Source organism: Monodelphis domestica, chromosome 1, assembly GCF_027887165.1.
Source record: "Monodelphis domestica isolate mMonDom1 chromosome 1, mMonDom1.pri, whole genome shotgun sequence".
In the NCBI taxonomy this organism is placed as follows: domain Eukaryota; kingdom Metazoa; phylum Chordata; class Mammalia; order Didelphimorphia; family Didelphidae; genus Monodelphis; species Monodelphis domestica.
Window position 1 is genome coordinate 448218116 of NC_077227.1, and position 144179 is coordinate 448362294.

At 36.3% G+C, this 144179-nt stretch overlaps 2 long non-coding RNA genes across 5 annotated transcripts; one reads left to right on the forward strand and one right to left on the reverse strand.

Moving 5' to 3' along the window:
• Positions 1–24003: 24003 nt before the first annotated feature.
• On the reverse strand, positions 24004–74676 carry LOC103103793 (uncharacterized). 4 transcript variants are annotated; one of them, XR_008915304.1, is made up of 4 exons: positions 74578–74676; positions 65314–74092; positions 62653–63214; positions 24004–24145 (listed from the first exon to the last, which is right to left on the reverse strand). It is a non-coding gene; the product is annotated as an uncharacterized LOC103103793 (long non-coding RNA). The 4 variants fall into 4 exon arrangements; XR_458253.3 differs by having other exon boundaries at positions 73948–74092; positions 74578–74652; XR_008915303.1 differs by having other exon boundaries at positions 62653–74092.
• LOC103103619 (uncharacterized) lies at positions 26185–60591 on the forward strand. Its single transcript, XR_458250.3, has 3 exons — positions 26185–26326; positions 29291–29367; positions 60363–60591. It is a non-coding gene; the product is annotated as an uncharacterized LOC103103619 (long non-coding RNA).
• Positions 74677–144179: the final 69503 nt, after the last annotated feature.

Here is a 144179-nt window from a genome sequence, read left to right on the forward strand (position 1 = left end):
AAGAAGATATATTATAAAAACATACGATCAATGGGCTATATATGTATATACATACATACTCCACATGGCTATATAGACATATGTGTATGTACATATGTATATATCTTAATGTAAGTACACAGTCTCTGAAATGAAATCAATGTAAATACTGTACCACCATAGTAATCTTATGAAGTCTTCTCAGTGGGTGCAGCTGAAGGAAGGGAGAGAGTTGGGAACTCAAAATTGTAAAACACAAATATTAAAATGTTATATAGTTAATGATATTAATCATGATCTAGGAATGATGTTCCATTAGACTTTGAGTTCTAAAGAATAGGGACTTTGTTTTAACTTTCTTTTTATCCCTAATGCTTAGTACAGTGCCTGGCACATAGCAGGTCCTTAATAAGTGTTTATTGACAAACTAACTGAACTTATACTGTACTTCAGAAATTTTGGATTTCATCCATGTGGGAATTTGCTCCATTTTTGTAAATCCTATCTAATCCTCTCTAACTCTTAGATACTGATGCTAAAAATGAGAAATATTAAAATTTAACCATGGGTATCATTTTTTACAGAAACCAATGTGAACAAATGTAAAATAGTTATCACGATGAAGATGCTAATAGAGTCCAGAAATAAACTCAGCCAGAAAACACTTAATCTTGCCTAATGGATAGACAGAGCAGCCAATGGTAATACTGGTTGATTATGGCATATGATTACAAATGCTATTGACTCACAAATCAGCAAAAAGCAGTGGAGGGAAAAATGAGTTTCTAGAAAATTTGGCCTGAAGACCCATGAAGTCACATCATCGTAAGAACATTGATAGATGAAAATACAAGGACAACAAATGAATTGAAAATGTAACAGATTTGTCAGTATTTCTCTTGTAATTCCTTATCATCATTGATGGCAATGGTGTTCTCACATCTGGACTCTAGCAAGTTAGTACCTGATATATTATATGAAAGAAAAGGAAAAGTTACTCCAGAAGATCAGTTGAAAGGAGTTGTTAGACCAGGCCAAATAAATATTGAAGAAATCTATGTAAAGGTGACATAATTTTCAAAGCACCAAAGGGAAGGCTTTCAAATATCTCAAAAAGAAAGATACCAGTCTCTAGGGAGAGAAAAGTCACGGACAATATTAATACTATCAAAAAGGGATTGAGAGTAGATCAATCGCTGCTGTTCTCATACCAGTATGAGACTGGTCTCATAGACCAGTATGGCTGCCTAATTGCTCATTTCTATGAAATATTTTTGAGAATGATCTACATATTTGTCAGTTTTCTTGATGAAAACATAAAAAGAGGAAAGTCTTTCAAGATGATTGGCTATAGCAGATAATCATTCTAATACTTTGATGAACTCTGTCTATGAGGTTATTCTCTTTAGTTAATAGACCATAATCTATTCAAGCTTTCTCATTCTGTGAGTCCTGTCCATGCTGTTCCATAAATCCTCCAGAAGAAAAGCGACATGACAGTCTAATTTTTAAAACTTCTTTAGTATCTATTGTATGTATTTTTTCAGTTTGTTTTTGATAGTTGGCATTTTTAAATTTTGAGAATTTTTTATACTTTCATCATTGGTCTATTGGGGAATGGTTTAGAGATATGTGTTAATTATGGGAAGCAGAATTTTATAAGAAAAATTGAATGCAAAGATTTTCCCCCAATTCATATATTTTCTTCTAATTCTTGCTGAATTGATTTCATTTGTATAAGATTTAAACTATTTTTTATAGTTGAGATGATCATTAACAGATTTGAGTATGTTGCTTCTTTGTTCCTTTTATGACTTCTATCCTGTTTCTTTGTTACTTATTTTCTAAAGGGTTCTATAGGAATTGTAGTTCCAAGTCAAAAAGAGAAGTCTTCCTGGTCAAGAGAGAGAGGATTCTATCATGATTCCAAATTCTGGAACATCATAATCTCACTTCTATTCAGTCTAAAATGAAACTATAAATCCCAACTGATCCCAGTCTGGGAAGATTGTTCTTTTAGACGCCGAACAACAGATCCTATCAGACCAACTATATTACCTTCTACATTTAAGTTAAAAACTATTTTTCTATGCAAAGAGAGAAATTTTTCTTTAAGGAATTATTTAGGCTGTTCTCATAGAACTTGGTGTGCTGTCTCTTTGCTATAATTTTCTCCAGTATAATGACTTGTTTTTTTGTTTATTCTTTGATTTATTCATTGTTTAGCATAACACGTAGTCTCCATTTTACTCTTTATCTTTTGTTCATATTTATTTTATTGATTGCAGTTTTTCTCAAGTTATGGTCCATTACAGATTATTTTAAAAATGCCTTTTTGCATTTATTGTAAATACCTTATGGCCCAAATGATTATTCAAAAAAATGTCTAAATATTTAACAAACACTCTATGACAAAAATTTATTAAATTCAGGATAAAACATGCATTTTCTTTAAGATTCTTATTTAACTATCACCATGGTTCTACAGGGTATAGTTTTCTTAACTTTCTGTTTAGAACCTTGGTTTCTTCCTTATTTATCTACTAAATATGACTGTATTGGAATGAGACACATTGAAGTCATCTACAATTATTGTTTTATTCTTTTAAGTCTCTCTATAAGTTATTTAGCTTTTAATTAGTACCCCATATATATAATATCGTAATCTTCCCCTCTTCCTTCCCCACTCCTTTACTTCATCCCTTTTCCTTTAACTTTCCTCCCCCTTCATTTTTCCCTTTCTCCCTCCCTCCAACCTATCTTTTTTCCAGTTAGTTAAACTTTTTAGTTCTTATCTTTTCTCAGAGGAAATGTAGACTAATTGATAGACTTGTAGTTAGAAATACTTGGATGTAAATTCAGCCTCTGGAAATATGTGATCACAAGCTATCTATCTGGACTACTCCCTCCTTCTCTTCCTTCATCCTTCCCTCCCTCCCTTTATTCCTCTCTCTTTTTCTCCCTCCCTCCCCCTCTTCCTCCCTCCCTCCCTCCCTCCCTCCATTCCTCCCTCCATCCCTCCATCCCTCCCTCCATCCCTCCCTCTTTCCCTTCCTTCCTTCTTTCCTTCCTTCCTTCCTTCCTTCCTTCCTTCCTTCCTTCCTTCCTTCCTTCCTTCCTTCCTTCCTTCCTTCCTTCCTTCCTTCCTTCTTTCCTTCCTTCCTTCCTTCCTTCCTTCCTCCCTTCCTTCCTTCCTTCCTCCCTCCCTCCCTTCCTTCCTTCTTTTATTATTTTCTCTTTTCTTTCCTTTCTTTTTCCTACCATTCCTTTTGGAAAAGAACCTTTGGGGAAAATGGGGGTAAGAGAAGGTATAAACTCTCTCTGAACCTCCCATAGTCCTTTGTATTATAAAAGGAATTAACATTTTCTGGTACTTTATAATTTACATGTAGCATATATATCTGGACCTACAATGAACACACAAGCTGGATTAAATGTTTAACATTACTCAAGTTTTGCAGCTCTAAGCAATTTGCATATGGTCATAAAGCTAATAAGTATCAAGGGAAGTAACCTTTATCCTACTATCCCAGTATATGATATCTTAAGAAAATTCCCTTGTCTGGACCTAGTCAGGTTTTTGTACCTGATAGGATTGGAGTTAATGAAATATTATTTTAATCTTCTTTCTCTATGTTTGAATTACTTTCCTTTGGAGTGTTACTGTAAATTAAGGAATACTAAGCCTCTGACTCTCCATCATCCCTCCTTTTCTAAGATTCCCCCCTTTTGAATAATTATGCCTAATTTCATTATTTTTTCATGAATTCTTGGGAAGCTGTGACTTCCAAAGAAGTTACAAGGGCAATCTTTTCCTTTTATTAAATGAGCCCTGAATCACCAACCTACCTTTTCCCACCTATTCAAACTTTGTTTAAGCCTTTCTTAGAGGAAATGTAGAATAATGGGTAACAATGGATTTAATACTACAATAATGGATAATGTGGATATCTTGTAATTAGAAACTTCAATGCAAACTGAACCTCTGGAAACATATGACCACAGGCAAATTACTTTATCTACCTTGGCCTTAGTTTTCTCATCCACAAAATGAAAGAATTAGACTAGGAGGCACTCAAGCTCTCTATGGACCATAAATCTATCATCTTAAGTTACTTTATTTCTCCGTTTCGCTTAAAAATTCTGCTCAACTTTGTCTCAAAAGGAATTATTAGAAGATTTCAATCCTATAAAAAGTCAGTTTTTATACTGAATGCTTTTGCTCAAATTTACAGTTTAAATGCATGCTATTTTCTTTTTATTTTCATTATGCTACATAGTACATGTGTGTTAGTGATCATGTCTAAATCTTTCCTTCCCTTTTTTCATGTTTGATAATAATTCTCCATGATTCTGCTTATAATTTTTGCTTGTTTATTTTGTCCTGCTGCAGGTATGTATGATCTTTTGCTTCTTCACTTGCAATACTTTTTTTTTTTTAAGTTGGAAAGCCCAGTACTTGTTAACTGCATTTCTGGATGAGTTAAATCTCAGCTTTCTCCCAGTAGCATAATGTGGATCTTAATAATAATTTTACTCTTTCCCCCTTGGTCCTAATGACTCATGACAATTTTATTTTTTTATGTCCTGAAATATAGCATTCAGGATTTTTATTTCATTGAGTATTTTTTCCTGAGAGATAATCATTCTTAGATTATTCTAAGCTTCATCTTTCAGAACCATTGTTGCTGGTTATAGAAATTTTATATGTTCTTCCAATTTTGCTATATGTTAACATTGCTCTAATCATTGATGTTCTTTCATTGAATTTTTTTCATTATCTTAATTTTATTTCAGTGCACACACTACTTCATCAAAAAATTCTTCCTTTGTTTCTAGCCATGAAATTTCCTATCAAATCCACCAAGAATTCTAATTTCACTCTTATTTCTTCTTTTTTCTAAAATTAGTATTTCTAAATATTCTCAGATTTTTTTGTTCCATTTTATTTTTCATTTTGTTTTCTGTGTTCTTGTAACTATTCCAAAGAATTATTCTGTCCTTAAAATTTTTCCTAGCATATTTTTAGCCTATATTATTTATATATTATATTAGTACTCATTCTTTGTGAATCATTTCCTCAGTCTTTTAAATAGCTTTTCTAGAAGGATTTTCTTTCTGTCTCCTCTATTGTTATTGTTCATTTAATATATTTGACACATTTCTAGTACTTTTAAAACAATGGAGATCTGTGCTTATCCCAATTCTCACTCATCTAAATTGCCAGAAGTTCTCTATATGTTATTCTGTAGCTATTGGAAAGTTGACATATGGTTCCATGATTATTGTATTATGCTTTATTAATCACCCTTTTGGTAGTAATATAGCTATAATTTTTCTTTAATAACTTGATGTCTTCTTTTTGAGAATTCTTACCTCATTGCTCTTAGAATGGGTTAGCCCTCAACCCAATATCTTTGGCTTGTCCTTGGTCTAGTCTTACTACTCTCCTAGTTGTTTTTCCCCCCTGTTGGCCATTTCTGCTTTGTCATGCAGAACACCTGGAATTGTGATGTTAGATTCTCAATGCAGTGGCTCAATTATTGGAGATGTGGATAATAGTTTTTCTAGTAATCTCAACAGATCTTTTCCATATGTTGGGTCTATTTGTTATCTTACTTCCAGTTTCATACTTAAATGCATTTAGGATGAACTGAATTAATTAAATTTGTTGTTAAAGTTTCTATAAACATATTCATGGTCTTTTCTTGACTCTCATTCTTTTAAAAGGCCTTACTTATAATCTTTTACCATCCTTCTTGCTAAAATTCTTTAAATACATTTATATTTTAAACTGGTGCTATATTTGACTTTCAGATCTTTCATAACAATTTTTATATTTATAGTATCATATAGTCATGGAGTATTTCATATACATCATTTAAGTTGAATAACTGAAACAAGTGTTAAAAATATTTTTCTATATTATGTTTGATGAACCTGAGGCTTGGAGTACTTAAATCACATGTCAAAGATTATATAGCAAGTAGTGACATGGTTAGTAATGGCAGAATTTTTGTTCTGACAAAGTCTAGAAGACTTTTCACTATATTACATTGTCTCTAATAATTATTTCATGAAATTTTTTCTTGTGTATGTAAAACTATATTTAATATAATTAAAAACCTGAGAATAAATACATTGACCACAAATTGACTTATTTACTCATTCATATATTTATTTGTTGAACCATATTAGAACCTATTTTATAAATGAGTCAGAGAATGAATGACTGAATGACAATTCATCAGGTGTTTTTAATGTGCTGAAAACTATGGCAACAAATATAGGGAGAGTACTTTGCCTCAAGGAGCATACATTGTAATAGGGAAAGACCAAATCTAAAGAGTAGCATAGTCAGCAAAGGAAGTTTTGTTCTGGTAAGTCACTGGACTGGTAAGTTGGCGTATAATGCAGTCAAGATCCAAATCTATTTCTAATACAGTCACAATGTTGATTTTACTACTATTCCTAGAAGAAAAGAATGCCAAATTATATGTGTGTGGCCAATAATGTATAGGGTAGTGACACATGTATAGAAGTAGGTAGATACCAGAATGCCTGGGTTGATGATCAGATTGGATATGGCAGTGCATAGGGTTAGGGAATTAATCTTTGGTTTTATTGATATAGGGAAACCATGGGTTACTGTAGCTGTGTTTTATACTGTTAGAGATTTTCCTAGAGTACTGAGACTTTATCAGTCAGTCAACTGGTACTTATTAAATGCCTACTAAGTATTAGGAATATAAAAGCAATAAGTAGTTCTTTTCAAGAACTTCATCGTCTATAGTTTATATATATGTATATATATATATATATATATATATATATAGTTTATAGATAGATTGAAGATAATTAACAGAGGAAAGGCACTAGTATTAAGGAGGATCAAAAAGAGCTTCCTGAGCATGTTATGAATTCATCTGAGACTTAAGGGAACCCAGAGAAGTTAGAACACACAGATAAGGAGGGAGAGAGTTTCAGTAATGGGAGATAGCCATAAAAAATGTGTGGAGTCAAGAGATAGAGTGTCTTGTGTCAGGAACAGCTAGAAGATCATTCATATAACTGGATAACAGAGTTTACGGGGATAGAGAAAATGTGTAAGAAGATAGAAAAGGAAAAAGGGGGCTAGATTATAAAGGATTTGAAAGCAAAACATATTATTTTATATTTGATCTTGGAGGCAAGCACATGCCAATGGACTTGATAGAATAAAGGGGTAGGTGGTCAGACTCAAGCTTTAGGAAGATAAGTATGACAGATGATTGAAGGATGGACTATAATGGAAAGAGACTTGTGGTAGGGAGATAAAATAACAGGCTATTGCAATAACCTAGGCATGAAATGATGACAATCTGTACCAGAGTAGTGATACTTTCAAAGAAGATAAGAGGAACTATTGATGTTGAGAAGGTATAAGTGACAGGACATGACCACTGATAGGATGGGATGGAGGGTAAGAAAGTTAGGGTATCATCCAATGATGATATGTAGGTTGTGAGCATAAAGGACTAGGAAGATGTTGCTACCTTCTACAGTAAAAGAAATGTTAGGGAAAGGAGAAATTTGGGTTAGAAAGATAATTATTTCAGGTTGGAATATTTTTACTTTTGTCTGAAACATTCAGTTCAAGATATTGTAACAGTTAAATTAGTTTAATCTACTAAAAGGATTATATTTTTAGAGGTTTATTAAAGATTATTAGAAATCAAGGATAAAGAAATACAAAATAAGAAAGCACATGCCTAGGGTGCATAGCCCATTCAATTTCACTTACTACATCTTGAGAGAATCATGTGTTTAGAAGCTGAAGCAGAGAGGAGAGTCCAAGTAGATGGCACAGTTAGTTTAAATACCCATTTTGTTCTCTGCCCCGGTGGGTATCTCAGGTGAGATTATAGGGTATTCTGGGAAGTGCCAGGGAATTCTGGGGAGTGAAGTCTGGGGTTCAAATCTCCATTTTTACAATATCTAATAGGCAGTTAGAAATGTGAGATGAAATCAGAGGAGATGTTAGAATGGGATAAATAAATTTGAGAATATCTTCATAGAGATGGATCCATATGAATTGGTGAGATCACCAAACAAAATAGAATAAAAGGAGATGACAGTCCAGGAAGGAGCCTTGGTGGGCACTCTTGGTTGAAAAGAATGACCTGGATGAAGATCTTGGAAAGGAACCCAAGACATGAGGTTCTGACATGCAGCAGGAGAACCAGGAAAGAACAGTGTCATAGAAGGGAATATCAAGAGGAAGGAAGTGATTGAAAATGCCTTGGGAATCAGAGAATTCTAGAAGGATGCAGAATGATAAAATGCCATTAGACTTTATAGTGAAGAAATCATTGGTAACTTTGGAGAAAGCAGTTTCAATGGAATAATAATGTTGGAAACCAGATTGCATAGTTCAGAGGGTAGTAAAAGGTAAGGAAGTTAAGGCATCAACTATGGACAGTCTGCTCAGGGAAATTAACCCCAGAAAGAAGAGAAAAGGAACAATAGCTAAAAGAGATGCATGGATCAAGTGAGGGTTTTTTTTTGAGGATCAAGTAGATATGGGCATGTTGATAAATAGTAGGGATGCAGTAGGTAGACAAGAAGAGATTAAATAGAGATGAGAGAGTAAAGATAATAGAAGGGATGATCTACTATGAGATGATGATCTACTAGAGAAGACAGGAATAGGATCATGGCATGTAGAGGGATTTTGCTTGACAAGAAAGGCCAATCTCTTCTTATGATGTTGGTTACAAAAGGAGCTAGAGAGGAAATGCACCCAAAAGATGTGAAATGGGAAGGAGAAGAGAAGAGGAAGTTGTCAGGGAATGGTTTCAATTTTTTTTCATGAAATATTGAGGCAAAGTACTCAGCTAAGGGAATCAGAAGCCAGAGAGTCATGGAAGATTTGAGCAGAAGTAAAAACATTTGGATGGATTTCTGTGGTAAGTGGAATAGTCAGTTATTTAGGAAGGTACAAAAGGATTGCCTTTCTGCAGTAAAGACCCATTTGATGTAAAATACGTAAAATAACTTTTCATTAAAACCAGTTTGCATAATTTTGTGATTTTCTCCAGCTTTGTTCTACAGTATATGACTGAGAGAAAAAGTGGCAGAAGGTTATGAAAGTGACACAGGGATGAGAGTTGGTAGGGCAAGATCTCTTATGGGATAAAATGGCAAGGGACTTGATAGAAGATGACATTGTAATTAAGCTTGCTCACTAAGGGGTCAAGAGGAGGCAGAGAGGAGAGTTAGCTAATGCAGAGAGGATAGCTTGTGAAAGAACTGAGGAACTGAGAGATTTGAAATAATATTGAGGATGAAGAGCAGGTTTTAGTGTTGCAAGGCAGAGGGAAAGTTGGAATGAAAGTGGACTATGCTTAGATAATGGGATTTCAGAATATATGAACATGAAAGTTGTGTATTTATAGGTTGGAAGAATAGGATATGGGAAATGAACAAGTTGAGAAACTAAAAGTTTAAGTTGTGTAAGAGAGTACCAAATTGAAATTCTTTAAATTTAGAGTAGGAATTGGGAAGGAAAGATGATGAACTAGGCACCAAATACATTTAGTAAGGAGAAAGTATCTTGGAGGTTGGTGTTTGACAGTCACTAGAGTCTTAATTGGGTGATATATACGGATTGTAGGAATGTCAAAAGAAGTGAGGTTAGTAAGTGATGCTATAAGAGAAATACAGGTACTATTTCATCTCCCTCACAATGAATCTGAGGATGTGAGTAAAAGTTTAATTGATGCTGGAAAGGTGTCCAAAGAAACTGTGCCTTTGGGATTGATTTAGGTCTGTGGGTAGGAAAAGATGTAAGAAAGAAGAAAGGAAAAGGTTTAACATAAAAACTAGTTTGTTACCTATGGAGCAGGTACTCTACAGAGTACAGTGAAATAGGTTGGTAGCTTTAGAGTACAAAATTGGTGGAATTGGTTCGATGAAAATATAAATAAGCTATGGATCAAGAATGAAGTTTGAAAAATGGCAAGTGGGTATACAGAATCACTAGCATATGGAGGGAATTACTGAGTGGCAGCATATTAATCACTGAGGAATGAGTTCAGATAAGATATCACTGACCATAGATATTCAGCCTACGGGTAGAGCTGGGGGAGTAGAAGTCCCAATGTTTACAGTAACAATGTATAACTAGAAAGAGCATAAAGGAAGGATGGAACATGGGATGGGAGCAATCCAAATTCTTTAGAGTTTAGGAGATTACAGAGAATGTCTGAAGTGTGATCAGATGATTGTCCTGGACACCTAGGGCAACAAGTCTTTATTTTGCAGGGGCAACATTTGAATATAATTCTTCTCAGCTTCAAGATTATCTATCCAGTATACCATGAAACATATACTTAACTATATGCCATATGCAGTGCTAGGTGTTTAAAGGAAACACAAGGTAAAAGAAAGCATTATGCCTTAGCTCAGGGAGCTTACAGATTAATATGGAAAGAAAAGATGAGGAAAATTTGTCCTCACAAATGCCCATGAGACTAAATAGAATTGGATTTATATAGCTATTTGGCCCTTGAAGGGTAAGCATTATTTAAGAGGAACAAACAAAACAAGAGTCACAAAGCACTATTTTCAATTTAGAATACACATATATGTATATGCAATGCACATAGATGTACACATATACTCATTTGAGAAGGTAAGCATTGGTGAAGAGCATTAGAATGAAAATCAACAAAGGGAAAAAATGAGGCAATATTATTATGGGGGCACACACCACACCACCAAAAAATATTGTAAGGAAGAATAAGGTCAGATAGCTGGGAAAGATATCATAAACTTTGCAGAAAAAAACATAAAATTTTAATTATGGGACACTCCAATTATTCAGAAATCTGTTGGTATTCTCTCTTCCAAAAACAGAAGTACTAAGTTTATGTGTTGTCCGAATAATAATTTAATTATTTAATAGGGAGAAAAAGTGACAACAAATCCATTATTTTGAACAAGAAAGATTTAGCTGATGAAATAGAAAAAAAAACAGGATCCTTAAAAGGCATATGACCATTCTATCATAAGTTCAAAAGAGAAAAAGAATAAATCTTGGCATAAACTGACCTGTACCTTATATTTTTGAAAAGTATATTTGATTTGGTTCAGAGAATGAATAGCTAGAATCTAATATTCAAATGTTTTACAAAGTCAGTTCACCCAAGAGGGATAAAAAGCTCTGAAGCACAAAATACTGAAAACACAACTAGAAATGATTCCAATAAGGAAAAGAAGGCATAGTTGTTTTAAAAGAACAGTGTAGTTCTACTAGGCCTCTATTCCAAAGTATAGCATATACTCCAAAGAGATCAAAGAAAAAGGAAAAGGTCCCATTTGAGCAAAAATATTTATAGCAGCTCTTATATAGCAGAACAGGAAACTAAGAGAGTGCCCACGAATAAGGGAATGATTGAACAAATTATGGTTTATGAATGTAATAGAATACTGTCATGTTGTATGAAGGGAATGCTTTCAAAGAAACCTGGGAATACTTGTATGAACTAATGCAGAACCAGGAGAACAGTTTATTAGCAGGGGGACAGCAACTCTGTAAAACAGAACATTGTTGAAAAGTGAACAATTTTGATCAGCCATGATTCCAGAGCACCAGAGATGAAAAATATTATCCACCTTCTGACAGAGAAGCAATGATCTAAATATGTAGAAAAAGTCATATTTGGACATGCTTAAGATAGGAATTTGTTTTGATTCTTTATATTTGTTAAAATAATTTCATGTTTCTTCTTTGTTTTTTTTTTCCAGTGGGAAAAGAGTAGAAGGGAGAAGAAACAAATGCTTGTGATTTTTTTAAGAGTAGAATTATTTTAAAAAGAGAAGAATTTAGTTACATAGGGAAATCATCTATGACAACAGATTTTTTAAAAAGACATGTACAAGGTCAACTAGGTGGATCAGTGGATAAAAAGCCAGGCCCAGAGATGAAGAGATGGGAAGTTCTGAATTCAAATATTGTCTCAGACATTTCCAAGCTATGTGACCCTGGACAAGTCTCTGCTCGTCTGCCTAGGAACCCATATTTAGTATTGATTCTAAGAGGGAAGGTAGGGGTTTTGGCTTTTTTTTTTATGTTGACAGAAGTAGGGGGAAGTAACTGAAGTTGAATATAAAAGAATAATATGATCCTCACCAGATAAGCTTATTAATTTTGTAAAACCTTAGAACACTAGATTCTAGCTATCTAATCTCTGAATCAAATCAAATATGCTTTTTAAAAATATGAGGTACAGGTCAGTTGATGCCCAGATTTATTTTTTCTCTTTTGAACTTTATGATAGAATGACCTTGTACCTTTTAAGGATCTTATTATATGGGGGTGTGGGGGTGGAGAGGCAAAGACTAAAGAGAGGATAGAACCATTGCTCAAAGGTAAATGTTTTTTTGATAATAGGTGAGGGAGAGAATGGAAATAGGTGCTCCACTCTTAATTTGGTTTGTTTTCCAAGTAGAATTATCTCTGGACTGGAAAGGAAAAGGCAAACATATTTGTTAACATCTATTTTTCTTCTAAGAATCCAAGTTAATCAGGCCAGACAAACAACTTCAAAGAGGACTGAATGAATAAAAAGATAAGACTAACTATGATCTTTGAGAGCTCCTGGAGAATGAGAAACATGCTATAGGACTGGTGAATTGCAAATGCAAATTCAGTCTATAGTACGCATTTAATAAATGATTATTAGATTCAGTTTCCCTCTAACATTGTTCCCAATTCTACCAGAATTCAATTCAACTATCTCATGAAAACATCTGGATTAAAAACAACAACAAAAATAACAAACAAAAAAGGTCTAGCCATTTGTTTTCTTTCTTATTTTATAGACAGATTTTCTTATCATAAGTTACCAGTTGGTATCTTCCCCAATTTTGCTCTGTCTTCTAGGTTTTTTGGCCTGAAGCATTTACTATCAAGATTGTACCATGATCAAGTTACTTCTGATTCTTTTCCTTGGGGCTTCTGTGATATGGGGAAGGGACTGGAGTCTCAGAACAGGTTGAAGAGAATAGCTTTCATGAAACAGATAGAAGGTGAGAGAGGGAAAAAAAGTATTACTGAGAAAAAGAAAGAAGCACTGAGTTCATGTAAACCAGAGAGACAGAGTGGTAGATATAATGGAAAAAAGCATGAGATTCAGGGTCAAGAGACCAAGATTGGCATCTCAGCTCTTTTACTTGATATCTGTGTGACATTAGCCAGATTCCTTCCTTCTCTGAGTCTTATTTTCTTCATCTCTGAAATGGGGAGGTTGGACAAGATGATCTGGGATATCTTCTAGTTCCATGTAATTCCATCCCTTCCAATTTAATCAACTTCAATGGCTTCAGTCCTCATTTTGGCCTTTAAAACCTTTTTATCCTTTCTACTTTTCCAGTTTTCTTAAATCTTAACACCCATCATTCCTCTTCTTCCTGCCATATACTTTGTGATACAATGATACTGACATTTTTGGTATTCACATATAATGTTCTGTCTCCTAACCCTGGGCTTTTCTGATGGCTTTCTCCATGCCTGGAACACTGCTTCCTCTTCACCAGTGTTAGAAAGAGAGCACTTGTCTAATTACTATGACTTATAAAAGCTTTCTGAAGAAAATTATGGGGGAAATAAAATAACATTTTCTATGCCGTCTTTTTCCCAGGAATGGCACCTAAGTGGAAAGAGATTTTTATCCTTTAGCAATAAAACAATGGTATTTATTGTGCCTAATGATTGATTGGTAATGCATAGATTTCCATACATGCCTTCCACTTTGTGTTCCTCTCCTTTCCTATGTTTCTGCTTTTCAAACATTTTTTACAGTACAATTAAGTAAGTCTTACATTAGCATCAAATATTTATAACTCTGGTTCTGATTTAGAAATTAGCTTCAAAGGAAAACCCCTGATAAAAGTGCCTCTGTTAATGGGAGCTAACAGAGTCTCACCCATCTCTCTGAAATGCCAACAGATGAAGAATGAGCTTGGTTTGTGTGTCTCAGGGACAATGCTACTCCAATCTAAACTCCAGGCACATCTTCCCTAGTTTTGTAGCAAATTTTAAATGTTCTCTATGGATAAAGTTCCCAATGAAGGCTGGAGTTATCTAGAAGTCCATCTCCATGTGAATCATGTAGGTCATTGCCCTAGTACTCTAAATTGTCTAGAAACATCTACATAGAAGATACAGACTAGGTCCCAGAGCTATAGCTAGAAGGAACCTCAGAATCTTTCTCCTCTTTTATTTTTTTAACAAAGATTAAAGATAAAGATAAAACAAAGATAAAAAGAAGATTGATGATTTGTCCATTCACAAAGAAAATAAAAGTTGAAGGTGAAATTTGAACCCAGGTCCTTTGACTCTAGACTCTTTCTTCTTTACTCTTCTAGTTATCCAGATAATTTTGTACTTAAAACTAACTCTTCAATAAATAATAGTAGAGTGTGTCACCTGGGGAATGTGTTACTATAATAATTTTGAAATATGTTTCTTTTTATCATGTCAGTCATTTAGCATTTGTTAAGGGCCTATTATGTGCAAGGCACTTTGATAAACTCTTATAATTCAAAGAATAGCAAGTCAGTCCCTATTTTTAAGGAGTTTATGATAGAATGAGGAAACAACATGCAAATGATGTACATACAAGATAGATAGGAGATAATCAATATATGGAAAACTTTAAGATTAAGTTGGTTTGGGAAGGGCTTGTTGCAGAAAGTGAGATTTTAACTGAGACATCAAAGAAGTCAAGAAAGTGAAGAAGTGGAGATGAAGAGAGAGAGAGTAGTTCAGGCATGGTGACAACCATCAAATATTCCCAAATTTGGGAGATGGAGTATTCACATGTGAGTACTAACAAGGATGTCAGCATCACTAGGACTGGGGAAGATGGCTATCCTATAGGGTATAAAGTATAAGAAAATTTGAAAGATAGGGCAAGCACTAATTAGAGAAGACTTTAAAAAGCAAACCAAAGACTTTATATTAGATCCTGGAAGTAATATGGAGCCACTGTAGTTGATTAAATAGTAGGGAGACATAGTTAGACCTGAATTTTAGGAAGATCAGTTTGATAGTTGAATAGAAGATGATCTGAAAAGTGGAGATACAAGTGGATATTTGTTTCAGCCTTTTTGGAAGACTCTGGAATTCTCTTTAGGATGTCTTGGGCATTTGCCTCTGTCTCCCTTAAAGCTATGCAATTGGAATGTGGTTTCTCATAAGGGCCTCTTAATGCATCAATATGCCTTCTTATTCTCCACCCACACACCCCTCCCAAAGAAGAACTTTCTAAATATTGTATGGCTCTGAACGGGAATGAGATGCATCATCTTTCTTGAGTGATCATTATGCAGTTATTAACTTAAACATATGGACCAGTATAAGAGCTAATTTTATTGAAATATTAGCTCCCACTTCCCTCATAGCCTTCAATTAGTTCTCCTAATCCCATTTCATTATACAACAAACTAAGGAAAAACCCAAATATATTCTATTATAAGGACTACTAAGGATATATTAAGTATTCATATGCTTAATAGTTATATGTATAATAGGTATACATATGTAAGACATACATATATATGCATCCTTAATAGATCTTTAAAATAGAATAGGATAATAGCTTCCAGGTATGCAAAGTACTCTGAACATAAAACAGACCGAGAGACATTAAATGATTCATCGGAGGTCATTCATATACCCAGTAAATATCTGAGGAAGGATTCAAACTCACATCTTCCTAACTGCAAAACTACCATTCTATCTTTTATGCCGTTTACATGCCTAAAAGGATTTAATGAGTATCTACAAGTACTTGAAGGTCTGAGGAGTGGGACTGTTCTTGCTCTGCTTGACCCTAGTAAGTAGAACTACAATGGATGAAAGTCATAGGGAGGCAGATTTTAGTTCAGCAGAAGGAAAAATGCTTCTTGACAATTCTTGCTCGATAAAAAAAAAAATGTCATAGACTGCTTCAGGAAGCAGCAAATGTCCCATCACTGGAAATCAATTAAAAACCTAGATTGCCACATATCAGAAAGGTAGTGTAGAGGTAATGCATGCTTTTGGTACGGGTTAGAATCGATTTGTAAAGTCCTTTCTTATGCTGTGATTATTTAAATACATAACCTCCTATTACTTCTACAATCATCTTTCTTCTCATACTCCTTGAGGATGGTAAGTTTTTCCTCATATTTGAGATTTCTTCATGAGGTTTCATATCTTCAACAAAAATTTATGATCTTCCTTGAGGAAAATGAACATAAATGATATTATGAAAGAGCCACAGAACTCAATTAATAGGATGGTTATCATGAATTCATAATTAGTAAACCTAGATGGTGTCCATATGTGGATAAGAGGTTTACAAAGTACTTTCCTCCTAGTAACCCCAATGAGATAGGAAGTACAAATATCTCTAATTCCTGTTTTGTCAGCAAGGAAACTGTGATGCATAATGGTAAAATAACTTGTCCAAAGTCACACAGAAAGTCAGTCTGTAAATAAACGTTTATTAACTGTTTACCATGTGTCGGGCACTGTCCTAAGCACTGCAGATGCAAAGAAAGACAGACAAAATTCCACATGCTCAAGTATCCTACAGTCTCATGCACAGAAAATGCAAACAACTATATTCAAACAAGATATTTACAGTATAAGTTGGAAGCAATCAACAGAGCAAAGGTCCCAGCATTAAGGGGGATCAGGAAAGGCTTCTTATTAAAGCTGTCATTGTAGATGAACATGAAGGGAGTCATAGGAGCCAGAAAGCAAAATCAAGGCAGAAAAACATTTAAGAAATGAAAAATCATCATTTAGAATTCATATCTTCTTACTTCCCACATCTCAGAGTTCCAATAAACTCTCTAGGACCATAAGTTATATAAGAATATTTGTTGATCTATATCTATATCTATATCTATATCTATATCTATATCTATATCTATATATGATCTATATATATAAGAATAATTGTTGATCTAAACTGAAAGAGGGAGTTTCATTACACATGAGCTTCCTTCACTGATAAAGTTGAGCATCTTCCTATTCACTACCCACCAATGTGCATGGAGAATCACTTCATAAGTGTATTAATGCATGAAAAACCACAAGCTTATGGAGCACTAGTAGAAGAATATTTGAAGACTCCCTTCTCTGGACAACAGCTGTATTTTACAGAGCTTCATCCAGAAGAAGTAAATGAGTTTCTAAAGATGGCTAGCTTCTAGGGCTTATGTACAACAGCATGGCACTATCAAGAAGGTCCATGGAAATTCCTTTTTTATATCACCTCTAGGATAATGTTCTCTAAACAGTTCCAAATACTAAATACCAAATAGCTCACATTAAGCAAATTCAATAGATGAAAACCCGAATTTCTTAAAATAATATGAAATAATGTTGAGTCCATTTTCCAAGAATTATCTTTTCTCCCCTGCTCCTATTTCATATCACTTGTAATAAATGAAAATAAAATTATTAAATATGATATTAATAAAATGTTGTGGTCACCATTATAAAATTTTATTCTCAAATCGGAAGTCGATTAGTAGCTCTTAACAATGTAATTTTAATAAAAATGGAGATATATGAAAAAGGAAAACAAAGGAAGGGGACAGAAAAATCTCACCTATCCAGAAAAATATCTAAACCAAAATCTCAAACCCGCTAAACTGCTTAGCTCCCAAAGCCTCTAGTGCCAACATCGAGAGAGAGAGAGAGAGAGAGAGAGAAAGAGAGAGAGAGAGAGAGAGAGAGAGAGAGAGCAGCTCTACACATTTTTTTTTATCTTCCATGCCCCTACATCCCACAATGTATGCACACAAAATATGGGGTTTGGGTAGGACAAACTTAGGGAGTGGTTTATATCATCACACAGTCAGGTGACTTCCCTTATGATCTCCTCCTTCACCCCAGAATCACATGAAAAGATGGCAATTTTCACCAAAGAAAATCCATCTATAGGTATAGGCAATCTCATTGCATCCTCTCTCCTCCAGCAGATTGTCCCCTTTTTCATCTTCATTCTTTCACTTACTTCTCCTTTGTCCAACTGGCTGTTTTCCAGGTACTGATACATATACACATCTCTCTGCAATTCTGAAAAAAGTAAAACAAAACTCTTATTTGATCTAACCATCCTTGCTAGCTATAGCTATATATACATATATATATTTTTTTCCCTCCTTTTTGTGGTCAAACTGAAAAAAAAAAACCAAAAAAACTTCTACAATTGGTATTTCCACTTTTAAACCCTGAGCAGTGTCTTCTCATCTCATCATTCAAATGAAACTGTTCTCTACAAAGTTACCAATGATCTCTTAAATGTTCATTTTTTTTCTCTTTTACCTCTCTGCATCTTTCAACAGTGTCAATTGCCCTATTTTCCTAGACTTTTTTTGCTATCCTACATTCTTATTATTTGACTACTTCATGGTTCTCTTCTACCTGTTGAACTCCTTGGTCTCGCTGATCTCCACTCAAGTGACATCTGTTAAAAATAGTCATCTTCATGTCATTTTCTTGAGGCCTCCCACTATGTGTTTGGTGTTCTCATCAGTTCCCATAGCTTCAATCTTTTTTTTTTTCCAGATGATTCACAGGTCTTTTTTATCCAGGCCTAATCTATCTCCTGACCTCTAGTCTCTTATCTCCAAAAGTCTATTCATCTATGAGAAACCTTCCCCAATTGTACTTAATGCTACTGTATGCCTTCCTTCTAAAATTAACTCGTTTATCCTGAATATTGTGAATTTCAAAACTACTCTACCCTATTCAGACCATTCTTTAGAAGATTAGATTTAGCTATATCCTGATCAATAACAATAGAGATACTTGAAATAACAGAAACAGGTCTTGGAAACTACATTCTCCACCCTACTCAGTGTAACAAGATTAGGAAGGGCTGCAGCAAAATCAAGATTTAATTATTTGAGAATATGGCCTTCAACAGACATGTGCAAAAAAAAAGGACAGACCTCTGGGCAGTCCTAGGTCAAACTTGAGCCACCATTGGCACATGTGAGATGCAGGAAGTAAGGTAGAGAACAGCCTCTGGAGTTCTCGGGACTTCCTGGGAGGAGGACTAGAGTTCAGTTTGCGGCTGGTGCTTGAGGCTGGAGGAACTCCGCAGACTGTTTTCCTTCAGATTGGTCACTTGAGTGATAAGGATTGCTCCCTTTCCTTGCCTTGGCTATCCAAGGCCTTAACATCCGCTTTGGCTCAGCCTGAGCCAGAGTGGTTCTGAGTTAAACATCTTTCCTTCTCTCCCTGTTCCTTCTCTCTTTCTCTTTCTTTCTCTCTCTCTCTCCCTCCCTCCCTCTCTCTCCTTCTCTCTCTCTCCCTCTCTCTCTCCCTCTAATACTTTCTTCCTCCTGTTGTAATTAAAACACCATAAAAATTTGGCAGCTGACTTAAGTGTTTCATTTAGGAATTACATAAGTGAATTCCTTGGTGACCTTAAATTAATATCTATCAGTATTTTTAAGTGATTTCAATATCACAATATATAGGAAGTTAGGTGGAGCAGTGGATAGAGCACTGGGCCTGGAGATTCATCTTCATGAGTTCAAATCTCGTCTCAGACATTTACTTGCTGTGTGATGCTGGCAAATCACTTAATTCTGTTTGCCTTAGTTTTCTCATCTTTAAAATGAGTCAGAAAAGGAAGTGGCAAACCATTCCAGTATCATGTGTGCACATAACTCTTTGTGTGTTATCTCCACATTAGAATGTGAGTTTCCAGAGGGTAGGAAGTGTTTTTGCCTTTCTTTGTGTCTTTGACACTTGGTGCAGTGCTGGACACATCAAAAATGCTTAATAAAAGCATGTTGACATACTAGAATATTAGAAAAATGGAATTTAGAGATTATCCACAAATACTCTCACTTTAAAGATGAAAAAATTGATGCCCAGAGGAAATGAGGTGATTTGTCCAGGAAAAAGAAAATCTAGCTCTTCTGACTCTAAAACTACACTAAATGAGAGAAAGAGAGGAGGAGGAGGAGGAGGAGGAGGAGAATAAGAAGAAAGGGGAGGAGGAGGAGAAATGATGATGATGCTAGAAGACAAAGATAAATGAGTTCATTGGAACTCTGGTCCTCTGTTACCAAATGAGTACACATACCACTTACACTATGCTCCTTCCCATTTGTTCCATGCAAAGTTATTATTTTCATTAAAAGATTCATTTTGGGATTCTTCAAATAGCTCCACTAGTAAATTTGAAATAGTATTTGATTTAAAAATTAATTTTCCTCATTTGTGGCAAATGCTTTTATTATATAAAATTAGTTCTATCTGCAATCACTGATAACATAAAAACATACTGATAATTTTTGGTCAAAACAAACTTCTTGTTTTTCCATTTGAACTCTGCCATTTCCCTCTATCTCTCCGATGAAGATGTGACACCTTGAAGTGATTTTAGTAATTTGATATTACATTCATTAAAACTAATCTATAAAGAACCAATCAGCCACAGACTACACATTCCTAGCCTCTCTGAAAGGATGGATGACATTGAATCAAGAGAATCTTCTGTTATTCTATGCCATCTCTTTTCTTCTCTGAGTAAACGCTTAAATTGGATAATAAACCAATAAAAAATAATTTGAAATCATGGTTGTTATGATGGCCATGCAACATGCTGATAATCATTTCATGTGATCAGAGAATAACCTGAAATAGAACACACTTCAATTACCATCATTTCTACTGTCATTGTATTTTCTGTACATAAAAGCATTTGGTCTGAGGCAAAACAAATTTCTCCATAAATTATGCAATAAAGCATCGGGAATGGACTTTACTTAAGAAGGAACAAACAAAATCCGTCATTTATGGGGATGCCTTCAGAGCAAGCATAACCAACTACAGATTCCATTATTGTATAAAGTTCTGAAGATTGTCATCCCACCCCACACCCACCCCTTCTCCCCAGTTTAATTAAACCAGTATCACACTGAGAATAGAAGAAAAACACCATAGCTGTCTGTAGCAAACACAATGATACTACAATAAACAAACATTAATCATGATCATTACATACATTTTATTACATGAAATAAATAATACTCTGGTGCTCTCAGCAGCAGATAAAACTCTTCCCCTTGGATATCATCCTAAGGCAATTGAAGGGCAAAATAATACTAATAATGATAATAATGACTAGTAGAAAATGGGGGGGGGGAGAAAGCTTCTAGCCATGAAAATCAAAAACCCTAGCCTCACTTCACTCATATTAATCTCATATGTTCATTTAACCCTCCTGTCTAGGATGTAATAAGGATACTCCTGCCAGGAAGTAGATAGAAGAGATATAGACCTAATTTCTTAGTCATGGGTGTTCCAGGGAGATTGTAGGGGGTAGGGATGGGAAGGATTTTCCTACTACAAGTTTAGTTATAATGGTGATGGGAACCCTTATTTAGAGCCAAGGCACAACATCACCCAGGAGTTTCAAAAGCCAGGAGTGGCTGTGACAACTTTCTGAATGTCACATTTCTCAGGTCAGAAAAGACTTCTAAATCAGACATCAACAAGGTGCCATAAGGAGAATCCAGCTATGAATGAACATCTTTTAGATAGGGAATGAAAACCCAGGTGGAAGTATTTTATTTTATTTTTTATTTTTATTTTATTTTGTAAAACATATTATTCATTCATTCATTTATTTGTTTATCTATTCCTTTTGTTTCATCAGTACAGCTTGGAGGAAAGAGCTTTGAACTTAGAATTACCAGACCTGAGTTTAAGTTCTGACTCTATCACTTAACAATAGGAATCATCTTACTGGGACAAGTCATTTAACTTTCTCAACTGCAAAATTTTTGGACCTCATGACTTTTGGGTCTTAAATCTATGATCTTCTAGCTCTGAATCTGTAATCCTTTGAACAACACTGCCTTTAGTATTTAAGTAAAGAATTGAATACTCCCTCTTTGTAGAGAGGAAAAAGTAAGAGATTCAGTCTTCCTTCTTACAGTAATCTTACAGTAAAGTACTCTTTACCTTCTGCTATTGCTTCATTGCTTCATTGATCATGAGATGCTTTGTCATCATGTAATTGGCTCACTTCTAGCCTCAACAATTTCAGTTTTAAGATGCCTTGATGGGGACAGCTAGGTGTCTCAGTGGATTGAGAGTCAGGTCTAGAGAGGGGAGGCCTTAGATTTAAATCTGACCTCAGACACTTCCCAGTGGTGTGACCCTGGGCAAGTCACTTAACCTTCTTGCCTACTAACTCTTCTACCTTGAACCAATACACAGTACTGATTCTAAGACAGAAGGTAAGGGGTTTTAAAAAAAAAGATGCTTTGGGTTACCATCTCAGTTATATCATATCCCCAACAAATCTTAGTATCAATCATAGCTTAATGAGGATGATCAATATCCTTTTCCGCCCCCCACCTTCCATTGTAAATAATGATATTTTGGAAATCTTCTTAGAGGCCTTTTGCTTTGTCTTGACAGCATCCAAACATATGGAATTTTCCACATTGTTGAATATTCTGGCCACCCATGTAGATGGATTAATACTCAACACCTGTGGGGAAAGAATCAATTTTACTGATCTCTTATATGGAAGAAGAGAAGGAAAAAAATAGGGTCTGCTCACCATTGCTGATGAATGTGGACCTCTACCAGCAAATCACCTTTTTTCTATCCCATTTTCACTATTTAGAAAATATATTGTTCAGTGGATTACAATACCCATCTCAGGCTGCTGGCTACTTTCAAAAATCAAATGATGACTATAGTAGGGGGATGAAGGGGGGGGGGGGAGGCGCTTGCAGTTCATGCCTTCATTCAGAGGGGATCCTGTGACCTCAATCTCTTAGCCACAACTAAATTGGTTAGCCCTCAACATAATTTCAAAGTTAGGTTCAAAGGATTTTTCTCCATCTAGTAGAACTGTCCTCTTTCCAGCACAGGGCCAGTTGTAGAAGATCTCAGAGGCTACTACTGGAATTCTCCTCTGACACTCTGAGACAAAATGTTAGAATTTTGCCTGGGGTTCCATTCCCCCCTCCAAATGGCCCTTATTCTTACAGACTGACAGATGGGAATTTGACCAATTGCCAAGGCAACATGGGCTCTTGCCTTTCGCACATTCTGCTTGCTTGTTTTGGACCAATAATGGGAAAGGGACTAGGTAAGTGAATCTCCTCTAAAGCTTCCTTCCCATCCCATTCCCTCAGGGAAAAGTCCCTTCACCCTATACCAATGAATTTCTTAGGACTGTCTCTATCATAAATACTCTGATTAAAATGTAAATTCAGCCAACCTATCAGCTTCCCATTAAGGGAACTCTTTAAAAACGCCATTCATCAGCTGAGAGATATGTAGTGAAATACCACTCATCAATCCTAACTGCTTATGACAGTTAACAAAGCTTTATATTTGCCCCAAACATGTGCTGATCTATCAATTATGCCAGGGCTCACTCTCGCACTAATTGTACATTTTCTTCCCTAATGCATTTTTGCTGTTATCTCATAGGCTAATGAAAGCCAGGAAATCAATAAATATAAATTATACATGCAAAGAAGGACTGCTGTGAACATAAAGTTTCTAATTAATTGCACTTGATTAATTTATATCCTTTAATTATCTTGCTAAGCCACAAACAACATAAATATCTTTGCAATCTGGTTATTGCTATGTCAGTCATAAAAAAGCAGACACAGTAAATCTCTGGGACCTAGCAAACGAAATTGCCAGAAAACATGGGACGGCATAATGCATAAATATGACTGGACTTACTCAAGACACTGATGAATAATTTTAGTGTGACAAATGACCACTAAATATGTTGTATGGTTATTTGACTAAGGTTATAATCATGTTATAAGTTTAAATGGAGCATATGGAGTAAGCAAAAAATGTGGATTTAACCATTGGCTTAAAATTTGCACAAGATGGAGGTGGAGTAGGATAGTGATGAGTGCACACATATGCACACGTATGTACACATGCACACACATAAACTTCAAATGTGATTTTGTAAATGGAATTCTCATTTTTCATTTAATGGAAAAAGCAAATTGTTGAATTTTAATATTCCTTATTTTTCCTTTGATGACCTTCAAGCAGAAATGTAAATTTCCTTCGTAAAGCCAAATAAATGACTTTTCTCTCCTGCAAAAAAAAAATACACATATAAAATTGAAAATTAACTCATTAATAGTAAGAAACCTGTATCCCACTTACTTGCCTTGTAGTAAGGGATGTAACTTTTACTAGGAAAGTGGTCTTCCCCCTACCCCGCCCCCTTTCCCTTTAATTTTATCTGACTGCTAAACCAGCCATCTGTCACTGATCTGAAATCTAATCCGATCAGTCCATCAAGCTTGCTCTTTGTCCTATTCTACAGCATATTACTAAGTATCTATATCTACAACTTTCATAAATGTGTAAAAAGAAACTGTATCTCTGAAGTGAGACTCAGACAAAGACCATCTGTCAGGGACTAAAACTATTCTTCTAAAAAAGAAAACATTCAAAGGGATTTGCCCTTTACCAAGTAAACCCACTTAACCTCCCAATAAGATTAACTGTTATTTGTTTCCATTAAATAAAAATGATCATGGTAATATGTATTTAATAGTTAAGTAACAGTTACTGAAAGATTAACTTTGCTGAAGGTTACTTTTGTTGATAAGGCATAATTCCACATAAATGCAGAAGTGATGGAAGCAATAACTTGATGCATAAGGCATAAGAAGGTTTTCCCCTCTTGGAATTGCCCACAGCCTAACAAGATGGAGGAGGGTCCAAGATGAAACATAGAAACTGAAAGGTATGATACTATCCCCCTATGGTGTTACAGTAAGGAGAACTTGAGTACATAAAAAGCATGGACTGGAGGCATGAAATTATTAAGATTCAAGGGAAGCCTGCATTCATATCACTGCATTTGTATAGACAGTTTTATAGCCACTCAGCTAAGGTTTTCTAAAGTCTATCTATGCACGGATGCCATCATGCCATCAGTGTTATTATGGGGAGTTCCACTGAAAAGTGGCTGTCCTGTAGCGACAGCAACTGAAGCAGCCTTTGAGCAACAGCTTGTGTTTTCTGTCTTCTGTTTGCACCACAGAGATTGCCAACATCTTCTGATTTGGCAACTTGGAAAGCAGATAAAATGCATCTGCTTTAGGAATTGAGCTGTCCTGAGTTTTCCAATGTTTTTTAAAATCTTTTTCTAATGACATGCTTTTTCATATACTGGTTTTCCTGCTTGAAAATGGTGATTAATAAAGTTCTAAGTATAACTGTTCATTTTTAAAAAGCCCAAATTTATCAATGAGATCTGATTATCATACTGCCTTTCTGATCCAAGAATAAGCTAAGCTGGAATAGTTATTGGGACTTTTCACCCTGCTGTATACTTGGTGGAAGGATGGCATTGATTAGGAAGATCAGTTCAGTAGAAGTCATACTAATTATCTAATAATCGAATACTAATATCTAATACTAATTATCTAATACTAATATCATTTGATTCAACTGAACAAATATTAATTAAAATATATTGTCACCCCTTGTGTTTCTTGTTCTGAGGAGACAAGGGCAAAAATAAAAACAGTGTCTGCTCACAAGGAGTTTATATTTGACCCTTATATCAAACCAACGAAGTAGACAAAGCAAAGATTATTGTCCTCATTTCATAAATGAAAAAACTGACGTTTGGTCAGGTCAAGGAAATTGTTAAGATAGCACAATTATGGTTGAGTGATAAAGTCCGGATTTGAACCCAGGGCTACTCATTCTAACACTGGAAATAAATCTGAGAACATGGAGCAGACTCACATCATGGTTTTGGAATTTGTTAACATTTGCTAGAACTCAAGAATTTTGATGCAGTCCCTTCTGGAGAGAAAAAGACAGAATAGGAGATTTTTCTTTCCAAGGCACTCTACTTTTCCTCCTTAAAACAATGCATGAAGTCGTGACTGCATAGTTTCAGGAGGAAAGACAATTAAAAACCCCAGGCTCCAAACTTAGAAGCCAGCATTTGCTAATCCGTGCCTAACTACCTACTTTATGTTATGAGTGCAACTCACCACAATCTTTCAAACCTCATAAACTACTCAGAAGTGTGTTGAGAGCATTTTGTCCTATTCTGAGCCTGACAGTGGAGGGGACAAACAGTACACTTACAGGGCATGACCTTCTCCACCCCCACCTTCTTCTCTGGCTCCCCACTCAACAGAGCCAACCAATACAGAGCAAGGATCTAACACCTCCAATGCCAAGCTAAACCCCGGGAAGGGGCTGCAGAGACTGGGACACCTGCTCTAGTCCCTCAGGAGACAGGTAAATCAAGATTTGCTGAGATCAGACTGTGATGAAACTCTGCTTGCTCCCATCCTTTTTGCTTTGCTTTCCTCCTTCCCTTTCCCCTCTCTTCCTCCTTTTTTCTCTTCTTCCCTCCCATTCCTTTCCATCCCATCCCTTCTTCCTCTCTTTGCTCTGTTCCTCGCCTCCACTTCATTCTTCTCTCTTCCCCTCCGCTTTTCTCTTCTCTGCCCTTCTCTCTTCCATCCCTCCCCCTCCCTTTCTCTTCTCCGGTCTCCCCTCCCCTTCCCTCTCCTTTCCTCTTCCTCCTTTCTGTCTCCTCCTCCTCTCCTTTGGGCTTTTCAGAGGTGGAGAAAAACCTGTAGTGGAAGCCAACTCACTCCCATCCAGCTCGGCCCCTGCAAGCTTCTCTGGTTGCTCAGGCAGACGGGTTAGAAAAATGCCACTTTGTCCAGCAGAGAGGAAGCATGTCTCTCCCACTGAAGTTGCCGAGATTTTTCATTTCAGATTTAATGCACCTAGGTAGCAGCAGACTAGCAAGGTTTGACTGCAATTACCTTATCTTTCCTATTTTTAGTGACAGGACCAGATTATTTTAAGTGCATTTTATAGAAAACCCTTCTTTACTGAAGTATAAAGACTGTAATAAAGACAATACAATGTTTTGAAACTGTTTTAAATCCTTCACTCAGCTTTGCTTCTACAGATTTAACATGTAGGGGTTCTAATCTTACTGCTACTAATTAGAGCTTTAGTGTAATTGTGCCAACAGGGTGCTTGGCATAATAATTACCATTGAGAGATTCTGGTGGAGCGGTACCATGCCCACATAATGCAGATATGTCTAGTATTACAGTGCAGTCACCTTTGTATGTTGACTCTCAAGTTGGATTTTAACCAAGTAAGGGGTTATTTTGCCTTGATAATAAAGCTTAAAAGGCATATACATATGTATGATTTAGGTATCCAGTTTTCCTCTGATTCTTTTGAATGCTAATCAGAAGGAACCCTGGAAAGCAATGGGCGCCTATTTTCTTTAAAATATTTCATAATTTCAGGGCAAGTGGCTCTGGGCCTATTACTGTCTGTGTTTGCCTAAGTAAACAATCTATTTGGATTCAACATTGCTCTTTCTTTCCTTGGGCCTCTCAGACCTATGTACTCAAATCCTTATGATTAGTATGGTGGGGAAGCTGGGACTGGATTGGCAGTGGAACTCTCAGCATGGCTTTGGGCTTAAAACCTGCTATCTCAGAGACATCGGAATAAACCTGATTTCAGCACAACTCAGAAGCTGAAACACAGGAAAGACCCCACAGGGAGGAGAGGAGGAGACCTCCATTATTATTCCCATGAAAGCATTCTGGTGATCCCAGATTTCTTCCATAAAAGTGGGCTTTTTATATGGTCTACTATAGGAGAGGATGCTACCTACCAAATAAGGCAGATTAGAGAGCAGAGAGTATAGAACCTGTTTCTAGAATTTACCACATACTAAGCCAAGTCTAATATTGTTTAACTTCCTGTCATGCACAAGCAAAGTAAGCAATCTCTGGATAGACTAGGGACCTGGCCCTGGTGCTTGTTGGGGCTATCAGGTTAGCCATTCCCTGTAAATAGATACCAAGTAGTAAGTCAAATGGCAATAATCCTAGGAATCACTCTATTAGTAAGCTGTCCCCCAAATATATGTTTGTTTGTTGTTTAAGCCCATGGGAAAGTTTTTCCCCAAACTCATTTCATGTAGTATTGTGCTGCTTAAAAGAGCTCTACTGCCTATCCAGAACCCTGGAATAGGAATAGACATTTTCAATCTTATAAACACTCGCAAAAGTAGCATAGGCTAAATCATAGTTCCATTTAGAATCAGCATGCTGTTTTTTGCTGTTCCTCAGTGCTTTACTTCTAAAATGATAGAAAACCAATTTCTGATTTCAAATCAATGGACTGCCACGTTCAATTTGGACACTGTGGTAAACTTAGGAAAGTCATTGATAAGATTAGAAACCCATGGCCCTCGTGGATGAAAGATGTAGCTAGCTTCTAGAAAATTCAAGTGGGGGGGAATACAAATGAATCTCTCTTCTTGACATATCCATCTCTCTTGAGCTTACTTCTCCTTCACTCTATGTTTGCCATCGGTGGGATTGTATCAAGCTGGCCACTCATCTCTCATTAGTGGGACAGTAGCGGGCTGTATGTCTGTGTCATGGGCCTTCAAATGTGTCAGACTAGATTAACATTTCTTCAGTGAAGACCCAAGACTTTTTTTTTCTCCAGGCTAATGAATTAACAGGGCTTCTTCCCCCTCTGTACAGTATATTTCTCCAGCCACACAATGGTAACCAAAACTATATATGTTCTTTGTCATGTAAGATACCTTTTGATGAGCCCCTTTTTTCTTTAAGCTTTTAAGATAATCTTAGAGAAATCATCAAGCTATAAAAAGAAATCAATGGAAACAGAAAAGGTTCCCATCACCCCGAAAAAAATCCATAACTTTTGCATTTTAATAGAGACGCTAGAAGACTATAGCAGTCATTTTCTTTCTGATGTGTTCCTTTGATTTCACCCGTATCTCACAGGGCTCTTGACTTTCTTGAGAAAGGGATTATTGAATTGTGTGTCTCCCTTAGATGCACTTGATCACTCAAGTAGTCTGTACTTAAGAATGTTACAGAGTCTGCTCAGCTGCTGGCTCTGGGGGAACTCATCAGGGGCTGTCATCTTAATATTAATTGGGTTTTGTCCTGGAATCTCAAGTCCCACATTGAGTGGATTTCAAGAGAGAAGATTATGCCCAAAGCCAGATCCAAAGACAAACATATTTAGCACAACAATTATGATAATTGCAGAAACATTCTGTAGAGAAATAAGTAAATCTGATTAAGAGCACTTCTACATGATCAAATATTAATCTGATGTCTTCACTCTAACCTGGTTTGAGCATAAGCGGTTTCTTATGGTTTTATGTATTAACAGATTTGTACAAGCTGAATGTATACTGCCTAATAGTATGGGACAGCCAAGCCAGGGCAGGAAAAGGATCTTTACTGAAGGTAATCCACTTACGTTTAAAATAGACACAGATAGGATCGTAAACCTCAAGCCGAAATTAAAGCGTACCCCTACCAAGGGGACTTTTTTGTGTAATTAAAGCCACATGGCAATTTAATAACATGTCATGAAAGAAAATTATTAGTATTCCTTTCTGGCCAAAAGAAAAATCATGTCAATACCTTCATAGCAAATCATCAAAATAAATGTATAGAGACTTGAAACTCGCCAGACATTCTTGATACCCACCCAGATTGGTGAGATAGTGAAATCCATGTATTTCTGGCTATAAGTTAATTTTGTTGAAAAATGTCAGCTGCTTTCTGTTTCATTTCACCATTTCACCCATTATTAAAGTTCATTTTATATATTTAAAGTTCATTAAGAGTCATACTATTATTAACTGGGCAAGGTACCTAATGAGTTTAATATTTTGTGAACATAAAAGATGCTGTTACATAACACAAACCCTGATCCTCTGTTATCCCATTGAATAGATTGATACTTAGGCACAATTGATTACAAGGAATCCTATTTACATAATTCTCCCTTTATTATTTTTCTCTATTTTATAATTAACAAAGTGATTTCCCTTTAATATGCCTTAGGTTTTAGGCAGGTAGTTGCATTTCCTCTGATAGTTCACTTACCATTTTGCTCTCACAGGATAATAGAGGTGAGGGCAAAAGATTTATGAGGGATTTATATGTATGAAAATTCATAAATGATTGTTTGAAGAGAAGTAGGTGCAGATATTTTTAGCAGAATATAGGCATGGACAGATAGAAATACAGTGATGAATAAATAGGCACTTAACCAAGAAAATAAGCAGTGCTTCTTTAAAAGTCTGTTGTATTAAAAAAAATCCCAGAGCAGTTTGCAATTATTATAATTTGTATAATAGTATAATTTGCTGGATAATTGAATAGAGATATGATTTTATCATGTCATATGTAGGCATACTTGCATGTGTACTCATGTGGCTTTACACAAATATAGTTGCAAACATAGATGGCTGTGTAGAAACCCTTGAAACCATACATGCAATGTACATATGGCCACAAGCACTTTATCGAAAGATACAAATATATTAATAAAAGCCATAAGTGCGTTTGTCTAACATGTTTTAATTCACAATTTGTGTTCTACATGGTAGCTGATTTGATCCCTGAATAGACCTTCACTCCTCAATAAAGATATAAGCATATGCCATGCAGTCCTTTGGGTAAGATGATTCCTTGGATTGATCAATGCTGCTATTATGAAAATGAATTAAGTCTCTGCTACTATCACCCTTTCTCTGTACTCTTTGACTTATTCTGAGGCAGTCAGGTCTATATAGGCTACAAACCTTGAGGAAGGTAAATCTTGCCAGCATGACTTATCTCCCCTAGTAATTAGGCTTGTGTTTCTGCTTTATTAACTCTGATACAACAGTGCCCTGCCCTCTGTCACTAGGGGTACTAATAGATGATAATCACTACGATTTGGAAACTGTACAAATTAAGTGATAAAGAGAGAAGTGAAACCAACTTAAATGTGATAGGACAAGGGGATGGTCATTTAAATAATATTTTCCAAATACTAAATAAGAACATTTAGTTTCATTTTTTTAAATCCTTAATGTTCACATGATTGTGAATTCTTGTTTTTTGTTTTCTTTTTCATATACATTTAAAACATGGAAAGGATTTTAGGAATATTTGGTGGTCAGAGGCAGGATAAAATTTTTCTTCCCCTCAAGTGACTACATTTTGATTCTGTTAATTTGAAAAGGTTTTTCTTTTCATAGACAGATGTGTTTTTATCATCAAACATGTGTGTGTGTGTGTGTGTGTGTGTGTGTGTGTGTGTGTGTCCTTGGGTTTATTTTTTCCGTCAGTATTTCAACAGGTCTTTATGCTCATTGACTTCATCTCTTTGGAAAATATTCTATTCTAGACTCATCTTTCCAGTTCTAGGAAGCTTACTTCCACACATTGATACCTTGTATTTTGTAAGATTAAATAACACTGAAAAACATGACTATACAGCAAAATAAAAGCTCTGGGAGAAAAATAAAACACAACTGTCTGGTCACACTGATTTTCAATCTCACCAATTTAGGAGCTATACCAATTTGCACAGCAATATGATTTAACAAGACTTATTAGGTTTACTTATGTAGATGCTGTATTTGTTGAAGGGTGGAGAAATAGTGGGGTGGCTAAAATATAATTTGAAATAAGCTAAAAATATAATTTGAAATAAGCTAGAAATATGATTTGAAATAAGCTAAAAATGGGGTGACAAGAAACCCATATCATTTATATCCTAACAATCATGTCTTGCTTTCCCTTCACTGCCCCCCCCCCCTTTTCTTTTGCTGACACTTGTTTGTGTAAAAGGTAGAGGTATTCCATACAAGAGATTGAAATCCTTGCTATTTCGATTTTAGGATGGGTTTATTTGCCTAACAGTTGTAAGTCTGATCCTAATTATGATTTTCAATTTTAAAAGAAGTAGATGCAATATCTAAAATGTTTGGCAGGGTTTGAGAAGTGTCTGTTACTCAGAGAGCTAAAGTTTCATTTAGCTTTTGAGCAACATTCACTGTACAAACAGCATCCCTTGGAATAATGAACGACTTTCTGTTGGCAAAATCAGTTGCCACAAAAAAAAAAAAATAGAGGTAAAAACAAACACACAGAAAGGTGAACTGCCATTAAACATAACTAATGACAAAATTGGGAAAATTCATATCCTTCAAAATGAATACAATTTATCATTGCCTTTAATCTCCTGATTTAAATACAATTTCAATTTCAAAACGGCTGAGCTTCAAAGCTCAGAGAATATTTCTTGCTTTCTAATGGCCCCCTTTAGTATTAACTAAGAACATTGCACACCAGCTAGGAAAACAAATACATGTGGTAATAGGAGTTCATTTTAATTAAAGACAGAATTTCTACTGGGATATTTCACAGCCATTCCAGCATACGTACTCTACAGGAACAAATGGGAAAATAAGTAATGGGGTGCTTTTGCCAAAAGCAAAAGAAGCAGAAAACACAAGACTTGAAACGACGTTTTTAATGTGTAAATTGGGTTAGTGAAGCAGTGACCATTGCAAAAGTTTAAGCATTGTCGACGAAAGGAAAGCTGAAAAATGGGTCTGTGTATAGCATCCCAGCTGTGTGTTCATTTTTTGCAGCGACATTAACCTTCTTCCCACCCCCACCCCCATCTGATCAGTAAAAAGCCTTGGATATTCTAAAAGCTTTATTCACTTAGTGAGTCAAGGAAAACCTCCTTGGTACTCAATCCCAGTTTGGGTAGGAGCAATTTTATAAATCTGGTTATGAATCAATTGTACAGTGACTAACCCTCCAACCAGCCCCCCTCATTCTGTACTTTCCAAAGTGTTCTGAATGTTAGCATTGTTTACATTGATTCCAGGAGATGACAATTAGTCATATTTATTCTGCTTGGGTCTATTTAATCCCCACTGTTTTTACTTATGTCAGATCCATTATCCCAAACAAAGCTGTCCACACGAATTGCTGGAGATGCAGACAGGCGCTCCTTGTTTACTTTGAGAAGACTAATTTTATGGCATGCATTAAATACATACTTATTCTAGACTAATGGAGCCAATTGATACATTGGGACAATCACACTACAATTCATATATATTGTCCTCATTTCACTCTTGCATCAGAATGTTTCTTCTAACTTCTTGACAATAGTAGCATTTGGTGTCTCAGCATTTAGCAGCCCCCGAAAACTAAAGACTGAGTCATATTCATTGAATTTTCCTAACAATTACATGTTTATGAGCAGTGCACTTAAGAGGCATCCAGTAATTTAACAAGGAACCCCCAAGAGCTCTAGTCTCGCCCCCCATCATTTGAGTTTCTTTTCTTTACATGCCTCATGCCCCGTTTTTTTGTTCCTAATTTTTAAAAAATCCTCTACCCCCTCTAAACTGTTTATTTAGCAAGAAAAAGCAAAGCTGCTGTGTTTACTTACATTTCTCAGCATTTCTTTGTCTTCTAAAGCATTTTAGCTCTTAATATGGAAGTTTTATGAGTTATTCTATCGGAAAATTCAGACCTTTGCTAAGTGACATGAGCAGTTATGGTTGGTTTAAGTGTGCTTGGGTACCCCTTACTCCACCAGGAAAAAAAAAAGTAATATATGGCATATGTTAACATCTAAAGACTGAAAACATAGCCAGTAAAAAGAGTCTTGCAGACTGAAGGAAATCACTACTTAATTCAACAAACATTTGTTTCAGTCTAGGAATTGCTCTAGAAACTTTTTTTTGAGCAGTCTTGTGCTACATTAAGTCTCTGGGTGATGCAAGACACATAACATGCTGTCCAGCGCCATCTGCTGGACTTCCAGGCAGGGTCAGGGAAAACAGATGCCTTGGCTTTCCTCTCCCCCCTCATCCCTTCCTTGCCACTATCAGGATCTTTTCTAAAATCCACATATGTTAGTTTACTGACCTCAGTCCCCTGGGGCTGCTGACTGATGTAGAATTTTGAGACACAGAGAGAAGAGAGATACAGTATTGAGAGAAAGAAGGAGGGACAGGGAGGAGAAAAAAGGGAAGGGGAGGGAAAAATGAGGAGGGAACAACAGGGAGAGAAGGTGAAGAAAAGAGGAGAATAGAACAGGAGAGAAAGGAGAGGCTGATGGAGAGAGATAGAGGACTGGGGAGGGAGGGAATGAAAGAGAAGAGAGATGGAGAGGGATAATAGAAAAACCCTATTAGAAGACCTATTTAACATGTAAATAGAAGATTAATTCCAAGGGAGCTCAGGATTTCTGCCTTAAAGGTGAAGTAGTTTGTTTTTCTGCAAAAATAAGCAAAATCCCTCTTACCCATTATTTTATTTAAAAAGTCACATAACCATGTACCGCACTTACTCCCACTCTGCTTGTCTCTGCAGAACCAAGAGAGTTGAGTCTAGGGAGGAAGCTGATAATTCCTATCAGTAATTTTTTTCTTCACAGGAAGGAAGCAAGGAAGGAAGGAAGGAAGGAAAGAAGGAAGGAAGGAAGGAAGGAAGGAAGGAAGGAAGGAAGGAAGGAAGGAAGGAAGGAAGGAAGGAAGGAAGGAAGGAAGGAAGGAAGGAAGGAAGGAAGGGAGGAAAGAAAGGGAGGGAGGTAAGGAGGGAAGGAGGGAAGAAAGCTATATAGATAGAATGTATTTTACTAAGGGCTTACTATGTACTAAGCATTTCTACAGGTAAATCAGAAATGTTTGTTGATAGAATGGCTGTCTCTCAAGTCCCTTTTATAACATTTTTTCCCTTTCCATTGGCATCATTGGAGGGGTATGCCACATAAAGGGAATAAAAGGAATATGGGATTAAACTAAAGTATCCCATATTGGTGCTTTCACATTACCAAATCTGCAGGGTCCATGCTTATGATAGAGTTGGTTGAGGCTTGGTAATGTGTCTTTGATCCACTGCTATCTAAGACAAGCTACATTAAAAAAATGTGTTGAAGTCCTTTTCAAGGATCCAAAGTCAGGGATGACAACCACTTATTAAACCTGGTGCTCTAAGATAGGGATATTCTTTTCCTCTTAATGCCATTCCTCTTTTGTATATAGTGAGACTGACTTCTGTTTTTGAGATGTTATTTTGTGGTACTAAAAGGGGATTTATAATAAAAAATAAAAATCTGTTTAATGTGTCCCTTTCTTTTGGTTGAGAAACCTGTTCTGATGCTTAATTGACATCTGAAAATGACTCTGGGTCCTCAATAGATCACAAGCTCTGGTAGGTGCTACTCAACTGGGAAAATTTACAGTACTCTAGTTCAAAGGACTATCTATTTTCCCCCTGTGCATTATGCCAGACAATTTTAGAGAAGTTCAGAAGCTTATTTGTTATAATGAAATGATTTTGGGCTCTGGGTACACAGGACCTATGTTTTCTTCAGAGATTGAGTACTCCCTGTGTGATCATGAATAAGCCACTTCTCTGGGTTTTGATCTTCTCATCTCATTCTCCATATAATTTCTAAGGTTAATACATTCTTTAAATCTGTGATCTGATCACTGTTTTGACCACAGGGTACAGATTTTTTCAGTCATAGAAACTTATGAAGTTGTTCTAGTAAGGCAATGAGGGATGAAATGATAAAAATCACTGATTCTCAAAGTACCATTGCTTTAAATAAAGAAATGTTCTCCATCCAAATATCCTCATTCAGTCATATCGTGCTCTACTCCATTCCCGGATGACATGTATGCAATTGGGTGATGCAGTAGATAGAGCACAGGACTTGGAGTCAGAAAAGAGCTAAATTCAAATTCAGATTTAATATTTACTAGTTATGAGACCCTGAGCTAGTCAGTTAAGCTCTCATTTACCTCAGTTTCCTCAAATGTTAAATGGGGATAATAACTGTACCTTCCTCATAGATTGTTATGATCGTTAAATAAGATAATATTTATAAAGCACTTAGCAAAATATCTGACACATAAAAGGCATTATAAAAATGCTCATCCCCCCATATGTATATTTCTAACAACTTGGTGATCTTAGTATCTAATATAAATACGTCCACATTGGGAATACATCTCTAATTAATACCAGGACATTCAGATTCCACCAAAAGCTTATGCCTACCAGTTCATGCAAGTATTTGGTATTTCTTTTTTTTAACTGCTACTTTCTGTCTTTGTGACAACTCTAAGACAGAAAGGCAAGGGCTAGGCAAATGGAGTTAAATGACTTTCTCAAGGTAAAATAGCTAGGAATGTCTGAGGTCATATTTGAACCCAGGACCTTCCATTTCCAGGCCTGAGTCTCTATTCATTGTGTCACATAACTGCCCCTGTTGATATTTATTTCAAAGGGTTTTGGATAAAGGGTCATGGGTGCTTTTAATGGAGAGTCCTTCTTTACCTGCTTTCTAATACTGTCATAATCCTTAATGAGCCTCCAGGGGCTTGACCTCCAGCCAAAGTGAGGGTAAAACTCTTCTTAATCAGAAATCAAGGTTAGAAGGGAAAAAAAAGAAATCAAGATTAGGTTTTTCTCAATGAAGGAGAAAAGATTTTTTTTTAAAAACAGTACATAATTGACAAGTTTGGTGATTCAGAAATCTTATGCCAAAATATACATAAGCTAATCGTGGGATTCTCAGGCTAAATGGCCTTTGGTTCTATTTATGTAGCATCTAGGTTTGGATTTGCCTCATGGCCAGCCACTGTGATGGTCTCAGGTGTGATTTTCCATAGCATGTGGTCAATGAAAGCCGATTTTTTTGGATTTCCTTTAAAACAAATTCTTGATTCAAGGATATTCTATCCCCTTTTGGGCTTATAAGACTGATACCTTCTGTGTCCAGTAACTAGCTCAAACCTAATCTTGCTCTCCTACAGACTTTACCATTCACTTTTCTGTTCACAAGTTAAGTCATTTGCCCCCAGATAATTAATTGCTCATCCCAAACTTATTAAAGCTGTTTTCACAAGTTCAAAAAACTTTAATGAATTCTTATTATCATTTGCAGAACTTTTATTTCAAAATATATCTTCCTCCTCCTCAATTTATTGATCCATCTATTATAACAAAAGACTTTTTAAAGAGAGCTTAGTAATTCTGCTAAACCAAGACAGCAATTATATCTAATAGTAATACAATAATATTGCACACTCATGCCCACTCCTCAGCTACTAGTGAAGAACAAACAGTTCATTTTTTCTGTAGTTATCTTATACATTCAGATTTCTGTAGGGTTAGTTGGCCAAAAAGGTTTTGGGATGTTTTAAGCTCTCCCCTTAGAGTGTAAGCTCTTCAAAGGCAAGACAGAATTCCTATGAGAGTAACAGGGAGCAGGACACGTTGGCTAATCTGCAGAGTGAGGAAATGAATTAATAGTTTGAATATTAAGACCATTTTGAAGTGCAGCAAAATTATATGGCTTAATGAATGGGACTGGGGGATTGAATGGTGGAACTTTCATATATTTCTGAAAGGAAAAATCTCTTTTGAAATTGGCATGAATTTGGTATGAATAAACAAGGAATACCAAACTATAAATTTACATAGGGTCTACTCCAACCAGATTTTGTAGTTTACATTTCTTTTATAAATACAAAAAAAAAAAGATTTGTCAGCAAGTTTTGCAAGTTTTGTTATAAACATGTTCTCTCAGTTTGTTGCTTTCCTTCTAATTTTGGTTGCATTGGTTTTGTTTGTATAAAAATCTTTTGAGTTGATATAATTAAAGTCATTAACTTTACATTTTGTAAGTTTTCTTAATAATAATAATAATAAGAAGAAGAAGGTTCAACAGCTGAGATGGGGATACAGCAAGGCACAGTGGAGTGTTTAAGGTGTGTTGGAGCACAAAAGACAATGGGGCCATCCAATACAGCTGAGGAAGTGTCCAGGTGTAACGACTTTTTGTGCCACTGGACCCAGGCTTCCAACGCCAAGAGAGTGGGACTGTCTCTGTGCATCGACTTTTCCACTTAAATCTCCTTCATGCACAAGTGTTTTTGTGCACACTCATCTACATCACAGATGAAAGTGCACAAAGACAATCGTCATCCTCAGTTACCGAGAGACTACTACTATATCTTGCTTGGTCTTAAATACCTTCCTTTCCCTCAGATATAACAGGTATATTATTCTATGTTCACTTAATTTTTTATGATTTCACTCTTCTTATTTAAGCCATTTGCCCATTTTGAATTTCTCTTGGTATAGGGTATAAGAGGTTTTCATCTTTTAATAAAAATAGTGCGTTCAGTCAGATACGAGAGGATCATGGAAAATAACATGAATGGGAATTATTTACTTATGCGCCTTCCAGGGTTAAATTCAAATTGGTTCACTTCAATTCAGTTTAATTCAGCAGTTATTTATTGAGCACCTATCATAATCTAGGCATTGCACTGGGATGCAGAAATAAAAATGAGAACCCCTGACTTCAAGGAGTTTACAATCTCCTGGAGAATTATATTCTACTGACTGTTTTGAATATTGAGGGAGGTGATTAAAAGAATGATGGGTAAATTTTCTGGAAAATATTAAATCACTAAAAGGAAATCTTTCCTTTTCTATCACCAAACTATTGCTCTAAGATACTATATCAGTTATTTTTATTTTTCCTATCTCTATCTCTCTGAATCTCTTCTTATCTTTGCCTCTGTGTGTGTCTGTTTCTTATCCTTGGTCTCTCTCTTGCTCTCATTCCTTCGACTAAATTTTATTCAATTCTTTCTGTGCATAGAATATTATAATGGATATAATGGATCTCTTGTCCTTTCCTGTCCTGAAGTAATCAATGATTACTTCATGATTTTTATATAGTTAGATAATCTATAATTGCCCTGTTCTCAATAGCCACAGATAATGGAGAGTGAATTGTTATCAGAACACAGACCCACAAACTCAACAAACATTTTCCTCTTAAAATAGATGTGTCCTACATCTGTTTTCAAAAGTGGAATTCCTAAGGAATTCAGTTAAGAATTCAGTTAAGAAGCCCAGGTAATAATGAAGAACCCTAGAGATGAGAGTCAGTAACTAGCCCACTTGTAAACTGGACTTCCATCCTTGAGTTCACTCTCCTCACCACCAAGTAGCCCATCTACCTTTCCCATCATCTTTGCCTGATAAGAATTCAACCTCAAGGACTCTGACATTTTATTCCCCTCAGTCAATCAGTTTTGCTTAATTTGCTTATACTGTGTAATACTCCACCTGTAGGTACTGTAATTAAGGTACATTAGAAGCACCCTTGGCCCAGTGACAGGCAGAGGGAAAATTATTGACCTCCCACAGATTTTTAAAGTCAGCACATTTAAAACTGTGAAAATCACCAAGTCATTAGCAGGGAGGTTTTAATTATTTTTTTACGTGTCATCACATTACTTTCATTTGTTGGTTGAGCCATTTCCCCCTATTCAATGACTTAAGGTGAAGTGTTTTGTTCCCTGCCCCCCCCTTTTTTTTTCCTCTTGCAGCACCAGAACCTTTGCAGACAGGAAGGCACCAGTCATGTTAGGAGATGAAAGTTCTCTATCACAAAGTATTGAAGAAAAAAGTGCTTTCTCCACAGGAAACTGCTTAACTCATAAGGGTACTGAGATGATGCTGCCAAAGCATCACTCTCTGTTTATACAACCTGCCAGGGTGACAGTTAATGTGGTTTGCTGGGCTCCCGGTGCTGCTGAAAAGCTCATACCTTGACACAAAATTAATCTCCCTGGACTCTGAAAACAGGAGATTGAGAGCTGTAGTCAGGGGGCCCTGCATACTATCCTCTTGATGCAGAGTCCATCAGCAAAGAGTCCTGTCTGGGAGTGGGAGTAGGCCCCTATCCTGCCCCAAGTATCATTCAGCTCTACCCTCTTTCTTTTCATCATCCCTAATCTCTACTTCTTGGAAATAAAATATATCAGAGGCACAACTTATGATTGGTTGGAGGATAAAAGATGTACATACCTGTGAGCATCATCCTAGCAATTCTTGCCATTGAACACAAGGCAGGATGGCTTTTCATTATTTTGCTGGTATTTTAAAAATGATTCTTAGCAACAAAAAATTTAAACTACCATCTAGAGAATGTTTTTAATTCATGGATTTGAAATGGGTATGAAATTGCTGTTTTACTTTTTTCTTTTTTTTTTTGATTCAATAATTTTACTTTGAAGTTTAATTCATATGTAACCTCTTATAGGAAATTACATTTCCTAATGCCCCTAGTTGGCAGGATTTGCTTTCTCTTAAATCAATTAACAATCATTTATTAAATACCTACTATGCTCCAGAAACAGTTGGAGATACAAATTATCCAGAATATTCTTTTCTATTTATGTTGCATGTATTTCCTTCTCCTGCTCCCTACCACTTTAGAAGGCAAACTCTTGAATATAGAGGCTATTTTTTCTTTTGTCTTTGCATTTATAAATCTAGATTGAAGTACAATTTCTCCCTTTCTTTATTTTTTGGACCAGATTTGTGATTTCATCTGTGTAGGAACCAACTAGTTGAAGAATGTCTCTTGCACTGATTGCATCATGCATTTATTTAGATGTTGCAGATATTCCTTTTACTGACCACCCTTACTCCTCAGTAGTAGAATTCTAAAATCTTGAGGACACGAACTATTTTTATTTTCATTTTTTTTGTATTATAGGTGTAGAGCCCAGAATAACCTCTGTCCCTGCCTTTTTTTTTCCAGACCAATGATTTTATCTCTGTAGGTACCAATTGAATGAAGAATGTCTATTGTCCTGATTGTAACATAAATTTATATGTATAAATTTGAGCTTTCTCATCAAAAGAGTAATTTTAAACCCTTCCCTTTCATCTTAGAATCAATTCTGTATATTGGTTCCAAGATGGTAGAGGGATAATGGCTAGACATTGGGGGTTAACTGACTTGCTAAGAAGTGTCAGGACAGATTTGAACCCAGGATCTCCTATCTCTAGACCTGACTCTCTATCCCCTAAGTCACCTAGCTGTCCCCTAGAAATCATTTCTGATACTGAAGTACATATAGACAATGAGTTAGAATTAGAGTTCACTAAGTGGAGAAAGATGGGCTGGATTGCCTTCAAGAAAACATCAAATTCTTTAATGACCTCAGTCTTCTCATGAAAACAAAGGACCACCCTTTTAATAGCAAAGTCCTATAGGTACTGCTTTTTAATAGTGTGATTTGGGAAAAATGATCACTAAAGAATTAAAAATGATTATCATACAGAGGATCCTGGAAAGTTACATAGTAGCTATGAGCAGGCTATAATATATTACTAATATTGAGCTTTGACGAAGAATAAAAGTAAATTGGAATAAAAGCTGTCATCATAGACATCATAGAATAAAAGCTGTCATCATATTAGAGGAAGAAAATATGGCCTGGTTATGTAGCAAGGGCACAAAAAGGCAAGGGGTAATGATAGGTAGTCAGAATGTTCCACCAGTATCTCTAAAGCATCAGGAGAAAAGAAAGTCTCCAGTACATTGGGAGACTCTCCAAGTAGAGAACTTATAAGAATATATGAATGACAAATTGCCCAGAATGGGTGAATTTTTTGGAAAGAACTTCTGAATCAATAAGACCATGGATCCATTTGAGGGTCCGAGAGGGAACTCCCTGTGAGGAAACTCCCTTCTACTAATGCTGATTTACATTGTATTTATAGTCTTAAGAAATTGGCTGGAAGAACTGAGGGAGTAAACATTTTGCCCAGAGTCACACAGCCAGTATATATACATATTTGACCTTGACACTAATGTTTCCATACTCCAAGGCCAGTCCATAGCCTACATGTCAGTGTTCCAATCAACAGAGTTAATTATATATCATTACAGAGGGCTTGGCAATATCCATTAGGAAAGGGAGTAGACCTTTAATGGATACATAATTAATAAGGTTTTCTTGGCTTATTTAATAGAGGTTTGTTTGTTTGTTTTTTAATTTGGGGAAGGTAAAAAAAGGATTTTATGTCATGTTCCTCATATAGACTTGTAATTCAATAAAGGCAATTGTGCCTGATTTGATCTCTATATTCCTCTTAGTACTTACTACCGGACTTTGCACAGAGTGGTAGTTTAATAAATGTTTGCAAAATTGAAATTTGAAAAATGAAGAGAGGATTATGACCAAATAAGAGATAGAGAGTATCATAGAAAATAAATGGAAAATTCTGATTGTATAAAATCAATGTCTTTTTTGCACAAAGATAATAAAGCTAAAATTAAAGGGAAAACAATTAACTAGAAAAATCTATATAGTGAATTTCTCTGACAAAGGTCTCATATCCACAACCTACAAGTAATTTATTCAAATTTGTAAGAGTAAGATCCATTGCACAATTGTTAAATGATTCTAAGGATAGGAACAGGCAGTTGGTATGAGAAGAAACCCAGACTGTCAATACCTACATATATTTTAAAAATGCTCTAGATCTCGACTAATTAGAGAAATACAAGTAACAGCAATTCTGAGATTCAGTTTTACAACTTTTTTTGTAAAGATAACAAAAAAGGAAAACAATGAATGATGGAGGGGCTGTGCTAGAAAAGACACATTGATAAACCTATACCTATAAATGGATACAACTACTTTGAAAAGCATTTAGGAATTAAAACCAAAAATTTACTAAAAGATATATACTCTTTGAACCAAATATACCCTGCAAGGCCTATACAGGATAAAGCAAAAAGACAAAAGAAAAAGTCTTGTCTGTAGACAAATGTTTATAGTAGACCTTCTTGAACAGCAAAAAATGGGAACTAAAGGGATCCTAGTCAAGTGAGAAATGACTGAATAAGCCATAGCACATGGATATGATGAAAGACTGTTAGGGGCAAGATATAAGAAAATAGATGATTTGAAAAGACTCATATGACTTGATTGAGAGTGAACTAGATAGAACCAGAAGGACAACTTATTCTGTCACATCAATATCATAAAAACAAAATATTTTGAGGATTTTATAAACTGATGAAAAATGAAATAGGCAAGATGAATAAGACAATTAAACAATTAAAATGAGTACTGGAAAGACACATGATTTTGAAAACAGCAAGATATGATCAAGGTAGTGATCGTCTATGATTCCACAGGATCAATGATAAAATATTGTATCTGTAACCTTTAACAGAATTGGGGCTTTCTACAAATGTTTGAAATATATAAAATTGTTAATACATCTTTAAAAATAAAATTCAGTTGGATCTGTAAAAAGGGGCGCAAAGATTCATGCATTAGACCTACCTCAGAGGCAGTTAGATCATGTAATGAATAGAGTGCTAATCCTGGAATCAGGAAGACTTTGATTTAATGCCAACCTCAAACACTGTGTAGCCCTGAGCAGATTGGCTAACCATATCCTGCCTCAGTTTCCTCAACTATAAAATGGAGATAATAATAACACCTACCTCTAGGGTTTTATAAGGTTCAAATGATATAATATTTATAAAGTGCCTAGCACAGAATGATTAATAAATACTTGTTTCCTTCCTTTTCTTTATGCCTCAGCAAGCTGATGTAAGGAAACATTCTATAAACTATAAAGCCTTGAGCTATTGTTACTTAAATATAAATTGCCACACTTCCAAAATTCACCATTTCTAATCTTGCTATGTAACAAAATATGATCATTTCCAAATCTCAGTTGAAGAGACTCCAGTAGTTGTGGATAAATTTATAATCAGTTTCATTGAGTCAATAGTCAATCAAAGCTACTATTTGAACTATTAACTTTTTAAATCAAACTGCCATTGGACTGATTGCCTATGTGAATATAAATGGAAAGCTTGGTTCTTGTCTCATATATAAAGGCAATTTTCTGAGCAGTCTCTTCCTCAAAGGCAAGTCTCCTGATATTAAATTCAATCAAATATTATTTCTCAAAAACCTACTATGGACAAAGTACTGTGCTTAGCACTTGAAGGTTTGCCAAGATGGTTAAGATCTGGCCCTTTCCCTCAAAGGACTTATTCACTAAAGGGAGACAAGACAATTACACATGTGGCATGATACAAGGCCTAGTGTGCTGAATATTATTAAAGAGGAACAAAGAATGGTATGGTTATTTGAAGTGTGAAGCAACCATATTTGATTAACAGAATTAGGAAAGGTAGCAATACAGTAGAATGTGTGAGCTTAAGCAAATATCTTTATCTTTCTGGACTTGGTTTCCTTATCTGTAAAATGGTGTTGGGGAGGTAAGAATAGATGGCCTCTAAGATCCTTTCTCATTCTAAATTTGTGATTTTAAAAAGGTAGAGTTGGAGATAGATCCTGAAATACTAGTGGGATTTCAGCTGGTAAAGTGAGTGAAAATGGATTCTATATGAAAGGGACTCCATGAATAAAAGTATGAAAGGGGAAAACCATAAAGGATAGGGAATGTAGAGGTACCCTGGTCTAGTGGATAGAATGCCTTGGGGCCAGGAAGACCTAAGTTTGAATCCAACCTCAGGTATTGACTATGTCCCCAGATAATCAACTTAACCTCTCACAGTCTCTTCAGTAAAAAGAGGATAGTAATAGCATCTGTCTCATAGGGTTGTTATGAGGATCAAATGAAATAAATATATATAAATCACTTTTCAAACTGTATAGGTCTATATAGATATTATTATTATCATTACAATTAACTAAGTCCCAGAGAAGTTTTGGCTTGCTCAAGTTTACACAGACAGTAACAGAGCTGGAATTTGAACACTGATCCTCTGAATCCAAATCGGGTGGCCTTTCTGCTATTTTTACACTACCTCTATAGTGTGGTACATGGGTGGAGAAGAGAGGAGCTGGATATAGTGTCTAAGGATGGGATTGAATCTTAATTCTATGCTTCCTGCCTATAGGGTGTTAGACAAAGCAATTGACTTCTCTATGCCTCTGTTTCTTATTCTATTAATAGAGACTTAATCTCTCTTCCAGCTGAAAATGTTTGATCCTCTGATACATGTTTCTTCAAATGATTTAGTTTCAACAAACCTCATTGAAAGGATAACTGTAAGAATGATTGTGAAGTTAACTTTTAAGCTTAATAAATTCCTATAATAGGTTAGTTAATATGCTGACTATATAAGGACTCGAATTCTCTCAGTAGCAATAGTTCAGATAAAACCAAATTTTCTCTAGGCTGCTTCCTAGAGTCAGATATGAATGGCTGTAGCTCAATCTACACCTTGTTATAGCTAACTGAGCAGTAGACAACTTGAAAAAATGCCTTCATGACTCACAACTTTGTGACAACCTGCTAAAATATAGCTTTTGGAAAGTCTGCTGGATTTGGGGTTAGTGGGGCTGGGTTCAAACATTCCCTCTGACACTTGGGGAACCTTAAAACAAGTCTCTTGCCATCTTTAAAATTTGAGTCTCTATCTGTAAAGTTAAGGGTTTGGACTAGATGACCTCTCTTTGAGCCAGAGCAAGTAATAGCCTTCCTGATATGTCTGTGTGTTGGTGCTGGTGGCTACCATGTAGTTGCTTTCCTATCATCATTTCTCCGTGTGTGTTTGTGTGCGTGTGTGCATGTGTGTGTGTGTGAGTGTGTGCATGTGTGTGTGGTTCATGAATCCTCTCCATCAACACAAATTTAGAATTCACCTGGACACATGACTGACAAACAATTCTTATTTCATGAACCCCAACAAGACATCTTCCCCAGTCTAGTGTTTTACCCTCAACACCCATCTATGAGGACTTTTGGTCCTTTCTGCACAAGCTTCTTGCTATAATGCAAAGGCGCCTCTGTTTCTTAGAGCTAGAAACTTCCCAGTTCTAAACCCTAGCCCAAAATTGGCCACAGCTCTCATTTTCAAAGGCAATCACCAGATGTATATCAAAGAATTTGCAGAATCCACATTGGGAAACCTGTCAGAAAATTGTTGGGAAAATAAAGTGAATCAATAGGATGTCAAGAGACTCAAATGGAAAAATATTGAATATTCATTTTCTTAGTTTCACAGGGGTAGGGATTTAGCAGAACCAAGGCAGCTTGTGGGATTTTCGGCTTTCCAGGAATGGTTCAAATAATTTTTGTGCTGCACATTGGATTAGTATTCAATTAACTCCTTTAAAATTATAATGTGAACCTTCAACAAACTTGTTAACGAGTCTGCAGTACAATTACAGCCATTAATAGCCACTGGGCATAACAATTGAAAGATGTATTTCTCAAACCAGTACAGTAAGACCATTTTTATCCCTTGAATGCATACACTGAGTTTGGGGGTGGGGGGTGATTTTGGGGGGGTAGAAATTACCTGGGCTTCTTTCTTCATTTCATTAATCAGAAAATCTGATTTATAGCATGTAGAATTTGTTTTTTCTAACATGGGTCACATTCCAGGAAATCTGATCCTCAGACACAGGCAGTTCTTAATGGAGAAGCTCTTTCAGGGCAGTTTGTTACTTCAACTCCAGATCAGCAAACACATTTCTGGTGTTTGCCAAACTGTCTTAAATATAACCCTCCGTAGAACAGAAGTACACAGTTTGCAGACATAAGTAAACAGACTCTAATCTCTATCAAAATGGAAATGGTTAAGTAGTGAAATACTGTGCATGCACACAGGCCTATCTTTTTGCCATCACATGTCTAGCACAGATGCACATGTACCCTGATTTAGAGAAAGAACAAATAGGAAAAGTCTGATATTCTATAAGTCCATCAAGAAAAGGATAATGGAGCAGCCATCTATTCTTAGGTTTCCAAGCCTAAAGTGCTTCCACAGAATGCATGCTGGGCCTGGAGTCAGGAAGACCTGAGTTCAAATCCAACCTCAGACATTTACTAGCTGTGTGATCCAGGGCAAGTCATTTCATCTCTCTTGGCTTCAATTTCTCATCTATCAGATGGAGATAATACTAGCACCTACCTCTCAGAGTTGTTATGAGGATCAAATGAGATAAAAAGTGTATAGTACTTAGCACAGTATCTGATACATTGTAAGCACAATATAAATGTGACTTATTAGTATTAGCTATTATTCCATGCAAAATTATACTATCATTAGAGTATAACTAAGATGTGATGATGGAGGATTTGCCCCTGGATTCTGAATTTAGAGAAACTTTACAGCCTCGAAGTTCTTCAGCAGTTTGAAAATAACAGAGCTAAGCATCTACGTGGCAAGAATGAGAAGATACAATTGGGGGCTATTACTCTTGGCCAACTTTTTCCTCTTAGTAGTTGCATCCCAGGTAAGGTGCTATTTGGCCTAATCTCACCTTGGTATACCATCCCTCTCATTCATCTCCCTTCAAACTCTGGGAAGCCTCCCCAGAGTGTATTTTGTGCTTCAGTTAGTGCTTCTTGCTTCCACTACAAAAAGTGCAGTGAAAGTTCACTACCTGGGCCAAATGGCACCTATGAGTGATTTCAGAGCTTTGGCATCAAAATGACCCAGAGTCAACTTATTTTTTTTTCTCAAGCATGTATAAAGAACATATTGGTTAAAAGGTAAAGTGATTAAAAATGAATTTAGAATTTAGAGACCCTAAAGTGAATATATACTGTTAAGATAATAAAATCCAAAGTGAATATTTTAAAAGGAAGGTTTTAAATCTGGTGTTACACACTAAATGATAGAACTGATTATTCCCACTAATGGACTTGACTCCAGAGTATGATGACATTACTAATGCCATGTCTACATCATTGGTCTAAGGGACTCCTCCCATCCTCCTAATTCAAAGCAACTTTTATTCTTTCCCCCACTCAATTATAGAACTATCATGTAACGATTCAAACAGATTAATTACTTTTGATAGTTGTGAAGAAAATACTACATCACTCTTTCACGGGGCCATAAAGCTTTCTCACCATTCTTAAGTAACAGCAGAAATAATAAAATCTCAAAAAAAGAGGAAGGGCAATTTAAATTGGGTTTTTAGAACTATTCCTTTCCTAGCCTTAGAAGATTAGTTTTCAAAGCAATGGTGAAATCATTGATGTCCGTCTTTTCAAGTCAGAAGGAAAAAAAAAAGAAAGGAAGGAAGGCCTCTAAATACCAAACATTTGCTCTTTGGAGCATAACAAAAACAAGACAAAAAATGGGATGAGTAGATGGTTCCATAATTACAATAATATTTTTTCCAGGTACTTATTTGCTGATAGTATGCATTTTTTCAGTTGCATTATTAGCTAAAGCTTGATATGTACATTAATCAAACTTCATAGTCTTATTATAAAGTAAAGGGGCATTAGAGTCACTTGGTCTAACTCATTTATTTTACATTTTGTAAAGAAACTAAGGCCTAGAAAGGGTCAGTGAGTCATTTACCCAAGCTTAATAGGCTGTATGTAATAGAAGCAGGTTTTGAAACTTTATCCTCTGGCTCCAAAAACAGTGCTCTTTCTCCACTTTACTTTTCCTGTCTTTATTTTGGTTCACAAGTCTTTGATGATCCAATTGTCATCTTCCCCCCTCCTCTGAATAACTCACTTCATAAGTGTTTAAAAAAAAGAAAAAATAATATAGGTAAGCACACATCAAAAGAGAAAAATGAATCTACCTATATATTGATGACTGGGCCCTCCCTTTTTAAAGGTAGGTTCTAGGGGGAAGACAAGACAGAGGGAAGGGTTCACAGGGGTGATGATACTTTAGTTTGAGGAGATTGCTGGGTCATAGTAGAGAAATAAGTCCTGAAGATCAGAAACAGAACCCAGTGAAAAATGAAGGGCTTCAGTCTATACAGGAAAAGAAGTGCCAAATACAGAAAGTTGTCATCCAACTCCTGCTTGAAAACCTCCAAGAAGATGAAACACACACTTATGCGGGGATCCCATTTCCATCCCAAATCAGAACAGCTCAAGTTGCTAAGAAGTTTCCTAACATTGTGTCCTAACATTAACCTATTTGCATTATCAGTGCATTTATTGCTCCTTGCTCTGCAGTCTCTTGGTACAAGTCTATGATAGCACTTCAAATACTTAAAGGCAGCTAATCAGGGGCAGTTAGATGACTCAGTGGTCAATTCCTAGGTGGATGGTCCTGGGCAAGTCACTTAACCCCAATTGCCTAATCTTTTCTATTCTTCTGCCTTGGAAATGATACTTAGTATCAATTCTAAAATGGAAGATGAGGGTTTTTTTTTAATACATAAACAAACAAATAAATAAATGAACAAACAAATAAGTAAATAAATGAGTGAATGAATAAATAAATAAATGAACAAACACATAAATAAATAAATAAACAAATGAATGAATGAACAAATGAATGAATGAATGAATGAATGAATGAATAAATAAATAAATAAATAAATAAATAAATAAATAAATAAATAGATAAATAAATAAATAAATAAATAAATAAATAATGAAAGCAGCTAATCTACCTCACCTTAAGTCTTCACTTTTACTTCACTCTTTGGCCTGCTCTCATGTACTATCCCTTCCATTCATCCCCCTTCAAACTCTTGGCTCTATAATTTAAGCATACTTAGTTCCCCAACTGATCTTTGTAAAACATTGAATTAAAGATCTCTACCACTCAGTTTGCCCTCCTCTCTAGCTTGACAATGTCCTTAAATCAAGGCACCCAGAACCAGAACACAATACCGCAGGGTGAGTCTGATGAGAGCCAAGTGCAATGATACCAACATATCCCTATTCTTGGAAACTGTGCTGATCTTAATATAGTTCAATATATCATAATTTATCATCATCATCATCATCCCATATCTCACTGCTGATTCATATTAAAGTTGTAGTATATACTAAATACTAAATTCTCTAGATCTTCTTTCTGAACATCTCTTGCCTATTTGTACCTCCCCTATCTTGTGAAACTGATTTTTGCTAAACAAGTACAAAATTTTACATTTATCCTTATTAAATTCCATCTTACTAAATTCAGCCTAATGTTTTTACCTGTCAGATACTTTTGGATCCTAATGGTATCATGTACAATGTTAGCCATTCCTTCAATCTTGGAGTCCTCTGCAAATATGAGGAGCATACCAATTATGCCTTTATCTACAATAGTTATAAAAGTTTTGAATGGACTAGACCCAAGTACAGATCCCTGGGTTACTGCACTGGTGACTTCCTGTCATATTGATGATTTACCATTAATGCTATTCTTTCATTTCTGTCATCTAAGTAAGTTCTGATTCTTTTTGATTATATTATTGCCTAGTACATATCTCTACAGCTATTCAAAAGTGATGCTAATATCTAGATAAACTATATACATAGCATTTTCCTCATCAAGGAATTTAATAATAATCATTAACTAGTTTAATAATCCTGTCAGAAAAGAAAATGAAGCCCTGACATGGGCACACCCATGATGGAGGATGATAAGGATAAGGATAAGGAGGATAAGGTAAGATAAGGATAGGGCAAGATTGAGACAGGAATTCAAGGGCAGCTATAGGAGAACCCAGTGAAATACTATCATCTCATAATTTTCATGATGATAGTTCACTCAAGGGAAAAGAGACAAGTACGATGTAAATGGTGTTATCTCCTATACAAAGCCCCTTCTTCCTTCCCCAGTTGCCAATGTTCTCTCTCTCTCTCTCTCTCTCTCTCTCTCTCTCTCTCTCTCTCTCTCTCTCTCTCTCTCTCTCTCTCTCACCCCTTCCTTCCTTCCTTCCTTCCTTCCTTCCTTCCTTCCTTCCTTCCTTCCTTCCTTCCTTCCTTCCTTCCTTCCTTCCTTCCTTCCTCCCTTTCTTCCTTCCTTCCTTCATCCCTCCTTCTTTCTTTCCTTCTTCCTTCCTCCCTTTTTCCCTTCCCCCTGTCTCTCTTTTTCTTTCTCTGTCTCTCTTTGTCTCTCTCTCTCTGTCTCTCCCTCTCTGTATATCTCTCACTCTTTTTTCCTTTTTCTGTCATCATTTAATCTAATACATACATGTTGCATCTTCTAGAATATAAACTTTTTTGAAGGGACACTTTCAAATTGTTTCTGTATCACCAGTGCCTAGAAAAAGTGCCTTGTACTTAGTAGATGTTTAATTTAATTGAAATAATACGGGGCAGAGATGGTAATCTTAACCTATTCTAGTAATCCTCTAACTACTCATCTTTCCTGGTTCTACACTAACATGGAGATACTTATTTGCAAGGAGAGCAGTCCCATGGGCTAATTGAAAACATTTTGATGGCACATCAGTTTTTTCCATTTAACATTCCTTCTTGATTCCATTTTTTCATTTCTTGCCTGGATTCACATGGCCTACTCCTTGTCTTTTTTAATAATTGCCAAAATTATTAGTAATAGTAATTTGGGGGGTAGAAAATATAAATAAGGGGAAATTAGTTTCCATGGCAACCACATCCAGGTGAGACAGTTCTGAACATCCTTTTAGATAAGTATTTCTTTAACCATCTCCTGATAGTCAGAACTCATTAACCACTTCATGGGGGAAATGGAGTGCTGTGGGTTATGGGACTATTGCTTTCTACATGTAGTACTTCATATGTATAATTTGGGAAATCTATATCATAACTGCATTTCTCCAACAAGAAACATCTGGAAACTCTGTTACATTAGCTTTTTGTTTATAACAGTGGTTCCCAAATCATGGTACACAGTCAGCTATCATCCTTTATGAACTTCAAAAGTCAAATTATGGGAAAGCAGTGTGGTTTTTAAAAGTTCAAAAAAGAATAGATATATGAATATAATGTATACATTCATATTTAAATATCATATATTCATTTTGGAACTTCATACACATAGGTATAATAGTGAATCATTAAATAAATAATAATAACAATATTTTTGTATGTGTATATAAAGGCAAAAATTATTTGCTTCTCAAGCAAAAACTCCACATACTTTTGCTGTTTTTATTAGAAGTGGTAGAAATGAAAGCATTAAGTATGAATTAGAGCTCTTGGGCACTTGGGCATCCTAAAGTTTTCAACTGAGTCAGACATTTGAAAACCATGAAAGTGAGACCTCAAAATCATTAGTTAACATCTTTGTTTTTCTCATATACGATCATTGTTAATACTTCAGGATGCTTAAGCTTCAATTTTCCCATTGATAACACTGAGGAATAGTATTTCTTAATCAGAGAGGAGAAATATAGCAACATATCGGGAGAACCTTTGTGTTTTTTAGAGGAGAGAGAGACTTTAATAGTAATTTGGGAAAAATATATACACATATATGTGAGAGAATATAAATCCTTACATATACATACAGACATACTTATAACATATATACACACATATATAAAACACATAGGTGTATATGGGTGTGTAAAATAGGGAGAGTGTATAAACCTGTGATTTTATTATTATACAGCATTCTTCAATGAGAAAATTCTCTCTATTAATATATTAGTAACTTTTCTATAACAGATATATAATATTAGAAAGCTGCAAAACAAGTAGAAGTTAAGTAAGTTGCCAGAGTCATCCAGTCAGTTGAATTCATTTTTATATTTATTTGGACATATATGCATATGTATAGGTACATATACACACATGTGTACACATGCTTATATGAAAATTAGTTGCTGTTATTTAGGGCTCTAAGTAACTTTCTTATGTCCTCAGACTCTTCTATGCCTTTGCACATAGATCATAGATTTTGAGCTCAAAGGGACCTTAGCAATTATCTACTCAACCCCATCATTTTACATTTGAAGAAACTGAGACACAGGGAGATGACCTAACTGGTCCATGGTCACATAGATAGTGATATTCAGGATCCTAACTTTCCAAAGTTATCCTTACCCCAAATCCATTATTTAAACCACTGCACCAGACTGCCCTATCCAACTGATTGCCCAAATCTCTTTTTCCACTTCTCTAGCAAACTGTAGCAACATCTACAGCAGCAGTGGCCTTAATAGGCTAATAGGATCTAAAGAAAAATGACTTGCTATTTTCTGGCAGAGTTTTAGGATTAGGACTAGGCTCAGATAAAGAGAAATAAATAATGTTGCTGCTCTCCCATCAGAACCAGGACATATGGCTATACTAGATGTAGAGGGTTTTTTATGCTTCAAGGACAACTTCATGTCTCTTTTCAATCTTGTTGATATAATCTGCTACTTCTGATCATTGGCTGAATGTGTTGTTGAGGGGATAGTTTCTTAGGCACAGGCTTCATAAGATTTCATGGTTTGGGGGATTTGGTAAACATTAACCCCATGCAGAAGGTGAGAGCTAGTTTAAGAAGGACCAGAGAAACATTTCCACCAATTCGCCATGAGCAAGTTTATGTGGAAAGCTGGTACACACAAACACATAGAGCTAGCCACTCAAGGAGAAACCAAATGTAAACAAGACTCCAGAGAAAAATTCAGTATATGTGTGTCTGGTGGCAGGGGGTTGGGGGAAGCTGGAGAAAGAGTATAAAATGTAAATTCCCTCCCCTCCATCCTCTCTTTGAAAATATTGTTAAGAAATAAGACTGTTCAAAATATTAGTACCTAGAAACTAAAAGTAGTTTAAGTTGAAACTTAAAGGTTTGGCTATTCTTTTCATTTCACTTTCATTTAATGTCACAATTAAGAATTTGCTTTTTAATAAACACATTCTTGAGCTGGTAAGAGCCAAAGCATTGCTCACGTATCATTTCCTGCACTACATTTTGCCTGTATTAACAACTTAGGAAAGCATCAACCACAAACATGTTGGTGATAGAAATTTCCTAATGCAAGCAGTCTTTATAGATTTCTGCTATTTCAACGTAAGTCTCTGAGGACCATTTGAATCCATATTAATTTCCTTTCTGGCAGTTATGCGGCTGAGTATGAACTGCACTATTTCACTTTTAATCTGTCAGTAATTTAGTAATGTGTAAACTAATTATGCACAGATATTAATGTAATCGGTTTGGGGAGCTATAAAATCAATGTGTTTTTACAGGCTGCATTAAGGAGAATTGTGGTATTATAATCACATGTCAGTTACAGATAACATTATGGAATTAAGAAATGGATGTCACCCACACATCTGGGAGCACCCAGTAACTCCATCCAGTCAATAACAGCATGCCCCTAGCACTTTCTAAAGTGTGCATGGCTTGGCTCTGCAGTAAAATTTAATATACCCACAAAATGTTCTTGTTTTACTGTGGTTGAAATCTGATTACATCATCATTACCATCCTTCTTCTCTGCTTTGTATAAGCACCTATGCATGTACAATCTCAGAAAGTTACAACACAAATTAATCCCCCAGAGAACCACATAAGAGTAGCATGTTAACAGCTTCCCAGGTGATGTCTAAACAGCAATAATTATCCTGGTAAATCAGGCAGAGGCAGCTCCATGGAACTTTGACCTGAACTAGTTCACAGAATAAGAAGAGGGAACAAGACTAAGTGTAGTTCTGAAAAAAATCTCCATTGGTCTCATACACCTGTCCAGATCATCAGGATGTTTCAGTTTCGTGGAATGGGAAGGATCTGTGTTCAAATCCCACGGCATGTACTTATAGTGAGACCTGAAACAAGTCACCTAATCTCTCCATGCCTTAGCTTCCTTGACTGTAAAACAAGGGAGTTGGAGCCAATGGCCTCTGAGGTTCTTTAATCTCCAAACCTTTGATTATATAAATATAAAGTAGTTTTTGGGTGGAAAATTTGGGAGAGAAACTGGCGGGATCAGAAGAGGCCTTGTTTGGTCTCGGGCTGAGACCTGAGGGAAAGTAGTAATTCTACATTGGCCAAGGTCAGAAGGGATTGCAAGCAGTGGAAGGGGCCTGGAAACCAAAGGCATGAAAATGGAACATGGGAAGAGGGGATTTTGTGCTCAGGGAATGAAGAGGGTGCCAATGTGGCTAGAATAAAGAGTGAATGAAGAAGAGGAAAGGCCAGGGATCCTGGACAGGCAGAGGAAAGACTACAACAGGCTTCTTCACCTATCAAGAAGAGGTGTTTATAATTTATCCCCAAAGTTTAAGGGATATACTGGAACTTTTTGAGGAGTCATGTGAAATGGTCAGATCAGACTTTTAGGAACATCAGTTTGGAAGCTATTAGTAGGATAAATTTGGGTGGAGAAACATTAGAGATAGTGAGATGGATTAGATGGTTGTTGTAAAAAATCTGGGCTGAGAGCCAATTTAGGATAGTGGATACAGATAGGCTTGGAGGTAGGAAGATTTACATTCAGATTCTGCCTTTAACGCTATTCTAGGAAAATAACTTTACCTTTCTGAACCTCAGTTTCCATGTTAGCAAAATAATGATCAGTTATCTACTTCACAGGCTTATAAGATAATGACAATAGCATATATTACCTAAGGTTTACAGAGCACTTTACATATGCTAACTAATTTGATTCCATTAATCCTGAGATCAATGCTATTATTATCCCCATTTTGTAGATTAGAAACTGAGGCACAAATAGATTAAGTGACTTGCCCAGAGTGACAAAGTTAGAAAAATCTCGAATCAGGATTCAAACTCAAGTCTTCATGACTCAGGTTGTCTCCTTCTATCCATGGCCACTAACTGTCTGTGTATAAAGTACCTTAAAAACCTTAAAGTCTTATGCAAATATTAATTATTGCTATTACTAATTATTTAAGTCAGAGGAAATAAGGTCCTAGACTTGGCTTGTGAAAATTTTTTTAAGATGTTAAATAGGTGAAATGAAATTCACTTTATATAATCTCAATTTTCTCTGTAAGATATGGGATGGCAGTCCTCTGCTGAGAGAGAGGATAGAGAGAATAGAGTATGGGGCTTGAGGAGAGAAGGTAGGCATGAATTGTGAATACAGACTTAACCAGAGAAGAATATAATGATTACCTTGCAAATGAAGTTGAGGTTAGTCAAGATTAAATAACATGAATTTCTAGTGGCCCAGTTGACTTGTTTTGTGACTTTTTCCAACAACACTTACCAGCATATGCAGAGTATCAGAGAATGTAAAAGAAAGAAACTGACAAACTGTAATCCTTGATAGGACAAGAGGTAACGTATTCAAGAGTAGAGAACAGTACAGATTTGACCTGGCAAGATAAAAAACAGAGGGAGGAAAGGAAGACTCACAAAAGGGACTTGGGAGACCAGAGAAGGGTGGAGGTGCCAGAGATCAACACAAGGATAAAAATAATAGCATTAGGAGTGACTGAGAGATGTGGAAAGATAGGAGATTATAACCAGAGAGGGGAATTTCAGAGTACAAGATGACAGAAATAGGAAAATTATGGGTGATTGTGAGATGTAAGATATGGATATCTTATCCTTGTTTGTGGAAGGATAAAATGGAGTGAAGATCAATGAACTAGAACACCTTTGTCTGAAAGGACTTTAGAATTCTTGAGTATATAGGCAGGGGTTGGGATAGAGAAAATGGTGAAGCAGAAGTCTTTGTGAAAGTCAGAAAAATGGCTTGGAAAATGGTAAATGATTACAACAAGGATCTTGCCTGGGTGATACATACGGTTGATGTGAATCTCAGAAGAGAAATTAGTGATGGAAAAAGACAAAATGATGGTCTGGGAGTAGTCCTTTTTCTGATCTAGTGTGTCAGGGTTAGGAACTGGCAATGAGAAAAAATATTCTTCATAAAAGAGAGTTGTCAAAAAGGTGGTGTTTTTTTAATTCATTTCAAAAGGTGTCCATTTATTAAATAGTTATGATGTTCTATGTGCTATACTAGGACTCAGAGATACAAAGAAAATAATTAAACAATCTTTGCTTCAAGATACTTATACTCTGATGAACAGAGCTTATATCCTACAGAGATAATTCAAAATATATATAGATGTATATCAAGTAAATGCAAATACTTTAGTGGAGATGGGAAAGAATTAACAATGGACAGCATCAGAAAGTAGCTACACAAAAAATGTGAAACAGAGAAAACGTATGAAGGGTAGAAAGGATACCAAGAATGGAGGTAAAGAAGGAAATTGCTCTGGGCCTAGGAAACAGCTAATATAAGAGAATGGATCTGTAAACAGGAATGCCTTGTATAGAAAACAGCAAGCAGGACATTTTGATTGGTATGGAGGGAATGTGATGGGGAATAAGTAAAGGGGAAAGATATCAGGAAAGAAGTTGGAGCAACATTATGAAGGATTTTTAATGCAGGAACCTGCATTTTATTTTAGAAGCAATAGAAGCTCACTAATGCTCCATGAGCAGGGAAATGACATGGCCAAACTTACATTTTAGGAATCTATCTAAGCAAATAGGAAAGAAGCTAGATGGTACAGTGTATAAAGGGCTGGGCTTAGAGTCAGTAAGACATGAGTTCCAATCACATTTTAGATACTTCCTAACTGTGTGAACTTGGGCAAGTCACTTAACATTTGCTTGCCACTGGAAAAGAAAATTATAAACCACTCCAGTGTCTTTGCCAAGAAAATCCCATAATAAAAGTATTTGGGGTCTTGAAGAATTGAACATGCCTGAAACAATTGAACAACAACAAACACTAAATTAAAGAAGCATTACCAAATCAATAACAAGACAGGGGTGGGGAGGTATTTGTCCATGGAATTATGAATCTCGTATATAATTTGCTTTTTAAAAATTATATAATAAATTCCACATATTGCTTTCAAAGCTGATCTCATTGTCTGTGAAGGAATATTAATTTGAAATTTTAGAGGACTCAGAAGTTGAATCAAATCAGATCAGAGATACCAGCCAGGGGGTTATTCCGTTATTCTAAGTGAGAGATAATAAAATCCTGAAGAAGGGTGTGAGCTATTTGATCTGAGATTGAAAAAGAGATGTAAGGAATTTTATGAGAGAGGATTTAGCAAGATTTCATAAGTGATAGGATACAGAAAGTAAGAGAGGGTAGAATAAAGAATCACTCAGAAGTTGTGGACCTAGGTAAATGAAAAGGCTAGTAGTACCCTCCAGAAATAAGCCATTAGAAAGAAGGATAGATACCATGGAAAGGACAATAAGTTACACTTTGCATATATTGAATTTGAGATACCAGTTAGGACATTCAGGTAGAGATACCCCTCTTTCAGTTGAAGATGTGGGAATGAAATGTAAGAGAAAAGGATAAGGTAGGTAAATTTGAATAGGCAAAGCAGGGGGTCAGTTTAGTAAAGATTATGATCAAAATCATTGGAACTGCTGTGATCAATCACCAAGGTTCAAAGAGATTAAATATAAGACAATGAAGGATAGAACCTTGGAGTATATTGGAGTATAAACATTCTCTCCCCACTTTTTCAAATCCATTCCTTCTGTCTTATAATACGAGGTATTCCAAGACAGAAGAGCAGTAAAGGTTATGCGACTGGAATTAAGTGAATTGCCCAGGGGTACATAACTAGGTCAGATTTAAATTCAGTACCTCCTTTCTCCAAGCCTGGTACTCTATCCACTGCATCACCTAGATACCCCCTTATCCCCCTAGAGATAGAACATGGATGATAATACCATAGAGGAAGCTGATGAGTGATCTGACATGTATGAGAAGATATCTAGGAGGAGGGAATAGGTAATGGTTTCAAATGTTTCAGTGAAATCATGAAAGCTGAGAACTAAAAAATGAGCATTTTAGCAGTGAAGTAATTATTGGGGCTTCTAGAGAGAACAGCTTCTCTTCAAATATGGAATTGGAAGGCAGATTTTGAGTGGTTGATTAATGAGTGAAATTGAGGAAATAGAGGTAATGATTACCAACTGCACCCCCTCCATGTTTAGCTTTAGAACTGAATGGAGATATAGGATAGTGGTTTCTTTCCATGATATCTGTGAAGAAGCATGAAATTCCAAATTAAGTATTTACAATAATTAAATACTTATGGACTGGGAATTTGTCCAGAAGAGAGGAGAGAAGGGAAAGATAGGAACATAGATTTTGAGTTGAAGGAATCTCAGAGGTGATCTAATCTAGACCCCTTATTTTTCTAGACAAAGAAGCCCAGGACTAAAAGAATTAAATAATTTGACCAAGGTAAAGGTACAAGAGATTTAGGAATGTTTATAAGTGGTAAGGAAGCAGTTAGTTAATGAAGAGATAATTGAAATTTAGTGAAGATAGTGGATTATTCACAGGAACAAGCTACACAGTATGGGGGAAAAGAAGAAAGCAAAGCATTAGAAGAGTTGACAATCTCTTCCTTAGAGGCAAGTGTAAAAGAAGAGAGAATGAAAGATAATGGTAAGAAGTATAGAATTACGAGTGTCAAAATATAGAAAGAATTTGAGATCGTGATATCTTGGATAAAAGAGAACTTGTTAACAATAGAGCAAGAGTTCCACAGGGCACAAGAAGAACAAAAAGGTATGTGAACTGTAGAGAAATGTGTTAAAAGTGGATAGAGATGAAAGTAGTGCAATTGCTCTCCATTTCAGTAAAATACAATTCATAATCACAGGGATAAAGATATGGTTCTCCAGGGATTCTTCTGGGGTGGCTGGATCAGTCAATATTTGATATTTCAGTCCCTCAGGCTGGAGTGAACTTACACTATGCCAGACCCATAGCTTCATCTCAAGATGGTAGGTCATGTGATATGTCTAGCAGACCTCAAATGATCAATCATTACAAATAATTAAACTATTTACTTTAAGCTTGGCATTGTGCTAAGTGATCTGGTTATGGGGATATAGACAAAAAGGAAATAATTCATAACCTAAAGAAGCTTATATTCTGGGGTCAAGAGGGAGAGATGGGGGACAAGTTCCTCTATAGGTAACATGGGATGAAATTCACATCTTAGAATCCCCAAAAGTCTAGGTCTTCTAAGACCTACTGCTAATAGATATGAATTCCATTTGTCTCAGGTCCTCTGCTGCCTCTGTCCCTCTGAGGCTCTAAACCTCTTTAGATTCTAAAAATTCTATACTTCACTCCCAGAAAGTACAAAAACATTTCCTCCTGTACTCTCATCCCTATCTTAGTGCCATTAATGCCTACTCTTTACTCCAAGTCATTACCCCTCTTCTATCTCAATTTTAGGAGAAGAATTGATCTCAGTAATTCATTCAAGAAATAACTCCAGAGGTTGACCTGTCCTTAGGGACCCCCCAATCTCCCATACCTTCAGAATCTACTGTTCTAGAAGATGAGAATTGGCTCTGAAATTAGAAGATTTAGTTTAAATCCTACCTCCAGTTCCTGCTTCCTATTTGATCTTGGGCAAATCACTTAAGGTCAATTTTCTCATCTATAAAATAGATTGGAAGATGGCCTCCAAAGTCCATTCAAGATTCAGGTCTATGATCTTATACATAGATGGTGAGAATAATGATCCTCATTTCCCCATACCACCCCATACCACCGCCAAAAAACCATTATAGAAATATGCCATTCTTGTTAATAAATTCCACTTAAACTGTCAGGAATGGACTGACAAATTTTAGATTTAGATTCACACACACATCATACTAGAAGGAAGCAGAGAAGATTCTAACTGAACCCTGTGATTTGGCAGACAAGGAAAAGAACATGTGTGGAAACCAAACAGGTTTTTGAACTAGCCCTGAGTTAACCAGAAAATTCAATTATCTAGAACTCTTTTTCTTCTGTGACCCAAGCAGCACAGTAAATTGATGTGTGACCCTATTTAATTTTCTTCTGTGTTCTTTTCCAGACCAAATATGTAATGTGGCACATCGAGGAGAAAATCTGGTGGGAGAATGAACGGAATTAAATGATTGGATCCCTCCTCTCATCTTCTGTATCAAGCCTTACCCAAGTGGTGCAATACTAATGACTGAGGACCAACCACCTTTCAACTCTGTACTCCTACCCCCTGTCATTCTTTTTTTTTTTTTGCCTGGGGAAAGGCATTTAGTATCAAGACATAAATATAATTACTTTACATTCTCTATATCAATTACTTGAAACTGTTTCTTAAATGATTACAAATGATATATGTAATACATCTTTACACCTTTGATTGAGGGTAATTACAATAGTATATTATACTCTCATGAAGAAAATCACTCAAGATGACCTCTCTGACAACATGTTGAGAAACAAGCTGCAAAGAACTCTGTGTTATGATTGTTCAGGACGCATATATCATTGACAAAAGAACTAGAAACATCAGTCCAGGTAGAAAGACTCCAGAGGAAATGTGGAATTTAATAATGAATAATCCAATAATTATAGTGTCCATTGTGAAATGGAATGCCAGAAGGATTTGGAGTCAGAATGTTAAAAACTAGCCCTGGTCCCCAAATTTGATGTGACCTTGGTCAAATTATTTAATTTCTTTAGTCCTGGGCTTCTTTGTCTAGGAAAATAAGGGATCTAGACTAGATCATCTCTGAGATTCCTTCAACTCAAAATCTATGTTCCTATCTTTCCCTTCTCTCCTCTCTTCTGGACAAATTCCCAGTCCATAAGTATTTAACTATTGTAAGTACTTAATTTGGCATTTCATGCTTCTTCACAGTTTACCCTGTGATCACATGCCATTTCCACTTGTGCTCTCACACTTCAGTAGAATTCTGACAGTTAGTATAATTATGATATAAACAATATTTTAAATGACACTGAGAAATATCACTTGGAGTATCAAATGCTTTTTAAAAATAACATAAATCCATTATTCAACCATCTTATAATTAATTAGGTTGTTCTATTGATATTCTCCTGGTGTCAGAAGTAAAAATGGCCTCCTGAACATTGGATAAAGCCCCTATGGGGATGTTTTGGGACATGGACAAAAATTGTACAGAAAGGGAAAATAGCCAAGCATGGATGAGTTGAAATCTGAATAATTGAAAAGAATCTTGACTTATGGAGAAAATAGAACTAGCTCAAAACAACTGAATTTGGCTAAATATGTGGGTATCAATAAAAATCATTAGCATGATAATCATATCATGTTGTTCCTTTTGATATGTACATCAAGTAGATATGAATTTTATAGAGTAACCCTATAAGTAGTTCTGGAGACCATATAATTATCTGGGGGAAAAGATTCACACACACATACCCTCTTCACTCACTCATTCTGTCTCTCAGCATGTCCTGCCCCATGTTTGTGTGTCTATCTGTCTTTGTACATCTTCCATTCTTTTCTTTCCCTCTTTTTCTCACTTCCCACTTTCTTTCTCTCCCTTCTTTATTTCTATCTCTCCCCCTTTCACCACTCTTTCTTTCTGTCTCCATCTCTCTGGCTCTTATATTTGTTTTATATTTTTATTTTGGTCAACTACCCCCCAAAATAAAAACTTTTCTATGTGCACAGAAGAACACACAAAAAAGAAATCACCATTTCACACTACTTGCTTTTCTGAAGTATATAATACCAACAAAAGCCACAACAATAGAATCTCTATAGTTGTTGAAGGTTTGCAAAGCTTTGCTTTACATTTATTAACTCATTTGTTCCTCACAACAATACTCTCTGGTTGGGACTCTTATTTTTCCCATTTTATAGATAGTCATAGAGTGGCTAAATGACTTGCTCAGGGTCACACAGCAGGAAGTGTTTCAGATAGGATTTGAACTCAGATCTTCCTAAATCAAAGTCCGCCTTGCCATCTTAAAGTGTGTGTGTGTGTGTGTGTGTGTGTGTGTACACATATATTATGGGTATATAGTGTGTAAACATATATGTGTATATATGCTAAATGCTGTGTAATACTTTAAAAATTGCCATTGACTGTACTTTTTTCTGAACTTCCTTCTATTCTGTCTATCTTTAAAAAATGTTTCAGTGGCCTTGATTGGTTGGTTATTTCTGTTTGTTTGTTTGTTTCAGAGTCTTGCTTGCTAATCCCTGGGCTCTCCAGGTCTGATTTATTCAGGAAATGTATCCCAGAACTGTTCACACTGTGCTGGTCTGCCCCAGCCTCTGTTGCTGCCCACTCCCAGGGGCTTTTTAGGTCCTGATCCTAGGGATTTCTTACCACCTGATTTCTTACCTTTCTTCCCTCCAGTCTTGCTGTCTCTAGACACAGATTATAAGTAGCCCATCTTTTGTAGAGCCAGTTCTCTCTTGGCTAGCAGGGCTTCCTTTTTTCATACCTATTGAATTATCACTTATTCTTTATGTCCTCCTAGAGTGTAAGAAATCACTTAAAGTGACTTCTCATTTGATTTTTTTTATCATTATTTGATCTAGTATGAACTACAAGGTTTTGCTGAAGTAGATACAGGAGAGCTAAACCCATTTAGGTGGCCATCTTAGTGAGAAGTGTTCTCTTACTGTCTTTCCATTAATATTACTGTCTTGTTGAGCTAACCAACAGAATCAGGACATTCCAGAATGGTTTTAACCAGGTAGCACTATGATGCTAACAATACTGTTGTTGACTAAGGGCTCAGTCAGTCTTAGGGAACTCAGAAGTGGGAAGACTTCCCTCTTTTTTTTTCTTCTTCTACAATAGCTATCCACTGGAGATGAGTGCTGAAATGACAGTACAACAGTGAACACTGGAGCATCCTCAAGCTTGATGACTGTATCTCTCACTTATTTAGAAATACCTGGGAAGAAAAAGAACAGGGGAAAAGCAATACATCTGAAGCTTCATCCCTCTCCATAGTGTTATATTTCCAAATCCCCCACATGATTTTGGTTCTGTTGTCAACTTTATTGATATGATATTTAATGAACTATTATGACTGCACTCAGCCCAAAGAGCCAGTAAAAAAATGAAGCTTGTCTTTTCAGAGTTCAGTTTTACCTGGGCATCTATATTCTAGAAGAAATACAAAATTCTCTATTTGCTTTTTAAATCTTTTCACAACCTGACCTCAACCCACCTTTTCAGAATTATTAAACTCCATCTCACCATACCATCTGAGACTCCATCAAACTGGCCTTCTAATTATTCCTTACACAGGACATTCCTCCTGACTCCGTAGTTTTTTGCTGACTGTCTGCCATGGGTTAAATTCCTTCCTTCTTCATTTCCACTTTATAGAATTCCTACTGTTGATCAAGATTAAGCTCAAGAGTCACCTTTTACATCATCATTTTCCTTATCCACCATCCTCTAGCTGCCAATGATCCCCCAAATAATATTTTTTATTTCATTGTATGTATGATTCACATAACTATATGTGCAAGTCATCTATTCCAATAGAATGTAAGCTTTTCAAGCATAATGACTGTTCCATATTTATGTCGTATTCCCAGCCTGTGGCAAAGTGCCTAGTATGTATTAGGCATTTAATAAATGCTAACCAATTGACTGATGCCAAAGCTGGTTCTTATATATTACATGCTTCAACTAATTAGATATTTTGGACCTTGTGGGTAATATCTAAACCATCACTATGCCTAAACACTTGATCCAAGGAATCAACCATTGTAACTATTTAAAAATTACTTATTGAATGGAAATGAACCAAGTTACACATTTCAAAGAAAACCTGAGCAGTTTTATTTTTTTTCCTGAAAAATAAAGTTCCTGGTTCTTTAGAAACCTCATTCTCCTTCCTCTTCATACTCAATTTATGTCTTTTCTCTATTGCTAATATCCAGATATCTGGGACATTGAAAACTGGCACAATAGTCATATCAACTTTATTAAATGGATTTTTCTTCCACATGCCAATCTGGGTATGGATTCCAGTAAGGAAAAATGATATTTATTTCACACCTAATTTCTCATGGCACATCTAATGAAATTTGAAGGAGACTGTCATGGAAAGTTATTTGTGCATTCACAAGGCCTGAACCTTCCTTTTTAAGAACAGGCTGCTTAGCACCTTTTGTGGCTTTATGGTCATAAAATAGCTAATCATTTTATCATTTCAGAGAGAACCAGCCAACACTCACAAACATAAATATGGGATATGCTGTGTTGGCAGCAGCCTGGGGAGAGCAAACCTCAGAGGCCAGCTTGTCCATCAGTCAGTCAACAAGTATTTACTTGTGGAGTTTCCCTTGACTCCTTCATAATTGCTACATGGAGGGCAGCCAAGATGGTTTTGGTTTCTTAGGGTTTCAGTACGTTTATTTTAGACATTTACTATGGAACATATTCATCATCTCTCTATTTGAACTCCATCTAAAGTGTGTACTTGAAGATGACAGGCAGGCAAAAGAATTTAAATGAAACTGATACAGTGGAAAGGGGGTTGGGTTTAGAGCTAGAGGGCTTGGATTCAAGTTCTGAACATTGTTCTGACATTTATTACCAATGTGTGCTTGAGCATATGCTAAGGACTTCAGTTTCATCTAAAATTAAGGGAATTGGACAAGATGATTTTCTAGGGACACCTCAAGCTTGGCATTCAGATCTTTTGATATTTTATAAGCATTGTGTTTCCCTGAGAACCAACAGGGTCTGATGCATACATTAGGCATTTAATAAATGTATATTGAATTGAATTAAAATGATTTATGAGTACTGCATAGATAGCTCCATGATTATAATCTCATTAGTTGAGAGAACTCCTAATATGGGTACTCTTACCACTAAAGCACATTTAAAACAAATTATAATTTAATGAAGTGAGTGGCCCCAAATGTTGCCAAAGGCAGAGGTTCAGTGATTTGCCCAGGGCTACACCACTAATAAATGTCAGAAACAGGACGTGAACCTATATCCAAGCTCAGTACTCTGCCTACTTACCACACTATAATGACTATGATTCTGTAGTAGGGCAGTAGAGGGCTACTCTTAAGCCCGAAGGAATATCATTTTGTTAGAAGTTGAGAAGAGAGAAGAGCAGAATAAAAAACAAGCATGAGTTTTTTTTTAACATCACAATAATAATCTCACTTTCTGGTGTGTTCAACTTCTGTGTCAATTGCCTTGCACATGTGTGCCCTCCTTTTCCAATTCTCCCCACTTTTTCTAGCTTTCCTTCATGTTTTGGCTTCTTCCCCATTTAGCATGCAAGTACCTTGAGAATAAATTGTATTTTCTTATTTTTGTAAGCCCAGTGCTTAGCCTAATGTCTAGCATATAATAGAGACATAAGGAATCATCTTTCATTTGTTCATTCATTCCTTATTTCCTTCCTTCCTTCATTTTCTCCTTCTATCTTCCCTCCCTTACTTCCTTCCCACATTCATTTTTTCTTTCTTAGCATTTCAGTAAGATCCAAGAGACTAAGGTTCTAGGTTGTGTTCCCACTGCCATTTATTATTCATGTTGCCTTGGGAAAGTCATTTGTTCTCCTTGCATTTCATTTGCCCTGCTAATAAAATGCAAGGTCCTCCTCATTTGCTTTGTCTTAAAGTCTTTTCCAGTTTTAAGGCCTATTCATCCAAGATAGTGACGATCTTGGATTACAACTTACAAGATTGTAGTCATTGGGAGCAATAGTATTTTCCATTTGGGGGTAAATGTTGGTCTCAGAAATGTTTGCAAATTTTACTTCTGTGCACATTTTGTTTGGGGCTTTAAATTTAGAAAGGACAGAGTCAACAAAGAAAGTTTGGAAGGAAATAATGGTGATGGTTAATCAATCTGAAGAGTGGTTGAAGGGCAATTTCTCAGGATGAAATTGTTGAACACTAGGTTGAAGTTGGCATGCCACAAAGAACATCTAAAATATTGTGAGAAAGAAGAGGAAGAACAAGCAGTTGGGACCATGGAATGGAAAGAAGATCATCTGAGGTAGCAAGAATGGCAATTGTATAAAAGAGGTGGCACACAAATTGGTCAAGAAGGCAAAGTATACCATGGAAAAGAGGATAGAAAAACGAGAAGAGACAAAAGGAACAAGAGAATTTATTAAAAACATGGCACTTCTAGAAAACTGATAAGTATAGAATTTAATACATGTGAAAGAAAATATGTTTGATGGTTGGAGAAGAAATATAAATGTATAGGGCAACCTTGTGTGAATTCATATCTTCCAACCAGATCACAGTGTAGTCATACCCTCTTGTCCTCTGGATGCTTATCCATGTTCTTTATAAAAAACTAAACTGTGATGAGATAATGCATACAAAGTAATTGTATGCTATTCAATTTATATAGAGTTAAGCTACTAGTGCTACTACTTTAAAGCTCAGGAGAGAGAGACCTAGATTTCTAGGGGCTCTTCTCTAGGATTCATAGCACAAAATATACAGAGGTGTCCATCTGTAATCCCTTGTTGCAACTTGATTGTTACAACTTTCAATTATTCTTTTGATTTATTTGTTTTTAATAGGATTAATTATGTTACCTAATGTTGAACCATCTTTGTATTCTAGTATAAATCCAACTAATGTTAGTGAATTTGTTTTTATTCTTAATATATCATTGTATTATTTTGTTAGGATTTTATATGTAATTAGTGAATTGTTATTGATATTGAGCTATAATTTTCTCTCTCTACTTTAGTCTTTCTTAATATAGGTGTTAGAACAATTATTTGTCTCACTAAAGGAATTTGGTATAATATTTTATTTCTAAATTGTTGAGAATAATATGAATATAAGTTGAGAATTATATGAGTATAATAATAATTTGTAAGTATTGATTATTTTTAAATGCCATGTAGATTTCACTTTTGTAGCCATCTGGACCACAGGGTTTTTTTTTTAATTTGATAGTTATTTTATGGATCATTCAAATTCATCTCATGATATTGGTTAAGAATTTCTGAACTTCATTTTTTTTTGTGGGGTTTATTAAGACATTAAAGAAGAAATATGTAAATGTATGTCTAATTAACTGAACAACAGAGTTCAGAATAGACCAGAAGTGAATAGAAGGAGAAAGGAACTGTAAATTAAATCAACTTGGAAAAGGATGTCATTTGCTTTAAGTTTTCAGTCTTTCTAACAAAATTGCTTGTGAATAGTAGGTTCTCAGAATTCATTTTATTTCTTCTTATGTGAATTCATATTATTCATTTTTATTTTGGTTGTGTGGTTTTCCTCTGTATTTTATCAGGTTTACTAAAGATTTATCAAAATTGTAATTTTTTCAGTGACAGATTTTAGCTTTGTTTATCATTTCCCCAATTTTATTTTTTCTATTTTACCTTTTTCCTCTAATAAAAGTTTCTTCTTTTATGATTCTTTTGTGCTTGTAAATGTACTGATTAAATAATGAAAATAGAATGAAAATGAGAAGCAAGAATGAACTTTCAATACTTAATTTTTAATTTTTGATTCAATTTAGTATATTCTGTTCATTTATATTTTCATGTTCACACATACATATGTATATATGTATATCTGTATATCAGTATATATTTTCATGATGGTTGTTTTAGTGCTATCCCCTGTATCCTAATGCAAATAATATATTAATAGATAATGAATTTTCTATTATCTAAAAATGTTATTTTGTCTCAGCATCATCATTCTCTTTTACAAAGTTATCATTTTTATAATTTGACCATTGATTTTCTCATTGAATAATGGTATTACCTCCATTTAATTTGATATGCTTTATTTATATTCCCTGAGTTATTTACTGTTTTTAGTATATTGTCATCAAGAAGGGATAGGTTTGCATACTTTTACCTCTTTCACATTTATTTGTTCCAGCACAAAAATCTGGTTCTATAAAAACATATCTTGTTGCTAAGATATAAGTATATTTAATATTATAGTTCAGGAGACAACATAAATTTTTCAGCTCAAATGTCTTCAACAGGTTATTTACTTATGTTTTCCTTTTTGTTTGTCTTTCTCCTGGATTATCAAGCTGTGCAACAAAAAAATTAAAATCCTCAATGTCCTACAGTTGTTATATTGTGTTGCTATAAATTATTTAATGTGCTTTTCTATAATGAATTTAGAATATCTGCTACTCTGAGCATATATGCTTAATATTTCTATTATTCTATTATCTATAATAAGTTTTGGGATAATGTGGTTTCCATATTTGTCCATCTTGATATGTTGAATTTTATTTTTTTATTTTTATTTTTTACAGATTACATGACAATATAATTTTTAATACTCATTTTCTGACATTTTGCAATAAATGTTCTCTCTCTACCTCTCATACCTCCCTCCTTTGCAAGTGAAGTTTTATTTTTGCTATTTGATATCAAGATAGTACCTCTTAACTTTACTTTTGTTTTGATGTATTAGTAAATTTTGTTATATCCTCATTTTCATTCTCTATGTTTGCAATTTTTAGGTACATTTCTTATATGTAGTAACTTTGGAGTTCTGTTTTCTTATCTAGTCTACCATTCTCTTTCATTAATGGGGGTTTTAATCTAGTCACATTTAGGACTATGCAGGTCATATTTGTGTTTTACTCCATTTATTTATACAATATTGTTTTTATCTTCATTTTCCTGAGCACTTTGCTCCTATAATTAGTTTTGTTTTTACGACTTTGAAGCTAATCTATTCTCGGGAACTCTTCTTAATTCTTACTCCCATTTATCAACCCATCTACCATCTATCTATCTATCTACCTACCTACCTACCTACCTACCTATCTTTCTATCTGTGTTTATCTATTTATATAGCTTTCATTCAATTCTCACCAGATAGTACTCCAGATTTCTCCATCTTTCCCTACAGATCTCTCCATCCTGGAGGATCATCTTAGCCCTGGAATACATACCTTGGAAGTATCTTCTGCCCAACTGAAGGCCCTTGTTCTGTTTGGATAGCTCTTCTTAGAGCCTACATATAAGGAAGAAACTCAGTTCCACCATCTCTTCATTTCTCTTTAAACTGAAATTTGGATTTCTTACTTTCCTCTGATCTCTATGGGAAACTTGTCCCATACCTCCATGCCATTCACCTTTCTTTTCATGTGTTGTCTTCCCTCATTAAAATAGAATATTGTCATTTACCATTAAAATGTAATCTCCTTGATGGAAAAATCTGTCTTCCTTTTTTGTTTGAATTTGTTTTCCTAGTGTTTAATATAGTGTCCAGTACCTAGTAAGCACTTGATAAATAATTCTTGACTGATTATCTCTCTATCTAATAGTCTAGTTTTTTCATCTCCCCCACTCTTTGAACTTTCCCTGATAAGCATATGATTAAAATTTGTTTTATTATTCTCCCCAGTTACTCAAAATCTTAATTTTAGTAATATTTTGTGGCACATTTTTCTAAGATGTCCTCTATTGCTGTACCTCCTTTCTTGTTTGTAAATACTTCTAGCCTAATCTAATCTATGTTCTACAAGTAATGGTGTTTATATATTTATGTGTTTATTATTAATTTGTTCAATATAGCTCATGGAAGGCAGAATTACTGAGGTACCAAATTTTATCTTTCTCTTACATTGTCTTTCTATCTTATTGATTTTATAAGTTTTATTCTCTTTTCTCTTTTGTCTATCTGTCTGTATACATATATTATGTAATTTATTCTGTTTTGGTTTTGATTAGAACTAATTTATGTCAGATCCCACTTGCAAAAAATATAAATTCATGAAGGTAGCCATGTTGTTGGTTAAAGTTACTCCATATCCCACGCTCTGAGGCTTCATCTTACTCATTTCCTTGCCAATATTTCCCACCACTTCTGAGGCTAATCTGTTTGATTTCTGATTTAATATCTCCTCTTGAACACAGAATAGTGATAACCACTATGGAAATTTATATTCCCTCTCATGGGATGGGATACAAATCTGCTCTTTCATTATAGCTAGCATTTGTATAATACTTTAATTTCTGTAAATTTCTTTTGGTCTTTATAACAACCCTGTGAAGTTGGTAGCTACTTTTTTCCCTATTCTGGAGATGACCAAATTGAAGCTAAGAAATATTAAGATACTTGCCTAGGGTTACACAGCTAAAAAATTTAAGAGGCAGAATTTGAACTTAATTCTACCCAATTCCACTTCTGGCACTCTGTCTACAATGCCTCCCAGCTGTCTTGAGAGAGTGGGTTGATGTTACATCTAAATCTTCTGGACTAAAATCTTTACAATCCTCTTGTCTTTCTCCACAAAAATGGATGTCTTTTCTACCCAACCCCCCCTTCCCCACCAAAACAACTATTAATCAATCAATCAATAAACAATTATTAAGCATCTTTTACTTGCCAATTTCTATGCTAAATGATGAGAAAACAAAAAGTGGTAGAATAAAATCTCTGTCAAGGAGTTTATGATTTAATGGGGGAGTGAATGCAAACATATATACAAAGGAAGCTTTGTAAGAACAACTAGGAAACAAGTAACAGAGGGAAAGCTCTGGAACTGAGCACTTAGGGAAGGTTTCCTTAATATTTTTGTGCCTGTGTATTTTCTTTCTTTTATCTTTTCTGTGTTCAAGTCTAGTGGTGGTATCACTGGGTTTTTCAAAGTTTAGTAATCGAATGTGTGTGTAGAGGAGATTTCCAAATTGTTTTATAGTGATTAGTTCAATTCTCTTTTCCACCAAGAGTGTATTAATATGCCTGTTTTCCCAAAGTCCTTCCAACAATTGTCGTTTTTTTTCTTTTTTGTCATCTTTATCAATTTGATATGTGTTGGAGAAAGTCATAATAACTTTAATTTCTTTTCTCTAATGACTAGTAATTTGGGGTAAACTTTGTATAGTTTTTGATATCTTGGTTTTCTTCTTTTGAAAATCACTTGGTCATTTATTTATTGGTGAATGGATATTATTCAGATACATCTAAATCAGTTTGTTATATATCTTGGAAATTAAACTTTTGTTATAGAAGTTTATTGCAAAGATTCTTTTCCAATTTATTGTTTCCATTCTGATTTCAACTACAGTGGTTTTATTTGTGCAAAAATAATTAATTCTATATAGTCAAAATTGTCTATTTTATCCTCTCAATGTTGTTTGGCCACAAACTCTTATCTGTAGTTGCAAAGACTTTTTTTCTTTCTTGCTCATCAAATATCATAATATATTATATATTTCATGTATCTATCTTGTTATCTGGTGGGACAAAATATTTAGTCTGCAGACTATCAAATAGTTTTTTCGAAACTATCTTCTCTTTATAATTCCCTTAAAGCTTAATCCTCTTAGATTTATGATCCCTCTTACCTCATTTACCTTTCAACCAAATTACTTTTTAAAAACACTAATCTATAAATATGAGGAAAATAATCTCATCACTAAGTCTTTTCTTGATTAATGCACTTATTTATCTTTCCTTTGTTTCCCTCCTTTGCAGCTTTTGGAAGTTGCATGAGGTGTTTTGTTTATATCTTTATTTGTTGTTTGTTTGCTTTTTCTGGAAGCTTGAAATGCCTCTCATTTGATATAGGATGATTTTTTTATTATGTTCAGCTATGACATATTATTTTTAATGAAACTTAAGCTCTTTTGTCTTTTGGAACATCATATTCCATTTTTTCAATTTCTTGCCTGCGGAGAAATTCTCAGTTACTCAGATTCACATTCCGTACTAATTAAAGTCTTTCCCTCTTGTATGCTTGCAAAATTTGTTGTTTGATGTTATAATTGAAAATTAAAATTTTACCTTGTTTTAAGTGTTCTATGAAATTTGTGGATTTGATCAATAAGTACTTTCTTCTCTATCCAAAACAGTTCTTTTGTTTTATTTCCCTTAGTATGATTTTTAAGTTTTTGAAGCTTATAAGGTTATTCTAGGAGAACTAAGTTAAGTTACCTCTATATATCTTGTCTTCAGTCATTCACCTTGCCTTCTATAGGATTAATATGTTTTGTTAAAGTTATTTTATTTTTCTTTTCTTCTGCCATATCTTGTTGTACTATTGTATTTTTTTTATTTTCAGATCTTATTATTTTAAGCCTCTGCTTCTTTGAAGATATTTTGCATTGTATCTTTTAATTTCTATGCCCTTTCATTTGTTTTCTTTAATTCTACATTCCAATCTTTGATTTATTATCTATTTTCATGCCAATTTCTTCTTTTAATAGTTTTATCTCTCTTTTGAATCATTTTAGAGTTGTTATCATTCCTTAATCCCTAGAGAATTGACAGGATTATATTTTTTCACTAGAGATTTTTGGTTTTATTTTAACTTCATATTATAATAGTTGCTTAATGTGTTTTACATGGCTTTGAATCTAATGTTTCTCTCTTTTTTTATCCTCATAACATTTGCTGGTTTATATTTTTGGAGCTAGTTTAATATCTAGTTTTTATCCCTTGGGCTTTGTTTTCTTTTTGTCTTATATTCCCATTTGCTTTTCCCCCCAGCTTTCCTCCTTATAATTTAGCACTTTCCCTTTCCTGTTGCTTCACAATCTCCTGTGACTGGGTTTCCCTAGACTCCAGATTTTCTGGGGTATGAAAGCATGACTAGATTCTGACCAGAGTTAATTCAACACTATAGATGACTGGTACTATTTGACTTCTAGCCCTCTTTCCTTTGGACTGTTTTTCACTCTATTCTCTCCCCCACCTAAATTTAATTTTCTTTAGTGGTCAGAATCAGTGGCCTCTACTTCTTGTGAGTATATGGATGATGTAGAGTGAGCCATTGCCATAGGAAAATTGGCTGGCAGTTATACAATCAGAATATCAAATACAAGCCTACAAGAGATAATTGTTGATGGCTGCACCTGGAATTGGGCTTGCTGAATAAGAACTCTAAATAATTCAACTCTTAAATCTTACCATGGGAAATAGTCTATATTTAGTGCATATTTCCTTTCCTGAGATTTTTAGGGTTCAGAGATTAGCAAAAAACATTTACTTTACCATCTTTCTCTATATATCTCTTTGATGACATCATTTACAGTACTTCTTTTGTGTAATTCAGCATAATCCACATCCTAATGTTCCTTGTGTATCTCTCCATTCCTCTCTGGATAACTTCCAATTTCAATTCTTCAGAAACTAGGGTATTCTCTAGTTACCTGACATGTAGCATTTTTGGATAGAGATATGGGCTTGATAACTTTCAGCTCGTCATTTCTCCCATGAGGATTCTTCCATTGCAGAAGTGTTATCATCATCTATCTAGAGCCAGAAGTTGTCATCAGATCTAACCTCCTTATTTTATAGAAGAAACTGATTCCCTCGGAAATTAAGATGCCCAAAGTCACATCAAAGAGCAATCATTTTAGTTCAGTTCAACATATTTATTAATTGCCTGCTACTTGTAAAAGTCTATGTTTAGTGGGAGCTTACAGACTAAAAGGTATACAAAGGAGTAAGATACATAGTAATTTCATCAATTCTCATGATTCAGTTAACATCCCTTGACTAACCCTAACCTGTCTACCAAAATCTAATCTCACATCTCCAGTTTCCATTTTGACAATTCAAACTTGATGTTCTATAGACATCTCAAACTCAATATATCCAATAATGAACTTATATTTTCCCCAAAATCTAAATTTCTTGTGATTATTAAGGGTATTCTAATTCTCCCAGTTACCCAGGTTGGCTACGTAGGTGTTATCCTTGATTCCTCAGTCTCTCATACACCAATATTCAATCAGTAGTACTCAGGTATCTTTCTACTCCAATCCATCTTCCACTCAGCTGTTGTGAACAAGGAATTTGCCAAGAACAAGGGCGACCTGCACAGGTTGAAGAAAATGTGTCTGGAGGGGCAATGGAACATTCAGGACTGGTGGGGGAAGGGAGAGTTCCATTGAAGATTCAAAAGGAAAGACTGTTGGCCAGAGAGAGTTTCTGGTCAGTCTTATCTATCAGTCTTATCTTGGAAAGAGCTGGTTAGGAGAATTACTCCTCTCATACCCTTTTGCCTGGCTGAGCTGAATGAAAGTTTCTTGCACTAAACTGAAGATCACCCTGGATTATAATTTCCCTTAGGAGAAATCAAGCTATATTCCTTGAAGACAGTTTTGATCCCACCATCAAAAGTGGCCATAGGAAATAGTTAGCAGGGATCTCCTTGTGTCCCTCTACCCTCTAACCTCTCTCTCTTCCTTTCAGGAAAATAAATTAGATAATTTAAATTACAGAAGAACTGTCTCAAAGTTCATGTAATAGGAGGGAGGATTTTCAAATCAAAAGAAGAGGCTGTGAGGGGTTGACTTACCCTCTGGTCTGATCAGGACTGACTCCATTAAAGCTGTCCAGCTTAGTGGAGGAAAAGGGAAGGTGCTACCCAGAAATCAGTCCCCAAAAGCAGCTGTTTTTCTGGTCCCAGCATCTTTTAAGTCCCCTCCTTCTCTCTCTATTACACTGTCAAAGTGATCTTCCTAAAACATAGGTTTGACCATATCACTCCCTAATTCAACTAACTCCATTGGCTCCCCATTACCTATAGAATCAAATACAAAATTCTTTTTTTGATTTTAAACACCTTTTATAGCCAGCTCCCTTCATATCTTTTCTGTCTTCTTTCATCTTAGTGCCTCCCCTGCCCTTTATGCACTGCAATTTATTAATCTAGTCTCTTTGTTGCTCCTGGCACATTATAATTCATCTCCCAATTACAGGCATATTCAGTGGCTATCCTCATACCTAGAATTCACTCATTCTATCTCTGACTCTTTGCTTCCCTGACTTCTTTCAAGTTTCAGCTAAAATTCTACCCTTTCTCCATGTTTCTTAATCTTAATGTTTTCCCTCTGAGATTACATCCAAACATTTCTATATGTATCTTGTTTGTACATGTTGCTTTCATGTTGATTTCCTCATTAGAATGTGATCTTCATGTAAGCAAGGCCTTTTTAGTCTTTATTTCTCCAATGCTTAGTACTGTACCTGTTACATAGTAAGCAATTAATAAATGTTGATTGACTAACTGACTATATTGATGCCCTTATTGGGAAATATAGATGAAAGAATGTGAATTCCTAAATAATAAATGAAAAATAACATGACATGGACAACACTGAAAATGTTCCAGGATCTGACTAATAGGGTGACAATTATGTAAAAGGAACCTGAAACAATAGTTTGGAAGAGATCAAAGCACATAATACCAGAGCTGTAAGAGGCCTTTACATCTAGGATTGCATAGCCTATGAATATTAGACCTTTTTAAGCAGACGTTCAAAGCCTCTACTTATTTGAATGACCTTTTGAACACAGACCATGAAAGGTCAAAGTGGAAGTTATTTTATCCACAGAATGTCAGAATTGTAAGTGACTTTTAAACAAAAATGAATGAACATAGAATTTAGACTTCTAGGTTTGGAAAGGGACTTAGATATACCTAGTCCAATTTTTAATTTAGTAGATTAAATAGATGAAGCTCAGAGAATATAAGGGTTTTGACCAACCCTACAGAGTTAAGCTCACAGAATCCATGTCTCCTGACTTTTGGTTTAAGACTTTTTCCACTACACATTTATACATAGGCTTTAAATGTAAGGGAAAAAAAAAAAACTTTAGTGATGCTTGTGGGTCACTATGTCTTGTGGAAGCAAATCCAACCTATTAAAGTCCAGGAAGGTCTTATGTCTCTTCCTCTACCACAATTCCCTATAAGTTCTATCAGTTTGTCATAGGAGTAAATTACCATAATTTTTTAAATCCTTACCTTCCTTCTTGAAATCAATACTGGTTTTGATTCCAAGACAGAAGACTGGTAACAGCTAGGCAATGGGAGTTAAGTGACATGTCCAGGTCACATAGCTAGGAAGTGCTTGGAGTCACATTTGAACCCAGGACCTCCCATCTCTGGGCTGTCATAGGAATACATTAGATTAACTTGAGAAAACACATTCTTCCATAAGACAACAAAACTGATTTACAGGTGTATAATACACTTCGTGGAAAAGATGAAAAATATTGGGATCGTTATCACTGGAGAAAAAATGATTGGAGGGAGATTTGAGAGCTGCCATCAAGTCTCTTTGAAAATTGTCTATTCAGTACAAGGTCCTTGGGCCACTGTCTTTCCTAACATGGGCCTGGCACTTTATGACTGTCAACTCCTCTGTGTGGTTTCTTTTATTAAATAAAGTATGGTTTAGGAACCTGATACAGCTCCAGAACATTAAACAGATGATACTAACCATGTGAAAGATTCTTTGGGGCAGATTGGGACAGCCTGTAACCCATTGGCTGATATTTATTTCCATGGAAACTGAAAATAAATATTGATACTGTCCTAATGGCCTGTGTCTCACTTAAGCTCCATTAAACTTCCAGTGCCTGCAAGAAAACAGTCCATTGAGGTTACAGCTGAGTGGTAGGGAAGAGCCAACTCAGAAAGAAACAGTGTGTATGCTGTATGGGTCTCAAGTCAGATTTCTAAGAGCTTTTCAGCCACGAAGCTATTTAGCAAAATCTTCCCAGCAGAGGAGACTGGGCGTTGTGTGGTCCAACTTGCTGCTTTCAAAGGCTTGTCCCTGAATTGAAAAGGCATATTTGTGTGTGTATATGTGTGTGTGTGCATGCGTGTAGGCATGCGGGTGTGTGAGAAAATTTGTGAACATATGTGATTTTGCTCTTTTTTAAAAATTAGATTAGTAATGCCATTAGATACTCTAGTTTTCCAGAAAAACAATCAACACACAGAAGCTTATCAAAGATATTAAATACTCATATTAGAATATGTTTTTGTACCTGCAAAGTAGTCCAGGCCCAGAGTTGAGTATTTGTTCCCTTTTCCATTTATAATCCAGCTTTTAGGAGCAAGGCATTGGATTTATTGCATGAAAGTATTTTACAGCCTTAAGTATGGCTACTCTTCAGAATAGGGATCGTCCCAGCCTGTTTAATTTACACGGGCGATGTTAGTACCATTTAATGGCATGTAAACATTTTATAAGGTAAGCTCAAATAACAGGAGATTTTTAATATACTTTAGGCAAAATGGACCACAAATGGATTCTACGAATTATTTATGGCACCACCGTCTCTCACTGCATTGAGGGTAAATAGAGTTTTAAAAGGTATTCAACATTTTTCATAGTTTGTGATACTGAGCAGGATCAGTCAACATAAAACAAGCAATGCGTGAATTCACCCCAGACTGAGGAAACTATAGCCTGGATCAAACTTAAATGATGGCTTTGGGGCCACAAGTATGTGAGAGCTATAGTCATCATCCCCTTTTCCCTCTGTTCCTCAGGAGTTCAAAAGAGCAAATCCGCCTTCTATTTATTAAAGCAATCAATGGGCACAGGTACACACAAACACATACCTACATGCATAAACTTATAATCACATCACATTGCACATAAAATATGTGAGACTCAATCTCTTTGTATGGCAGAGAATGTTATTAAAATTGGCATTTCTGATATTTATAATGAAGTTAAAGTTTATGAAGTATTATTTAACCAGATGTTGGTATGTAGGATAATCATAGAAATAAGAAACATGCTTAACCTTGGGAATGGCTGACGATTTCTCTCAGTAGGGGAAGGCATAGTATTGAGAAGTAGTAAGAAAAATATAAAATGCCAAGTAATTAGGCAGTACAGACTGAAGGCAAATAACATCACATGGATGGGGAGCCTGACTGAAACCCTCTTTTGAAGAAATGTGCTTTTTAAAAATGTCCCTCTAAAGTTTCCAGTTAGGGACTTTGAGGAAGAAGACACCATTGAAGCCTAAAACAAAACAAAACAAAACAAAACAAACAAAAAAGCCTATTTGTCACAGCTACATTAGCTCAGGGAAGATCCGTTGACTTCTTCTTTGTGAATTAGAAATTAGAAAATCTGTAGTTTGCTTATAATTTCAAAGGAAGAGCTGTTGTAGATTCACTCCCACACAAATATAAACTCTTCAAGATTGTTTCAATGTTTGACTTTTTAGCACAGTGCCCAGCAAAATGCTTGATACATATTAGCTGTAGCTTAATAAATACTTTTTCAAGTGATTGCTTGATTCAGAATTATAAGGACATTCAGAGACCATGGTGACCAACATCTTCATATTATAGTTGAGGCAGTAACTTGACCAAGATCATGTAATGTTATCTCTCTCGGATTTCTTAAACATCTAGGTTCATAGTTAAAGAGCTGAAAGGGAGCTTAGATGCCATTTAGTCAGTCCTCCCATACTTTAGAGATGGGAAACAGTGACTCAATAAGCTGTATGATCCTCCCAAGGCATCAAAATAAAAGCTTGCTTCTTCCTCCTTCTTTCCTTCCCTTCCTTCCTTCCTTCCTTCCTTCCTTCCTTCCTTCCTTCCTTCCTTCCTTCCTTCCTTCCTTCCTTCCTTCCTTCCTTCCTTCCTTCCTTCCTTCCTTCCTTCTTTCCTTCCCTTCCTTCCTTCCTTCCTTCCTTCCTTCCTTCCTTCCTTCCTTCCTTCCTTCCTTCCTTCCTTCCTTCCTTCCTTCCTTCCTTCCTTCCTCCCTCCCTCCCTCCCTCCCTCCCTCCCTCCCTTTCTCCCTTTCTCCCTTCCTTCCTCCCTTCCTTCCTCCCTTCCTCCCTTCCTTCCTTCCTTCCTTCCTTCCTTCCTTCCTTCCTTCCTTCCTTCCTTCCTTCCTTCCTTCCTTCCTTTCTCCCTTCCTTCCTTCCTTCCTTCCTTCCTTCCTTCCTTCCTTCCTTCCTTCCTTCCTTCCTTCCTTCCTTTCTCCCTTCCTTCCTTCCTTCCTTCCTTCCTTCCTTCCTTCCTTCCTTCCTTCCTTCCTTCCTTTCTTTCTTTCTTTCTTTCTTTCTTTCTTTCTTTCTTTCTTTCTTTCTTTCTTTCTTTCTTTCTTTCTTTCTTTCTTTCTTTCTTTCTTTCTTTCTTTCTTTCTTTCTTTCTTTCTTTCTTTCTTTCTTTCTTTCTTTCTTTCTCCTGCTTCACTTCCTCCTCTCATCCTTTATACCCACACATAAATCACAACTCTACCCCCTTGTTACTTGAGTAATCAAGTAACCTTGGGAAAATTATTTAAGTTTCCTAAGCCATCTTCTTCATCTCTCACCCAATCCAAAACTCCCCTCACTCAATGTGTTTACCTTCTACTAGTGCCATTGAAGACTCTCTATAGACTTCTCTGCCATGTTCCTGCAACCTTTCCCTCTCTCACTCTCCCTGTTTCACTCATCTACCATTTCTCTCTCTCTAGAATTTTCCATGAACCTCTTACCCCCTTTTCATCTCCATTTTATTATTATCTTCTGCCATCAGCATATAAACTCCTTGAGGAAGGGACTGTCTTTCTTTTTTGCTTATATTTGTATTCCCTGTGCTTAACACAGTAACTGGAACATGGCAAGTACTTAATAAATGGTTATTGTTGACTTGAATTCAAAAAGAAGATAATGTTTGGGATACAAGTCTCTCAGGATTTCCAAAGTACTTTATGAGATTTAAATCATTTAATAAACATGTTATATTAGAATTGTAGAGAGACACCATCATGCAGTGGATAGAGTCAGACTTGAAGTCAAAACCATTAAGGCTTAGGCTTTTGACATATATTGGCTATGTAAACTTGAGAAAATCTTTGCTCTCCTGTTCTTTTCTCTCCTCTCCACGTCCTCTCCTATTTTCTCTCTTCTCTTCTCTCTCTCTCTCTCTCTCTCTCTCTCTCTCTCTCTCTCTCTCTCTCTCTCTCTCTCTCTCTCTCTCTCTTTCATTCTCTCTTTCCCTCCCACCCTCTGCTTTCCCCCTCCCTCTCCTCTCTTTTTCTCCTCCCTTTCCTTCTCTCCTGCCCTGCCCCTCTTTAGATTCTCTTTTTTATTTTAATTAAAATAAATTTATGTTAAATTTTATTTAAATTGTCCTCTTTATTCAACATTTTCCTATACCAAGAATCACTACTACCTATAGCTTAAGTCTTTTGTGGCTATTGTTGTTGTTATTGTTTTGCTTTTTGTAGATTTCAAATTTAATCTCCTAACTTCTCAACACCTCAAGGAACTTTCTAAGACTATAAGTTGCAGGTAAAAGAAAAAAGAACACATCAAAAATAATAGCAACAAAAGTCCAAACATCCTTAAAGAGAAGGATCTATGATCATTACTACAAAAAGGCATTTCATGATCACCTAAATACTACTTCAGAGACATGACCTACCCACATTTTGATTGTGTCACTGTACGTATAGAAAGAGGAAGTCAGGGAGCCTGGTTTCTATCCCTTACTTTGTCATTAACTAATTTCATGATCTTCAATAAATTCACCTTATTATCTGGGATTCAGCTTTCTGATCTAAAAAACATAGATGGTGAAACCATGGTAGAAGCAGCAGTGTGGCTGAGTGGCAAGAAAACTGGTCCTGGAATCAGGAAGACCTGAGTTCACATCTAGCCTCAGACACTTCCTACCAATGTGACCCTGGACAAGTCACTTAGCCTATGAATATCTGACAAAAGGATCTAGTGGATTCAGTGGAAAGGGAAATGGTGAACCATTTCAGTATCCTTGCCAAGAAAACCCTCACAGATAGCTGAGGTCTATGGGAGCATGAAGAGTTGATATGCAATTGAATAACAATAACAACAATATAGAAGCATGGTAGAGTAAATAGGTAGTCAGAATTGAACTACAGAAGATCTGGATTGAACATCTGATACATATTGACTGTATGTCTCTGGGCAAATGACTTGACCTCTCAGTTCTACTGATAATTATGTAATACTATCTGATGCAGAGGAGATGGCGAATGGCATCTGTAGAGGAAACTTCTTCACTCATGGGTTCTAAATTCTGATGAAATCTGATTTCTAGTTCCTAGTCCAGGAAGTCCAGGAAGCATTGTGGTATAGTATAAGAGAGGTAGCCTGGGAACCAAGAAGAGCTAATTCTAATCCTGACTGTCATATCTAGGCTATTACTCTAGGTAAGCCACTTAATCTTTCTCTGTTTTGACTTGTTTGTTTGACTCATTAATTGCAGAAAAGGTGGTGTCCTTTCTTGCTAGAAGGAATTTCCTTACCTAGTTGCTACTGATACTAGTAGTCACTGCCTCCTATATCTGCCAAGTAAAGCAAGACATCACACAGCTGGATGCCTTATATTAATGTAAAGAAAACCGAATAAACAAAACATATGGTACACAATTTCATTTAAGTACAGATAGGAACTGAAAACACCATTAGAGTGTTCACTAGCATGCCAACTTTGGCCTCACCCTAAGTACAAAAGCACTGAAAACTTGTGCAAGCAAAGCTCATTTAACTTAGAGAAAGAGGGAAATCTTTTGGGTTTCAGACATTTCTTATTTTAAAGAGACTTGACAGAAGTGATAGATCAGGCATAACCTTAAAATCACCTGAGAAAAAGCCCAGGTGCTGAACTGACCAATGCCTCAAACATCTTTGTCCTCATCTTAGAAACCTGGCAACGTCCATGAGAGACAAGTGGCTAGTTTTTCTCTCCTGAATATCCAGGGCAAGGTTTCCTGCTTTACAGTCCTTCTCCAGGAATCGAATTCCCATTTATTCACTCTCAGTTGCTACCTTCTCCCTGGATTACCCTCTTCTCCATTTCTGACAATTAAGGGGCAAAGAATTCTTTCATTTCAGGCAGGAGGCTTCCAACTCAAAGCACGTTGATGCCTGCAAACACTGCTCGTGGAAAAGGAAAACATCAGTTCTGAGCACGAACTTTATGAGGTGCCTAAGTGTAGTGGACTGGAGTGAATGATCTTGCTCCAGCCATGTTTTGACCCATTTAAAATGAGAACCAGAAGGGGCAGATCTATTTGCCTCTCAACACCTTCAGAGAAGGTAAGAGGTGCCATTTATCTCAATGTACTAAGTCAAGGAACTGAGCTTAAATCTTACAGCAGGTTCTTATTTACCTTCCTGAAATTTTTTGGAAGCAGGAAACAATCAGGTATGGAGGAAAGTATTTAAGCTGGTTTAAATGTAAAGCCCTTTGGATGAAAGATCAGTGTGACAATGCCCCTCAATAAAGGGTACATCCTGCTATGGCAGAAAAGAACTTTGCGTCTAGTTTTAATTTTTTCAGGTATGAAAGAGCTATGTATTTCCCATGCCCAAAATATATGCTAAACACAACACACTCGTAAGTGCTATTTGAGAAAAAAATTGAAATGGAATTCACCAACTTCACTAATAGCTACTGCTATAAACTGCTATGAGGCCGATTTTTAAATCGCACCCAAACATGAAGGAGTTAATCAGAGTCCCCAGGGAGCATTTTGCATTTCACCTCATTCTTCTTAAAGTCCCTGTTCTCTGGCAAGCCAGGCCAGGGTTAGGAGCTTCTCTTCTCTTTGGTGGTTATCTTCTCCATTGCTGAAGCTTCTCTTAAATGAGATTATGCACAAAAAGAACTTTGCAAATCCTAAACAGCCTGGGAACCAATCCTGACTTTATATATTATCTATTATCTATTAACTATTTTTAGTATTCAAATGTCAGCTGTGTCACTTATTACCTCTGTGGTCTGGTACAAGTTGTTTTCTTCCTTCAGACCTATTTCTTTCTTAGTAAAATAAAGAGTTGAAATAGGTGACCACAATGATTGCTTTTTTTCATTCTATCATTCATTCATTCATTCTTTCATTCATTCATTCATTCATTCATTCAGTTTGGTGTCTACAGATGTAGCTGAGTACATCCTCCTTTCTCTCCTTATACATTTCTTGTTATTAAGATCAGAATATGATAGGAATATATTTTATAAAAACCATTTAAAATTCTTAGTGTTAAGAATTTTGCGGTTTTTATGGGATCTTTTGGTCATTTATTAACCATTTACTCTGTGTCAGACTTCTATAAAGCTCTACAGATACCAAGGCAAGAGATAATCATGTTCTATCCACAAGGAGCTTACTTTCTAATTGTGAAATTATATATATATATATATATATATATATATATATATATATGTAGATATATGCAAATATATCTACATATATAAATGTATGTATATGCTTGTGTACATCTATTTATAAAATAAATAAATGGGAGTTATGAGAGAGGGGAAAGCAATACTTGGTTGGGGGAAGTGGGAGACAGATGAGAGGAAGTTTCAAGAAGAAAGTGGTATTTGAATTGAATAATGAAGGAAATCAAGTAGTCTAAAACAGAGCCTGGGTATGTACCACTCTGAATAGAATCATTTCTAGAAAATGTGATCAACATATTTGATGTCACATATTAAAAATTGTATAGGCTACTAGAGTATCTTTGGTAAAAAGTGATATTTTTCCTCTGCTAACTAAATCAAAAGCTATCTAGCTAGTCCCACTGTCCAAAGAAAAGGTTGATTTCAGCCAAAATTATATGCAGGGCAACATCAACTGAAGGTCTGTGTAAATTTACTTCAGTGGCATACAGAAAACTGTATGGCTTGGGGTATAGTCATGTTAGGAGAGATGTCCCCTAATCTTCTAGAAATTAATGGGAAATATAAGCCTTCTGTGAGGAGCACCTTAGTGGGATTCCAGGGGAAAGTAGCCTGACTAGTTGATTCTTCTAGAAGATGACAGGTACAGAAGAAAGTATGTCTTACCAGAAAGGAAAAAAATAAAGTCACCAATCCCCACCTCCCAGGATGTCAGCACTTCTGACAAAGTCCCCATTATGGCTCTAGTTGATTTACCTTCAGAGGTCAGAAAAAAAAAATTCAAATACTGTTAGCCAAGATCAAGATTTCCATTGGTTATGTAAATTCAGTGGATTTGTAAATTCAGAGTTGAAAGGAAACTGGGAATCTGTTTAGTCCAAAATTTTTATTTCAATGATAAGGATATTAAATTCAAGAGATGATTAAATATATCAAGATTTGAACTCACCCATAATTCAAAACTCAATGCTATTTTTGCTGTACTTTGCTGGTTTTCAGATTTTAATTAATATTATATGAATGGCACTATACTAGGTCCTTTAGGGGTATAATTATGCTTAGGAAAAAATGGGTTAATAAATAACTGTGTAATTATGCTTGAGAAAGAAATTATAAAGAGGACTTCTAGGAGTAACAACCATAGTAGAAGATTAAAAGAGTTGACTCCAAAATCAAGACTGAACATCCTGGAACACAAGCAAGTAAACTTTGGAGCCATAGCACAGATAAATAAGGGTTTTCCTCATTCTAAGAACCAGAAAGCATGCCAGAACCCAAAAGCTATAAGGAAATATAATGCAGTCCTGGGGTCCATGCCCAGTACAACAACTAAAATATAAATTCTGACAGGGACTACGAACCTCGACAGACCTAGCAACAGAGCCAACTAAAATCTATATTGGGAGAGGAGCCTGAATACTTTCAGTGGGATCCTGGAAACAAACTTGAACTGGCTCTTTCTAATTGTCAGATTTTCAATGTGAGCCTTGTACAACTCAGAAAACAGCAAAAGCTAGAAAAGAGTCTGATTTATTGTTTTGTTGATTGTCAGAACTTAAGAAAGTGATGGAAAAAAAGGTTAGTAATGGAGATTCAACTTAAAAGTGTGTGAGGTACTTTTTTTTGAGAGTTAGCCATTAAACACTTACCAACACATCCCCTCTACACCTTGGTCTAATGTCTAAGGTTGGAGGAGGGGAGTGCTATGAACAAGACCCAAAGGAGAAAGGCCAAACAAGTCAATATGTGTCTAGATATTAGTTAATATGGCATAATAAATCTATGCTCTGCAATTTTTCCCTAGACTTTTCTTTTTGATTTTGCTTTTGCCTTTGAGGAAGGATGGGTACAAACTAGGAACAGTAAAGAATACCAGCAATCCAGGTCTTTTACTATTACCCAGTCCCACCACTCAGTGCAGATACCTCCTCTCTACAAGCGTAAATGCCATAAAAGTTTAGTGAACAGAGGTCCTTGCTAAAAGCAGGGCTGACATTAAACATGAGCAATGAATAAAATGCATAATTTCAGAACCATAAAAACACTTGATTTCATTAGTGCGTTGTTCAAGGGCTCTCTCCTGAGTCTCAGAAGACCAGGTATTGATCTGACGATGAAGCAGTGACAAGAAAACAGTACTCTATTGACTAGAGCTGCAGGGTCGCCTAATATTGTTTATTGAAGCGAGCTGAACAGCAAAGTGCTAGCAGTGCCCCAGTAATAAGTGGTAATTGCTGGGAAGTGAGGCATTGCATTCCCCATTGACCCTTGCATCCTGATATTTTGATGGATTATATTTAACTCTATTAGGATTGGCATTATAATATTACTCCGGCCAGTCTGTAGAACAGCAGACCTCCGTTTGGATCATTGATTTTTGATTACACAGATCCTCAGCATACTTCATAAATAATTCTTATTGCTGAGTTTCTGGTATCAGAGGTGATGGGGATGACATGAATATCATTTCATATCAATCAGCTAACTCAATCAAGCTAATGGCACAGCAGGACCCTCCAACCGTCTAAATATGGGCATGACTGAGAAATAGACTTCTGTATGGATATTTGGAAGTTAGCCAGATTTTAATTGTGAACTCACAGAGGGCAAGGCCATCATGGGGATCTTTTCAGACCTGGAAACCTTCATGTCTGAGAGTTTTCATTTGATAAACCAGAATCCTGCCAATGTTATATGACCAGAAGATGTGTGGAATGTTGTTAGGCAGGTCGTTAAATGCATTAGTCAACGTAAAATTATTCATAGCAGGATGATCCATTCCCTAGTGGTCCATGACTTTGGGATATGAAATTATTGTGCTTTGAAATATTCATTAGTTAAATCTCAATTTTATAAGTTTTATTGATGATCTTTGTTTTTTATATTGTAGTCATTTCTAGATATGGTCTCATCTCCCTCCCTCCCTGTCTCTCTTTTTCTCTCCAATTGAACTCTCCCTTCTATTTTTTAAATATGGCCAATGTGTAAATTTGTTATCCTTGACTATGTATATTTATTACAAGGATTTTTTTTTCTTTTTTTTTCTTTTCTTTTTTTTTTAAAATATATTTTATTTGATCATTTCCAAGCATTATTCGTTAAAGACATAGATCATTTTCTTTTCCTCCCCCCACCCCCCATAGCCGACGCGTAAGTCCACTGGGCATTAGATGTTTTCTTGATTTGAACCCATTGCTTTGTTGTTAGTATTTGCATTAGAGTGTTCATTTAAAGTCTATCCTCTGTCATGTCCCCTCAACCTCTGTATTCAGGCAGTTGCTTTTTCTCGGTGTTTCCACTCCCATAGTTTATCCTTTGCTTATGAATGGTGTTTTTTTTTTCTCCTGGATCCCTGAAAGTTGTTCAGGGACATTACACCGCCCCTAATGTAGAAGTCCATTACGTTCGATTATACCACAGTGTATTAGTCTCTGTGTACAATGTTCTCCTGGTTCTGCTCCTCTCGCTCTGCATCACTTCCTGGAGGTTGTTCCAGTCTCCATGGAACTTCTCCACTTTATTATTCCTTTGAGCACAATAGTATTCCATCACCAACATATACCACAGTTTGTTCAGCCATTCCCCAATTGATGGGCATCCCCTCGTTTTCCAGTTTTGGGCCACCACAAAGAGCGCAGCTATGAATATTTTTGTACAAGTCTTTGTGTCCATTATCTCTTTGGGGTACAGACCCAGCAGTGCTATGGCTGGGTCAAAGGGTAGATATTCTTTTGTCGCCCTTTGGGCATAGTTCCAAATTGCCCTCCAGAATGGTTGGATCAGTTCACAGCTCCACCAGCAATGAATTAATGTCCCTACTTTGCCACATCCCCTCCAGCATTCATTACTTTCCTTTGCTGTTATGTTAGCCAATCTGCTAGGTGTGAGGTGATACCTCAGAGTTGTTTTGATTTGCATCTCTCTGATTATAAGAGATGTAGAACACTTCTTCATGTGCTTGTTAATAGTTTTGATTTCTTTATCTGAGAACTGCCTATCCATTTCCCTTGCCCATTTATCAATTGGAGAATGGCTTGATTTTTTGTACAATTGATTTAGCTCATTATAAATATGAGTAATTAAACCTTTGTCAGAGGTTTCTATGAAGATTTTTTTCCCAATTTGTTGTTTCCCTTCTGATTTTAGTTATATTGGTTTTGTTTGTACAAAAGCTTTTTAGTTTGATGTAGTCAAAATTATTTATTTTACATTTTGTGATTCTTTCTATATCTTGCTTGGTTTTAAAGCCTTTCCCCTCCCAAAGGTCTGACATGTATACTATTCTGTGTTTACCCAATTTACTTATGGTTTCCTTCTTTATGTTTAAGTCACTCACCCATTTTGAATTTATCTTGGTGTAGGGTGTGAGGTGTTGATCTATTCCTAGTCTCTCCCACACTGTCTTCCAATTTTCCCAGCAGTTTTTATCGAATAGTGGATTTTTGTCCCAAAAGCTGGGATCTTTGGGTTTATCGTATACTGTCTTGCTGAGGTCGTTTTCCCCCAGTCTATTCCACTGATCTTCCTTTCTGTTTCTTAGCCAGTACCAAATTGTTTTGATGACTGCTGCTTTGTAATATAGTTTGAGGTCTGGGACTGCAAGGCCCCCATCATATGTGTTTTTTTTCATTATTTCCCTGGATATCCTTGATCTTTTGTTCTTCCAAATGAACTTTGTTATGGTTTTTTCTAAATCAGTGAAGAAGTATTTTGGTAGTTCAATGGGTATGGCACTAAATAGATAAATAAGTTTGGGTAGGATGGTCATTTTTATTATATTGGCTCGTCCTATCCATGAGCAGTTAATGTTTTTCCAATTGTTCAAGTCTAGTTTTAGTTGTGTGGCGAGTGTTTTGTAGTTGTGTTCATATAGTTCCTGTGTTTGTCTTGGGAGATAGATTCCTAGGTATTTTATTTTGTCTAAGGTGATTTTGAATGGGATTTCTCTTTCTAGTTCTTGCTGCTGAGCTGTGTTGGAGATATATAGAAAAGCTGATGATTTATGTGGGTTTATTTTGTATCCTGCAACTTTGCTAAAGTTGTTGATTATTTCAATTAGCTTTTTGGTTGAATCTCTAGGATTCTTTAAGTAGACCATCATGTCATCCGCAAAGAGTGATAACTTGGTCTCCTCCTTGCCTATTCTGATGCCTTCAATTTCTTTATCTTCTCTAATTGCTACTGCTAGTGTTTCTAGTACAATGTCAAATAGTAGAGGTGATAATGGGCATCCTTGTTTCACTCCTGATCTTATTGGGAATGCATCTAGTTTATCCCCATTGCAGATGATATTAGCTGTTGGTTTTAGATATATACTGTTTATTATTTTTAGGAATGACCCTTCTATTCCTATGCTTTCTAGTGTTTTTAATAGGAATGGGTGTTGTATTTTATCAAAGGCTTTTTCTGCATCTATTGAGATAATCATGTGGTTCTTGCTAGTTTGCTTGTTGATGTGGTCAATTATGTGGATGGTTTTCCTAATGTTGAACCAGCCCTGCATCCCTGGTATGAATCCTACTTGATCATGGTTAATGATCCTTCTGATCACTTGCTGGAGTCTTTTTGCTAGTATCCTATTTAAAATTTTTGCATCTATATTCATTAGGGAGATTGGTCTATAGTTTTCTTTCTCTGTTTTTGACCTGCCTGGTTTTGGAATCAGTACCATGTTTGTGTCGTAAAAGGAGTTTGGTAGAACTCCCTCTTTGCTTATTATGTCAAATAGTTTGTATAGTATTGGGGTTAACTGTTCTCTGAATGTTTGATAGAATTCACAGGTGAATCCATCAGGCCCTGGGGATTTTTTCTTAGGAAGTTCTTTGATGGCTTGATGGATTTCAATTTCTGATATGGGATTATTTAAGAATTCTATTTCCTCTTCTGTTAGTCTAGGCAGTTTGTATTTTTGTATATATTCATCCATTTCTCCTAAATTGGTGTATTTATTGCCATATAATTGGGCAAAGTAATTTCTAATGATTGCCTTAATTTCCTCCTCATTGGAGGTGCTGTCCCCCTTTTCATCTTTAATGCTGTGAATTTGCTTTTCTTCCTTCCTTTTTTTAATTAGATTGACCAGTACTTTGTCTATTTTGTTTGTTTTTTCAAAGTACCAGCTTCTTGTCTTATTTATTAAATCAATAGTTCTATCACTTTCGATTTTATTAATTTCTCCCTTAATTTTTAGGATTTCTAATTTGGTTTTCTGCTGGGGGTTTTTAATTTGATCGCTTTCGAGTTTTTTCAATTGCATTTCCAATTGATTGATCTCTGCTCTCCCTTGTTTGTTAATATGAGCTTTCAGGGATATGAATTTGCCTCTGATTACCGCTTTGGCTGCATCCCAAAAGGTTTGAAAGGATGTTTCGCCATTGTCATTTTCCTTGATGAAATTATTAATTGTTTCTATGATTTCTTCTTTAGCTAAACGGTTTTGGAGTATCATATTGTTTAATTTCCAATTGGTTTTAGATTTGGTTTTCCATGTACCATTACTAATCATTATTTTTATTGCCTTGTGATCTGAGAAGGCTGCATTCATTATTTCTGCTTTTTTGCATTTGTGTGCTATGTTTCTGTGACCTAATGTATGGTCAATTTTTGTGAATGTGCCATGTGGTGCTGAGAAGAAGGTGTATTCCTTTTTATCCCTATTTATTTTTCTCCACATGTCTATCAATTCTAATTTTTCTAAGATTTCATTCACCTCTCTTACCTCTTTCTTATTTATTTTTTGATTTGATTTATCTAAATTTGATAATGGTTGGTTTAAGTCTCCCACTAGTATGGTTTTATTGTCTATTTCTTCCTTCAATTCTCCTAGTTTCTCCATTAGAAATTTGGGTGCTATATTATTTGGTGCATACATATTGATTAATGATATTTCCTCATTGTCTATAGTCCCTTTTAACAAAATATAATTACCTTCCCTATCCCTTTTGATCAGGTCTATTTTTGCATTGGCTTTATCGGATATCATGATTACCACTCCTGCCTTCTTTCTATCAGTTGAAGCCCAGAAGGTCTTACTCCATCCTTTAATTCTGACCTTGTGGGTGTCAACCCGCCTCATGTGTGTTTCTTGAAGACAACATATGGTAGGGTTTTGGATTCTAATCCATTCAGCTATTCGTCTACGTTTTATGGGTGAGTTCATCCCATTCACGTTCAAAGTTATGATTGTCATTTGTGGACTCCCTGGCATTTTGATTGCCTTCCCTAATTCTAACCTTTTCTTCTTCGGCTCTACCTTTTAGTCCAGTGATTTACTTTGAATCAGTCCCCCTTGTCCCCTCCCTTGATGTTTCCCTTTTTAGTCCCTCCCTTTTTGTTCCCTCCCCCTCCCCCCTCTCTTTCCCTCCCTTTTTGTTCTCCCTCTCCCCCTCCCCCCCTTGGTTTTCCCTTCTCCTTACCCTTGTTGGGTAAGATAGAATTCAAGATCCCAATGGATCTGGATGTTTTTCCCTCTCAGAGTTGATTTCCCTGAGATTGAGGTTTAAGTAACCCCCCCCCCCTCTCTTCCTCTCCTTCTTATAGGAGTTTTCTTCCCCTCCCCTTCCCCTGTGAATCTTTGTGTGAGAACCATTATCCTATTTGGTCTTTCTTTACCCCCTATTTATACATTACATTTTCCCCACATATTAGTATACATAGGTTGATATAAATGTAGTCCTTATAGAAGAGAGTTTGAGTAAAAGAAGATAACATTTTTCCCCTTTCCTTAATATTTACCTTTTCAGGTATTCCTTGCTCTTTGATTTTCGGTATCAAACTTTCCACAGAGCTCTGGTCTTTTCTTTGCAAAAAGTTGGAAGTCTTCTATTTTGTTGAATGCCCATACTTTCCCTTGGAAGTATATAGTCAGTTTTGCTGGGTAGCTGATTCTTGGTTGGAGACCCAGCTCTCTTGCCTTTCTGAAGATCATGTTCCATGCCTTACGATCATTCAGCGTAGAACTTGCAAGGTCTTGTGTGACCCTGATTGGCATTCCTTTATATCTAAATTGTCTTTTTCTGGCTTCCTGTAGGATTTTTTCTTTTGTTTGATAGCTTTGGAATTTGGCAATTACATTCCTGGGAGTTGTCTTTTGGGGGTTTAGTGTAGAAGGTGTTCTGTGAGCTCTGTCAGTGGATGTATTGCCCCCTTGTTCTAGAATCTCTGGGCAATTTTCTTTGATTATATCTTGTATCACCATGTCCAGTTTGGTGTTTATTTCTGGCTTTTCTGGGAGTCCAATTATTCTTAAATTTTCTCTTCTCCCCCTGTTTTCCAGATCTATCACCTTGTCGGTGAGATATTTTATGTTCTCTTCTAATTTCTTGGTGTTTTGGCTTTGCTTTATTAGTTCTTGCTTTAAAGCCTGGTTTTCTTTTACAGTTTGGTCAAACTGGTTTTGTAGATGCGTGAATTTCTTTTGCATCATTTCCCACTTTTCCTCCCAGAGGGCTTCCATCTTTTTGGTCCTTTCTGATTCAAATTCTTCATGGGTTTGTGGAGAGTTTCTATTTCCTTTGGAAGATTTTGGAGAATTTTCTTGTATATCTTCTTCTATCTGCTCTGTATTTTGTATTTTGGCTCCATAGAATGTGTCCAGAGTCGCCCCTTTCTTCTTATTTTTCTTGGTATTTTGGGGCTTCTGTGCTTCTGTGGAGTTTGTCATCTCTGAACGTGGAGGATTGGCTTTTCTTGTCTTTGTCTGGTGATCAGAGGCTTTAGTCCTGGGCAGATGTTGGTTCTATGAGCGTTCCCTGGGTTAAACTGAATATGCCTCACTGGAACTGGAATGGAAGGGTCGGACCACGAGGCCACACTCTCCCCCTGGCTCGATTTCCGGAAGTTGCCTTCAGAATCCCTGGCCGTGAGGCTGTTTCCTCGGCCTGCGGGGGGATGGGCTGCCGCTTCCCCAAGCTCCGAGAGCACAGACTTTCACTGAGACTTGGATAGCAGGATCCAGCCCGTGAGGCTGTCTTGCCCGCCCTGAGGGTTGCTGTTGTTTTGACCAGCTCTCTGCAGCGGAGGCCCCAGGCAGTAACTTTCACCCGGACCAACCGGCTCTTTGACCAACCGGCTCTTTGCAGCGGAAGCCCCAGGCAGTAACTTTCACCCGGACTGGGACTTGGGTATAAGACCCTGAGGGTTGTTGTTCCTCAGACCCTGCTCTCTGAGCCCGGTGCGGCTGCCGCTTCCGTGAGCCTTGGACTCTGCGCTCCTACCCCTGAGGTCCGAGGGATCTCGGGTTCTGGCTTTTAAGGGGAGCCGTACCTTTTGAACCGGGTCCAGGTCCAGGAGGAGGGTTCCCAGGGTCTGTGCTGTTGATCGTTTTGAATTTCGGCGCCTTAGGAGCTTCTAGTTTGAGATCGTTCGGGAAGGGTTTTCCGGAGATCTGAACTTCAGCTTTCTCTAAGCCACCATCTTAACCGGAAGTCCCTCTTTTTTTTTTCAAGTGAGGTGGGAAGAGGGAAGAGGGAGAGAAAATATATTTGTGTTGATTAAAAGAAATAAAATTTAATTTATAAAGAAAATTCTCTTGCAAAAAACAACCAATAAAGTGTCTATCCATAATATATGCAACATTCTCCCTCCCCCCCCCCCCCCGCCTAGTCTCCACCCTCATGGAAGAGAAGCAGGTGGCATGATTTGTTACCTGCTCTTCAAAACCAAGACCAGTTATTACTCAGTGCAGCTTCTTTTTAATGTCCCGTTCATTTACATTATTGCAGTCGTTAATCATCTGCTTCTGCATCATTAAGTACAAATCTTTTCATATTTTAGTAAGTTATTTCCAAATTGGTTATTTGTTTTTTCTTACTGCCCAATCATACGCCATTACCATAGCATGTTTAGCATTTCCCAATCAATGGGGATCCAGTTAAATATCTAGCATTTGAGAGCCTAGAACATCCTGTGTTCTATAAAAGAGGAAAAGGCCTATAAAAGAAGTTACAGCGAAATTTATGAACATGTTTGAGAAAGTCTTGAATTTAGGGATTCTGTCACTTCCTGTCCCCACCCTGGAACAAAGGCACAAGAACAAACATCCCAAGAACAATAAAGCTAAATGGAGTCAACTTGCATTTATTAAGTAGCTACTATGTGTGAGACACTGCTTAGCTCTGAGGCAACAAAGAAATGTTTTTGAAGGAGTTGGTAATCTAATCCAGGGGAAAAGGAAGACGCAACATGCAGCTACATACAAGATACAGAGAAAATAAATGGAAGATAATCTCAGAGGGAAGGCACTAACATTAAGAAGAGTGGGGAAAACTTTCTTGTAGAAGGTGGTCAAGAAAACAGGGAAGTGGTATCACAGACCCAATCAGTCTGTCTTTCCTCATAATTTCTGTCCTATATTCTCAGCCAAGTGACTCACTAGGATGTTATCTAGAGTTACTACTGACAACTGATAATAATATATCAGAACAAAATCAGGACTCTACTCATCCAATTGCAATCCCAATTCAATGAATGAAGTGATGCCCACAGACTTTCTCCTATCATGAGAAAATAGCAATATTCATGTGTGATCATCTAAAAATATCTCTGATTTCTTCAGCTGAAGGAACTCCCTTTGTGGAAATAACCTCAATTTCTGACCTGAATCTTTTATGACTTAGTAGGTAATTCTTAAGTATTAATATGTGTAAGAAGTGGGATTTAAACCAAAATCTTCTTGATCCTGAATCCAAAGATCTTCTGATATGCCACCCTTAAAAGAAAAAAAAATAAATACCCTAAGAAAAGTTTACACCTTTTCTTTCTCCAAAGAACTCAGTACTTTTTGCAAGAAAAATGGTGGGTAACATCATTTTATGTCATTGCATCAAGCTAAAGAAAATGGAAGAGATGATTGTGTGCTATCTCTTCTTCTCTGTGCCAGAATAGACAGAAGTCATTGTGGCACAATGAAAAGAGTCTTGGATTTGGAAGCAGATGACAAGTAGAACCCCAGGATCATAGACCCAGAGCAGGACAGGGCCTCAGAGATCATCTAGTCCAAACAACTCATTCTATACATGAGGAAACTGAGGCCCAAAGAGGTGATGTGATTTGGCCCCATAAGCAGTGAGTATTGGAGGTATGATTTGCAGCCAGGTCCTCTGCTACAGAGTATTCTTTTCACTATACCAAGTGAGTACAGTAAATGGAGCACTGGGCCTGGTATCAGGAAGACTTGAGTTCAAATTTGCCTCAGATACTTACTAGTTGTATGACTTTGGGAAAGCCACCAAATCTCTGTTTCCCTCAGTTTTTCTCAACTGTAAAATGGGGATAGTAATTATATCTACCTCATAGAGTTATTGTAAAGATCAGATGAGATATTTGTGGAAAACTACTTAGCCCTGTGCTTAGTAATAGGAGGTGCCAAATTAATGCATATTCCTCTTCCCATTCTATTTCCAAAATATAGTTCTATATAATATTTTTATCCCAGGTCTGCCACTTACTACCTGTGTGACATCAGGCAAGTTCTTTACCTATGCTGGACCTTGCTTTCTTTCATTATAAAATGAGGCTGTCAGCTAGAAGACCTTTGTAGCCCCTTCCAGCTCTCAATATAAGATTCAATTGTCTTTAGATACCCCATGATATTTTTCCTAGTCATCCTAAGATACTGGCAAATATCTCTCCCAACACTAAAATGTCAGGCTCTTTAAGTCTGACTCTGAGGATCCTGATCCCATGTCCTTCCCACTAAAGGCATTTCATTATATGTCATTTTAAAAATACATTAAACTTTATGATGACTTTAGCAAACATGTTAGTGAACCCTGTTTCAAAATGGGCAGAAAGCATTTGAGTATAAAGGTCACCTAAGCCAAAGGGTACAGAATTTCCTTTGGAAGATGAATGCTTCTCCCACTGCAACAAAAGTAGGTAGCAGACTCTCCAATGCTATAGTTAAAAAATAGATTCCAAATAGTCAGACTAATGACTGTAGAATTAGAAGTACTCTGACTCCTGGTTGCAGCTAGTAATTAACTTTTAATATCATACAGAAGCATGTCATGTTTTTGACCCTTGACTTTGTTTAGTTCTCTCCTGACATTTAAAAACTAGGATCTACTAAATAAGGTTGTTAAATTCAGAATTACTGAGATCAGCTCTAGCTGGTAGCAAATATGCATATGGAAATTATAGGCAGAAAGACATTTTACAGGGGATTTGCCTCTCCAGGACCTTACATTTGTATTAATTACTATTGCTAGATAAGTCAAAATTGGGAGCAAGTTACTTGCCAATAATTAGAAAATGGAATTATGTAAAGTCCATAGGAACGAAAGGTTCAGCATGGTAGAATTATAGAAAAAAGTAGGGCTAGAAGGGACTTTAAGAGTTAGCTGCTTCAACCCTCTGGGGAAACGGAGAACCAGAGAGCAAAATGTCTTGCCCAAATCATACCACCATGAAATGATGACAAACCTGGGACTAGAACCTGAGTTGTTTGCCTTCTAGTCAATATTTTTTTTTCTAATAGGCTAAAGTAGACCAAAACTTGCATGTAAATTAGTACAGGCCTCATGAAGAAAGACTATGTATTTTGATAGCATCGAGAAATTCCAGTGTAGTCCTAAAGAAATGTCTGAGCCATATAGTGGTTAAGTGATTGGTCCTTGGGTCCTTGGGACATACAAGTGACAGCAGTTGGATCTGATCCCATTTCATTCTAACTTCCAGCCTAGCACCCTATCCACTAAATCTTTTTTCAGTTTTTTGTTATTGTTTTTGTTAAATGGCTTATGGCCTTGGTAAAGTCATTTTCTTTTCTGGGTTTCACTTTCTTCATATGTAAATTGAGAGGCTTTGATGAAGTGATTCTTAAAACTGCATTTCAACTCAAATGTTCTATACTCTAGGAAAACTGAGTAACTAAGTATTTGATAAATATGGCTTAATTAGTGATTTAAAGAATAGTTTATCATTTATCTTCAGGAATATGAGGTTTAATTAGGAGAAAACACAGAGACGTGTGGAGACTTATGGAGATCATGAAGGGGAGTCAGAGATACTTTCCAAGTCTGGAAAGTTGATGTTATTTTTAATGTGAAGTTTCACTTTAAAACTTGGAAAATTCTCTTGCCTTGCCTTCAGACCTATTCTATTTTATTACCTCTATAAATACACTGGCTATGATTTTGATAATTCCATTTACTCTATCTATCTATATCTATCTATCTATCTATCTATCTATCTATCTATCTATCTATCTATCTATCTATCTATCCATCTATCTATCTATCTATTTATCTATTTTTGTGGCTCAAAATGAACCCAAGTAGAGAAAGAGATATTCCTGAAGTTATAGGAATGAGTTGGAGATAAAGGATCAAGACAAAGACAGAGACAGAGAGAGAAACTTGGGCGTGGGGTGGAGAGAGTGAGAGAGAGAGAGAGAGAGAGAGAGAGAGAGAGAGAGAGAGAGAGAGAGAGAGAGAGAGATACAGAGAGAAAGACAGAGAGAGAGAGAGGGAAAGATAGAGACAAAGAATTTCCTAAAGCCAAATCAACTGAGCTGTGAAAAATAAAGGAAAAGATAAATGAAGTATTTGATTCTTCTGAGGCAACAAAATGTGACAGCAAAAGAAGACCATAACATGGGATTTGAATTCAAGAAATGCTAGATTCAAATCATGTCTCTAATACCAAAGCAATTCTCTCCCTCTAACTCTCTCAGACTCACCTTAATCATCTTCAAAATGGAAATAATACATGTAGTAATTCACAGAATTTTTGTAAGGATCAAACTGGATGGTCTCTGTGAAGTACTTTGAAAATTTAAAGTGCTGAATTATTGCCAGATAAATAATAGATCAGAAAGTAATTTGCAAAAGACAGATAAGAAAATACTTCCACCTCTCTCTTCATAGATGGGGATAAAGTGGGGATTGTGGGTATAGAACACTTAACATTTCATTAACATTAACATTATTTTTTATTATTCATTAACATAACATTAACAAAATCATAACATTTAAGACCATTGATTCATAAGTTAGTTTTGCTAAGCTGTTTTTCCCCCCTTTTTCCTCTTCTAAATATTTTTTTTTACTACAAATAATGGTTTACTGGATAGGTGAAGCAAGAAAGAGGAATATATTTGGAATTGAGGTGACATAAAAACAAAAGAAATTAAAAAAAATAAATGGAAGCAGTTAATTACTGTCACCCCCATGAAATGGGACCATCAGCTCAAGACAGCTTGATGCTATTTATTAAAGTTGGCAGAGAAAGGCAACATGAGTTTAGGGTGGAGAGCAATAGGCATTTTGCAATTTACAGTTCATTTGCTATTTGGGTGTTTGAAATTTAGAGTGTTGGGACAGCTAAGTAGACTCAGTGAATTGAGTCAAGCCCAGAGACAGGAGGTCCTGGGTTCAAATCTGACCTCAGACATGTCCTAACCCTGGGCATGTCACAACCTCCTTTGCCTAATCCTTACCATTCTTCTGCTTTGGAACCAATAAACAGTATTGATTCTAAAATGGAAGGTAAGGGTTTAAAAAAAGAAATTTAGAGAGTGCTTCTAGCCTTGAAATTCTGTGGTATAGTAACCACTTTGTTGAAAAGTCTCACCTACACATATAAATCTATTTCCAATATTGTAAAGTCCGGCTAATGTGTATAAAGTATATGTGTATATACACAATACTTACATATGTAAATAATATTACTCTAGCCTACAGAAGCCCTACATTGAAAAGCTCAATGACTTAGGATTGAAATGATTCATACCAGTCCCAGAGAAAGTATCTAAAGTGAATTATATTCCTTTCCCATTTCTAAGATGTCATCTCAGTGGGCACTTACAAATGCCATTTCTTCAAATGATGAGTTAACACAAGGGAGGTTCTAAAATGGGATTAGACAAGTTTTGAAATTGCATTATTCATGATTGTGATGAAGGATAAAGTGTTTTGTTTTGGTTTGGTTTTAACTCCAATAAAATAAATCAGGAGGTGTTCTGTCTGTACGTTCCACTAGCACCATGTAGGTAATTAGACTTCCTAGAGTTGGGGTTAGTGGTGTTACGTGACTTGGCAGAAGGGAGAGGATGAAGGGTTCTCCTTGCCAAGTTTAGAACCTAATCAAACTTCATGGTTTCTGAGTGCTGAGCAGAACTCAAACCTATTGGAGTTAAAGTCTGTTTACTTTTGGCAAAATATGACTTCCTATTTCTAATGAAGGGGGGAAAAGATCTTTAAAAGTTTATGAAAAGGGGCCTAAAATGGGCTTTAGATATTAAGCAACTCTTACTGTTCTACATGAACATTTATATAACTCAAACAATAATGAATTAAAGAAACGGCATGTGGAAGTGCTATCCTTTGAACTTCCCTAGAGGAGATAAACCCTAGACAGCTCTCTTCCCATCTTTTAATACCTATGTGACCTTGAGCAAGTCATTTTACTTTGCAAACTCAGTTTTCTCCTCTGTAAAATGAAAGTGTTGAGTGAGATGGCTTCTGAGGTCCATTTCATCTTGAAATTTATTATTATGTATTGAGATTTATCAAAACTTTTGCTGTTCAGCCATCTCATTAGGGTATAACTCTTTGTGACCCCATTTGGAGTTTTCTTGGCAAGATACTAGAGTGGTTTGCCATTTCCTTTTCTGACTTTTTTTTCAATTTAGTGAATATTTATTAAGTACCTACAGTGCATCAAGAACTCTACAAAGTGCTGAGGATACGAATCAGACAACACATAAAAGAAAGCTACAAATCTGTGTGTGTGTGTGTGTGTGTGTGTGTGTGTGTGTGTGTGTGTACTCCACCAATGAGTACCCAACAAGTCTCCAGCTTATTTTACAGATAAGCTGTAATAAGAAAAATTATGCAAACAGGATTAAGTGACTTGCCTAGGCTCACAGAGCTAAGAAGCATCTGAAAATCTGGATTTGAACTCAGGTCTTGAGCCAGTTAGGGCTAGCACTCTATATACATGTTGTCATCTAAACTGTCCAGGTTATTGACACTAGGATGGTGCTACAAACCCCACATATCACAGGCATTTCTTCCAGGAAAAAATGTTAAAATGAAGATTGGATGCCAGGATTTGAGCTTTGGAAAATGTAAGAATGTCTGACTCACTTGTTCAGATTAGATAGCCCCAATTAACCAATTTCTACTATGAATGAGAGGTTGGCCCACTCAGTTCAAAGTCCTCAAGGGATCTTATTCTGAACCCTGAATAACAGGAATCTACTGCCTACTGATTAGTCCACATACAAAAAGAGGTCTCCCAGTCAATGAATCCTACACAACCAAAAGAAGCAGGAGCTTCTTCTAATTTGATCGATTGAATGAATATTATAATATCACAAAGGATTGTTAGTTGCCACCAGCATCTCCTAGAGCCCAATTTATATTGAAAAATTGCTGGAATTTGTCAAATCAAAAGAATAAAATTACAACTGTAAATATGTGTTTAATTCATAAGCAGTATATCTTAGATCTTAAGAGACTTACAAAGATGAGTAATCACCCCAGAAATGTATTGTTAAGAGTGTTTTGTTACAGTTACAAGATGAAATGTATACATAAAAATTAAGAGAATAGTTAGATAAAATGTATTCACTGTATATTATAGGAACCTTGGTTGTGGCCATGACATCACCAAAAGCCAATCAGAGCATCTGTGATAACCCACTTCCAAGCTGTATTCAAAATTAGGTTATATTTTAGATAGTTCCTGATCCTCATAGAAATTGTTCATTACACTAAAGAAATACACTTTTCATGAAACTCATTAGTGAAATTTTCCCACCTCCATGTTAAAATTTGTCCATGTCTTAATTTTCTTTTCAGAGGTATAAGATTCTTTTCAGAGGTATAAGATTAAGTTTATTCAACTAACTACTCAACAGAAATTTGAATAAAGAAGTACCATGTTTGCTCTGGGAGAAGTCAGTTAGCTAGCATTTTTTAAATGCCTACTATGTGACAGGCACTGAATCCTAGGGGTATTAAGACAAAACAAAGAGATATTTTTTTTAAATGGTCCCTACTCTCAAAGGGTTCATGATCAAAAGAAGAAGACAATATGAAAACAATTATATACAACTAAGACACAAGGAGGATAAATTGGAGACCATCTCAGATGGAAGGCACTAAGATTAAGAAGGACTAGGAAAGGCTTCTAAGTAGAAGGTAATAGTTTGACTGACACTTAAAGAAAGCTACTTAGTGACAGCTACAGAGCCCCCAACCCTGCTGATTCAATTGACCCTTGAGATGCTGATGGATTAAGGACTTGCTCAGGCTTGGGCATAAATTTTTGATCTCACTCTGAATTTGATTAGCCCCAGGCTTAGGCTCAATGTTTTTTATCTTACTGTATACTTGATCCAATTGGTCAAAAAGATCTGAGTGGGGGGTGGGGGTGAGGGTAATAGGCCTGTGAACTGTGTCCTCACTCCAAAGTATGAACTATGTCCTTATCCCAAGTCCATACTGGGCTTTCTGGCTTCACTCTGGGCCCACACAAATCAGCCCACCTCAGCCCAGACTGCCCTGGGCTAGGACTCTAGATTTCTGCAAAGTTTTGAAATTTCAAAGGGTATGGGTTGGCTTGTACCACTATTTGCCCTGGCAGCATCTCAGGATCTAAATGTTGACTTTGATTTATATTCTGAATCTGGGACAGCAAATGTGGGGTGGGGGTAAGGGGTGTGGCTTGCTCTTCTCTCCTTGCTACAGCCTCTTGCTGGCTCTGTTCTCTCCCTCACCCCAGTGCCTCAAATAGTCTCTGCCTACCTTTTGGGTTTTTCTTTTCTTGATAATTGTTTCATTCTTTTTCCTTGTTGGTTATTTCATTCCTGTATTCATTTTGTAATAATATTTTAATCTTGGTAGGAGAAGATTCTTGTGGTGACATGGACCTACTCCGGTTTACTCCTCCCTCTTGGCCCCGCCCCTGGAAGTCAGTTAGGTTAATTTTAGAAAAACAAGGAAAGACATAGGTGGAATTATGAAGAGCGAAATATACAGAAGCAAGAGAACATTATATATAATAAGAAAAAATACCATTTGAAAAATAATCTGTGTATGCCCACATCCAGAGAAAAAAATGATAAATAGAAACAAGCAATACATTGTTTTCTATATACATATATCTTTTTGTTAAATGACACCTTCTCTAATGAGGAGAGAGGATGGAGAGTGGGAGATATCTGGGAATTTTATTGTAACAAACAAAAACAGTTTAAACAAAACAAAACAAAAACCCTGTGCTAGGTGCTGGAGATACCATGCAAAAAATTCTGCCATGGAGGAGTTTATATTTTATATTAGGCAAGATACCATGTACATAGGTAAGTATAATAAATTGGAAGGAATTAAGGATATACAGGACAGAACAGATAAAAAGTACTAGGAAAATTGAGAAGAGAGAATGTTAACAAATGTTAAAGGGTTGGGGGCAGGGCATCACAGAGTAGGTGATATCTCAGCTGAACCTTGAAGGGAGTTAAAAAATCTGAGAGTGATTCCAAATATGGGGAAGGGTTTACACAAAAACTAGAGCAAGAGATGGAATTCTCAGTTTGGGAAAGAAATAATTATCCAATTTGGCTTGATATAAGGTAGAAAATATAGGTTGGAACTAGATTGTAGAGGTCCTTATAAAAGAGACTTAGAAATTTATGTTATCCTAGAGTCAATAGGGAACCACTGAAGGTTTTTGAGCAAGAGAATGGCATAGTCACATTGGTGTCTTAGAAAGATTATTTTGGTAGCTGTGTGAAGGATAGATTGATGAAGTGGGGAGATACAGGAAGAGAGCGTGGTTATCAATTTGGTGGCATAAAGCATTAATCTGTGAAAAATAACTAGCATTTATACAGTATATACTCTGTGCTAGGCAGTGTGCTAAGAATTAAAAAAAATCTCATTTGATCCTCACAACAACCCTGGGAAATAAGTGCTATGATTTTCCCTATTTTATAGTTGAGAAAATTGAAGCAAACAGTGGTTAAGTCACTTGTCCAAGGTCACACAACAAGCAAATATCTAAAGTTAGATTTGGGCTTAGTCTCCCTGACTCTAGGTCTGCCACTCTTTCCCTTGAAGTGATGAAGCCCTGAACCCCATGTAGCCCTGTGAACAGAACAAACATAGCAGTTGTAGAGGTAAAAATGACATGACTTGGCAGATGACCAGATGGAGATGTTGGAGATGCAAGAGTTAAGGAGGACTTCAAAGTGGAAATAACCTTTGATATTGGAAGAGTGGTGGTGCCTTTCATTAAAACAATAACATAGTTAGGGAGAGAGATTATTTGAAAGGAAATATAAAGCTTTCTATTTGAGACATGTTGAGTTTGAGATTCTTGTTGGACATCCAAATGGAGATATCCAATATTAATATTCACTGGATGGTGTAGGACATGATAGGAGCTGATCAGATATACGAGGAATGCATATGTATAATCAGTTGATGAATAAACAAGCATTTATTAAGTGTTTTAGATGTGCCAGGCACTGTGATAATTACTAAAAGAAATCTGAAAGTCTTCAGCAGAGATGCTAAGAACTCATAGGAACTAATGAGTTAACTGAAGATATAGAGAAAGAAGATGGTCAAATACAGAGTTCCAGGGATACCAATATTAAATTGATGAAAAATAGATAGAAATCCAGCAAAGGGGCCTGGAAATAAACCAGCAGAAAGTTAGAATTCTAAGAGACATTCCAGGGAAGTCAAGTGAGAATAGAGTATCCAGGAAGAAGGTATGATCATCAGTGTTGGAAGCTACAGAGTTCCCAGATGATGAAAACTGAGAAAAGGCACAAAAAAAACCAAACCTTTGGTAACTTTTGGGAGAGAAGTTTCAACTGGGTGATAGGGAGGTGAAATATACATTGAAGAAGACTGAAAAATTCCTTTAACATAAGAAAGCAACAAATGTGGAGGACTCTTTCTAGGAATTTGACCATAAAACTGAACAGAAATACAGGTTCATGGATTAAAGGAATGGCAAAGTAAATTAAAGATTTTTTCTTTGTTGTTATTATTATTTCTTCTTTAGGAAAGAGGAGTCATGAAAATATATGTAAGCAATGTTGAAGTGTTGGAATTATCAAGGAATAGTAAAGATGAGAAAGTGAAAGAGAAAGAGAATGAATATTTAGGGAGGCTTTCAAAAAGGTAGGAAAGTATAGCATATGTGAATGAATGAATCAAAAAGAATTTATTAAATACTAATGCTTTCATGATACAAGTAGAGGGGTTTACCTTTGCAAAGCAAAAAAACTCATCTTTTGAGACTAGAGAAAAGGGCCAATGAAGATATACAGAGATTTTGATTTATGAAGGGAAAAGAGGGAGCAAATGATGGATGATTTAAATTTTCTCAGTAAAATAGGACATGCGATCATCTGTTGGGAAATGGATGTATGGAAGTGGTGGTGGGGCAGATGAAGAGAAAAACTTTGCAATAGTGAGTTGGTAGACAATCCATTAGTGAAGAATAAAATGATTGTAATATAATACTGATGACCCAAGTGGGATTAGATAAGATTTATTTGTACCTAAGCCATTGAACACAGTTTGTATGAAATCATTCAGTAGTACCCGAGTAGGAATAATTGGAAAAGCAATCAATTAACAATGATTTATTAAAAGCCTACTATATGCTAGTACTAGTTATGCAGTGACAAAATTGAAACATTTCCTGACTTCAAAGAACTTGCATTCTTTTGAGGGAGACATTCACATACTGAAAATATATACAAAGTAAATGCATGACAAGTTAGGGGGCAGGAGTGTGAAAATAGCTAGGGAAGATCTAGAAAGGTTTCATATAGAAGCTGGTACTTGTACTGAGTCTTAAAAATAGATTCTAATAGCTAGAAATAAATAAAGAATGAATTTTAGGGATAGGAAGTCATTGAGGTGAGAACCGTAGTATCAAGTCTGTAGAGTACCAAGAATATGGTTTGACTCAGCCATTGAGAATGGGGAGACTAGAGGTAAGAAGACCTATTAGTAGTCCAGAGGGATCAGAACAAAAGCTAGTACTTCAGTGGTGGCCATTGTAACTGAGAAGGAGGAGTAGAATGGAGAGATGTTGTGAAGATATAATCCATATGACCTGATTGGATATAAGAAGTAAGAGATGAGTTTGGTGGGGGCTGGAAAGAGAAAAACTAAGACCATGAGATCATAGATTTAGAGCTGAAAGCAACCTTTGAAGTCATGGGGATAATAACCTTATCATTTTTTTTCAGATGAGGAAATTGAAACTCAGTACTTGCTCAGGGTCACACAAGTACTCTGTGTCTGAGATAGGATTTGAATCAAGTCTTCCTGATGTAAACCTCAAAATTTCTCAGACTTATGAATGTTAGGGGTTTCCCCCATTGGGGAATCTTCTACTTAAAAAAATTCCCTAGCAGATGGTGAGAACTCTATTTGAGTGTGTAGAGTGAGTATTCCTTAGCTATGGGAGTGTCCCTGCTCTACCCTACTTAAGACTGCTTTAGGACAGAAAACAGCTTGCTAAACAATGAAAGTACTTTGATCCATGCTTATGGAAGGGACAGGAAGTTCTTTGAGTCATGACTGTTTTAGAATTGATACAATGGGATACTAAGTACCTATAAAGGTGGGGCAACTTGTAAACTACTTAAACCTAGAAGGGTGATAACTTATTCAGAGGTTTTTTCTTAATGAAATTTGTCGACACAGCAGCATTTTTCCTGACTTACTAAAGAGATTAAAACTACTCAGCTGTGAATTCAAAATGGGTGGTCCTTTAGAAACATCTACAGTGATTGGTAGATGTAAGAACTTAGGGGAGGTGACAGAGGAGATTTTGCCCTTAAAAGTAAGAGCTCAGAGAGGAGCAGGAGGATCTCGATTTTTAACTCTCATTCTGAAGGAGAGCTCCTTGAGGAACTCCTCTGAGGGGCTCTGTCCCTCTGGGGTAGGAGCTCTGGAGGCTCTTGAGAGAGGCCCTTTGAAACAATCTCTGGCTGGAAGACTCTTTGAGGAAGGAAGCTGGCCTGGTGTTACTAGAATCCTTGTTTAGTCAGACCTTGTGGTGAGTGTTAAAAAAAAACTGACTGATTTCTCTTTTAAGACTCAGGTCTAGGCCATATTGGCTTGAGGCCCTTCATACTTATTCCTTTTTTACTCTCTCTCTCTCTTTCTTTGATTACTCATTGTATTGTTAATTAAAATCTCTATAAAACCCAATTGACTTGGGTATTTAAATAATTGGGAATATTTCCCTGGCGACCACCTTATATTTGATTTAAAACCCAAGACACTATAGTGAAACATATTTCTGCGGTCAAATTTACTCACCCTCTCTTATATCTATCACAATTTATATCTTCCACTATTTTAATCACTACAGTTTAAGACCTAAACCATTTTAAATCTCACACTGACCCTCAGTGTGCCAATCTATCCATAGTATTACCCCAAGTTCATTCAGAAGAGATGTAGTTTAAAGGAATGCTGTGAATAAGCCTACAATTTGAAATTAAGGAGGAAGGTAGAACAGAGATTTGTTGATAGATGAGGATGGGAGTGTTCCTACACATTGGTAATAGGGACATTAACAAAGAATAACTGGGGCAATTTCATTTAAACACTATATTTTACTACAAAACCCTCAATATACATCCCTAGCAGATCAAGTGTATCCTTTTTGGAGGAGTTACAGAAAGATGTGAATATGAATTGGACAGTATGAAAAGAAAGATCCAGAAATAGGATTAGGGGAAGGAATACAAATAGATGTATCTATGTGTACTGTTTCAATAGCCACATGCTTAGCTAACAAATTTCATCTGACTAAAAAATAAAAGCATAAAGTTTGCATTTTATGATTCTAAAAGTGAGAGGAAGAGGATGAGGTATTTGTGAAATAAACATCAGTATCATATGTGGCAATGCAGTCAGGTGGCTAAGTGGATAGTGACTGGATTAGGGTCCCAAAGACTATCAGGAAGTGTAAATCTTATCTGATATACCTACTAGTTATGTGATCCTGAGCAAGTTACTTAACTCTGCCTCAATTTCCTCATCTATAAAATTAGTTGGGAGAAGGAACTGGCGAACCATTTTAGTATCTTTGCCAAGAAAACCCTATATGGGGTCATGATAGGCTAAAATGACTGAACAACAACAAAATCATATGTGGAATTCACATTGCTTTTTCTACTTTTGTTTAACTATCAACACTTAAATCATACCTTGTGATTTTTGCCAGAAATTGTTTGGTTTCCTTTTATTTGAACTTGAGTTTATTTTTATTTTATTTTATCTTTGTCTTGCATCTTTTAAATTAAAAAAAAAGTTTTTATTGACATATTTTACTTTTAGATCACTTTGTATATCTGTCCCCTGCCCCACCTTCATAGGAACATCTCTTATAACAAAAAAAGAAAAAGAGTAAATTTGCAAAACTAACCAAAACATTACAAAAGCCTGATATTCTATGCTATATTCCATATTGATAGTTTCTTCCCCCATATGAAAAAGAGAGAAAACATTTAGTAAGGATTTTTTAAAGCTTTCATTTTAGTTTGTTCTATAAACCTTCATTGTTGCTTTAGATATTATATAGTTATATTAAGTAGTTTCAACTAGCATTTATATTCTCTTAAATTCTAAAAGCTAAAATTGACCTAAGCTAAGACCAAGGTCAACATCTCCTTTTTCTTACAACTTGGAACTTCAAAATGTTGTCATTGTTGTTCCACTGTATCAGTCACATCCAACTCTTTGTGACCCCATTTGGTTATTTTTTGGAAACAAATAGCATTAAGTGACTTGCCCAGAGTCATACCAGATTTGAACTTAGATCTTTCTGAGTCAAGGCTTGGCACTTTATCCATTGTGCCACTTAGCTGCCCCCTCGTCAAAAGAGAGTGTCATAAATGGATAGAGCAATTGGATTCAAAGAAGACCTCGGTTAAAACCCCATTTCAGAGACTAGCTGCATGATCTTGTGTAAAGTACTTTATATTTCTGGGCCTCAGTTATCTCATCTGTAAAATTAAAGGGCTGAATTTCATCCCTTCACAATCTCTTTCAACTCTAGATTTATGATCCTATGATTAGCCCCCAAAAAGATGCAAGATCTTAGCAGTCTCTAAAATCCCACTTCTCAGGAAGAAATATTATTGCTCCGGAACTTAATGTGCCTCTAATGCAAAAAAAACAGGAGAATTTATAGAATCACACTTCAAAGATCTGACAATATAGAAGAAAAGGTCAAATAAATGCAATATAACATAGAATTTTAATGAATTAAATTGGGACTCATGGTTTGAACAAAAAAAGAGATTTTTTTCAAAAGCCTCTTATAGCATCCATTTATTTTCTTGAAATCAAGACTACCCTAGAAAATCCAGTGTCTTCCATAATAGTGTAGAAAATGCTATTGTCTGATGGACACAATGATTTTGCTCCTTAAATGCATATGAGAATCTATGCTCTCCTATCCTGGCAGAAGACTCATTGTTTATTAATTAAATTACTTTAAATTTGCCCTTTAGGAACTTTTTTCAGTAACTGCTTTCATTAAATATGGTTAATATCTTAGTACAAGACAGTGAAGAAATGGGTGCTTATATTTTCAAGCACTATGTTTTAGCAGATTTTTTTGTTTGCTAATAGAATGTAAAATAATAATAATCATGCTTAAAAAAACAGACACAACCATCAGCACTCACATGCATGAATGATAGGGTGAATGAAATGGTGACCATGGTGGTGAGAAATAGAGACAAGTCAGCCAATCATGTGTGGAAGAGAGATAGAGCCAGAAGAAAGAAAAGAAATCAGGAATTTTGAGAAGTAAGATAAAAAAAAAATCTTTCAGAGATCCTTGTCATTTCTCTAAATGACAATCTGGACCGTATTGCTCTCTTGATGTACCAAGATATGAGGTGGGACAAGAATGAGAAAGAGAGAAGATAAATCCTACACTAGGGCCAGAAAACCCCAGTCAAGCATGATGGAAACATGTGCTCAGTGCAGCCTGCTGCAGTAAGAATATCTTCATTTAAACTTATTTGCCCTATTCAAGTGATCTGGCATGTAATTAAAGCCTACAACATAATAAAAATTAGCTGCGGATCACCATTTGTTACATCTGTGACTCATCACGGTTTTGCCTACTTGATATTCTGCTTGGCTTCCAGTGGTGAAGGGTTGGACCCAGATCAATAGCAGCACAATTTTTCAACTTTTCTGAAGCTGGAATCTAGGTAAGATTCTGCTTACTCCCCAGCTGACAATAACATATAATGATATTTGCTATGCTTTCTTTTCAAACTCTAGGCTTCTTGAGATGACTCATCTTCTGTGTATTTCACCTAATATCCAAATCATCTTTTGCTCATTTGGGTCCACTCTGTCCAGAGACCACCATGGCATGGCTGGCCATTAATATGTCATTTCCCTTTCCTGTTATCACAATATAAAGGACCTTAGCGCTGACCTTTCTATCAAAACATCCTTTGTTTAGAATGAAAGCCATTCACTGTTCGGCCCTTATCTATAGAGCTTAGCCAGAGGATCAAATCCAAAGAGCAGAATTCGTTTACTTTGTATTAAATGAGCTCAGTTAAGAAGTTTCAATTTTGGCAGAAAGGTGCATTAATCACAAGGAAAAGAACAGATCTCACTTTTCACAGCTTCTGGTTGGCTTTCAATATAGTTACACAGTGGAGCTTTTGTTCCTGAAAAGTAGCACTGTATTTAAATACAGTAAATATAACAAAATTGCCTTCTTAAAATTACACTAGAGTTCCTACAGTACAGGATGTCCATAATGACCTCAGTGTTGCATGACTAACTTTACAGCCTCCAAAAGGTTCTAAATTAGTTTGGACAGATGGGTTTTATCCAGAAGAAATCAATGAGTTTTTGTGAGTCTGACTTAATTTTTATGCAGCCAGCACTTTGAGATGAAATTAAAATATGTATGAAAAACATATTAAAGTTTCCCTTGGGTTCATAGTTGTTTGTACATTTACAAGGTGTTAAAGAGATGATTTAAAAACTAACTATATAAGGGATCAATGCAAGCAGACTATGATTTATGGTCTTTCATGACATTTTCGACACTTCTAGCCTAATGTCTTATGTGTGTTGAACCACTAATTATCTTTTAATTCATAGGGGCTTGGTGGTATTTTATAAGTGTAATATAATATATAGCACTGTATCACATAGAAAGTCTCAGAAAACAACACACTTTATGAGTTAGGCTCAGGATGTAGTATGTGGCAGCAAATGTGGGTCGAACCTGTTTGGAAAGGTGGCTTCATGATGCCTCAAAACTAAATAGGTTTTGTCCCATTTTTTCCTTTTCTCCCTCATCCTCATCTTCCCCCAGAAGATTTTCCAACTTTATAAAACACACACAGGATTAATGGCTAGGGGGCTTGAAGCCCATTCATTCATCTAAGAAATATTCCTTTAAAGTGCTTCTTTTGTGAAATAATTCTGTTTGGTGAGGTGGAAAATTCAAATGTAGTCAACAGTAATCACAATAGTTGTAATCCACAATAAGGGGCAATAGAGTGCTATAAATGGTTTCAGGAAGACTTGGGTTTAAGTTCTGTCTCTAATGCTTATTTGTGCTTTTTGGCTTTCTAGGGCAAGTCATTTAACTTCTCTGAACCTGTTTCCTCCATAACATGTAGCAAATAATACCTGTAGCAAGTATTTCTTATGAGTTTTGTAAAGATAAAATGAGATAAAGTTTATAAAGTATCTTGTAAACTTTAAAAAACTATATACATACTAAATCATAGGATCACAGTTTGAAAGTTGGTAGGGTTGTCCTACTCTCTTCCTTTCTGTCTCACTGTCATCTTCATGCAGATTTGCCAACTTTACCTTCTTGTTAAGAATTCTCTTGCTATACATAGTTACACAAAAAGGATTGTCTCTTCTAATTTCTTTGTGGAGTGACCTTTTATATCTATGGTATTCATTTGTGATTAATTGTGATGTATGGTGCAAGATGCTGGTCTAAACCTTAGCTTTTGCCATATTTCTTTAACATTTTCTCAGTGATTTTTATTGAGTATTGACTCCTCATCTCAGGAGTTGGTGTCCATGTGTTTAATAAACTCTGTTATTACATTAGACTGTTTATGTGTTTTGTGCTCCTAATCTTTATTAATTTAATTTTCTATTTTAAAAAATTACCAGTTATTTTAAAGGTTACTGCTCTGCAGCATGGTTTGTAGCAATCTGGGACTACTAAACTCTTTCCCTTCTCAACATTTTTTTTAATTACCTTTCTTTAAAATTCATGACATTTTGTTCCTCCAAGTAAATGTTGTTTTATGTGTGTGTGTGTGTGTGTGTGTGTGTGTGTATACACACCTTGGTAGCTTTAGTAATAAGTCAGGAATCTGCATTAATTTAGGTAGTGTTATCTTTTCTATTGAGTAGCAAATCTCAACCACAAGCAAATTATAACTTGCCATTTATTTGTCTTTTGTTTCTGGAAAAACAAATTATAGATGTAACCATATGCTTTCTATATTTTGTATATATGGAGGAGAATCTTACTAAAGGGATTTCTGAATTGATATTTTTAATAGTTATTTTGAGATGGATTTATTTTTCTATCTCTTCTTTGTGGTTTTGTTGGTGATAGAATGACTAATGGTGTTTTTTCTATATTTTTATATTCTAATAATTTACTGACATGATTAACTCAGTGAATTTTTGGAGATATAAACATTTCCCTTAAAATTGCTCTGAAAGCATCTCACAAATTATGCTATGTTATTTTAATGATCTTATTTTCTCTGTTTGAATTATCTTTTTTTCTTTAATTTGTTCTTTGACCCACATGTTATTTAATATGATATTTTTAGCCTCCATTTAAGTTTAAAACTTTTATTTTTGTTGTTGTTCAGTCATTTCAGTCATTGCTAACTATGACACCTAGACCATACCACGACAGGCATTTCTTTCCCCAAAATCTGCCTTAGTTAGTGGATCATTGTTTTCATTATTGATCCATCTCATTCTTTGCCATTCTCTTCTACTTTTCTCTTCTATCTTACCCAACGTCACTTATTTTTTCAACAAGCCTTGCCCTCTCAGTATGTGGCCAAAGAATTTAAGTTTTGGCCTCAGTATTTAACCTTCAAATGAATAGTCTGTATTAATTCCTTTTAAATATTTACTGATTTCATCTCCTTGCTTTGCAAGGGACTCTAAAAAATGTTCACCACCCACAATTTGTAAAACTCAGCTTTCTTTATAGTCCAATTCTCACAGCCATACATCGATACTGGAAAAACTGTAGATTTATTCATATGGATTTTTGTCAGCAAGGTGATGTCTTTTCTTTTTATTATCCTGTCTAAATTCGCTATAGCTTTCCCTCCAAGGAGAAAGCATCTCTTAATTTCATGGCTGCACTCACCATCTTCAGTGATCTTTGAGACCAAGAAGAAAGAATCTGATTAGCTTTGATTTCTTTTCCTTCCATTTTCCAGGAAGTGATGAGACCAGTTGCCAGGATCTTAGATTTTTTTTTAAATTTACATTTATTGACATTTACATTCTCTTCTTTCATGGTTATCAAGAAGCTATAACAGAGTGGTATCATCCGCATATCTGAAATTTTTGATATTTCTCCTGGTAACCTTAATTCCAGCTTTAATTCATTCAGCCCAGCTTTTCTCATGATGTGTTCTGCATTGAGTTAAGTAAATAAGGTGACTATATACATATATGGATGTATACATATATGTGTATGTATGTATGTATGTGGTGTATTCTGTACCCAATCTTAAACCAATCAGTTCCATGTTAAGTTCTAACTATTACTTCTTGGCTTGCATTTAGATTCCTCAGGAGACAAGTATGATGATCTGGTACTTCCATCTCTTGGAGAATTTGTTACATTTTGTTATGATCAACACAGTCAAAAGCTAAAAAAAGGAATCAGTTATTCTAACTTCCCTAAGTCAATAAGCTAGACAGAATTGTGTTCTTAAAATGATCCCAAAGATGCATATTTAGAAAAAAATGAAAACTTAAAAAAATACCATCATAGCTTTTCCTTTATTTGGAATGGAAGATCAGGTATAGTTTTAAAGATTTCGATTAACTTGTAATTCTTATCTTTTGTTTATTAATTTAAAACACCTGTGTGTTTTCCTCTAGTGTAGTGGTCTAATTATAAATAAAATAATCATGTATAATATACTCATAAAGTCCTACAAGCAAAAATAAATGTTAATTAAAAATTTCATTTAAAAATATACCTCTGTGCATATTTGCTCATTTACAAAATTGATACATCTGCTACTCTACTAATAATGATGTATATTATCATTGTCAAACACAGGCCACAGGTCTCTTGTAGCTCACAAAATTCCAGTGTCCTTCCAAACCAGATTAAAATGTAATTGGAAATATTTAATAAAATATGTAAAATACAAGAAGCCATATATAATATGACATTTCTAACTAAGTCAATATGTGGCCTGCAAGGATCCTCGCGAATTCTTTAGTGTTCCTTGTTTCATTTTGAGTTTGCATCACTAATCTGCATTACAAAATTTGAAAAAAAATGAAGTCTTAAAGAATGAGTTAAAAATGAAATAATAGATCCTACAGATTCTGAAGGGGCACATTCAGAGTTGGTTTTCGAACTTTTGGAAAATCACTTTGGTAGTTGAGTAGAGGATGGAATAAAGTTAGGGCAGACTTGATAGATGGAATAAATGGAAGCCTTTTGCAGTAGCCCAGATCATAAGGACCTGAAGTAGGGTGGTGGTCATCTGAGTAAAAAGAGGAGTTGTAAGTGAAATATATGGATTTGTGGATTTAATATGAGGGGAAAATGAAGAGTTGATGAGGGTCCAGAGGTGATTAAAACCAATATATCTGGAAAAATAAATGATCTCCATAGTAACAAAGAGGCTCAGAAGTAAGATGAATTTAAAGAAAAATATAATGAAATGATGCTTCTTATCTAAATTGCCACCCATCCATGCTTATTCATCCAGTGAGATTCCTTCTGTCCCATTCAAAATAAAATATAGAGGATGAAGCTCTAACTGCCCCTTAACACAGAGTGCAACTCTTGAGGGATGTCCGCCATAGGTACAAAGTAACCTGGAGAATTGAGATTGGGGAGCAGATTGTTTTCCCATTGGCACATGTAAACCTGCTTGTGTAATGGTTTGTTTAGATAGCTTCTATGTGAAGGGAGTCAGGGGAATTTGGGAATTTTTCACAGCAAAGAGGACTGGAGAGTAGGAAGGCTGTTAAGGGATGGTGACATTAACTTCTATTTTGTGTATTCATTTTCTTTTTTTATTTGTCCCCAAGTACATATAAAAACAATCTCCAGTATTTTTCATAGAATATTAAGTCCCAATTTTCTCCCTCTCTCCCTCCCTTCAAATCCCACACCTTATTTGAGATGGTAAGCAACCTTATAAAGATTTTACATATGTAATCATATAAAATTTTTTTCCATATTGATCCTTTTGTGGAAGTAAATTCAAATGGAAAAAAAAAGTAAGAAAGTGAAAAAAATTGTGTTTTGGTCTCCTTTCAGAACCAGTTCTTTTTCTCTGGAAGTAGATGGCATTTTATGATGAGTCCATTGGGATAGTTTTGAATCATGGTACTGCTGGGAATAGGTGTTATTCATAGTAGTTCATTGTAAAGTATTCTTGTCACTGTACAATGTTCTCCAGGTTCAGCTTATTTCATTCTGCTTCACTTCATGTAAGTCTTTCCAGGTTTTTCTGTGCTCTTCCTTCTTGTCACTTCTTAAAGCCCAATAATATTCCCTCACAGTCATATGCTATAATTTACTCCACCATTCCTCAATTGATGAGTGTCCCCTCACTTTCCAAATCTTTGCCTCATCTTAAAAGTGCTGCTTCGAACATGTTGTACAAATAGGTTCTTCCCCCTCACCCCCCCCTTTTTTTATCTCTTTAGGATACAAACCTAGTAATGGCATAGCTTGGTCAAAATGTATGTACTTTTTTATAATCCTTTGGGCATAGGTCCAAATTACTCTTCTGAATGACTGAATCAGTTCACAAATCCCCCAACAATGCATTCGTGTCCTGGCTTTCCCATATCCCCTCCAGGTTTTGTAATTTTCCTTTTCTGTCATAATAGTCAATTTGATAGATGTGAGGTGGAACCTCAGAGTTGTTTTAATTTGCATTTCTCTAATTAGTAGTGACTAAGAGCATTGTTTTCAGTGACATTAACTTCTAATTTGTACTGGACATGTATATTAAAATATTTGATGAGAATGAGAAGATATTTTTCACAACTATGGCTAGGGAAAGAATTCCTAATTAGACAAATGATAGAGTAGATCACAGAAGAGAAAAAAGATAATTTCAATTATATAAAATTGATAAGCTTTTAGACTAACAAAATCAATGTAATCAGGATCAGAAGAGAAACAGTTGCTAGGGAAAGAAAGAATTTTGCTTCAAATATGTCTTACAAAGTTATTATATCCAAAACCCCTATCCCAGTCTTCTCCCCCTTCCTACAAATATTAGGAACTAACATAGGTATATGACCAAGAGCAGATAAGTGAAAAAAAAGAGATGAATAAGCAATTTTCAAGGGTAGAATTGCTGATTATTAACATTCATATGAAAGACTGATCCAAAGCAGTAATAAGAATGATAGAAATTAAAAAAAAACACATTAGTTTTACTTTAAATCCAGAAAGTTATCAAGAGCAGAAAAATATGGAATGATCATCCTTAGTGGGGTTGTGGGCAGACAGGGCGAGTAATAAATTCAGTACGGCTATGCATTGGTCCAACCATTCTGAAAAACAGTTTGGAACCATGCTATTAAAAGACTCTAAAATCAGATCTCATTGGTAGGAATAAACACAAAGCTGGTTAAAGGCAAACAAAACAAAACAAAACAAAAAAACAGTACTTAAACCAAAATACTCTTAACACAAGAGATACTGGATTAAAATTTGGACTTAGACATTTCCTACCTGTACCTTGCCTCAGGGCAAGTCATTTAACTCCAGTTGCCTAACCCTTACTGATCTTCTAACTTGGAACCAAAACTTAGTTTTGATTCTAAAAATAAGGTAAAGATTTTTTACAATTCAAAGATATTCTATTTCCCAATTATATGTAATAATAATTTTCAACATATATTTTCCAAAATTATAAGATCCAAACTGTCTCCTTCCTACCTTTCCCTCCCCCATTCAGATATAGTAAGCAATTTGAGGATATATTATCATGCAAAACATTTGATCATTGCTGTAAGAGCACTTTCATACAAAAACCAAACTCCAAAATAAAACTGTAAATAGAATGATGTGAAAGATAGAATGTTTTGGTCCTTATCAGTCCCATTCAATAGTTCTCTTTGGAAGTGGACAGCATTCCCCTCATAAGTAATATATGGATTTTTTTAAAAGACTTTTTAATTTAGCAAAAACTAAAAATTGCACCTATTGATTAGGGAATAGCTAAACAAACTGTGATACTTGAATATTAGGGATTATTATGTCAATAAAGAAATAATGAATGTGAAGAATTCATTATTACTATGATATGGAATTTTCCACATACTGTCAGATGTGGTCAAGGTACTGGTTGGTTTTTAAAATACTTTTTCTTCTTTCAGTTCTAATCTTTTTTTCTTCAATTTAGGGGGAAGGTAAAGGAGCAGGATAAATTCTGAAATGAGATTGAATTCTGAAATGAATTGTATGATATACAATTAAAAAGCATAAATAAAAATAAGATTAAAATAGAATGCCAGTGGAAATCAATAGTAAGTGAACTGTGGGGATTTAGATGGGTTGGTGGTGTCTGAAAGTCAAGTCTTGGAATTTTCTGTTCAAATAAAAATAAGTAAGGAAACACTTATTTGTCTGGCCACTGTGCTAAGTACTGCTGATTGAAAGAAAAATAAAAAACAATCCCTGCTCTCAAAGATTTCGCAGTCTACAGAGGAGACAACATTAAAAATAACTATGTACAGACAAGATGTATTTAGTTTAAATTGGAAATAATCATAATGAAGGCACAAGTATTAAGGAGGGTTAGAAATAGGTCCTCATTGAAGGTGAGATTTTAGCTGGGACTTGAAGGAAGCTAGGGAAGCCAGGAGATGCCTAGAAGGAAGAAGCAAATTCCAGGCATGGTGTACAGTCAGTGAAAATGCCTAGACTTGGGAGATAGAGTGTCATGAGTGAAAAAGATCAAGAAGGCCAATGTCACTATATTGTAGAATATATGGAGGTGAATGTTAGGAAAATGGAATACTTAAAGCTATGTTTTTTGTGGGGCAAAGAATTGAAAACTAAAGGAATGCCCCTTAATCAGGGAATAGTTGAACAAAGTATGGCATATGATGGTGATGGAATACTATGCACTATATGGGAAAATGAACAAGATGATTTCATAAAGAACTAGAAAGATCTACATAAACTGATACAGAGTGAAATAAGCAGAACCAGGAGAACATTATACACATTAACTGAAATATTGTGGAACAATCAATTGTGATAGACTGCTACTAACAGCAATACGATGGTCCAGGACAATTCTGAGGGACTTATAAAAAAGAATACTATCCACTTCCAGAGAAAGATTGTTGGAGTATAAATACTGATGAAAACATATGATTAATCGTTTGTTTATTTGGGTATATAAAGTTGGGGTTTTTGTTTTATAAAACTATTCTCTTACAAAAATGAATATGGAAATATGTTTTGAGTGATAATACATGTATTAATACAGTGGAATTGCTTGTCAACTTTGGGAGGGGGAAGAAATAGGGAGGAGAGACAACAAAAATAACGTAACTTTGGAAAACTTATGTGTAAAATTGTTATTGGAATAAAATCAAGATAAATTTTTTTAAAAGAATGTGGCAAAAAAAGAAATAAAAAGAAAACAGAAAGATTGGAAGGGGTTAGATCATGGAAGATTTTAAAAGCCATATTTGTGCCTGGATGTATTAGGGAGCAACTGGAGTGAGAAGTTAGTGAGTGTGTGTGTGTGTGTGTGTGAAATGCTCAAACCTAAGATTTAAGAAAATCAATTGGACAGGTGAATGGACAATGGATTAGAATGGGGTATGATGAGTAGGGAGGACAACCAGAAGTTTATTACAATAGTCAAGCATGAGATGAAGAGAACCTGAACCAGAGTGGTGACAGTGTTAGAGAAGAGAATGAGTTCTTTAAGAAAGATATTGTGAAGAATTGACAAGACTTGGAACTAGATTGGATATGGGGTGGTAGTTTGAAAGAAAGTGAGGAGTCAAAGATGATACCTAGGTTGTGAATTTTATGATTGTCAATAATGTCATGCCCTCTATAGTAAAACAAAAAATTAGGAAGAGTGGCAGGTTTGGGAGGGGAGGGTAATGAGTTCAGTGTTAAATATATTAAGTTTAATATGTCTATAAGACATCTAATTCAAGATATCTATTAGGCAGTTAGAGAAGCAAAACTTAAGCTTAGGGGGAAAGTTAGGGTTGGGTAAGTAGATCTGAGAATCATCAATATAGAAATGATTACTAAATCCATTTCATTGATGAAGTCACCAAGGGAAATAGTATAGAGTGGGGAGAAAAGAGGGCCCAGGACAGAGCTTTGGCGGGGGGAGGCAAAGGGAAAAGAGGCAAAAAGATGAATCAGCACTACAGAAAGATATTATCATTGCAATAGGCTCCCTACCTCATGTCTCTTCCCACTCCTATCCACACTCTGCAGTTGAGCTCAAAGGAAACAGCTCACTGAGATCAGGAACAAAAAACTTATGGCGGAGGTGAATTGAGCCTTGAATGATTAACAACATATGTATAGGAAAAGAAGAAAAAAAGGGCATTATAGGTAGAGAGTATAGTATGAGGAAAGATAGAAATAGTTTTCAATCTCTCTCTCCATGTTCCCAATCCCAACTCATTTATTCATATCTTCACAAAGTACTCAATGGAGTTTACTATACTTTCTCATTTCTAGGTAATCATTTAATCCCATCCCACTCCTTCAGATTCATACCATCACATGTTCTTTGGGTGTGAATGTTAAAAATTATAAATGCCAAACTCTGTAAAGGTTTTGGCCAAACTGTAAAGGATAGTTTTTAGTGTTTTGACTTAGAATCTAAAATAAGTGGTCACCATAGGAAATTCCCAAATATGAAAAATACCCAAGTCAGCTGGGGATTTATGGAGCTTTTAATTAATATAAATGAATGATTTAAGGGAAGGAGAGAGAGAGAGAGAGAGAGAGAGAGAGAGAGAGAGAGAGAGAGAGAAGAAAGAGAGAGATAAATTGAGAAAGAGGAGAGAGAGAGAGAGAGAGAGAGAGAGAGAGAGAGAGAGAGAGAGAGAGAGAGAGAGAGAGAGAGAGAATAGCCAAGTAGTAGAAATGGGCCTGGTCTAGGCCTGAGCCTAAGGGAGAGCGAGTCATCAGTCTTTATCACTCACCACAAGATCATGTCCAAGCTGGGTTCAATTGCAAACTCAACTCAAAAGGTCCTCACTTCAATTCCAAACTCCAACTACGAACCCAAACTGACTTCCAATCCCAAACTCAATTACCTGAACTGACTTCTCCTTTTAAAGAAATTTTCTCTTATGTTACCTCCCCTAAATTTTCACATGTACCAATCACAGTAGATGCTTTTTCCCAGGACTGCCCATTCTTAGTTCTCATCTTCTTTTGTTCTCATCTTCTCTGGTTAGATTAAATCCTCTGAGTACTTCACACCTCTTATGTTAAGCTTGCCTTTTGTAAGTTGCTTGACCTTTTAGTGATTAATTTAACCTTTATAGGTATTTAGCACCTTTTTGTATTAGATCTAAAACTAGACCCAGCTTAAGGTTCTAGCTTTACTATAAGTATGAGTTAGGGACTTTCATTTTTCAATCAGGAATTTGTAACTCTATCTTCCCCTAAGGCACTGTCTGAGTAGGGTGGAGTAATTTTAAAAGTTCTCAATACATTCCTGATCAAGTACCTCCATTGTTAAAAATGGGGAATAGTTTAATCAAATCTTCAAAAGTAGAGTCTGAGTAGTTTTAAGATTCACAGGGTCAACTACTTTTGTTCACTCATTTCAGTCATGTCTAACTCTTTGAGACTCCATTTAGTATTTTCTTGGCAAAGATACTGGAATGTTTTGCTATCCCCCCTGATATTTTACAGATGAGGAAAGTGAGGTACACAAAGATAAGTGACTTGCCCATGGTCACACAGCTAGTAAGTGTCTGAGGTTAGATTTGAACTCAGGTCTTCCTGACTTCAGGCCTGACTCTCTAGACACTGAATCACCTAACTGCCTTTAATAGTGAGATTTGGCTAGGAGTTACCTTTGTCGTTCTGGTCCCAGGAAAGTGGGGCATGAACATAAGGAGATCATTAACATAATAAACCATAATTCTGCAAATTTGTACCGAAGGACTTTTTAAGATCCTGGATGGCGGCTACTCAACCCATGGACTGTCTCTCTCTAATGACTAAATTATTGGGTTACTCAGTAAGCAGGTAACCAACATGTGAACAAGGATTTCATAGATTATATTACAACTATAAAAAAGAATATAAAAGTAATCTTTTGTGAATACAGCAAAATATTCATTAAATATTTCAAGTTTTCAATGATAGATAATTTCACTTTAAATGCATATATGGTCTAGGATAGTCTAGCCTACTCTTGAACAATGTAAATATTAAGCATTCACTGTGTACCTACTAAAGAAAAGATTCTCAAATGATGGATTTTTCCCTTACTGACAAAAAATAAACTAACACCTGTGGTGAACAACTTAATTTTGGATTTAATGTACTTTTTAATTTAAGGATCATAGATTTAGAACTAGAAGAAATTAGACAAATTAGCTAGTCCAACTCTTTCATAAAAGGGAACTGAGACTCAGGGAAATAGAATTTTTCAAGATCACACATAGAAAAGTTAGGATTTGAATCCAGCAATATGATGGAATTTCAACCCTAATGTTTTGTTCATCCTTGTGAACCTTAAAAATTCTCAGACCCTACTTCATAAGGTTAGGATTGTAAACCTTAAAAATTTCCAGACCCTACTTCATAAGTTTGGGTTAAGACCATTCCCCACTTTGAACAATGAAGGAACTTAGATCAGGAATGTGAGAACTCTACTTAGATCAGAATGTGAAGACATCTACTCCACCCCTACTTAAGCATACTGTAGGGGATGATAAAGTTGTAAACTCTTTGCTGAACAATGAAAAGTACTTAAACCCATACTTATAATAAGGCAAAAAGTTCTTAAGCTGTGCCTAAAGGTCAGGCAACTTGTGAACTTGCAAAAGGCAAAGAAGTCAGAACTTACTCAGGCGTGAATTACTCAAAAGTTTAGACTTCTTAGGTGTGAATTAAGAATGGTCTGTCCTTTGAAAAATGTCTACTGTGATTGGTACATGTAAGAATATAGGGGAGGTGATATAGGAGAAAATTCCCTTTAAATAGGAGCTCAGATAGAGCTGAAAGGACATTCTGATTCAGATTCATTCAGATTCTGATTCAGATTCAGACTCAGATTCAGGATTGAGCTGGTGGAGTCAGCTAAGATGAAGATGAAGCTGGCCTGGTGTCACTAGAATCCTTGCTTGGACAGATCTTGTGGTGAGTGATTAAGGACTGACTGATCTTTCCCTTAGGGCTTAGGCCTGGGTTGGCCAGGGCTGCCCTGGGCCAACTTATCCTTTTCTCATTATTCCCCTTTTCTCTCTTTCTCTCCTCTTTAATTCCATATTTGTATTAATTAAAATCTCTATAAAACCCAGCTGACTTAGGTATATTTTAATAATTGGGAATTTTTCCCTGGTGACCACCTTATATTTGATTTAAAACAAGACACTGTCTTGAAACCATATTATCTGCGATCACAATTTACTAATCCACTCTTTTATCTACTATAATTTAAGTCTTCCACTATTTTAATTATTACATCCTTCACTTTCTTTTACCTCATTGTCAAGCTGGTCAGTTCTGGCTTTTAAAACACTATTTTCTTGTTGTAGTTCATGTGCCTCTGTTTCCAGATGGCCTATTTTGCTTTTTAAGTGCTTTTTCTAATTTTCTTTACCCTCTCTTAATTGTTTTTTGAATTGTGCCTTGAGTTCTTCCAAAGCCTGTGTCCAATTTGAGTTTTTGCTTGCTGTTCCTTGGTCCTCCTCTGTTCCATTTGTTCTTTGTTCATTACCTGGATAGAAGCTGTCAATTGTAATTTCTTTTTTTTTCTTTTTTTCTGTTTTTTACTCATATTATTTTTTTCCTTCTTTCCCCCTCCTTCTTGGCTGTATTCTTGCTTCTCCATTTATTTGTTGGATCTGTGGGTTTCTGCTATTCTGTCCTGAAGGGTCTTCTTCTCTGCTCTGAGGATTAACTGGATTAGGTTGATAGAGCTCACCTACTGTATTAATGAGCCCTGAGGCCAGATCTTCCCCAGCTGCCAGCAGAAGCTGAAGGTAAAGGTGAAGGTGTGGAGGCTGAAGGTAGTTACCCTCATCCTCCTCTCTACTCCTTTTTGCCAGTCACCTCCCTGCCAGTTGCCAGGTCAGAGCCCTGAACTTCCTGTGGTGGTACTAAGGTACTCTGTCACAGTTGTAGCCTTCACCCTGGGATCCTAATGAGTCAAATTTTTACAGTGGGTCTCAGAACAGTAGATGGGAGAAGGGTATTGGAGACTGAGCTTCCCTGCCCTCTGAAGGCTTCTTATCTACAAAAAATCTTCCCTATTGATAGATGGGATTAAACTGACCAAATTTATCTGCAGAGCTGGATGTGTCCTGAGGCGAAAATCTCCAGAGGCAGAACCCCACAATGGAGAAGTACTGGCTGAAGCCTTTGACCAATCTGTCCTCCTCTCTGCCTCTCTCCTCTATCTGCCTCCCTGCCAGCTGTGGTAAGAACCCTGAGCCTTGCATAGCTGTGGTAGCAAGGCACTCCCTCCAGACTGGAGCTCTCCCCCCAAGATTCCAGCAAACACTGAAGTCTCAGCATTGTAGGTGGGGGTAGGGTCTTGGGACCTTCCTTCTCTCTTTTCTTTAAACTCTAGAATTCAACCTTCTCTGTATACCTTTTCATTTGAATCAAGCAGGAGGGTCCCTTGGCTCTGTCCTGCTGTTGGATTTGGTTTTGTGTCCCCCTTGAAGCACTTTTTTTTTGGCTGATGTGGAAAGATTTTCATAGAAGATTCAACTTTTGCTGTTTCTAAGCCCCCATCTTGACTCCCCCCCCCCCCCCCCGAGTCCAGCGGTATGGAAGAAGATGGAAGAATTATGGATTTGGATTCATTGAGTTTAAAATTCAAGCTTGGCTACTTGTGACCTTGGGAAAACTACTTAACTTTTCTGGGCCAGGATTTATTCACCTGTAAAAGAGGGCTGGTCGGAGATGGCTTCTGCAGTTCCTTTCAGTTATAGAGATCAATGATCCTATTATCCTCTAATGCCAAATCCAACATTCTTTCATTTTCAGAATGACATCAGTGAGGTCACTCCCTGTGCTGGAACAGGTTGTGAACCCTTTGCTCTTGGGCTTAGGGAGTTGCTGGGGCCAAAAGAATTTATCACCTCTTGGCAAACCCGAAACTGAGCCTCTCTGAACTGAGTTGGATAGGTCTTCAAATGGCAGACATATAAAATGTCACCAACTTCAAAATTCAATTCAGCAGACTTGATAAACATTTATTAAGTACTTACTACATTGCAGGCATTGCGCTAAGTGCTGTGAATACAGATTAGGGGGAAAAAAGACAATCTCTTCCCTCAATTATCCCTCAATTTAATGAGGGATAATGGAGAGTTACCTGGAAAGTTTTGAACTCTGTATAAAGGCAGGCTTTACAAGGAGTTTATTATGTTATCCTTTATTTTTTAATTTAATTTCATTGATTAATTAAGAAATATTTTCCTGGTTACATGATTCATGTTCTTTCCCTCCCTTCCTCTTACCTCCCTCACATAGCTATATGTTATCCTTTAGACCTCCAAATAAAGGAGAGAGGCAACTGGAAAAGTTGAGAAGATGCAGGATACTTAAAAAACTGAGTCAATTTACATGGTGCTGAAGTTTCAGGAGATCATCAGGTGTTATGATGCTCTATGGGGCTGAAACCAAGCAGAGCCACTGATGAAAAATGGCTAATATCCCCAAAATGGGAATGTCTTGGAAGAAGCTCTCATAGCATTCTTTACTAATGCCATACAGACTGGAAAGACTTTTGTGAAGGATTCTCATTATTATGTAGTATAGAAGTAACCATGTTTCAGCTGGATATTCAAATGTTTTCACTCATGTTTAACCATCCATCTTCCATCCTTAGACTTTTCTTTTACATTTCGCAGAATGTAATGCTTCCTAATATGAAGAATATAAGGAAACCTGGGAAGACTTAGATATATTGATGCAGAGTAAAGTAAGCAAAAGAAGAAAGCACAACATAGAGACTACAATCACATAAATGGGAAGAAAAACAACAAAACATAATTACCATGTTTTCTCAAGGAAGAGATCTGAGACAGCATATCTCTTCTTTGGAAAGGTGGGAGGCTATGCGTGTGAAACATTACATACACTAAAGGACTTAATTGATATATTAGTTACTTTTGCTGATTTTTGTTCCTTCTTTTTCCTTCCATATCATAATGATGACTCTTTTGGTAGGTGAGGGAGAAATGCATTGGGAAATAAAGATGACATAAAAACAAAGTTTAAATTTTCTTAATTAAAAAATTACAAATTATTCTTACCTTTTAAGATATAGACTCCCTAGCCAAAAAATATAAACCCTTATATTCAGTTTTGTCCTGGGTTATCAAACTCCTTTCTACTTCTGAGAGTTGGAGGAATACCAAGGTTTGTAGAAAGGGGTTTGTGGAAGAAAGTGTGACTGCAATCTCTAGTCTCCCTATGCTTATTCCAGACCCATGTATGACATCACTGTGGTCTGCTTCAAAGCTCAGTATCCTTACCTCAATATGCAGGGACAATGGAGGAAATTACGCTTCTGAGAGAGATAACTGTGGGGACTCTAGTGTTTCCTGAAGTCACAATGTTTTCCTTTATAATTACACAAACAGAGCAATTCAGTATGAAAGTTGGGATGTGTAGTGTAGAAAACATTAGAGTCATAGTCAAAAGATATGAATTGAAGTCTCTGATACTTTCTGATGATGATGTGACTGTGTCAAACCCCTTAAACTTTCTGAGTCTGTAAAATGAGGATAATATTTTTATTTAGATTTGGATTAAATTAATGATCTCACAAAATATGATTTATTAATGAGTATATAAACCTTGTTATCAGGAGAAATATGAGTTCAAATCCCACCTTTGATACACAGTGAGAATTACCAAATCTCTAAACTTTTTGAAGCTTCTATTGCTTCATCTGTAACACAGGGATAATAATCTTGTCATTCTTACCATCACTAGGTTATTAAGAAAATCAAATGAAACCATGTATGCAAATGAAATTATGTACGCAAAACCACTTTGTAAACCTTAAAAGTACCAGACAAATCAATGTCAAACATCATCATCTACATGGCAGGGTTCTTATGAAAACATCACTTTGTAAACCTGCAAAAATAGTAATTCTTCTTATCATTAGAAGGGATATCGGATAGGCCATTTCAGATTTTTTCTAATAAAGCTGATAATTTAGTAAAGGGGATTAGAAATCTTGTAGTTATTGATCCCTCCAACCTCATATCTGTGCTCTCTGAGAAAATTCTCTCTCCCTGTCTGTCTTTCTCGTTATCTTTGAACCTTTGATAGTATTGCCAATTAAGAAATACTTGTCATATCTGTTATATTTTTTATGGATATCTTAAGGTAGTTAGGACAGAGAACTAAAGTTAAATAACATGCTATTCACAGCCCAGGGGTGTTAGATGATGTTATAAGAGTTATTTCAGGTATAATGTTTCCTTAAGGACCCCAAAATACACAGTAGCGAAGGGAAGATTTTCTGGTATACTAAGGGGGACAAAAAAAATCTCTCTTTTTTTTTTATTCCTCTCTTTGGCCATTCACACATCACCAAAACTTATTGGCTGAAACAGAGAACTTGGGTTCAAATTTTGCCTTACTTATTGTCTCTATGACCTTAAGCAAGTCACACCTAGTCACTTTGGGCCTCAGTTTCCTTATGTGTCAAAGAAGAGAGTTGGAATAGACCTCTGAGATCCCTTCCATTTCTAAATATAAATTGAACACCTTTCAAAAATGCTATTTCTTTTATCCCCTGAATCACATGTGATATAATATTGCTTTTAACTTTGCAACTGAAGGAATCTTGAGATCCTCAGTGAGCACAAATGATGATCATGAATTTATAATTACAACCCCTGACATCCTTTCCACTCATTAATGCCATGGGTAGCTGCTATGACTAGGAACAAACTGGAGTTCTGTCTAATGCAAACTTTTAAGTGCTAGGGGAGAGCTTGGCACTTTCTATAATACCTTCCAAGAAGCATTACTATGAGGAGGAGGAGGAGGAGGAGGAGGAGAGGCCTAATGGGAAGTTCAATTCCAATGTCTATTTTGAGACTTTACATAATGCCAGAGTAAAACACTCTTTTCTGTGACAAACTTGGCAAGGGGTGGAAAGTTTTCATCTAGGAGAGTATTAACTGAGTTCTGAAACGTGATGAGCTGAGAGAGCTTCTTTTGAGAATGCACTTCAGTTCTAACAGCAATGATATCTAACCATACAAAGTCAGAGCATTCTGACTTGCTCAGCTTCAATGCTCAAAAAAGCCAAAGGAAAAAGAAAAATTGCCCAATGAGTGGTGCATAGTAAGAATGCCTTTAACTATGTCTTTCAGTCCAACATATTGAATGTAATATAGTTCTTTTATAATGAGACAGACATTCTTTCTGTCACTGTCTATCCCTGCTGTCATATATCTTTAATACAATTTGAGAGAATATGCCATATTATGGGAATGAAAAACAGAAAATAATGCGGGGCACATAATTCCCTTCATTTACTTCTGTAAGAAAGTATAGAGAATTTTCAAAAAGCAATGTTAAAAAAAAAAAAAACCACACCTGCCAATTTCCAAGTCATTCATGAGGAAGCCCCTTGTGGTTATAAAGAGCCACTGAGATTTGCTACATTGTTGATTGCCCTGAGAGGTCAAGGAGAATATCTGCAAAGTTCAGAAGAATTCATATGGGAAGAGGGTTGTGATTTGCTGGATGATAGGCTTGGAAAGAGAAGGGATCTTTGTGGTTTTCTAGTCCCCCTCCCTCATTTTTCAGTTGAAGAAATTGATTCCCAGAGAAATTAATTAATTAACAGAGCCAGAATTTGAACCCAATCCTCTGACTCCTAATTCAGTACTTTTTCACAACACCATGCTGACTACATCTACATATAGAATTTGGTGGCTTTGGCTCTTGGGGGGAAATCAAAATATTCAATCATTTCTCTGGTTTTTGTTATTCATGAGCCCTTTTGATCCAGAGGTAGTTGACCCCGCAATTAAATGGTCCTAGGTTAGAGCACTGAATGTTTTTGCACTTTCAAAGGTATCTGGCTACTGCTTTTTCAGGCAGCACTTTATATGATCTGTTCACAGGATTGTTAAGCTTGAGAAAGTTCTGCTGTTCCCTCACCCATGGCTCTCTGACCATCCTCCCCTTTTGATTAAAATGCCCCCATCTTTGTTCTCAGCTCCAAGGAATTCTAGGTTCTGATTAAGGAAGCTGATGGAGATTCAGAGCCAGCTCTTCCTGTCCTAGGAAAGGCTTAATAGCTGTACTGCTATCTATTCCACTGGCTTCCTTCTGCTAATTATTAACATCTTTTCCCTAACAATTTTTGTACTTATTAATGATCCGACCATTTAACACTGACCAAGTTCCAATGAGGTCCTGAACTCCTGGGCAAAACTCAACCTATTCTCCAGGAAATCTGTGAACAGGCATTCCCTCACAGGACACACATATCAGAGACTGCTGATCTTGCTTTCTTAATGGATCATAATTCACTCTGATAGCTATGATTTTTGACATTAAGGGATCTGGTTCAGATCATAAATGGTATACAAATCAACTCTTATGGATTAAATGTTGCCACAGTCCATAACTGCTAAATGAGGGTCATGATTTCAGGCTAGCTAATAGACTCTAATACAGTAAATGATTTTATGGAATGGAGTACAAGCCATTCATTATGAGTGTGAAATTTTAAATTGCCTTGAAGAAGAAAAGCAAGATGCGAACAACCTTACCATCTGCTTGTTTAGGAAGAGTGAATTGGGAAATTCCTGCTGACTTTGGTGTTGGGGGATGGGAAGTGTGTGGTTATGAGGGCAAGGTTAAATGACTATAAGTTAGCCTTAGAGTCTACAATACAATTGACATTCCCTGGCCCTAATTTATTGTATTGCTGGGGTGGGGTGGGAGGATGAGGTGATAGTAGCTGGGGGAGTTTACAGAGTATTCAATTTAATTCAAGAAGTGTGTATTAAGCATCAGTTATATGCCAGATACTAAAGATATACAGATTAAAATAAATAAGCTCTTACCCTCAAGGAGCTTACACTTTATAGGGAGGTGGGGAGGACAATATGTACACATCTGAATGATCATTATCAAGGGTTGAAGTAGGACTTGCTCAATGAGATAGAAAAAAGAGTATAGCATTTGAAAGCAGAGCATGTAGGTTTGAATTCTGACTCAGTTACTATATTGAGTGACCTTGAACAAGTCACCTATTTGGACCTCAGCTTCCTCATCCATAAAATGGAGGGGAGTGGCATGGACTCATTGATAGCTAAGGTTCCTTCCAACCCTAAGGCTATAATTCTATGAATCTCCCAACTGTTCCTTTTGATTGGATCCAATAAGAAGAAAAGGAGGCCAAGGGTATGATTGAAAATCTCCCTGTCAACTGATTAGGGGAGGAGAGGAGAAGAAAGAACAGGAGAGGAGAATGAAGAGACTAATAAGAGGATGAGAGAAGAGGAGAAAACAGGAGAGGAGAGGACAAGAGAGAAGAAAAGAGGTGAGAGAAGGGGAGAGGAGAGGAAAGGGGAGGAGAGAAGAGAAGTTTCGGGGAGGGAGGAGAGATAAAGAAGTGTTATGCACAGTGGACCAAACTCTAGTCTGGGAGACAGGAAATCCACGTCCCAGTTTTGCGTTCTCATTAATTTGCTCTCTGACCTAAGGGAAGACACTTTTCCTTTCTCAGTCTCAATGTCCTTAATAATAATATGGTGGAGTGGACTAAATGCTTTCTAAAGTCCTCTTTGGCATTAATGGGACAGCTAGGTGGTATAATAGATAGAGAACTGGGCTTGTAATCAAGAAGACTCAACTTCATGAATTCAAATATGGTCTCAGTCACTTATTAGCTGTGTGACCCTGAGAAAGTCACTTAATCCTATTTGCCCCCCCAATTTGCTTATCCATAAAATGAACTGCAGAAGGAAACAACAAGCCATTCACACATCTTTTCCAAGAAAATGGGATTACAAAGAGTCAGGCATGACTGAAAAAAACAACAAAAAACAGCATGGCTTAGAACAGTGATGGTGAACCTTGAGTGCCCATACTGCAATCCTCATGCCACATGTGAGCCCCACACCTTATTCCAGATAGGGGAGGGAGGAAATGCTCCCAATGGAGGGCTGCGGGGCAGAGGGTCCGGTGATGAAAGAAATATCCTCAGGTGCTCATAGAAAGGAGAGGGGAGTAGCCCTCACTGGCACCCATTCCACAGGTTCACCAACACAGACTTAGAATGATCCCATCCTCATTTTTGTAAAATTATCAAACTGTGCATATCCTAGAGATAGGTGTTACATTGTGATATGTAGAAGATAACATTTATGCTTCTGTTTTTTCTTGCTGTTTGTTTGCATCTATTAGATGCTATTAGAGATCTCTACATTGAAAATATTTTCCAAAGGTAGTAGTTCTGAGAAACAGTTGGCATAATTAAGAATCTGTTAAGTCACTCAAGAGGTCTGAAGAGAGTTACACAGTCACCCTAGTAAAGCTTAAAACTTACAAAGTTCCATGGTTTGAATATTTTAAGACATATTTAGGGATACAAAGCACTTGACAACCTTGCCTTAAGACAGCATCAATTTAGCCTCAGTTCTTCCTAAAAGGATCTTCTGTGATTATAAGGAAATCTGTTATTCGGCTTCTAGCCAAACAAGAATTTGGAATGATTAACAAAAAACAATGAAAAAAATACCTAAGGAAAAAAAATGCCTCAGAACAGCATCTGCCCTTGTGCAAACAAAAAAAGATAAGCAGATTTACTCAGGATTGCTACAGTGGATACTTTGCCAATTGCCAGATTCTTGAGAGTTCAAAACTGAAACTCTGCTAGGTTTGGGGCAGGTATGAGTCTTGTACTTCCTAAGGAAATTTTGTCCATTTCCATTCATTGTCCAAGAGAGGCAATGTGATATAGTCTGAAGGAGAAAGTCAGGAAAGTCACTTATACTGAGGTTTGTTTCCACTTTTTTGCCTTACTGTGTAGCAACCAGTTCCACAGCTTTTGGTATTCTTTGAACTCTTCTATCATGCCTTCATACCCAGGAAACTCATCAATAGGAAATCTCATTATTTTGAGTGATCAAATCTGCTTGGTCCTCATAGCTCCTCAGTGCCTTCTGCCCTTCTCATTGGACTCTTTGACTGGAGGGGAAGCCCATGGGCTCCAGGGCCTCCATTTCAATAAGAGGCTCTTATATCCTTCTCCTCAGAATACCAGTTATATTGCTTCTTTAAAAAAAAAATAAAACAACCTCTTATCTGCTGTCTTAAAAACAACTCTAAGACAGAAGGGCAAGAGCTAGGTAAACAGGATTAAATGACTTGTCCAGGGTCACACAGCTAGAGAGTGGCTGAGGACAGATTTGAACCCAGACCCTTCCAACTCCAGACCTGGAACTCCATTCATTCTGCTGTCTAACTTGCCTGGCTATGTTGTTTTTTGACTGCTCTATCATGTCTCTATGCTGAGCATCTTCTCCCCCTCTTCTTCCTCACCCCATTCATGTCAGGAAGACATGAGTTCAAATCCTGACTTGAAACTTACTTCTTCCATGATCACTAGCACAGGATTCAGCACATAATCCTTAATACATATTAGTTGATTTGACTTAAGTGAGAGAAGCAAAAGGTATAAAGGATCTGGATGCTGGGGAGTTATTCCCCAGACAGCAGATTAACCCAATGTTGATAAAAGACCCAGCTGGCAAGTGGTCAGTTTTTATAACACTTCTTCCATTCATCTTGGCAACCACTTTGGAGTTTAGAGCCACCTCCTTCTCAGGCATCCGGTTCAGCAATAATTAATACCCTTTCAGTAATTCCTTCCCAAATATTAGGGGAAAGTGGAAGTGTAGTACACTGAATCTAAAGCTCGTTAAGAGCTCAGAGAGGTTTGTTCTGTAAAATGGAGACTCAGTTCCACTTCACTTAAACTTCCCCTGCCATCAATCATTTCTTTTGGAACAGTGTCACAAGAGGAATATGCCTTCTTAATACATGCAGTGATTAAGTGCCTGAATGGCAAAGCCTGTGTCATTGGGAACTTTTGGGGTATGGTAAAGATATTTTTAATGAATATCCCTTTATTCTATCCCAGGAGTCAGAAAATTCTTAAGTCCTGATGCCACAAGTGGGGCCCAGTAATGTACTTTGGAAGGAAAAGAAGGATGTGGAAAAGAGAGAGAGAATAAGGAGAGGGGAAAAAGAAAGGAGAAGGAGAAAAAAAACAGAAATGAAGCAAATGAAGGAAGAGGCCAGTGGGAAGGGAAGAATGAGGGGGAGAAATGGAAAAGGAGAGAGAGAGAAGAGAACAGGACAGAATAAAAAAGGGAAAGGAAAACTAAAATGAGAGAATGGATCAAAAAGAGGAAAAAAGCAGGACAAAGATAGGAAAGGTAGACAAAGTTTTGGGAGAAAGGGGGAAGAGGATAGAAAGATAGAATTAAAATAGAAAATGAAGAGGTAGAAAAATCGACAAGGGAAGATAAAATACAGACAAAAGGAGATAAGGAATAAAAAGGTGGATGTACATAATGAAAAGAGAAAACTATCAGTTCCTTCTCAGCAGCCCTTATATCATGCTTCCTTTTTCTGATTTATTTTTTTAAAAACTGAAATTATTGATTTTAGAGGTAGAAAGGAACTTAGAAATGATGTAAATCCAACCTTTTTATTTTACAGAAGAAGAAATTGAGGCAAAGAGAAGCATAATAATTTGATCACAGTCACACAGAATGACAGGTTTCATATTATAAAATTTCAGAGCAATAGTACTAAAGACAATATATCTTCACTTGTTGCTCAGTCTTTTCAGATTCTTCATGATCCCATTTGAAGTTTTCTCTACAAAGATACTAGAATTGTTTGTCATTTCCTTCTTTGGCTTATTTTAGAGATAAGGAAACTGAGGCAAAGAGGGTTCAGTGATTTGTCCAGGGTCACACAGCTGGGACATGTCTAAAACAAGATTTGAACTCAAAAAGATGAGTTTCCCTGACTTCAGTCCTTGCACTCTACCCACTGCACCACCTAGCTACCCATATCTTTATTATATAAGAAGAAATAGGGGGCAACTGGGTGGATCAGTGGATTGAGTCAGGCCTAGAGCCGTAAGGTCCTAGGTCCAAATTTGACCTCAGACACTTCTCAGCTGTGAGACCCTGGGCAAGTCACTTAACCCCCATTGCCTAGTCCTTATTGCTGTTTTGCCTTGGAGCCAATACACAGTATTGACTCCAAGAGGAAGGTAAAGGTTTAAAAAAAATAAAAGAAGAAGAAATAGATAGACCTAACTTTTTTTCTTCAAATTTCCACTATATGGTCTAGGAGAATGGCTAGCAAATTTCAATACAAGGTTTAGGGAGAAACAAAATTCTCTGTTTCAGCTTAATGTCCATGGAACATCCAAGTGAAAATGTCATGGTGGAATATGTGGAGATGTGAGTCCATTAATAGAATTGCCATCCAGTTTTAGTCCAAATCCTCTAGAATCTTGAGTTGAGATTTTTTTAACGTTTAGACTCCAAAGAATCACCATAATTCAAGTGATTGAGGGTACTCACTATGGGTAGCTCAAGTAAGAAAGCATCTTTAACTGGGATCATTCCATGCCCACTCCTACCATACCACTGTTTTTGAAAAATAAAAAGGAACACATATTATCTTTTTATAATTTTTAAATAATTATTTTAAATAATTATTTATACCTTTGTCTTATCTTCCAGGACAGGATTATAATGATAGCATACCTCTATATCTCTCTCTCCTCGTCCTCCTCGTCCTCCTCGTCCTCGTCCTCGTCCTCGTCCTCGTCCTCGTCCTCGTCCTCGTCCTCGTCCTCGTCCTCCTCCTCCTCCTCCTCCTTCCTTCTTCTTCTTCTCCTTCTTCTCCTTCTTCTCCTTCTTCTCCTCCTCCTTCCTTCTTCTTCTTCTCCTTCTTCTCCTTCTTCTTCTCCTTCTTCTTCTCCTTCTTCTTCTCCTTCTCCTTCTCCTTCTCCTTCTCCTTCTCCTTCTTCTTCTCCTTCTTCTTCTCCTTCTTCTTCTTCTTCTTCTTCTTCTTCTTCTTCTTCTTCTTCTTCTTCTTCTTCTTCTTCTTCTTCTTCTTCTTCTTCTTCTTCTTCTTCTTCTTCTTCTTCTTCTTCTTCTTCTTCTTCTTCTTCTTCTTCTTCTTCTTCTTCTTCTTCTTCTTCTTCTTCTTCTTCTTCTTCTTCTTCTTCTTCTTCTTCTTCTTCTTCTTCTTCTTCTTCTTCTTCTTCTTCTTCTTCTTCTTCTTCGTCTCTCTTCTTCTTCCTCTTTACTAAGTATTGGTTCCAAGGCAGAAGAGTGGTAAGGGCTAGGCAATGGGTGTTGAGTGCTTTGCCCAGAGTCACAAAACTAGGAAGTGTCTGAGGTTATATTTGAACCTAGTACATCTGGTCTTGAGGCCTGACTCTCAGTCTACTGAAACAACTAGCTACCCTGAATGGTATCATCTCTTAAAGGAATGATGAGCTGGCCACAGAGAAAGGATTTCTACTTTGACTCAATTCCTTAGCAGTTTTGGGAGCCTGAGCAAGTCTCTTAGCTTCTCTGAACTTCCACTCCATACTTTTGTAAAGAAGGCTCAATAAGATTTGCTCAATAATTTTATAAAAGAGACTCATGGGGTTGTTATGAGGAAAATACTTCATAAACCTTAGACACTCTATAAATGTGAGCTATTAATTCATCTTATTCAATTTTTAACATCCTACAACACATAACATAGTGGCCTGCACATAATGGGTGCTGCATGCATGTCCCTCGAAATAATTAAATTAAATTTAAAGCTCATTCCCAAGCCCCCCTCAGATTTTATACTCCCAATTGCCCATGATTAACAGTAATTTTCCCCAGAAACCTCCCAGCAGAGGCCTGGCTGTGGGAACCCTGGGCCTCTAAAACATCGCGGAAAAGGCGGATGAGGCAAACCAGAGGCCAGAGAGGTGAAGGGTTGGGGGTGGGAGCTGGAGGAGTTGAAGAAGGGGCTCCAAGCCAAGCTGCCAGAGCCAACAAAGAGCATTCCCAGGGGGAGGGAAGGTAGACGGAGACTTTCGGGACAAAACATGCCTAAACCATGCTTCTGAAACCAGCCTTCCAGCTCTAATGGCATTTACAAAGTACTTGAGGCTCTCTCTGGTGGTTTAGTGCTGTCGCCAGTGTCGGAGGGAATGTGGAGTGAGGTCCTGCCTGCCTGAGGCTCTTGGTGGGTGATTTTGCCTGGGCTGAAACTGGGCGGGCTGAGCCACCATCTCCCTGGCTGGCTATGGCTACTTGCTTCAAATGACCCATCAAATGTATCTGAGGGCTCAGGTGAGCTGAGGGAGGAGGAAAAGGACAAAGACCAGTAGAAAGTCATCATTGACATTTCTCTTCCTCCTCCCTCCTGTCCTGTGCTGCTGCCACTCCTCTCTCTACTCATGAGAACAGCAAATTTCCCTGGAGGAGGGGTTGTGACTGGAGAAAATATTTACAGTATTAGTTAGAGAAACTTTTGCTTTAGGACTAGAGGAAGGAAATGCAGGGGTACCATTTTTTCCCCTTTTTTGAGTCCTTACCTTCCATCTTAGAATAAATGCTATAGTTGGGCTAGGCAATGGTTGTTAAGTGACTTGTCCAGCATCACATAGCTAGGCAGTATCTGAGGCCACATTTGAACCCAGGACCTCCCATCTCTAGGTCTGGCTCTCCATCCACTCAGCCACCCAGCTGCCTGCTGAAACAGAAAAGCTGGTTTAAAGAACAGAGAGGACTACTTTCCCAGGGCAACTGGCCAGGGCTTTGGGCACGGTGTGGGGTGTATGACCAAGTAGAGAAGTTGCAAACCACTCATCTCCACCAGGAAGAATGAACTTTTGTGATCTGTGGGGGGTTTTCTGTCTTTATTTCTCTCTCTTTCTCCAAACCCTACCCCCCTCTGGTTCCCTCACATTGAGTGCCTGAGGCAACATGGGGAAGAGGGAAAAAAGTGATAACTTTAGAACCAGGAGATCTGGGTTCAAATCCCAATTCTGTTTGTTATTGTACTTAGTATTGCTTCTTAGCTCTTTAGACAAAGTCACCTAATTTGGAGGCCTCAGTTTCCTCATGTGTAAAATAAAGGTATTGAAGTGGATGACCACTGAGGTCTCTTTAGACATTAAATCTATGATCTGTAGAGAGGTGACATAGTGGAGAGCCAAGATATTAAGAAGAGCTAGATTCAAGTCTTGCCTCTGGACCATATTAGTTAAGTGACCTTGGGCAAGTCACTTAATTTCTCAATATATGACTTTCAAAATTATACTTTGCAAACAAGCCAGATGTCTCCTTCCAGAAAGTCAGTTTATACACACACACACACACACACACACACACACACACACACACACACACATTCGTGTATCTATATACTGATAGATACAGTTCATGTCTACTGAGTCAGATGATATAATTATGAACAAAACACATCTTTCCCCACTTTGTCTTCTTCTGATCCCTTTCCCCTTGCCAAACTAGCAAATGCTTCAAAGGCTGACTGAAATCTGGCAAGGAAAAGCAAAGAAGTGTCTCACCTTTGCTTGATAAAAAGGAAAAGCATTTATTGGGAGTGCTCTGCATACCTCCCACTAGGCTGGACCTGAATGGGCTAATATTTCCTTGAGAAGATAGAATTTGTATTAAAAAAATGAGCCAACAATAATATAGGTTGCCTTGTGGTCCCTTCCAAATCTAATGTTTCATGATTTTTTATGTAAGTGGTAAATGTACCAATATACAGTCAATAAATCTTATAACATTTCAGAGGAAGGAAAAATCACTTATAAGGCATTCAGGGTTTGAAAAGTCTTTAGGGGTCATCCAGTCCAATCCAAAACTCTGCAAATGTCCCATCTACCATCAACCAACCTCTGCTTGAAGACCTCCAGGGAATGACAGGATTGATCACCATATAGAGTCCATCCTACCTTTGAATAGCACAAATTTTTACTATATATTTTTGACAGGTAAAATATATTAACCCTGATGGCTAGGGTACTGGGATAGGAGATGATTGCTCAGAGTCTAGAACTGAAGGAGAAGGAAGAATTCTCAACATCTATCTCTGAAAAAGAGCATTGGAGGCATAGGGAAGGAACTGGTGAACATGATAAATTGTGAGAGGAAAAAAAACCCAGCACTAATTTGGGATATTCTCTATTTGTGTGTAAAACTAATCAAAGAATTAATAGCTACTCATGAAATCAGCTACCCACCCCACAAAGGATAAAGATTTAGAAATCTCAGTCACTGCCATCATGTTTTGTGTTTTTAAAGGGAATTACTTGTTAAATGAGAACAAAGATGCTTCAAAATGAGAGAGAAATTAAGTAAATTTTAAATACTTACTTCTCCCATAGCAAGAAGCAGATGAGAGTCTTTTGGCTGGCAAAAGAAGGGTAGTAACCTAAGACGTACCACTTGTAAATGATCCAAACAGTCCAGTTTTAAAGTAGCAATACATCAAACATTTCTTAGGTTTATAGGCTCAAAGAGGGTTTAATGTTCTCTTCCCTCAACCTCCTTCTCTTTCCCCTTTAAGGAAAAGGAAAGCTTTTTTTTCATTTCATACATTTCTGCAAACTTTTGGAACTCTAGTTAAAATATTAGTATAAATATATATATATATATAGACCCAGTCCTCCTGCTCTTGTGTCGAGTGCAAGGGTCAGTGTACAAAAGGCACACACAGTTATTTCAGCTGCCCAATGCTGCTCTCCATGCTCTACTAAGCATAGCAACAATTAGGCCCAGTATGGCTACATATTCAAAAATGCAATGGGGAAAAAAAGATTTTTTAAAAAGCCAAACTATCTGCAAGGTAATATTCTCTTAAGCTGAAAAAAAAATTAAATTCTCATAGAAAAGAGAATGAAAAATTAGGACTTAAAAAAAAAAAACAGCACCAAAAATCTCTTGTCTGTTCATCATTGTTCTTTGAGATTTTAAAGCCAATAAAAAAATCATAGCTGAATTTCAAGGTGTTGCATTCTGATGTTCTTGTCCCTATACCATACAAATGACATGAATTTCTAAGAGTTTAATTTAGAAATAGGACAGAGGCCTGGGCATATGTGTTTGTGTTAACATGTTTTGGGGGTGGGAGGGTGACAGTGCATGTCATTCACTGATGCATTAAGATTGTTTTTGGACTTTGATTGGAGGAACTCTTTTAGAGTTTAACAAGTTTTCCAAGAAGACCTTCAGCTGGACTGCATATGATTCCCTGCTATTTTTAATATAAATGTAATGTTTTTAAATCCATCCACAGTGTCCTAAACCAGATTTGGTTGTAAGCAGCTGTGCTGAAATTGTAAAATCTCACCCTTGTGTCTGGTTCCACATCTGGTAACTCACAGCTAACAGTTACAACTTTCGTATAGTAATTAAATGTTTTCTTTAAAGGGGGGGAGAGGAGGAACCCGGCCATCATATATGGCAGAATACATTATTAAGAGGGTATTTTGATTCACAACAACAACAGCCAAAAAGAATTCAGTGAGAATTTTATAGGTAGTTGGGCACTAGCAGCCCCCTTTTTTTTCCTAAAGGTGTTGATCAAAATAAGCACATGTTAAAGGAAAGTAAAGGCAGCTTGTAACTGGGGTGGATATTGAGTAACATTAAGCTACCATAATTACTAGTCAGGCAAATGTCTCCTCTTTGATGTCAAATGTAGACTTTCCTTTTTGTCTCTGAAAGGAAGAAACTTCAAAAGCTTTAATTTCAGTACAATAAAGTACTCACATTAATATAGGTACCAACTTTAACTGCACTTAGGCTCGCCCAGGAAGAAGTTTTCTAGTGTACGATGTGTTAGGATGGGAGCAGAAATTCAAATGTTACTAGAAATCCTTTTATATGTAAATACTTAAGTAATAGCTACCATTCTTTCTGGAAAATTTTACTAATAAACAATGCTTTCTGGGAAGATGGGAAATAGATCCTTCAGAATCATCCATCAATTTCAATGATTGAAACTAGTAGAACAGAGACAAAGATATAGCTGCATTGAAGGGAATTATATTTCTTAGTGTAAGTCCTCGGAATTCTTTTTTAAGAATCTGAAATAATAATACCAATAGCTAAAATTTATGTATCAATTTAAGGTTTGTAAGTGCTTTCTAGATATATCCTTATTTTATCTATATATATGGTATGGGTACTCATAATCCCCATTTTACAGATGAAAAAAATAAGGTTGGAAGTAATTAAGTTACTTGCTTAGAGAAACATAGCTATCAAATATCTGAGGTAGGAATTGAACCCTTATCCTCCTGACTCTAAGGTTAGTCTCTACCCTACCATGCCACCTGGCTAAATCTCCCCACATCAAACTGGACTTCCAAGGAAAGGCAATCTAAATCTATACTGGGATTTGGAAGTCTGCAATGAGGCTTCCACTGTTTTGAGATTGCTATTTAATGCCAATATGCCAGATATACAGGACTGTAATAGATCTTTAAATGCAGACTATGGTATCCAAAGTGTTCCTATAACAATACATTGGGGGCATTAGAGTGCAGGGTGGTCAGGAAAGGGAAGGCAAAGAGATTACTTGGTTGCACTGAGAGGACTGGGGTAAGTGTGGGCTGTATATAAAGTGCCCAATCTCGTAGAGCATGGCTGGTCTTTTCAAACAACTCCCATGGATGTCAATACTTAGCTGTGTGTAAAAGAACTAGTGGTTGTGTGTGCTCCTTAATACCCACTGGTGCCTCATTAGAACTCCTGAAAGTACTCCCTCTAGAAAGAGTTCTGTTCCCTTCCCATATTTTCTGTACTTCTCTTTAGTTGTAAGTCAAAGAAAGTCTTTGTTTTTACACATTCCCTTTGCCCTGATTCCTTATTGAAGCTCTCAGTCCTAAATCCCTGACACAGGACAGAATTCCTAAAGAGTTAGAGGGACATCAGAGATATAAAACATGAAGCAATGACAAAAATAATAACAATGACAATAGCAACAACAACAATAATAATACTTAACAGTTATATACTGCTTGCTATGTACCAGGCATTGAGCTGGCCGATAAGATTGGATATGGATTCATGTACTGAACTCAAGGCTTTACAAGGTTCACATTGTATGTGTGTTTTTAAACCATCACCGTCCATCTTAGAATCAATGCTGTATTTTGGTTCTAAGGCAGTAAGAGCTACACAGTAGGGGTTAAGTGACTTGCCCAGGGTCACAAAGTTAGGAAGTATCTGAGGTCAGATGTGAACCTATGTCCTCCTGTCTCTAATCCTGGCTCTCAATCCAATCCACTGAGCCACCTAGCTGCTCCCTTCACAATATGTTTTTAAGAATTTTTGAAAAGAAAATTTTAGAGCCAAACTACCTCCAATGAAATCCTATTATGCTTTTTCAGTAAAGCATGTAGAAGACTGTGTTCTCAAAAGCAAAGTGTTCCTACGTGTAACTAAAAAATTAATTAATTAAAAGGGGAAAAAATAAATCAAAAAAAGCAAATAGCCATAGAGTATATTCTCTGGCAGGTACTACCAAGCAGGAAAAGTTTTGAATATAGTCTTTGCAATAAACTGTGTCAGTTGTTAGAAGAGTTGCCTAGATACATTTGCAGATGAATATTGTGTCCATAAAAATTCAGAGACCACATACTAAGTAAAGAGATGTGTTATATGTGGAATCAATGAAGTAAGTGTCCACAATACTGGAGGAAAAGATCCTTCAGGTATGGAAGGGGTTAGAAGATGAAAAATCAAGTACTGTCTGAGTCAAATTATTTTCCATAATCTTTGTACAAGAAGTATGAATTAAATTTACTGCAAATCTATTCTCTTCAGCATAGTGAATGTGACACTTTCCTTGCAAACTGATAGAAAGGGGCATTGAAAGCCTGTAGTATTGGGATTGTAGGCTGGCGGTGTCATTGGAGCACAGGAGAGGGCACTAATTTAGCTACAAATTTTTCACAGTGGCTTTTCAAAAATAATTTTCTCCTTGGTTTCCCCATTTCCTTCCATTGAAGGTTATGTGCCACTTTAAGGGCAAGGTGGGGGTAGGGAGTAGAATTCAGAGGAAGTAATAGACTAAAAACAATGAGAGTCACTTTAGAGCTATAAAAAGGCTGAATAGTATAAAGTCAAGTGTTCTCTTCCCGCCCCCAGCGAGTGGCTTGCTGTGTGATTCAGGACACTGAATAATGCATCTGCTTCCTTAGTTGTAGACATAAAATGATACTTGCTGACAGTATGTGTTGCAGAGCTCCCCTGAAAAGGTGTGGTACAATTGCAGAATTTTTTATCCACACCATTTACAAACCACACCACATCACTTGCAGAGACTAGCAATGAGAAACACCTTATAAATTGAGTAACTAAAGCAACCACAACAATAATAAAATTGAAGATTATCTGGGAAGATGGTCTAAGCTACAATTCCTTGGCTCCATAATTTCAAAGGATCAAACATCCAAAATACTCTGATTTTTTTAAAGGAGTGTCAGGACTGGTCAAGAATGGGAGGCTTTAGGGTAATAGAGGGGGAGATGACCTGGGCAGTAGAAAAACACTTGACTGGGTGTCATAAGATTGAATTGGAAACTGGTTCTAGAATATACTCACTATGTGACCTTGAGCAAATAATATAAGCTTTGGATCTCAGTTTCATTATTAATAATAGGAGGGAATTGGACTAGATTACATTTAAGTTCTTTTTTTAGCTCTGAAAATATGATGTGGAGAAATGTAGTAGGAAAAGCTTTAGTTCAGGGATTTGAAGATTTGGTTCAAATCCTGACTTTGATGTTCATTATGTAACCCTTGATAAGATATTTAGCCTTCATAGACTTCAGTTTTCTCATCTGAAAAATGTGGCTGCTGTAACCAGATGAATTCTTTTACCTCTATATCAATGATTATAAAATGCTACTTATTGGCTAAGAGGGAACCAAGTGGTCCAGTGGGTAAAGCAAAGGGTTTAGAGTCAGAAAAGCTCATCTTCCCAAATTAAAGCTTGTTTCACTCACTAACTGTGTCATCCTGGGGAAGTCACTTAACTCAGCCTCAGTTTTCTCATGTGTAAAATGACCTGGAGAAAGAAATGGCAAAAGGCTCCAGTATCTTTGCCCCAAATGGGGACACAAAGAGACACACAGGACTGAAAGGACTGAACAACTACAACTTATTGGCTATGAGACCTTGAGTAAATTACTTCACTACTCTTGAGTTTATTTTCTTATCTGTGAAATTGAGAATAATTGTTGTTGTTTTTTTGTAAAAAACAAACAAACAAACAAAAAAGCTCCTTCCAAGGATGATCTCAAGGAAAGATCTTGGCAAACCAAAAAGCCATATAGAAATATGAACTATTGTTATTATTACAAAAATCCACTCATCCAATACACTGCCCAGTGCAAAAGAACATATGTTAGATTTGTTAATGGGACAGGATCTTTGTCATACCTGACTAAAAGCATGCCCTCCAGAGTTCATCCTAGCACATTCTCAATAATTAAGCACCATACCACTAGCCTTGAGGCCAGCCAGAAAAATACAACCAGGGCTTTCTCAAACAACTCTGTGCATTTGACTGGACAGTATTTGTGTGCCATTTGCCATTGAGATAAAGAGAAAGAGAGCAGCCATGTCACTGTGGGAAAAAAAAAATTATAACTTTTGAACAGGTCTTTCATTGCAGCAGGGCATGGAACCAGCTGTTGTCACAATGCTGCAATCTGAAGACAATAGACCTAGAGTGGTCATTTAATTCTCTCTCTCTCTCTCTCTCTCTCTCTCTCTCTCTCTCTCTCTCTCTCTCTCTCTCTCTCTCTCTCTCTCTCAGCAAACATTAACCACTGGCCTGCAACTGGACCACCTGCAATGTGTTAGTCATTAAAAAAGGTCACTGTTACTGAGCATTTTAAGCTGTGAATAGCTTCAGATTAAATTAGGTGTAAAAAAAGTCATTTCCTCTCTGTGATAAACTAAAACACCTGCAGCTGAGCTCAAGTTTACCATAAGACACAAACCCCCACCTTTCTCACTACACACCATTTGGAAACCCATGAGAGTGAGGTTTTGTCAGCTATCTCTCTCTTGCCTCAATTATTTAGATTTTCCATGTTGTGTGATTATATGCACAGCTCCTTTGGAGAACTACAAGCTATTTTATGCTTGAATAGGCATACATCACAACTTTCATTTACATATGCCTGACTGAGGATTCTTCTTGAGGCCTCCTGGAGTTGTTTCTCTCTTTCTCTTCCTGTTGTACAGTCTCATTCAATCCAATATTCTACAAATGTCCACATCTGTGCCTATTGCAAAACCTTATGGACACAGCTAATCTTTCACAGGATGATATGCTGCACAGACCTTAGGGATGATCTTGTCAAATCCTCAAATTTTATTGTAGAGAAAACTAAAATCCAGAAATTTTGCCCAAGGCCAATCAAATAAGTATGCAGCAGAGCTGAGATTTGAATACAGATCTTCTGATTTTAACCTCTTCCAGCATATCACATGGGGGTGATTTTTGTTTCTGACTGGTCAACTAGAGAACCCTGTTATACACTGGGAATTTAGCTGGGAATTAAATCTGCTTCATATGTTAAAACAAAGACCTTATAACAGGCACTTAGGACATATGTGAGTATGTATGTATGTATATGTATATATACATATATGTGTGTACATATGTGTATGTGTGTTGTGCACACATTCATATTCCACTGCTCTCTAAGCAGACTGTATTCCAACTCATTCCAGCATATTCCAACATGTATCATGCCATCCTATTTCTGCTGTTTTTCTAATGTTATTTACCACCATATGTAGATGCCTTCCCTTCCCACTATCCTCTCAATGATTTCCATCCTATCAAAGACCAAATTTATTTATTCTAGGAACCATAATGAATCCAGTAATCTCAGTTTGCCTCCAATTCTTTTAGTATTTATTTTCTGTGCCCCTCATTTGGCCCTTGTCACAGTCTACCTGCTTCTACAAGCTCTCTTTGCATTGTGTCTAGGCTTTGTCCCTGCCACCTGGAGTGTAAACCTGAGGGCAGGGACCATTCTTTATGTTTAGCAAAGCATTTCAGTGGCATAGGGGAACTTAAACAGTTCATCTAGTCTTTGTATATCCCATAATGCCTTGAACCATATTGAGTAGCTAATAGGGTCCCAATATCTGTTCAATATTTTGATAATTAAAATTTACAAACAGTTAATCAATCATGTGTTAAGCACCTACTATGTGTCAAGCCATAATGCCAAGAACCATAGTCAGTAACTGGGTAGCCCCTAGAATTTGTTCAATGTTTTGATAATGGAAGTTATATAGTCAGTTCATCATTCAAACATTTGTTAAGCACTGACTATGAGTCCACCTACTACACACACACACACACACACACACACACACACACACACACACACATATATACAGTTATCCCTTCCACATAATGACTTTCCCCATCATATTTTTGATATATTGCAGGTTGGCATAAAAAATTAAATGGAAATTGGCAGGGGTGGGGAGTTTTGTGGAAGATGCAGATGACATGTGAAGACCAGCAATCAACATAGGAAAAATTTAGAAATTCATAAATTCATAAAATATATATATAGTATTGCATAATATCAATATATTTTTATCTTTTAATACTACACATACACACAATTTATTTTCTAAAGATTAGGTGAATTGATTAAAGTCATATTTATTAAATGGTAAATTTGGGATTCAAGATCATAGACAGAGCTGAAATAGATCTAAACAGACATCTATTGCAAACTCTAATTTTACAGATTTGGAAACTAAGGCTTATAGAGGAAAAATAGTAAAAAGTTAATTACCCAGAGCTAAACAGCTAATAAATAACAAAGATGGAATTGGAACCCCCAAATCTCTGCCTCCTAGGTGAAGCCAAGTCATCTGACTCCAATGACAGTACTCTACACAGTGCCATGATGCTCCTCCAATCCTAGTTCTGACACTAATTGCCTATGACACTTTAGTCTAATATCCAAGATATGAGGAATTGATAGAAATATTTGACAAGTTAAAGGATAGTCCTCAAAAGAAAACAAACACATGCAAATATTCTCAAAATCACTAATAATTGAGCCAAATTAGCAAACTGTTGAAGATGGCAAAAGATAAAAATGTGGAAAATACCATGGGAAAATTTCATATTAATATAATGTTCATGAAAATATAATTTGGAATCATAGGATTAAGGTTTTACAATTCAAAGGACCTTAAAGGTCATCAAGGGAAGTTTAACCTTCAAAGAGAACTTTTTGTAGTAGAAAAGAATCAGAAAAAAGTTGATGCCTATTGATTGTGGAGAGTGACTAAACAAAAGTTGTACAGGAATATGATAGGTTGTGTTATTAACCTATAAGAAAT